Here is a 107,901-nt window from a genome sequence, read left to right on the forward strand (position 1 = left end):
AAATACCAAACTCCGAGGAAAACTCAAAAGCTCAAACACATCAAACGAATGGATAACAACCATGAGTCATATTCCTGGCTTAGTACATGCATTTTCTAAGCATGTTGAAAATGGTACATTATTTAAACCTTTTTTTATAGCTAGCTAAACCGCTCACTTGCATGACAGCCGCACACAATTCCATTACTAGTATATGACAACAATGTGTGAACAAAACAGACATACGTACTAGGTAAAATGTCAAAAATGGGGGTACAGCAGTCACTTGGAAAGAATGTTACCAATGTTCGTTCTTGTGCACCACGACTCGATATCAGGGGCACGCAATGTAATGGGTCCTTTTTTGTCCAATGATTCCGTAAGTGACAGGTGCAGAAAGTATCAAAAATGTTTGGTTTTTTTTGTTTCCCCTCGTTAAGGCAGTGAATGGGACAGAAAATGTTGTTTTCTTATATTTAATGCGTTTCCCTCAGTGTTAGTTTGTTCTCCCAATTTTGTTTTGTCCATCGATTTACGAGTTTTGAACAGCGGTATACTACTGTTGCCTTTATCCATGTTCGTTAATATGCCCTCAAATATCGTAAGGATGGTTGTAGAAGATAACAAAGATTGACATTATGCACCGCGCTACGGACAGTAACAGGGACGGAAAGTGTTACCTATGTTCGTTATCATACTACCCCACTCAGTCAGTGAAAGGGGCATGAAATGTTACCCATGTTCTTTTATTGTCCAGTGATTTGGTCAGTGACAGTGGCAGAAAGTGTTTCCAATCATTGTCGCGTCTTCGACGAAAGTCTTAGAAAGCGAAACATAGGATTATAATCCGGTGAAGTAAACTTTATATACTAATAAACGACTTTATATCCAAGAAGATACAAAGAAGACCTGGTGCTTCACATCCTCTATAATGATGCCTTTTATTACGAAAATTCCGTCTCATATGAATCATATGTCCGTTGTACTAATTTTCACGATATAGAGACTTCTTTAAAAATAAAAAAAAGAATATAGTGTCCAAAACATATTAGTTCAACTAATCTCGACCTCATTTCGGGAAGTTGTGATTAATTGTTTAAGCTTCCGTGATTAGGTTCTTTCCTCAAAAACTATAAGCTCCAAAAGGTCAACAATATTTAGTGTTAAGAATGATTACTAGTATAATGTGTCCATATTTTCATTTCAACTTGACTTCATTTGCATACATTTGACCATTCATAATGTAATGCGTATGCGATACATATGAAACAAACTTTATCTAATAAAGGATTTCAATAAAAACCCTACATCAACTAGTAAAATCGTCTAGACAGTTTAATGTATGCACTCTTGTTTTAAAAGGACATTGTGATTGCCTAACACAATAAAATTTAAGGTGGACATCTTGGTCCAGTTGCTACATATCACTAGCAAGTCGTATATTCAATTATTTTTAAAGTGAAAGGATTTTTATGTATTTTTTTCAATACACGTTATTTAAACAGGAACTTAATAGTTATCAGAGGTACCAGGCTTATCATATAATACGATATATGTTCGGAAGTTATCTATCAAAGAATCACCTAGTTATATGGATCCTTTTAAACTACGGGTGCACTTTATGCTATTTTACTATCCTATTTATTTGGAATTTACCACATTGTTAAATTCTAACTATTGTTCATTTATATGTTTACTCGTAAAATGTCAAGAAAGGGATGTAAAATCACTGAAAGGTATCATGTAAAAGCAATATAACAACAATTAACCGAGATCATTTGAATTGCATACCAGCGTTGAATGTATCATTAACTGTCACTTCGATAGGGCATGCAAACTGAAAACATTGTCGTGATATTTTATTAATTTTATACAAAACAAAAAAATAAATACGTGGAATACTACTAATGACAGACAAATGCTGTTTAACACATCTCCCTTTGTTTAAATTGGACACAAACAGGCATATCAAATAATTGTATTTGCTAAATAATATCATGGGATTGGTTCATGTTAGTGTGTCCTGTTGCATTCACCTCCAATCTTAATTTTTCCTACCGAGGGTTGGTGATTATATCCGGGCACTTCGGCTTCTTCCATCAAGTTCAGCCACCAAATAGCAAACTATAGTTTAAAGTGGTTTTAAACTCCAATCAATCAATCTTTATGTGCTCAGTTATATAATTATATATAAAGATAATTTGCCTTAGAAACTTACATGGAAACAAACTCATCATAGATACCAGGATAAAATTTTGTATTTACGCCAGATGCGCGTTTTGTTTACATAAGACTCCTCAGCGACGCTCGAATCCAAAAAAGTTAAAAGGGCTAAATTTTAAAAAAAAATGCCAAATACAACGAAGAAAAGCCTTTGTATTTAAAAAATTCAAAAGTTTTGTAAACAGTTAATTTATAAATATGACCATATCAATGATAATTCATGTCAGCACAGAAATGCTGATCACTGGGTTGATGATACCCTCGGGGAATTAAAACCTCACCAGCAGTGGCATCGACCTAGCAGATTTAAGTAAATCACGGCAGTAGCTAACTGGCTACTTCCAACTCCCTTTGAATGACCAAGCGATGTTAACCATTTACAAGTCTTTAAAATTGCTTAAAGCTTTTAACTTACAATGTTTTATCAGCTACACATTCGATGTATATACAGCAATTCCATTGGCTGTTTCTTTCAATGTCTTGATTGATACTTGATATCGGACATTTGCTTTTTCAATGTGGTTAAATATTTTGAGTAGTTTTCCCACATTTTGATATTGTTTATGGCTGTTGTAATTCATGAATTTTTTAATACTGCAAATGACATCTACATATGTTTTTCTTATATTCCACATGAAAAATCAAACTTTTATAACAAATGTGATGTTGATTTTTATGATATTATAGAACGTATTTGTTTAGAGTATAAAGAAAAGGGTTCATTTTTAGTGTGTGGCGACCTAAATAGTCGTATTGGTGAAATTGATGATGTTTTATCAAATGATAACTTAGATCTGTATTTAGAAATTGTAGACCACGTGGAAACCCCGATTGTTCCGAAAAGGCACTCCGTAGACAAAACCGTTAACGCATTTGGTCGAAAACTTTTACAGTTATGTTATAATACAGAACTTACTATTGCTAATGGAAGACTCGGAAATTGTGTTGGAAAATTTACATTTTGTACAATGAATGGCAGGAGTGTCAACGACTACCTACTTGTTTCACCTAGCGATTATAAACTTATTAAGAATTTTGATGTGCTGAATTTCAACGAATTTTCTGATCACGCTCCATTATTATTTGAACTTGAATTTCGAAATTTCAGACCGGAGTTATCGTTTCCAAAGATTCGCAATTACATAAAGTGGGATATAAAAAGATCTAAAGAATATATAGATATTATACTACAAGAACAAAATAATTTATTGTCTATAGTGAGTAACATTACCAATGAAAATAACTTAAATCATGCTGTTAAGGAAATTACAAGCATCTTATTTGATAGTGCTAATAAAGTTTTTGGTAGATCTGTGTTAATACACCAAGATGAAATCAAAGTTAGGCCTAACAACGAGTGGTTTGATAACAATTGTGCGATTGCACGTAAAGATTTTCATGTGGCTAGAAACTTTTTCCAACATCACCCGTCAGACGTCAACCGAAAGGCATACGTTATTTCACGAAACAACTATAATAAAATGAAACGAAAAGCACAATTTAAATACAAACGTCAAAAAGGTATCGAACTTTGCGACTTAGCTAGTACCGAACCGCGAAAGTTCTGGTCGTCGTTAAAACGAAAAGTGAACAACAAGTGTAAAATTGATAACGAAACCATGATGAAACATTTTGAGTCAATACTAGGAGACAATTCGGAGGATCTATGTGAAGAAGTTCGTAATCTCATAGACAATACGGTATTTGGCGATATAGATGTTACACAATTAGACTCTGATATAACTGAAGACGAAGTAGTAGCATCAATAAAAAAAATGAAGTCCGGTAAAAGTTCAGGTAACGATGGACTAATAAGTGAAATGTTTTCTGCATGTCCTGACGTATTTGCGCCAATATTAAAGACTCTGTTTAATTACATTTATAGTTCGGGAATATACCCAAATTCATGGTCAGAATGTCTAGTAGTTGCTGTCCCAAAGAGTGGTGATCTATCCGATCCTAATAATTATCGTCCGATTGTATTGATCAGTGTTTTATCGAAACTTTATACTACTATTTTGACAAATCGTTTACTCAGTTGGTCCGAAGAAGAAGACATATTAATCGATAACCAATTTGGATTTAGACCCGGCAAGTCAACTGTAGACGCTATATTTATTTTATTTGGAATAATTTCGCATACACTTCAAAATAAACAAAAACTTTATTGTTCGTTTGTGGATTTCTGTAAAGCGTTCGACAAAATTAGCAGGAGGATTCTCATTTATAAACTATTACGGAGTGGTGTTAGCTCAAAATTTGTAACTATGGTTAGATCAGTATATTCATCTGTAAAAATGCGTGTCAAAACTGCCAATTTACTTTCCGACTCATTCGAAAATTTTCTTGGTGTAAAACAAGGGGAGCCCTTATCACCTTTACTGTTTTTATTTTTTATAAATGACTTGATTGAAGACAAGAAACATCAGTCCTTCAGCTGACATAGTTAACATATACTTAATACTATTTGCAGACGATACTATATTAATTGGGAAATCTTCCTGAAATTCTACAGGAACTACTTGATAAACTACTTATTTATTGTAATAAATGGAATATAGAAGTGAATATTAACAAAACGAAAGTTGTTGTATTCAAAAATGGCTGGCAACCCGTAACTGCAAAATTTTTCTATAACAACGAAGAACTAGAAATTGTCGATTCGTATATATATCTTGGTATGCTGATACAATGTAATGGAAAATTTTTAAAAACACAGAAGAGATTAGCCTTACAAGGTTCACGATCTTTGGCAGCTCTGAATAATTCTACAAATGGTTTATACTTGACGAAGAAAAAGAAATGTGATTTGTTCGATAGTATGGTTGCGTCTGTGATAAATTATGCCTCGGAAATTTGGGGTTTCCATCGTGGAAATGATGTTGAAATTATTCATAACCGTTTTTGTCGATCTATTTTGAAACTGGGTAAAAGTACGCCAAATGTATTTTTATATGGCGAACTAGGGCGTTTGCCAATGTATGTTATAAGAAAACAAAAAGTTTTAAAATACTGGTTAAAAATTGTAACTCATAAACCACTTATTGTGTATGATATCTATATATTGTTACTCAGAGATGCAAATACTGGTAAAACTAATTGGGTTTCTAATGTTCGTGACCTATTGTTTAGTATTGGTTTAAACTTTGTATGGTACCAGCAGTCTGGTATGAATATATCATTAGATGTAATAAAAACTAGATTAAAAGATCAATATGTTCAAAGCTGGTCTGCATCTATGCAGGATTGTGAGAAACTTACTATGTACAGAATTTTAAAATTAGATTTTTGTTTTGAAGATTACGTAGATTATAACTATAATTCACATTTTTTCACAAAGCTACGTAGTGGTACTATGAAGTTAAATGTTGAGATAGGCCGTTATACAAATATACTAAGAGAAAACAGATTATGTACTTGCTGTAATATGAAAAGTGTTGAAGATGAGTACCATTTTACTCTAGTGTGTCCTGCGTATAGGCATGAACGACTGCAGTTTTTACCAAATTATTACTGTTCATGGCCAAATGTGACAAAACTTATGTATTTGTATCAAACCAAATCTAGATCTTTAGTTGGAAAATTATGTAATTATTTGAAATCTGCCTGGCAGATTAGATCACATTTAATAAGTTGATCATTTTTCTATTGTACTATCTTATGAAATTGTTCTCTGTTGTTTATTGTGTGTCACAATGTAAATATGTTTGTGTTGCTATAGCATGTAACTACTGCTTTGCAAATAAAGAATTCATTCATTCATTCAATTGAGTTCTTGCTACCTTGTAAAGTGTCTATCATTTCGACCATTTCTTTCTATCTTGGCCTTTGTTAACTTTTTTTAAATGCCATCGTGCATATGAACTTTGAAGGGCAATTTTGTGTGAAGAAGACAGATAATTTCATAATGAGACTGAAATTAAAATCTACTGAACAGGTTAAATGAATTGGAATTAACAAAGAATAATTGTACGCGTTCACAACTATCTTTACAACTGATAAAATCCAAATGTATTTTATTCTAATAGGAAAAAAACCCAACAGTTTTGAATACAATTCAGTATTACTCAAAGTTATGTATATTATCTGCTGGCATTCATAAACGAAGAACAGATATCAACTTCCCTGCAACTTGTTTTTGAGACGAACAGAACTGAAGGATGTCGTTTATAAAGTTTGAATAATTCTATTACGATTTTTAAAACTGGTTTCTACAGAAAACAATAAATCTTTCTTATTGACATTCTGTCACTGATCTTTTTGATCCCAGTTTTACATTACAATAAACGATAATTGAGTTTATCACAATAAGGATCTTTTGCAAATGGTGTTAAAATCTTAGTTTTACACTTGGGTGGTTTGTCATCAGTTTATATTGTCACTTTGCGTGTTGTTCACTCCGTCTGAATAAAAATATAATGTCGGGGTTTTCAGATTGTTAGTTGGATAAGTCCAAACTGTAATTGTATATACCACAAACAAAAAGAAACAATGAATACGCAAGCATATTTAAAAAACTAATTGTTTTCGTGATCTAAGAGGTCAGCACAACATAATTTGAAGCAAGCCCTTTACTCTAGAATCATGGATAGGGTAATTTAAGATTTTATGTATCTTGTGAATAGGAAGAGAATGTTGGCTTGCAGTGATTTATCTGTCAATTATTAATATAAACACAGGGAGATATATATGGAAACAACATTTTACAGTCATTCTAAGTATTGCCTTGCCAGATTATAACATCTAAAGTTGACCGTGGGTGGATTTGTCTACTATTCTTATGTCTCTTTAGGTTATTTAGCTCTTCCTCTGTTTTTTTATACATCCTTGGCTATCAATGATTTTTTTTTTATTATTATTTTTTTTTATCAACATGTATATCCTCATTTAAACTAATGTATCACAGTTGGTCAAATGATTCCACAGACTCATTACAGCTGATATACAGCAAAAAGACTTATGTCTACAATAAAGCCAATGATAGTATACCGTTGTTCGAAAGTCGGAAATCGATTGAGAGAAAAAAATCTGAGTTTCAAATTAAAACTGAGGAAAATACGTCAACAATAAGAGGAAAACAACGGAAACAACAGAAACACTGAAGTACAACAAAGAACAAACGACAATGCAACACACACAGAAACAAACGACAATGCAACAACTGTCATTTTCCTGAATTGGTACAGGACATTTTAAAAAAATAATGTACAACTGTGTCAATGTCAGAAATCGCGAAAGTCGTTTGACATAAAAAAAAAAAATTTACTCATAAACACTTGGTAGTATCAAAGGGGGATATAACAAAGGAGTGTTTATGTCTGTGCAGCAACAATCAGCATGATAGAATTGCATTTTATCCATATAAAATCTTTTTTAAATACACATTCTCAGTGTTGTCAATTCAAAATTACCAATTGGATTTTCTGGCATGGCATCATCGTAGACACATGGCGTAGGTTCACAAGGAATGATTATAGAAAACGTAACTACCAAACCTGGTCCAAATTGGAAGAATCTATCAGAATGTATAAAATAATTTCATCTTATTCCACACGGGGGGGGTCTCAACATGGGATTTTGGGTACAGGTGTGCAGCTGGGATTTTAAAAACACCCCCCATTCATATATTGAATACTTGTGAAATCCCTACCTATACATATATTTCACAGCGAAATCATAACCCATTCATATATTTATGACCCATTGATATATCACAATCGGTCAATTACTACCTATTGATATATTTCCTCGGTAAAATTGCACCCCATTGATATATTTGACGGATCAAAAAAGGGACCCATTCCAGCGGCACATATGTATACACTACCAACAATTTGACTTGCGTTTACATGTACATTTAATGCCGCTATAAAAACAGTACTTTTAGGAAACATTACTAATCAGTACATTAAATGCCGCTATATAAACAGTACTTTTAGGAAACATTACTAAACAGTACATTAAATGCCGCTATATAAACAGTACTTTTAGGAAACATCACTAAACAGTACATTAAATGCCGCTATATAAACAGTACTTTTAGGAAACATCACTATTCAGTACATAAATTTTTATATCATTTTCAGTAATGTTGAGAAAAAGTTGTTTACAGTACTGAAAATTTCAGTCATTTATCAGTACTGAAAATTTCAGCCATTTTTCAGTACTGAAAATTTCAGCCATTTTTCAGTACTGAAAATTTCAGTCATTTTTCAGTACTGAAAATTTCAGTCATTTTTCAGTACTGAAAATTTTTGTCATCTTTAAGTACTTCTACACATACAATATAAGGTCAATGTCAGAAAAATATAAAATGTTTTTATACTGCAACTAGTTGTGTTTATTTTATATAAAATATTGCAACAAAGCTCTATTGTGTACGATGTCAATTTCATCATGGCACACTTTCTCCACAATCAGGGGTCCATGAAGGGATGAAAATAAGTCTTTCGTTTGTGTTACGATTTGAATAGCTATCAATTCATTCATTTATGTTGCAGTATAAAAGCAATATTAGGTCAATGTCAGAAAAATATAAACTTTTTTTGTGCTTGGCGCAAAACTGGGGAAGGGCTCGGTAGAACCTCGTCCTTCCCCAGTTGCTTAGCCTCATACAAAAAATATGTATGAGACTGCGAAACTGGGATAGGGCAAGATTTAAATGCGCCCTTCCTTTCCCCAGTTTTATTCAGAATACTAAAAAGTTTATATCTTTATGACATTGACCTAATATTGTTTTTTTCTTACGGCAACCTAAATTAAAATTGATTTTTTAAATCGTAACTGTTATATATTATTAGCATGAATATCAAACTGTTTGTATCCCTTAATGAACCCCTGATTGCGGAGAAAGTATTTTCATGATGAAATTGACATTGCATAAAATATAGAAATCAACGACAACGGAAGCCCGCAATGAACGGTGTTTTAATCTTTTGCTGACGACAACTTCCAAATCTACTTAGGACCAGGATTTTATAAGGTAAAAAGTTACGAAATATATCAATGTAGTTCACATTTCATTTGGTTAGTATGGTGATCACGAAATCAAACAACGTGTTCAAACTTGGGGCATTTTAGTTAGTTGCAGAACATGTCCGTCTTGGGACAACTCGGACCGTCTAAAAAAAACAGCTAGGACCATCTATAATGACAACTCAGACAAAGACAAAAGGAAAATGTTTACTAAGTTTCAAGTTGATTGGACTTCAACTTCATTAAAAACTACCTCGACCACAAACGTTTACCTGAAGTGGGACAGACAGATGGAGGAGTGCACGCACAGACCAGAAAACATATTGCCCATAATTGAAGCATAAAAAATTGTAAAATAACAACTTTAGAAAATTATGTATCAAGTATATTGCAGCAAAATAGGCTAGAAAGGGCTAAAGAGAAAAACAGTATCAGCGAATACATTGGTTGACAGAAAATTAGACTTTGAAATAAATAAATAAATAAAAGATTTAAGGAAAAATAACAAGTCTGATGAGAAATATCTAAATTGATACTTCTTTTTTATTCCAATTTTGAGTATATATAAAATTATAACGTAAGCATAAAATTTGCCTCAATGTAGTTTAATAAATATGTGATAAAAGTGAGGTATGTGTATCTGACAAAATATAGCTCAAGGTAAATGAAACCCTTTTTCAGACATTTCAAGTATATTTTAAATAATATTAATAATTTTATTATATGAACTTTTCGGAAGTGTTTCACGACTTTTTTTGTGGAAAAAATTAATTTTATGAAGAATCTGTTGCCATCTAATACTTTCGAATAGACCTACCGAGTTTATTTTCAATGCATTGTAAGTCAGGTTATGTATTTTGAAACTACCACAGAACAAACCATTTATTTTTGTGATTATCAAGGCCCCCCCTCCGAATATTAAACAGTTGCCTCCTTAGAAGGACACTATATGGACAACTAGCTGGATAAATAATAAAACACACGGACAATAACAGTAAGGGTACGACCTTTTGTCATTCTAAGATGAGAATGGGGCAGCACGATTTTTTGCGGATTTTTTAAATTATTTTTAAAGTATTAACTTGTCGCTAAGCATGCCTATTGATTCCAGCTCTTACAAGGCCACACTATTTACATTCAAAGACCTCCTGCCACCTCCCCCTTTTAACCCCAAAAATTAATTGATTTTCTACTTATTAAACACGAGTTTAAATTGATTGATTGTTAGTTGTTTGCTTTTAATGTCAAGCGACTAATATTTCATATATAGTTTAGACAGGACGCGAAATTTAAAGTCATGTACGAAAAATGTATACAGTATCATAACAAGTAAGGAGATGTGGTATGACTGCCAATTTGGCAACTATCAATTGGAGAACAATGAAGTAGTATTATCAATTATAACCAACCGTGCGGCCTTTGACAAAAAATGACAAATACCCATACTGTATATCAGTTATAAAAGGCCACGACAAAAAAAATGTGAAACAATTAAGACGAAATAAACTAACGGCCTAAGGGACGACATCATACTTTACTCATCATTCTTGCTACTTACAATTTTCTCTATCTGTAAGGAACTTAGCCCTTTAGTTACAGAGGAACACATTTTGTAAAAACTTACCCAAATTTACCAAATTAATGAAAATTGTTAAAAATTGACTATAAAGGGCAATAACTCCTAAAGGGGTCAATTGACCATTTCGGTCATGTTGACTTATATGTAGATCTTAATTTGATGAACATTAATGCTATTTGCAGTTTATCTCTATATATGATAGCATTCAAGAAAATAACCAAAAACGGCTAAATTTCTTTAAAAAAATACCGTTTGGGGGACAGCAACCAACCAACCAGTTGTACAATTCATATGATTTTTTTTAGAGCAGATATATAAAAATATACTTTAATAATGTATTGGCTCAGTTTGGTTGAATTTGGTCCAGTAGTTTCAGAGGAGAAGATTTTTGTAAAAAAATTACGAAAAATTGGTAAAAAAATTACAATTAAGTGCAATAACTCCTTAAGGGATCAACTTACCATTTCAATCATGTTGATTTTTTTGTAGATCTTACTTTGGTGAACATTATGGCTGTTTACAGTTGATCTCTATCTATAATAATTTTCAAGATAATAACAGAAAACGGACAAAATTTCCTTAAAATTACCATTTAAATTATTCAGGGACAGTAACCCAACAACCCATTGTCCGATTTATCTGAAAATTTCAGGGCAGATAGATCTTGACCTAGTTAACAATTTTACCCCTTGTCAGATTTGCTGAATGCTTTGGTTTCAGAGTGATAAGCCAAAATATACATTTAACCCCTATGTTCTATTTTTAGCCATGGAGGCCATTTTTGTTAGTTTGTTAGTTTGGCGGGTCACCGGACACAAATTTTAAACTAGATACCCAAATGATGGTTGTGGCTAAGTTTGGTAAAATTTGGCCCAGTAGTTTCAGAGGAGAAAATTTGTTTATAAGTTAACGACGACGGACGCTCAAAATTCGGATTTGTGGACATATTTTTCCTGTTGACAGGAATACATAACTTTTGTATTAAACGATAAGCAGATAAACATTATCTGTTTTATGTTAAATTATTTGTAAATTCTGTTTTATATATAAAATGTTCTTTAAATGTGTGCAATTTGTTGTTTTTTTTCTTCAAATAATCCATATTTTTTTAACGAAAGTTTACTTTTGAACACTATTCTTATTTGGTTTTTTTAAACTGAAAAACAGTTTTAAAAGTCTGAATATCTATATTATTTCTTTTTATTAAACATAATTTGGCTAATTTATAAACTCTGCACTTTCCCTCTTTTTTGCCAAATTGAGTCCTGTTACCAGGAAAAGGTAAACATATGGGGCTAAGGGAAGTAATATTTTTTTGTTAAGCTCATGTGGCTCTATTCAACTAATAAAGTTCAATTCTGCGGTCACACTAGGCAACGATCGCACTACGATCTGTGAAAAAATGCAAATGTTGACGATCGTAGCGCGATCTTGAAGATCACAGTAAGGTCGTATCACGGTCGTGGTGAGGTCTTCAAGTTCGTGATGAGCGTATACAACTTTGAATATGTTCAAAGCAATCGTGGTGGAATCAGGTATTAGTGAGTTCGCACTAAGGTCGTGGTAAGATCGCAAAGTCGCTGTATCATTTTAGCGAGAGCGTAGTGAAAGCGTGATTCTATTCGGAGAGACCAGTACCATAGTGTGGAAACGGAACTGTACGGTTTTCTAATAATTTGGTCATTCGGGAGACTGTCAAAAGGGGCCCCGACATTTGCAAAATAACAAGTTGCTTGAAGATAATTTGATGAACTCTTATGTTACTATATATAGCCATGTAACGTTTCTGCTTCAGGTTTTGGTAGCTTAAATATTCTCATAAAGAACCAATAAAATAATAAGAAAGCTATGTGCATCCAAACGTTTTCCTTAGAATGATGGAGCTCCATGATGTGTGAAACGATCAAATTTGCCACACAACAGGGATCAAAAATGTAAAAAAAAAAACGACGAAAAATCTTAAAAAACATCGAAAAATCAATGTTTGCTACCTGAATTTCCACATGTACCTTTTCTGATATATAGTCGTACCTGTCTGAAAGTTTTGAAGTCACTGTTCCAGTAAAAATCCAAATATATTCATTTTCTCCATGTCGGATATTTTTATTGACTGTACAATCGCCTGCAAGTTTACTGTACAATCACTCTGAGCCTTTCTGAACAATATCAATGAGAAGAACATAAACCGTGTACTATCTCTTATGCCACATTCATGATTAGTTTATGTTTTCCATGGTACTTCTGTCATATAAATATTTATTAAAACTACTGTAATCCAATGCTGCAACACATGTCTGGAATGATTATCTCTCCTTTTTCTGTTACAATTTAATATCAGTTAGTTATTTTGTTTTGTAATCAATTTTTTATACCTAAATTACACACTCAAAAGTTGAGTCTGACTTAGCGGATCCGGCATGAGGGGAGAGGGAGTGTTGGTGATTGAAACCCCATTCAAGTTTTTCGATTTTATTTTTATTTTGTGGAATTTCAGGGTGTTCCGTGGTTTGGATCCCGCACCTGATCTGATATCGTCATTGATAGTATTAAATGATGATCCGATCATTCAACTGATTTTTTTTTATAGTTTGGTCTTGTGTTTTGATAGGTTTTTTTTTTTAGAAATGAGCGCACACAGACATTTCTAACCCCGCCAAATTCTGTATGTTCCTGTTTTAAGTCAAAAGCCCGTAGTTCAGTGTTTGTCGTTTTTTCGTGTATGTCATATAACTTTGAAAATCCTATCACATCTCCTTTTTATATTGAAGATATAAATAATTATGGTTTGATAAAATGTTGTTCTCACTAAAAAAAACTTTTTCGTTAATTTGTCGGATTCTATAGTTGGGAATATTGAAAAGTTCCCGATATAAAAAAAAATCATGTTGTTTTCTCTGTCTTTTAGATAACAAGGCCTCTCCAATCCTTGATAACATTTAATTTTACTTGAGCTTTTTCTTCCAGTAGTTATAGCTTGTAGTAAACAGAAATATTATTGGAAATTATACCACATCTTCTTATTTTAATATCGTGTTTATTGACATATAATACGTGTCTTTTCTTGGGTCCGTGGTTAGCTACCACCATTTCACATTCGAATTCCTTTATCAAGTTACAATATCCCGATCCTATGATGAAATTTTTTTGTTTTATTGTTCAAATATGTATTTATTATTTTTTTTAAATTGCTGGTCAAAAACATATTAAGTAAAATTTGAAATATGCTAATAACCCTTGCAGAGCATCTAGTCACCTTTTTTTATATATAAATATTTATTTTGTACGAGAATTATATTCATTTTTATTTTAGATTAGATTCTTAACATAATTTGTACTGTCCTTTTCTTTTTGTCTTGTATACTTATTCAGTGGTTGTTTGTTTATGTGTTCAATTTGTTTTTCGTTCATTTTTTGTACATGAGTTAGCCGTTAGTTTTCTCGTTTTACAATGTTATTTCGGGGCCTTTGAAGTTTTATAGCTGACTTTGCGGTATGGACTTTGCTCATTGTTGACGGTCGTGCAATGACCTATTGTTGGTAATTTCTGTCATTTTGGTCTCTTGTGGAGAGTTGTCTATTTGGCAATGATACCACATCTTCTTTTTTATATCTATTGTATATATTTTGTTTTTGTCTCTGATATAGTCACCTTAAAAGGGTTCCTTGATAGGATCTTAATTGTTAAAATGACTGGTTTTGTGCTTATTTTCATTTCAAATACCATATATGAATATAATAGGACAGACAAGGAATATGGAACGCCATAGTTGTGTCACAGTGGAAAAATGGACAAAAATTTATTTTGATACTTTTTGGACATTTTGTTAAAGATTTTGTAAAACCAGTGATTTTGTTATATTTGCAATATTTCACTAGGGATTTTGATATTTTTATTGTGCAAGATTTAAGTCAAGTTTAGAAGATTAAGCTAATATAATTTCATGTTTTAATTTGGTTTTTTTTTAAATGGCGACATTTTACTTCAAAATGATCTATTATTCCTGAGACTACTATAACACATGTTATAGTAGTCTCAGGAATAATAGATCATTTTGAAGACATGTTATAGTAGTCTCAGATTATTCGTATTTGACAAGCCAAGGCTTTAATCACATAAATAAGTCTGTATGTTCTATATTTAATTATTATCTACATGTATGTGTTAATTTTTCTGTTATCCCTTATTTGAATTTTCTCACTCATTTAGAGAAATATTTGTCAAGTACAAGTAGTTTTGGTTTGTTATATAAACTATGTTGTTATTTTGATGTGGCAAATTCGATTTAGTATTACACTGAGCAGTCCCAACTCTGTACAATTGTATTCCATGCTGAACTTATTAGATTACACTTCGCGCTAACCAGTGTCGTCTTTTGTTACAAGAGCTAGTCCCAGAGTCAGAGTCCGTACTGTTTATTGTGTGTGTGTGGTTCCAGACCAACACATTTCCCCAGTCACAGATACACCCAGAATCTATTTGTGATAGCTGTCTTTCGTTGTTCATATTTAGTATATGCTGTGAAAATTTAATTATTTTTAGCGTTTTTTCTCGATTATGAGTGCCCTTTTATTATGTTCACATGGTTGAGTAGTATAACAATTATGTTGAGCAAGAACATCATAATGATCAGTAGAATAATCATTATATTGTGCAGATCTGGTATTATATTCAGCACTTTAATCAATATACTTTTGTCTTTATATTCAGTACTGAAAATATCTTCTGTCAACATATTATTATATTATGTAGATTTCTCATTATGTTGATTACAGAAACCGAAATATTCAGTGGTCAAACACACTTTTTATACGCCCGTCGTCTTTAGACGGGACGTATTATGGTATACCGTTGTCCGTTCGTCTGTCCGTCCGTCGTCCACACTTCGGACAATAACTCAACAACGCTTTCACCAATTTCCATGAAACTTAAGTGAATTGTTTATATCTATTGACGTAAGCTCCCTTTCGTTTTTTTTTAATTTCAAATTTTAAGTTTTGGATTTACGGGGCTTTATTTATAAAAAAGGGGGTCCGTTGTCCACACTTTGGACAATAACTCTAAAACGCTTTCACCAATGTCCATGAAACTTTGGTGAATTGTTTATATCTACTGATGTAAGCAAGCTCCCTTTCAATTTTTATAAATTTCAGATTTTATGTTTTGGATTTATGGGGCTTTATTCATAAAAAAAGGGAGATGTTTAACACTTCGGACCATAACTCAAAAAGGCTTTCACCAATGTCCATGACACTTTGGTGAATTGTTTATATCTATTGATGTAAGCTCCCTTTCAATTTTTATAAATTTAAGATTTTACATTTCCGTGTTATGAATTTTTATGCTTAAAAAAGGACGGATTTTCCAATTTTGGGACAATAACTAACACTTTTAAATCAAGTTAAAAGAGCAACGGGCGTATCATGCGCTAAAGTGCAGCAATTTATTATCAGAACTGTTATAATTATGTTGAGTGAAATAAATCTTATGTTCTGTAGACTGATCATTATGTTCAGTCAAATAAATATTATGTTCTGTAGACTGATCATTATGTTCAGTCAAATAAATATTATGTTCAGTTCAAACAACTTTATGGAGCAGGATCTGCTTACCCTTCCGGAGCACCTGAGATCACCCCTAGTTTTTGGTGGGATTCGTGTTGTTTATTCTTTAGTTTTCTATGTTGTGTCATGTGTACTATTGTTTTTCTGTTTGTCTTTTTCATTTTTAGCCATGGCGTTGTCAGTTTGTTTTAGATTTACGAGTTTGACTGTCCCTTTGGTGTCTTTCGTCCCTCTTTTATGATCAGTGGTCAAAATGTTTTATGTTTGGTTCAAAAAATATTATACTAGGTGGTTAATCAATTACTTTCAGTGCCTTTTTTCATTATGTGGTGGTGGTAGACTTCCGAAAATAACCGACAACATGTTTATTTTTTTCGGGTTTATTTTCATACTGCCAACATGTCGTCTGCTATACAACGTGCTCTTGTAGAACTTAATCTGCAAATCTTTCAAATTAAAATTTTTAAAGATGATAGGATAGAAGATGACACTTTTCAGCACCTTACTGATCAAGACTTGATCAGACTAGGTGTTGAAACTATTGGTGATAGAATAAAGATTGAGGGAAGCAATGAAGATGACTCTGTGACTATATGACACAAACATTAGCAACTATAGGTCATCATAATGCCCCCAATAATTACAAAAAGCCCCCGCATAGTCAGCTATAAAAGAGGGGGAAAGATACCAGAGGGAGTGTCCCCGAAATGCTTTGTGGTAGACAATGTTATTAATTAAATATTAGCGCCCTTGGTAAAACTTCAAATTTCATAATTAATGTATTTCATTGTTAAATAATTTACATGAAGCGTATGAGTATATATTTGTTAATTGCATAGCTTTTGCTATTTGAATTCGTTGGTTAAAGATATTTATTTATATTGTAAAGTTTAATATTTGCATCGTCGCAAAATCTTTGGTTACCCTCTTTGTATACATTCAGTGAGAAAGTTATATATTTTATAGATCATACAGACACCAAAATAGGAAATTGATAATTCTTGTCTATCCTTTTTTTGATGCGTTTTGTTATTTGATTTAGTCATGTGATTATGGATGTTCCGAATTGAGTTTTCTCTTATACCCCAGTCCCACTAAGCCACGATCGCACTACGATCTGTGGAAAAAAATGCAAATTTTGATGATCGTGTAGGTCGCAGTAAGGTCGTACCACGGTTGTGGTGAGATCTTCAAGATCGTGAAGAGCGTGGCCATCTTTAAACATGTTAAAAACAATCGTGGTGCGGTCGTGGCGAAATTAGGTCGTGGTGGAAGCGTAGTGAAAGCGCATTAAGATCGTAGTAAGATCGCGAAGGTCGCTGTACAATCGTTGCGAGAGCGTAGCGAAAGCGTGTTTCTATTCGGAGAGATTGCGCTACGATCTCACAGCGACGTTATCACGACCTTAAGTTCAGTATTTTTGTGATTTTACTCTCTACTCTGTTACCGGCCACAAAAGAGCTCACCAACCAGAGAATTAAGTTAATAAACACAAAGCTGTAATACATTCCAGTAATTTTAAGTTTTGGAAGCTCTTTGGTATTGTATTAGGTACTTTAAATGAAAAGAAAAGCTACAAGTAACATATCATATTAGTTTAAACGAGTAAACACTAGGGACTATATTCGTGAACAACGAAGCGAAGAAGAACAGACAATTGTGGTCTCGGTCGTATATTGATATGACGTTGGCGTCGTCGTCGTCGTCGTCCGAAAACATTTGGTGTTTTCGCACTTTAACTTAAGTATAAGTAAATAGAAACATGTGAAATTTAAACACAATGTTTATGACCATAAAAGGAAGGTTGGGATTGATTTTTGGAGTTCTGGTCCCAACAGTTTAGGAATTAGGGACAAAAAGGGCCCAAATTAGTATTTTACTTGGTTTTCGCACAAGAACTTGCAGTAAACAGAATTCTATTAAGGGAATACGATACAGTAGCAGGGGCAGATAATAACGTTTTCAAAACTTTTCGTGTTGTTTTCGCGACGTTGGTAACCAGAACGTTGCAATTTCGCGATGTTTCTTATAAGAACGTTAACATTTTGCGACATCGCTTTAAAGAAGTCATATTTCGCGGAATATTCAATGACGTCATAAATTTAGTTGCGTGAATTTAAAAAAAGTACCTGCTAAAAAGTGTCCATGCCGTTTCTAAAAGACGGAGAAATCCGCCGAAGAGCAGAGAGATCAAAGAAAATACTTGAGATGAACAAAAATAAATCAAATACAACTTTGCATGACAAAATTGAAGAAATGGTACTAGATACAGAAGAGAGTACTGACAGTATAACATGGAAAGACGGAAGAAGAATAGCGTAGTCTGCTTAACATAGAGAAAGAAAAAATGCAAGGTTGTGGGGTCTATCTTAATATTCGCTGCTTAAAATGTTGAAAAACATTTTAATAAATATGACACAATTAGGAACAAAAGGACCTACTATGAGTATTGGTAGCTGATTAACGTCCAGCGGCAAATATTTAATTGCACATTTATTATCCAAATGTTATTTTATTGAAACTTAAAAAAAATTAATAAAGTCATAAAACGTATGAACCCGTGATTAAGGAGAACAGTTTAACAAAATCTTTGGCTATCGGGTCTGAAGTTATTATTACGGCGTGTTGTACAGTTTTGCAATATTTTTCATGACGAGAACAGTTATTTTTCATTTATTGATAATGAATTCGAAGTCAATAATACTATCTTGAATTGAAAAAAAATTTCAGAATCAAAGTAGTTTAGTTTGTTTTTCTTGTATAGCATTTGGCAGACTATAAAGTTTCCGGAGAACTGTCATTGTACGGCCAAATGAGTAGGTCCAATAAGATCCCTTTTTGGCCCCAAAATATAGCAGTTTTACAAAATTGTTAAAATGTAAACTTCCAGTTATTTATTGGACAGTAAAATGCTTCTGCTACATAAATATGAGCTGTTTTTGACAATACAATGCACATATATCGGGTACTAGCACCATTAAGTCAGGCTAAATTACTAAAAACTTCACAATTCTAGCATTTTAGTTAAATTTTAGACAGTTTTCGTTGAAAACGAAAGTGGCCGCATTCGTGTTCATTCTTTATATTGAAATGTAAGTTGTATTTTACGATCATACATAACATATATAAAGATTGAGGATGAACACGTATGCGGCCACTTTCATTTTTGACAAAAAAACATCTGAAAAGTGACATTTTTCGACATATTTGGTAGATTATTCATATTTCAGCTTGAATGGGTGCGTTTTTTATGACTTAATCAGTAAAAATCTTTCACATAAACTAATTGATTAAATTAAAATAGACACTAAAGTGTTTAAAAAGTGGTCAAGATCTTTCGTCAGATGAACCTGAAATTTGAGGCCAAAATCGGCCCTTACCGGACCTACAGACTATCAATAAAATAACAAAACTGATTGCATAGATAGACAAGGTTGTATAACATCCCTATTCGTAAAAAATATAATAAGAACTAATGAGAGTGATCATACTGTTCTTGACTTGAATTTGGTACATAAAAAAAATGCCGAGTTGAATTGATATTTTAAAATCATATAATAGTGTATGTGTATGTAGAAAAACAGCCAATAAAAGTCCATTAAAAAGATTTCACAAAAATATACTGGTTTGAATTAAGCAAAGTATAACCAATAGATACAGAATTAATTGTCACACATTAGTTAGTTTAATTGGTTGTATTTTTTGTGTGTATATGAAACTGGATGTAATAGACCAAAACAAGAAAACGCCCGTTCATATGCTGTTAAAAGGGCTTATAATTAAATGGTGTCGTTTGGAATGGTATTGTACATCGTATTTGTATTTCGTTTATTATTTGTACTTAAATCAGGCCGTAAGTTTCCCGTTTGAGTTGTATTGCATTTGTCATGTAGGGGCCTTTCATAGCTGACTATACAGTATGGGTTTTAATCATTGTTAAAGGCCGTCCGATGTCCTATAGTCGGTTACTTCTATGTCATTTGGTCTCTGGTTAAGATTTGCCTCGTTGATAATAACGATACCTCGTTTTTTTTGTATAAACATATCCCTATTGTACTAATGTATTGAGAGATAAAATTGAAGTATCGGCAAATGTACACTAATTGCAGACAGACAGTTAAAAAGTGTACACACGTTAAAACTCGTTGCTGTCAAGCTGATGAGCAAATATGAAATCATGAAGTAGGGTTGTTTCTGAGAAAAGTAAAACACGTGTAGTTGGACGATCGGACAGAATAACAAAGTATTTTCAATATATCTCTACTTCTAGACAAACAAGTACGCCAATATTCATCCATATACGCCGTATAAAAGATAATGTAACTTATCTATTGATAAAGGCATCGTGTAAAATTATTTAAGGAATGACTGTAATAAATTTTTCTGTCTATGAAGAAATAACATGAAAAATTTGGTGCACACTGAAAAACGAAACAAGAGGTACTCCTCATAATATAAATTTGAAAGATGATTATCTTTTGAAAATGTAAACAGAAAAAAAAGTACGACAGAGCATTTTAAAGTTGACGATACGGTATCGGTTTTGTCATTGTTGAAGGTTATACTGTTGTCAATGTATGGTATCACCTCACTTAATTTATATAGTTGGTTCACATTTTGTCATGTCAGGGCCTTTGAAATAATGTTGTATATCCTTCTAAATGCAATTTAGGACTATGTCGGACGGAGATACATCTTTATACTTCTATCAGAAGTTTTCGTTTTTGCCGTACATCTGACAAAGTAATCTGCTAGAATCCTTTTTAATATCCTTTTTTTTCCCACATTTCGTTTCGTAAATGTTTAGCACAATTTTTTTGCCATTTTATGAGTAACCATCTTATAAATCTTTATGATAAGTATCAACGCTTTGAAAACCACCTGCATATACTTGACAGCGTACTCGTGTACGGCGGGAATGATGACACGACGTTGTTGCGATTTTAACTTCATACAACGTAATTTAGCGCCGTATTGACAGACGCCGTAAAAATTAAGGTATATGGCTTTTATTGAAAAAACAAGCACATATGGACTCCATTTTTTTTCTTTTGCAATCAATCAAGTACAGTTTCAAGAACACTACGCCAAAATTTCAGGAAAAAATCAACGATCAATTTTTTTCTACACTTCCGAAAAGAAGCAAAATATGGTCAATTTCTTTATTTCGGATATATCAATCTAAATCCCGTAAATAATGATTTGATTTTTCCTTAAACTTGTTTCAGCATGTTGATGCCCTGGATTAAGGGAACATTTTACAGAAAACACGGTTAAATTGTGACTTTTCGTTCAATAGTATTATTACTTTCTTTAAAAGTCCTTATTTATGAAATTGCAGGGATTTTCTTCCAAATATACAAATTTCGAACCAAATTATCTCAAAAAGTAAGTCATGAAGGTACTTTTTTCTTTGCATATTTGAAAAGTACACATTGAAATTGACCTTCTGTCAAAAATTTAGGAAAAAATCAACGAGGGATCTCTACTGTATCGTATGCCCTTTTAATTAAAGGAGTAGGTACGGTAAGACTTCTTTTTGGCCCCAAAATATAGCAGTTTTACAAAATTGTGATAATGTAATCGTTAAGCCATTTATTGGAAAGTAGAATGATTCTGGTACATAAATATGGGCTGTTTTTGACAACACAATGCACATATATCGGGTTCTAGCATCATAAAGTCACGCTAAATTACTGAAATCTTCACAATTTCAGCATTTTAGACAAATTTTAGACGGTTTCTGTCTAAAATCATCTTCGCTAGCCAAGGGTTACGAGAGAGCGGGAGTGGATCGTAACCCTTGGCTAGCGAAGATGGTCTAAAATGAAAGTAGCCGCATTCGTGTTCATCCATAATATTGAAATGTAAGTTGTATTTGATGATAATACATAATATATATAAAGGTTGAGGATGAACACGGATGCGGCCACTTTCATTTTTGACCAAAACCAATTGAAATAGACACTCAAGTGTTTAGAAAGTGTCTAAAATATTTCGTCAGATGAACTTGAAAATTGAGGCCAAGATCGGCTCTTACCGGACCTACGTCTTTTAACATAAGGTTTATGACCACAAAAAGAAGGTTGGGATTGATTTTGAGAGTATGGTCTCAACAGTTTGGTAATAAGGGGCCAAAAACGGTCCAAAACAAGCATTTTTCTTAGTTTTTGCACAATATCTTTAGTATAAGAAAATAGAAATCTATGAAATTTTCACACAAGGTTTATGACGACAAAAGGAAGGTTGGGATTGATTTTGGGAGTTTTTGTTTTCGTATAAAGCTGTGCCCTGTGGAGCATCTGGTTCTTTTAGTGGCCCAAAAGCGTGGAATTCATTATCCAGTGAAATAAAAAAATTATACTATAGGTGTTTTTTATACGACCTCAACCATTTTTTTGGATCGTATAATGGTATGATGTCGTTGTCGTCTGCGTCGTCCGAAGCCCAATTGGTTTCCGGACAGTTTCTTTAGTTCAAAAAAATAGATCTTAATGATTTTTTTTCTAAAGGGTCAATACCACAAAAGGAAGGTTGGGATCGATTTTGGGGATGGTTGTCCAACCGTTTTGGAATAAGAAGCCCAAAACAAGGATTTTTCTAGTAAGGATAATAACTTGTGTATAAGTATTTCATTTGCTCTAAAATTGTACCACAATGTTTAAAACCACAAGTAGAAGGTTTGGATTCGTTTACGGGGTTATGGGTCAAAAGTTTAGGAATAAAGGGCCAAAAAGGGACCAAAAGCCAGCATTTTTCTAGTTCCAAGACAATAAATTGTGTGTAATTGTATTGACTTCTCTAAAGTTGTACCACAATGTTCTACATAACAAAGGGGAGGCTAGGATTAAGTTATGGAATAATTGCCCAAAATATGTAGGAATTAGTGGGGCCAAAAAAGGGCAAAAAAGAAGCATGTTTCTAGCAATGCAATGCTCTTCAACTTTGTATTTGTTTGGTTTATAAATATTTCGATATGAGCGTCACTGATGAGTCTTATGTAGACGAAACGCGCGTCTGGCGTACTAAATTATAATCCTGGTACCTTTGATAACTATCTAGTTTCCAAACAAAAATTGTTTAGGTGAATGAATCTCTCTGAAATCGTAATACAAGGTTCCATACTACAAGGGAAATGATGGGATTGAATTGAAGGGTTATTGCTTAAAAAGGGGGTTTCAATGAGGGTTTTTTTAAGGGGGGGGGGTTAATTTTTTTAAGGGATTTCTTTTTTTCAAAAAAATTCGAAATTCGAATTTTGAAAAATTTCAAGAAGAAGCCTTCAATTGCGCAGTATTGTATAGTAGATTTGTTAGATCTCTGGCCACATTTATTTTGTGACAAAAACCTTAATTATGACAAAAATTCGATCACTATCCAAATTCAGACAGTATGAAGCTTCAATATTGTGACCAAATTTGCTCCAACCGTTCAGGGTTGCACCACTGCGGTCGTATAAAGATGTGCCCTGCAGAGCACCTGGTTGTTGTTGTAATTATAGTTTGTTTATTTAGATCTATTGTTTACATTTGTATATTAGTAAATTATTCATTTATGTAGTTGATATTGTATGTAGAGAGCCTTATTGAAATTTGGTTTAATCCTAATGAGTTTTTATTATATTATTATTATAACTCGCAACTCAACTTTTAAAACTCGCAACAAGACTTTTGTAACTCGCAACTCGACTTTTGTAACTTGCAACTCGACTTTCGTTTCTCACAACTCAATACTCGCAACTCACTTTCTTAACTCGCAACTCAATACTCGATAAAATGTGAAACTCTTGCGAATTGCCGAAATGATGTCAGATGCGGATTAAGGGAGGGAGGGGAGGGTCCAGCCTCCCTTTATGGGAAAAAAATCCTGCTTGCTTATAAAGGGAATCACCGAAGCTTGACTGGAGCGAGGCCCCTCTTAGGCAGTCAGCGCCCCCCTCCCACTTATGAAAATTACTGGATCCGCCACTGGATGTTGCCATCAAAACTGTGTCACTTAAAATAAATCTCCGTGTATATTGTTATGCAATCTATAACTTTACTTCAATGGTTCTTTTATGGTTGCCATGGTAAGGGTTGTTTTGTTTTTAGGGGACAATAATTTGATGTTTTTTTTGGGGGGGAGGGGGGGAGTTGACGAATAGATCTAATCATTTTGATCTGTTGCTACGCAAGTTTATATTTTACTACAGCAAAGCTTCATTTTTACTTTTTTATACGACCGTCAAAATTTTTACGGGACGTATTATGTTATACAAATGTCCGGTGTCCGTCCGTCTGTCCGTCTGTCCGGCGTAAACATGTCGCGCCGTAACTTGAGAACAACTTATCCAAATTTCACGAAACTTTTTGTAGTTGTTTCTTATGATAGTCAAATGCTCTGTATATTTTTCGGTCAAAATAAGATTAAAACTTTTTGAGTTACGGCACTTTGTAACTAAAACAGGGGGGTGTTTTTTTCACATGTCGCACTGTATTTCAAAAACAATTTTGGATTATTGCTTAAAACTTTACACACTTCTTAGTTATATTAATTTTAAGATCTGTATAATTTTTGGTGATGATTCAAAATTTCATTTTTGAGTTATTTAGTATTTTGTAAAAAAGGGGAGGGGATTTTTACATGTCGCGCCGTATCTCAAAAACGATTTATGATTATTGCTTAAAACTTTACACACTTTTTTTGTTATATTAAGCTCAAGATCTGTATACTTTTTGGTGATGATTTAAAATTTCGTTTTTCAGTTATTTAGTATTTTGTAAAAAAGGGGGAGGGTGTTTTTACATGTCACGCCGTATCTCAAAATCTATTTATGATTGTTGCTTAAAACTTTACACACTTCTTTGTTATATTGATCTTAAGATCTGTATACTTTTTGGTGATGATTTAAAATTTCCTTTTTCAGTTATTTAGTATTTTGTAAAAAAGGGGGAGGGTATTTTTACATGCGTGTCACGCCGTATCTCAAAATCAATTTATGATTATTGCTTAAAACTTTACATACTTCTTTGTAACATTAATCTTAAGATCTATATACTTTTTGGTTTTAATTCAAAATTTTATTTTAGTGATATTTAGTTTTTTTGGGTTCATATGTCCCTCTGTATCTCAAAAACAATATATGGTTATTGCTTAAAACTTTCTCAAAAAATATTTATGATTATTGCATTAAACTATCACACAAGACGACAGGCGTATCATGCGCTTATGGCGCAGCTGTTTATTTTAATTTGAACACAATTTAGTTCCTGCATTTTAAGTTGCAGAGAGTTAATTTTCCTCATGCTCTGGGCATGTTGGGCAAAATAATTTCTTTCAAGTCATATCAGCCTATAGCAAAGTTTTAAAAAATCCATTTAAAAGAATTGGTTGTCATATTTGTTTTAGCCCACTTTGCTATATTCATAAATTTTTATCCGTTATCATTGTCCGTTAACTTATCTAAAATTGTAAAAACTGGTTTCCTCTGCATATTAATGAGCTTAATTATTTTACCAAACTAGGGAACAAGAAATCTTCATAGGGATACATAGATTGAACATTTTCTAAATGGATCCACAGAACTCTGTGTCTCACCTGCAGTTGCTGCTGTTAGTGTAAAAGTGTGATGTTGACTATAAAAGTGAGTATATTTATCAGTAAAATACAGAATTTAAAAAATAATATATGTGCATGCATCATACTCCATCCATGAACTATGGATAATAAAAACAATGTTATAGCAATGACTGAACAATATTCATAGATCTAATTTTAAGGGTTAACTTATTATAGCTCTTCATCTTTTATATACGCTTTGGATTTTAAATATTTTGGCCACGAGCATCACTGAAGAGACAAGTGTTGTCGAAATGCGCATCTGGTGCAGAAAAAATGGTACCGTTAATGTATTTATTAAATTTTTGTCGAGCCTGCAACTTTTGTTGCAGATACATGTAGCTCGACATAGGGATAGTGATCCGGCGGCGGCGTTAGCTAACTTCTTAAAAGCATTATATTTTAGAAGGTAGAAGACCTGGATGTTTCACACTTTGTATATATATGCCTCATGTTACGAACTTTCAGTCAGTAACATGTCCAATGTCCTTGACCTCATTTTCATGGTTCAGTGACCACTTGAAAAAAAAGTTGATATTTTGTGTAATGTTAAATTCTCTCTTATTATATCTTTAAGTTAATACTTACATTTGATGTATGTTTCATCATTATACTTTATTTTGATTGACTAACTGCACATTACGTGTTATTCCGTAAGCAATTGCATCAATAAAACTTTTCATTCATGATAGCACGTGGTCCCACAATAAAGTGCACAGATGAATAAAATACAAAATTTATAAAATTCGTGTTTTCATGATCATAGCTAAAAAAATGTAATTATAAGTATTGAATGCTTCTTTTTGTAACTTTATAGGGTTGTAAAAGCGTTGACCGTGCGCACATTTTTAGTATAAAGCGCTTCCGCGCTTCATACAAAATGTACTTCGGTCAACGCTTTTACACCCCAATAAATTTACAAAAAGAAGCATTCAATTCTTAATTGGATAACTATTTTTGGTATGTGCATACCTTGCAAGGTCTTCATTCCCGTCAGACAGTTTTCACTTTACCTCGACCTCATTTCATGGATCAGTGAACAAGGTTAAGTTTTGGTGGTCAAGTACATATCTCAGATACTATAATCAATAGGGCTAGTATATTCGGTGTATGGAGGGACTGTAAGGTGTACATGTCCAACTGGCCGATGTCATCTGACCTTGACCTCATTTTCAGGGTTCAGTGGTTATAGTTAGATTTTTGTGTTTTGATCTGTTTTTCTCATAATCTATGCAATAGATCTTCTATATTTGTTGTATGAAATGATTGTAAGGTGTACATGTCTAGCGAGCAGATGTTATCTGACCTTGACCTCATTTTCATGGTTCAGTGGTCAAAGTTAAGTTTTTGAGTTTTGGTCTTTTTATCTAATACTATATGCCATAGGTCAACTATATTTAGTGTATGGAAATATTTTATGATCTATATGTCAGTCGTGCAGGTTTAATTTGACCTTGACCTCATTTTCATGGTTCATTGCTCAGTGTTAAGTTTTTGTGTTTTGGTCTGTTTTTCTTAAACTATAAGTAATAGGTCAACTATATTTGTTGTATGGAAGCACAGCTGTACATGTCTGCCTGGCATGGTTCATCTGACCTTGACATCATTTTCATGGTTCATTGGTCTTTTTTTAGTTATCTTGGTTAATGTTAAGTTTTTGTGACAGTCTTTAATAAAGCTTTATACTTAGGACTATCAACACAATATCAATGATAAGTAAAGAAGTCGAGACATTTCAGCGTGTGCACTCTTGTTTATCTTGTTCTAGTTTATCATGGAGACTGCAATGATAAATTATAAATCACAAAAAATCCTTAATTTCACCATTGCACGTGTCAGAATGCTAAATATATGGACTCATCTTAAAATTCCTTAATAATAACCCTGATTGGTAAAGTTACCGTAGTATTTGATGATTATTTAAGAAAATTGTACCCTGAATTTTATTTTTAGATTTCAGCAACAGAATGAAGAATTCCAAGAGTCTAATACGGTTTATTAAACAGGATTTTATCATTGAATCAACATCCTACAAGAAGATAACATACAAATAAGTAATTATGTGCAGGGAAGAACATTTAAACAAAACTGTAAGAGACATACAGTGGTGGTGTATTTTTAAAGAGACCGTAATAACCTATAATAACTTGCCATGAGTGTATATTTTCCAAACCAGAAGCTCGTTCATAATAATATACAATTTAAATTAAAATTATTGTATATAGATATAGGAAGATGTGGTGTTAGTGCCAATGAGACAACTCTCCATCCAAATAACAATTTAAAAATTAAACCATTATAGGTTAAAGTACGGCCTTCAACACGGAGCCTTGGCTCACACTGAACAACAAGCTATAAAGGGCCCCAAAATTACTAGTGTAAAACCATTCAAACGGGAAAACCAACGGTCTAATCTATATAAATAAAACGAGAAACGAGAAACACGTATATATTACATAAACAAACGACAACTACTGTACATCAGATTCCTGACTTAGGACAGGTGCAAACATTTGCATGTTACAGATAAAGTCTCAAAAGAGAAAATTTAGTTTTAAATGAAACATTTAAGTACAAAACATTGAAATAGTCCTTTCCATGTTGTGTGACATGTAGAAATTTTATGCTTTCACCATTCATATAGCTCCATATGTCCCTGTCCCCCTCCCCCCCAAAACACGCATTCGTATCCGACAGCAATCAATCGATAAAAAACACCAAACAAAAATCAAAAGGGAAACATACCATCGACACTTGATACATGTAGCATGCTCTGCATTGTGAATGAAAACTAAATCAAAAAAGATTTTTTTAATGTTTTTTTGACATGAGACAAGCAATGAGAAGGTTCCTACCTTGGTACAGGCGTTTGAATAAATTATTTTTAGAATATTAAGTTGATAAATGGATTAGAAAAAAATCTTACGTTCTGTCTTTTGCAAGTAAGACCCTTTTCCCTGAGTAATTTGTTTCAAAGTTGATCAACAAATACAACCACAATCCAGGATGCGAGTCATCGATGTACATGACTTTGCTTGTCTTCTTGCTTTATTGTCGTGCCTGTGACATGCGAAAGATACAGATAACAATTCTACGGCGTTAGCTATTTGTATTGAGCTTGATATTTTATATAGGAATTGACTTTAACTGGAGGCTTCATACCTTGTGGCTTATACATGTATAACGAAAGTCTGTATTATGTCTGTTGGCCTTGACCTCATTTTCATTGTCAAGCAACTGCTTGAAAACAAATTTCTATTTTTATTATGTTATTTCCTCACTTACCTATTAATGAACTACCGAACGGGTTTGTAATAACATGAGCAACAGGATGGGTGCTACATTTATATGTGGAACATGATCAGCATACCCTTCAGGAGCACCCGAGATCAAACCCATGGTGGGATTCGTGTTGCTTAGTCATTAGTTTTCTATGTGTCTTGTGAACTATTATTTGTCTAATTTGCACAGGTCATTAGTCAATGTTAAATTTAGTTTTTTTGTCTATTTCTTTTAGCAATACTAGTATATAAAACTAGATATAGTGTATGAAATAATTTTATGATTTAAATGTCTTGTCTAGCAGGGGTCATCTGACGAGTCACCTTGACTTTATTTTTTCATGGTTCATTGGTCAATATGTAATTTCATTTTTTTGGCTGTTTCTTGTATGAGATAAGCAATAGAAAAACTATATTACGCGTGTATAATGATTGTCAGCTATACATGTCTTTCTGACTTAAATTGGTTTATCTCACATTGACTTCATTTTCATGGATCTTTGACAATGTGTGATGTATGTGACACCTGTACTAAAACTCTAACCTTGGTCTATCAGCATAAAATAATTCGTGAATATAAAAGCAGGCGAAACGTTTCAGCTTAAGCATTCTCGTTGCATCTTATAAGTTGTATTTGTCTGAGACATTATTGGTTAGAGCTTACAGGACTCACTTTAATTGTTGAGGACCAAGAAATTTGAACAACAAGAAAGAAATAAAGATAGGTTGTATAAAACATGCTCACGACCAAATAAAAAGTCATATTTACTTTCTATAATATTATCTACAATATGTTCAGTTACTGTTAAATTCTTGTGAAGACTCGATTCGTGTTCATTTCCAATTAAAAAAAAATCATGTGATAGATCAATTCACTTTGGGTTCATAGGTAGAAAATTTGTCTGTAGTTTAGATCTTTTTCACTAACCGTGATTTTGAAAGTGCTTTAGGTCAAGGACAAAAAAAATTTTTTTTTGCAATTGAACACTCTTTTACTTGTAACGTAAAAGATGAAGAAAACCGAACTCCAATTAGTAATAGACTGAAATATCTTTTGTAGAAGTGTTACTGTTTTGTGGAGATTTAACTAACATTTCTTTTCATATATAGAATTATGTATTTGAATTGGATTCTGCCTTACTACCCTAAAATTAGTCCAGCTTTTCATTCAAAATCTACTGCTGTCAAAATTATTATGCTATATTAAAACCACACAAAGAACAATACGAAGCAAAGTTCTATTTTCTTGCCGTTGAATAGAAAATATCAGTGTTGGTAAAAATAAGGAATGTTGTTATAATTTTCAATGATACAACTATAATAATTCACCAAAGTTTTAGGTAGATATACGCAATTGTAGTCGACTGTACGACCTTCACAGAGTGAGTAGAAGTCGCTATAAAAGGTTTAAACATGTGAAATATGAATATGAAACAATTCATATCAGAATATTAACTGCCTAATGTACATGTATAACAAAACAATTTACAAACAACAAATATTACCGAAATGAACCAACCACAACCACTAGACTACAGGTTCCTGACTTGATCCAAGGTTAATGTTATAAAAATATCTTGAAACGTGTGCTTATTCTTTTAAATTATTACTGATAACAAACTGTCATGGTATCAAAAGAATCTTTTCTATCTATAAGAGAAACGAGAACTATATTAAAGACGTCATTGCATTTCAAGTGCTACAAGAAAGTATGAAAGTTTTAATATAGACGACTGCATATATATAATCTACATATTTAGTTCTATTTATAAAACAAGGAGATGTCGTATGCCTCCCAACTAACAACAACAGAACAAGGATACTATATAAATAACCATAATGTTCAACGTTAGACGTCGACAAAATCGGTTTAACCCGCCATATGTATATGCACCTCTGTCCCAAGTCGGACAAAGTCATGTTATAGATATATCTTTGTGTAGTTATACATTTAGTTTGATGAACGATATTCTGACCCCTTGTGCTTTACATCTAGATGACATCTATTTTTTTCTCTTGGACCTATTCAGAACTTCTTGTATGGTGCTGACTACTTAATATTGAAAAACTGTATTGGTGACCCCTGTCTGATAGTTTTGTCTTTGTTGCTAATGTGATTGAATTTGACTGTTTTTATGACAGCTCCTTTTCCGCCTTTCACATAAATCATTAATGAAAACATCATTGCTCATGGAAAGCTGTAAAAGTCATCTTGATAACTAGCGAAACTATTCGTCAGGAAAAAAACCCGCACTGGTTTACGCCAAAAACATTGAATGACACCAGTTATGACATACAACGAATAACAACAATAAAAAATGAGAAGTCGTGGCTTGAAACAGGCACATAACGAATGTGGTCATAAAGTTCATCAAAAGAATCCTCTTTAATGTATTAATGTGTTGAAATGAAAGAATAAATATAGCCATGGAGTTTTAAAATAAAATTCTTGTTTTTATCCCAAACCAACTTATGATATTTGTTGATGATTAATTTTTATTGATTGTTGATTGCTTTATGTCCAGTGGCAAATATTTCACGATGGTTCTGGACAAGAACAAGTTAACAATAAATACAACAGGTACTAGTAGGTCTTTTAATAATAGAGGCCCATCCCGATGATGATCAGGGGGAATTTCGACTTCCACTGGAAAATAAAGGTATATAAGTAAGGGATACAAATTTTGCCATGCAACAAGAAGAGTTGTTGCAAGGGTTCTTAGCGTGCAGAGATCTTGTCACTCTCTTTACTCGAGGCATTGGATTAAACCTCGATACATACATTCTGACAGGACGTAGCTGCAAACTTGATACATCTTTCACAGCCAGACGGACACCCCACTTTAACAAGCTTTTTACTGCCGATCGGAACAGGACCAAGTGAGCATATTTCTATTCCCAACTCACCCTTTGGGCTTATGATATTTGTGATAGGGCCCCTTGTGATAGCATAACCGAGTTTTTTTTATTAGGTTTTGAATTTGACTACAACTTTCTGTACTTAAAAATGATTGAATTTGCAGTACTGTAAAATAATTAAATTTTCAGTACTGAAAAATGACTGAAATTTTCAGTACTGAAAATGACTGAAATTGTCAGTACTGAAAATGACTGAAATTTTCAGTACTGAAAAATGACTGAAATTTTCAGTACTGAAAAATGGCTGAAATTTTCGGTACTGAAAAATGGCTGAAATTTTCAGTACTGTAATCAACTTTTTCCCAACATTACTGAAAATGATATAAAAGGTAATGTACTGAATAGTGATGTTTCCTAAAAGTACTGTTTATATAGCGGCATGTAATGTACTGTTTAGTAATGTTTCCTAAAAGTACTGTTTATATAGCGGCATTTAATGTACTGATTAGTACTGTTTCCTAAAAGTACTGTTTTTATAGCGGCATTTAATGTACATGTAAACGCTAGTCAAATTGTTGGTAGTGTATACCTTTATATAGGAAGAGACCCCCCCGTGTTATTCCATTAATCTTCCAAATTTCGAATCATCATTAGCTATTCGGCTACCTCTCTATCAAAATTTCTATTCACCCTACTGTCATTTATTTGCCGCTGTGATCGAAATTTCGATTCATCATTATGCTATTCATCTTCCATTCTGATCGAAATGATATTTCAACATTATGCCATTCATCTACACTTTTTGTTAGAATTTTCTATCTACCCTTATACCATTTACAAACCTCTCTGATATAATTTACTATATATTTTTATGCCACTCATATACCTCTTTTACTTGACTCCTCGACGTAGACGCAGTCATGGTCATCGTCATTATACAGCACCTTCTCTGCATGATGTCTCTTTTAATGACTTGCTGCTATTTATACAAAAGCCGTTAGGTATTCATCACATTCGCACGAAACTTTATCCTCATCCTTTTCAAAACTTCATTCTCTGTTCAATTTATGTTTGGAATTCATTGTTACAAACACTCATTCAAACCAATAAAAACTTGAAACTATAATTTCAGATATTGCAAGTCACAGAATTTTCAAGCCAGTCCCCATTGGAAAAGATGAAAAAGAGAAAAGATCTTTTCACAATCTTTCCTTTGCCAACAAAGGTCTCGATGGTGTCAACTTAGGCAATATCCTTCATCATAAAATATTTCAATAGAAAATACCTCCTTATTTCAAAGACCAGTTTTCAATTTTCAAATACAAACACGTTTTGCAGGATCTCGATATTGACGGCCTCCTGATTGCACTTGTGGTAGTTCCCATTTAACATATGATCCTGCTGGCCACGTTATTACTGGTGACCTCAACATTGTTAATAAATAAAGGCAACAGTAGTATACCGCTGTTCAAAACTCATAAATCCATGGACAAAAAACAAAATCGGGGTAACAAACCAAAACCGAGCGAAACGCATTAAATATAAGAGGAGAACAACGACACAACACCGAAACGCAACACACACAGAAACGGATCAATCATCAGACAAACACCACGAGAATAACAAATATAACATGAAAACCAAATACATGAATTTGGGATAGACAAGTACCGTGCCACGTCTTATCTCAATAACTCAAAATAAGAGAAAACACAAACGACTTAACGTTAAAATGCAACACACAGAGAAACGAACAATAATATAACAATGACCATCTTCCTGACTTGGTACAGGACACTTTTAAAGGGGATTAAAAGTGGTGGGTTGAACCTGGTTTTATGGCATGCCAAACCTCGCACTTTAATGGCAAAGTTAAATATAACATTGAAATGACAACATAATATTACAGGACTACAATACAAATAAATAGGAGAACATATTAGACAAAGAAAAACATGATTAATAGATAACAAAAAGCATCAGGTTTAAAATTCAATACGCCAAAAACGCGCCTTGTCCACACAAGACTCACCAGTGACGCCCAGATATAAAAGATCGAAAGTGATAAAAGTAAAAAGTTGTACAGCACTGAAGATCAAAAGTTGAAAAGGTTTCGCCAAATACGGCATTGTTTTTATGCCCGGGGTAAGAACATTCTTATTATATAGAACAATTCATGCTATTGCAAACAGTAAATTTTATCAAATGAATATGAAAGAGATGTACACAAAGAAACTGAAGTATTAACTAATTACAGAAAACTAAACCTGAATACATAACGCCTAGATATAAAAGATCGAACGTGAAAAAGGTACAAAGTTCTACAGCACTGAAGATCAAAAGTTGAAAAGGTGTTGACAAACACGGCATTGTTTTTATGCACGGGATAAGAACATCCTTATTATATAGAACACTTAATGCTATTGCAAACAGTAAATTTTAACAAATGAATATGAAAGAGATATACATAATGAAACTGAAGTATTAACTAATTACAGAAAACAAAACCCAAGTTTATCACAAAATAGACACACATCCGAATCAGTCCAGGCGTCAACGTAATTAAAAAAATGTGACGTCACATACGATGGCGAAAAGGCAGAAACGTTATGCCACATTTGAATTTATGAAATTTAGAAACAGCATGACGTCACATATGAAAAACTATCATTCAAAAATGAGATAGAATTAGGATCGATTTAGAACAAAATACTGATAATTCATTTAAACAAAATGCATATTGCAATACTTAATAACACTTCTCTACGAAATGTGTTATCGAATAGTCCGAAATATCTTGAGCCTAAATCCATCAATTGGAAATACAACTTTAAAATTTTAATGGATTCAGTCGATGATTATGCCAGACAATGGGCTAAGCGCGAGAAGGCAGACGTAGACACTCTTTCGAAGCGGATTAAGGCAGTGAAGTCGTTGATACCAATCAGAATTAAGAAACTGAGTCGGTCTATCAATGCCAATGCTACGTCAAGTCCCAATTGTTGCAAAACACTTATCCTACCTCCATGACAAATATGTTGTTGTCCCCGCAGATAAAGCCCCAAACAACATTGTTTTTGTGTGTAAAACTCATTACATTAACTGCTTGCTAAACGAATTACTAGGTATTGACAATTCACTTGGAAACTCAACATATACCCTCACGACACTTACCAAAGAGGAAATCCTTTGGGATTTCAACCAAAGATGAATAACTGGATCTTCCATCACTGTATTGATACTTAAATTACATAAGTGTCCTTACAAACAAACGGTATATTGATGAATCTTCCAAGTGCCCCACGAAACCTCTCTAAATTATTAACCTATATTTTATCAGCAATCAAAGACGGGCTTCAAAGTTATTGTGATACTGCCTTTTATAGAGGTGTCAGATGTGGATACTTAAAAATTCCAAAGATCTTTTACACAAGTATTCAGCATATCAAACTAAAAGACAAATTGAAAGTGTTGGTATTGATTTGCTTCATTTAAAAGAATGGCAAACGTAGATACAAGTATCTTGTCTTAGGGAGGAATAAATCCTACTTTGTAAAGGATCACTCTGATTCAAACAAAAAATTCTCTGAAACCGATATTATCAAGATGCTTGATTTTTTGATTGACAACATATTTGTTACGTTTGGAGGAGGTGCTTTTCAACAGAATGTCGGCATTCCAATGGAACGAATTGTGCCCCTCTACTTGACGGCTTGTTTCTTTATTATTACGAGGCTGACTTCCTGCATGAACTTTTTAGGAAGAAATATCAGAAGTGTTAGCAATATCCTTTAACTCTACTTTCCGCTATATAGATGATGTTCTTTCACGAAATTATTTAAAATTTGGTGACTAACGTAGAACGCATCTGTCCCGACGAACTAGAGATAAAGGATACTACAAATACAGTTAAGTCGGCCTCGTATCTTGACTTATATCGAGAAATTGACAATGAGGGTCGGTTGAAAACATAACTTTACGACAAAAGAGACGATTTCAGCTTTCCAATTGTGAACTTTCAATTTCTAAGTAGCAACATTCCAGCAGCACCTGAATACGGGGTATATATCTCCCAATTGATACGATGTTCCCGTGCTTGCATTTCCTATTATGATTTTCTTATTAGAGGGTTGCTGCTCACAAGGAAGCTATTAAACCAAGAGTTCCAAAAGGTTAAATTGAAATCATCCCTTTGTATATTTTACGGACGCCATCACGAGTTGGTTGACCGTTATGAAATAACCGTTTCACAAATGATATCAGATATGTTCCTTACGTCGTAACTACAACCCCGTCCCTTTTCATGAATATGACCTACATAATTAGACTATTTACCAGATGTGTTATCAAATAAGCAACATGACGGGTGCCACATGTGGAGCAGGATCTGCTTACCCTTCCGGAGCATCTGAGATCACCCCTAGTTTTTGGTGGGGTTCATGTTGTTTATTCTGTAGTTTGCTATGTTGTGTAATTTGTAATATTGTTTGTCTGTTTTGTCTTTTTTTCATTTTTAGCATTGGCGTTGTCAGTTTTTTTTTTATTTATGAGTTCTTTTGGTATCTTTCGTCCCTCTTTTTATCCATCCTCATACTTGCATAAGTACTTTTTGGTCAATATTTGGATCACCATAATATTTGTTTTCACACTTCTTCATAACTAATACCAATGTCAATATCATTGACCTTCGTTTGACCATACAAGTAACGCTAAGTATGAACAGACCAATGTCTAAACAATATTTACTATTGATATAAAAAAATTAAAAAAGGGTGATTTTTTTGTCGAGCCTGAAATTTTCGTTGCAGAAAGCTCGACATAGGGATAGTGATCCAGCGGAGTTGGCTAACTTCTTAAAAGCTTTATATTTTAGAAGGTGGTAGACCTGGGTACTTCATACTTTTTATAAAGATGTCTCATGTGACAAACTTTCCGTCAATCACATGTCCAATGTCCTTGACCTCATTTGCATGGTTCAGTGACTACTTGAAAAAAAGGTAAAGATTTTTTGTAATGTTAAATTCTTTCTTATTATAAGTAATAGAATAACTATGTTTGGTATGTGCAAACCTTGCAAGGTCCTCGTGCCCGTCAGCCAGTTTTTACTTAACCTCGACCCCATTTCATGGATCAATGAACAAGGTTGAGTTTTGGTGGTCAAGTCCATATGTCAGATACAATAAGCAATAGGTCTAGTATGTTCGTTGTATGGAAGGACTGTTAGGTGTACATGTCCAACTGACAGGTGTCACCTGACCTTGACCTCATTTTCATGGTTCAGTAGTTATAATTAAGTTTTTGAGTTTTGGTCTTTTTTTCTAATACTATATGCACTAGGTCAAATATAATTGATATATGGAAATATTTTATGATCTATATGTCAGTCGTGCAGGTTTTATTTGACCTTGACCTCATTTTCACGGTTCATTGCTCAGTGTAAAGATTTTGTGGTTTGATCTGTTTTTCTTATACTATAAGCAATAGGTCAACTATATTTGTTGTATTGAAGAATTGTTTGCTGTATATGTTTGCCTGGCATGGTTCATCTGACCTTGACCTGTTCACACATCAGTAAATATGAAAGTAGTTTGATGTGACTGTCTTACAAGTGAAAGGTTTGGCTAGCTATTAACCAGGTTTTTACATAAGAAAATGCCTTTACCAAGTCAGGAATATGACAGTTGTTATCCATTCTGCTGATGTGTTTGAGCCTTTGGAATTTGCCATTAGATTGGTACTTTCTGTTTTGAATTTGCTATTGTATTGGTACTTTCTGTTTTGAATTTGCCATTAGATTGGTACTTTGTTTTGAATTTTTCATTAGATTGGTACTTTCTGTTTTGAATTTTCCTTAGGGTTCTGTATTTTTGTGATTCTACTTTTAGCAAATTACTTTGAGGTCAGAAGAAAACCCAGACAGAAATGAACACTCATTGGTCATTCCATACATCAAATATATTTCTTATAGTGTCAATGAATCAGATCTTTTACAACAAGTGTCCATAGAATATGGATGCCCCACTCACACTATCATTGTGTATGTTGAGTGGACCGTAAATTGTGGTCAAAGTCTAATTTGTTTTAAAAGTTTAAGATTATATCATAGGGAACATGTATCAAAAGCTACCTTGACCAAAAACTTTAACCTGCAGCTGGCACTATCATTTGATTATGATCAATGGACCATAAAAAAGGGGTCTGAACTATAATTTGACCAAAAACTTTAACCTGAAGCAAGACAGATGGACAGACAAACAGTTTGAAAAATGGACACAAAACAGGAAAGCATAATATCCTTAGGTGGGGCATAAAACCAAACATTGATCACTGAACCATTAAAATGAAGCCAAGGCCAGGTGAAACCTTACAGTATAATGCAATCATTCTATGCACAAAATAAAGTTGACCTATTTATAAGTATATATAATATCTGAGACACAGACTTTGCTGCTTTTATCAACCCTGGGATCACTACCTCAAACCACTAGGGCAGTAATATCCATAAAGGACCATAACTCTTGAACTATAAGTGAAAATTGTCTATATCAAATTCGACCTTCATTATGTCATCAGTATCAACAAATATAAATTTGAAAACCATTGGTATAAAAGTTTATAGGTTAATGCATGGAAACAAAAGAGAGTGCCATTCAAATAACATGACTACTGAATGGTAAAAGTGTAAGAACACAATATCCAATTTGAACTCATTTTTGGAATTTTAGAATTGTACAAGTGTTTTTATTTTTCGGTTTTAATTTTTTCTAGTTATATACATTTCAATATTGTTATAATTAAATCAGAATAGATTGATATGATTCATTTTATATAATATTCATACAGACGAAGGATATCTGTTATCTGTAATATTTAAAAGATAATTACATTTAATGTTTTCTTTTTTTAATATTAGTGTTGTTTTGTAGTTTTGTAGTCTTTAATTTATATAATTTATCTACTGTGTACATTAATCATTACTTGTAACGATCCTGCACCCTTGTAAGAAAGATTGTTGACTAACATTTAGACCAAATGTATATATATATTGTCTTATGGCTAGAAAGACAAAAAATAATTTATCATCTTTTATTTCTTTTTCCTCTTTTTGGTTGACTATTGTTTTTGTTTCCTTTGCTTCCTTTACCACCTTTACCACCTTTGCCTCCTTTTTTATCTGTTTTCTGTCTTTTTGAACTGCAATAAAACATAAATTTATTATGCAAATAAAATCAAAATTCATACAGGAATACAAAACTTATTTATATATTTTAATCTATGTTTTTCTAAATGAATATTTTGTATTGACATCTTTACAATTTGAGTTTAATTGAAGATATGCAGTCTCCATCTTGGACTATAAAATATATGGGAAAATGTTTCATTTCAATATAAATTAAAAAAATCAGATTTTTGACATTTTAGTTTCCTAATAAAGTAAAAGAAAAATATTCCATTTTTATGTTTATATTAGTCTTAATATTCTCAACAATATTTTATTCATTATTATTTCCAATGTTTTAAAATGTGTTTGCATGAAAAATATAGAATAAAAACTGACATTTTTAAAACACTATACACACAGATTGTTAAATAACTTGAAAGTGTCTATACATATTTGGCCACCAAAGTGTGAGTTTACTATAAGGTTATTCAAGTGCTAAGGAATTTGATTGGTTTTTATCAAGCATCTCTGCTAAGCAAAATTTTGATATTGAATAAATCTTTCTGGTTAGACTTTTACCAAAGACAATTGACAATTTCATTCAACACTGAATATTATGGCAAGATGAATATAAACATATATAATGTGTTTACCCTGTTCTGTTTTCGTCCTTTTCATGTGCATTCACAGCATGAGTTACATCTAATATTGGAGTTTTATTCAGAACACTACTTAATATATCTAACTGCTTTGTATTTTCTTTCTTCACATCTCCATAGTTAGGTTCAAACTGAAAGACAAATTTTATATTCTATTATTATATTGACATTATCTTTTGTAGATATTTGAAGCGATATATTTTGGCACTTACGATTTGTTTTGGACAAAGCATAACCAACTCTGTAGATTCTTTTATTTTCATGGATTCTTAACACGACTCATTTTCATGGATTGAGAAACTACTGCTTTTTAAATGGATGTTTAATTTCATGGTTAAGGAAAATTCTGCATAAAACCCTATACAGAATTTGTACTTTAATAAACTATTAAATTCATGGTTTATCTGTGATTACAAAATCCACCATTATTGATATCCAACAAATTATAATGACTAATTTTTTTTAGCACTTTTTTTATGTCCTTGGGCTTCACTTTCCTAAAAATTGCTACAACAGTCAACTTCATATGTTTTTCAATTTTGTTTTCAATTATTTGTTTTTATAGTGACTTTTGACTTTAATATTGTTCCAAAAAATAAAAAGTTTTCCTCTCTCTTCCATCTTGATCAATTCCAATCAACAAAGGACTAATAAAGCTATCCAGAAATATAATAAGATGGTGCAATGTTTATTTCATACCATTGTATATCTCAAATACAAAATACAAAATGTTACTTTTGATCGTGACTTATATCAGTATATTCTAACATTTTTACTAAATAAGCATTGTGATGCCAATATGTACTCATTTCTACAATGTCAACAGTAAAATCTATATTACAATAATTTACTTGCCTTTCTCTTCTTTCCAGTAAATTTTGAAGGTTTTTCTTTGGGTAATGTTTCTGTAAACTTTCCTATAGAGGCTGTAGATTTCTTTGCTATAGCCAATGCTTTACCAAGATGATCTTTAGAAGGAGCAATAGTTGGTGTTAATCCAACCCCAGGAACTGAAATTTAAATAAATTGTTGACATAGAGATTCTTCTCTCCCCTTATGTTATTTTGAAATGATAAAAAAATATTGTTGAAATAAAAATTCCAATCATTTATCATGTTAACTATGCAAAACATTCAAAGTCAATGAACCATGACTGAGGTGCAGGGTCATATAGTATCTGTTAAATGAGAAATGCAAATGCTAAAGCAACTACCTATCAAATACCATTGACTTATCACAAGTGATTTTAACTTTAAACTGATTTTAACACAAACTTTAACATGTCAATAATATCATTGACTTACAATTAGTTGTTCACCTTAAACTTTCCTTATCACAAATTTTGAAACTACAAGTTTCCACAATCCAGAAAAACCCACAAAAATTGGTATAAAGTGCTATAAAACCTATAATATGTCAAACAGAAGATTCCCACCATATTGACTAAATTGAATAATTTAATTTATTCAATATTTTTTGTCATTCACACTTTCATCTTATCTTTAAAAGAGTCAAAATAGCAAAAACACTTTACACTTGTCATTTATGAGCAATTACTATTTAAAAAAGTTGCCTGGTTTTGGTTAAAATAGATAGAAGGTAGATCGTAATTTTCTGAAAATGTTTGACCCTGTCCAAACTTTTATTCTAAGTCTTGGTGACAATGTTGTTTGGAAGGATCATCAAAAGTATTTTAAACAAGATTAACCAAGGATGATTATCTCCAAGTTTATAATTAGCCCTATAGATTCAGAGGGGAAGGTTTATGTGTTAATGAACAATAACAGACTAAGTGCACCAATTACTGAGGAAAGCTGATATGGTTCCTTTAGCCAGGTGACAAAAAAGGGTCTCTTAAATTTTGGTCTTGACTTCCATTTAACGTTATCTTTTATTTCATCAATAAGAGTAAAAAAAATGATGATTTTCTACACCAGACCTCTTTAACATGTATGCACCTTTTCTGGTAATTGAGAGGTGACATTAGGGCCTCATGTAATCACAAAAAAACACAAAATATTACAAATCCTTATATGAATTTATTGATAAAGATGTGAAGATTTATAATAAGCAATATCTGTCGCCATGTTCTTTAGAAGATCTTTGACTTAAATTCTTTTATAAGGTTTCACCTAAACATATCCTTATATCTAATCAAATAATATTAAATCTAAGAGCACACATATATCAGCTGCTTTTTAAGATGTTATTTAAGAAATCTGATCCTTTCCTTTCAGGGATTTAAATTTATTCTTTGGAAATGCAATACCTATGAATCAACATCTAGTAGAAGTAAAATAAAAATAGTTCATAATGATATGTATGCAGTAATGCAACTAAATTATGCCCAACACTGTATGACATTGTGTGATTACATATAGTTAAGGAATGTCAAGTCTTTTATGAACATTATGTCATTCTGCGTTTGACACATTTTATGTAAATTTTAACAGCAATAAATTTTTGGTTCAATTAAGACTTCTTTTACTTTTTCATATTATTCATATTTTAAAAAATACATGTTATAATTGATAGTCGTATATAGAATTCAGTAAACCAGTAAGATACCAATAAAAAGTAAAATAAACCCAAAAAGTATGCATTACCTTTTGTCTTCTGTGCCCTGGCAATATTTCTCAGTCTTTGTAATTCATTCTTAGATGTCCTTTCATTTTTCTTTTTCTTCCTTTTCTCAAACTGATCTTCAAATGGATCTGAAAAAAAATTATAGTTAAACAATTTTGAAAACCTTCAATTTATTGATATTGCGGTTATAAGAAAATTATAACACCTGTTGTCTCTTGGAAAGTCATACATCAGGATAATCTTCCTTACATTTCTAATTTAATACAAAATTAATGCAAAGTTTTTGCTGTCACTCAAAATTTATGGTATGATGAAATGATCATATTGAAATATATGTTACAACAAAAAAAACACTGTTTATTTAGCAGATTTTTGAGATTAGAAAATCTTCAACTTGCCTGCATTTTGAGGAACCTCTATCAACCAATCTTTAGTATCATCATTAGCCCGTTTATATCCCCATCTAGGTTTATATTCCTGTAAAACAAATGTATATTAGATAGATAATCATTTAAGTAAATAACTGTCATGGATTCAGTATAGGTCACATGCTATATTCCTGTAAAACAAATGTAGAGTAAAAACAAAATTTGTATATACTATTAGTCGTTGAAAAAAATTGTAATACACTTACTTTTGACTGTTCATCAAACACCATTCTTCCTTTCTTCTTTTTATTTATACCCTTCATTCTGGCATACTCTTCCCATTTTGTTGCTTTTCTTTTTTTGGGCACCTAAAATATGGAAATAATGATAACAGATTGTTTTTCTGTGATTTTCTAAATTTTATTTAATCTTTTTTCTTCAACAAACCTTACAACATATCTATGCAAACTTCTGTTATTATTTAGGTTAATCAACATTGTAAACTGCATATGTGATTCCAACTCCTGTAAATGGTTAATTAAGTGGGTACCTAACACTACAGGGAGATAACTCGGAGATAACTCTGTAAAATCAGCTTAATGTTTTAATTACGTTGTGTTGTAAAGGGAACAATAAGCTTCTCATTGATCAAAATTGGTGTTTGTCAAACTACTATATAACCAGTGTAATTTTTCTGACCAAACGGTTGGTTCAAAATTTTTTTTTTTTATAATTTTGTTAAAGGGTCAAAGTAAATACTTTGTCAAAATTTTATTAAAATTAAACGAGCAAAATTTGTTTTAGTGAAAGTGTTGGGTACCACCTTAAAGCAATATTGTTCACCCAACAATCTGGAGAAGTAATTCAAAATATGGTCTAGATGGACCAAGAAAGAGGTTTGTGTGCACATACAACTGGTTTAACATGACCATATTTTGTGCCTGTACCAACTCAGGATATTGTTTGATGGTGTTGTCATTTGTATATATTTATCAGGTTTTATGTTCATTAGTAGTGCTTTATCAATGAAATGCAAATGACTTCATTCATACAACCAACCAACCATATTCTCAACAACAACAAAAATCTAATATTGTTAAGACAATCTGCCATTATTTTTATATACCGACTTCATCAGCCACATTAGCAAAATATCTGGATTACCATGCCGATAAAGTTGGTATCAGAAACAAAAACACAATAATTATTTTTAAGTATTACAAAATTTATTCAGGTAAACTAAAAATCATACTTACTGGTTTCTCTCTAGGGATAAGTGTTTTAACATCAGGTAACTGAAAAGAAAAACAATCTTTTCAAAACAAAGAAATTGTTGGGGCTTTCTTTTCAAGCATTGATTACTATGTTTGTGCAAGTTGAAAATCCCTATTTTAAAAAAAAATCTCATCTTAGCATAATTTGTTAATAATATAAAGAAATTATCAACAGTAATGTATCCTTTCATTATTTTGGATAGCTGAGATGGAATTGTCTCCCTTAGTATATATGTTAATCTGTATGCTTATTGAAGTATTGAATGTGTTCAACTACTTCAATTGAATACAAATCAATACTAATGCCCCCTTTTTTTCTAATCAACTTATCTAAAATCTAATTCTGTCCCCCATTTAAATCTTGATTGTTGAGCCAGATTATGATGTGATTATCATTAATGGTATCAATCATACAATTCTTCCTTTCTGAGTAAATTTACAAGAACCAAAACGTGTTATAATGTACTTTTTACTAAAAACAAAAACTTAAATATGTATAAACTGATTATTAATTTTAGATATTGGGGGAGGCAGAGGTTGCTGTCTCATTCATATCCAAGATCTAGTTTAATTCATATTAATTAAATTCTACTAAGCCTAATCTTCTTACCTCTGCAACTACAACTTCGTCTTCTCTGTGAGTTGGCAACTATAAAAATAAAATAAGTAATTATCATATCCATGTTAGTAAATACAACTATCTATACATTATGTTTTTTGTTTTCATGTCATTGAAGTATAGCACAAAATTAACTAGATTTCTTTTTAACTTTTTCATCATGATTTTTGAATTAAAGTAGCTACATGAATAAATCAATTTCTTAAAATATCATTTGCAAGAATTGAAGAATTTAACTGTTTTTGCAACTTCTAGTGCCTGATAATGACTCTTGTAGATAAAGGCATGGCAATTTTACATGTACTTTGAAATTAGTATTTTTTTACAATCAATATCTGTACAGTTTAATTGAAAATCCATGAATGATATTCCAACTAACCTGCCATATTCTGTTGATAAGTAACTGTGTGTTGTCTCTACTCAAATCTTTTAAATAATCTTCTCTGTTCTTTCTACAAAATAAAGTAAATAATAAAATTAAGTGATTAGAGATACAAAAAGGTTTTTTTAAGAAACATTTGAAATACATTTGTAGGGAAAGAGGTAAATAATCAGGAATTTCTTTTTTACAAACATGATACTAATTCATTAAAACAAACAATAGGCATTCATCATCTATAAATTAAATTTTACCTATAACCTGATAACTGTTGTGATAACATTTTAAATACAGTCATCAGTATATTTGTTTATTAATATATTTGTCTATTGTTTTTTTTCCACTTATTTTTACTTTCTATTCTAAGAAAAAAAGAAAAAAAAACATTAACTAGTACATGAATTGCCCATTATTACCCATTTAAGGGATATAGTGCAACCCTCCAGGGTAATAATTTGCCAAAACAGAATTTCAAACTGAGATGGAGCAGATAAAAATATGTGAGGAATGGATAAATTGGTGTGACAACCTTGCATAATAAAAGGAAACCAAATTGTCATATGTAAAACAGACTGTTTAACCATAATCAATGTTATAATTGATAGTAAAGATATATATTATACAAATTAAATGCATATTCTTATAACTAAGGCCACACTTCAAAAAATATTAAGGTTTGCCCAAACCCTTTCCAAAAGTTGAGACAGTGGGTAGGTAGGTACAATTTTAGGTAGGCAATTTCTTTTTTCTTTTTTTTCCACGTAGAGAAATTGAAGTGTCAGATGTTGTTTAGTCTTCATCCCTATCTTATTAAAAAAAAAATTTCACATAAGGAGTTAGAGGACAATAAAAGATTCTGAGTTATTATGGTAGGCAGATATTTTTTGGGTAGGTATACGTAGTGTTAGGGCAAACAAGCAAATTGTTTTATGTGACCTAATATAGGTGGTAAAATGACAGGGACACATATATATCATTTAGAAAGTTTTATTTTTTGTTCCAGTTCAAAAATATACATGTCATACTAAATTTTAGAACTGTTTAAAATGCTAGACAAATTTAAATACCCACCTCAAGAATTGTCAAGGTTGGGTGAATTAGGATTATTATTTTTAACAAAGGAGCAGCTTCTACGCCTCACTCAAAAATAAGAATTTGAAAACATGAATTTGAAAATAAAATATCTCAATAAATGAACTAAGTTTTCAGGGTGTATATCCAGATATCAGGACTGGCACAATAAGCATACTTGTTTATTTAAATAATCAGATCAATTGATGTGTGTCCCAAGAGGTTATTGGAGAGGTGATAAGAATATGATGTTTTATTTATCCATGGTTGGATTATCAGATATCAAATATGTATTATTTAAAACTGTTCATGTATGACATCCCCCAGAATTATATATTCTCTTATATCAGATTATCAAAAATAATATGATATTAAATCAAACTTTAAAGTCTAAATAAAATGTAATATATCATCTTAATGCAAGGTGTAATCTAAGAAGCATGTGTTATTGTGTTCCTGAGGTAATGAGTTTACCAATTTAAATCTCTTATCACCATTAGACGTAGGGTGTTTAAAATTAGTCATTGGTCAATGACATAATACATGTTTTTCAACTTTACCAGTTAAAGTTGACCTAATTTCTTTATTCAAACTATATTTGTGCTTTATTCAAACTATATTTGGGTTTCAATCCATAGTCGCAGTTACAGTATAACTGTAAAATAGTGAAATTATTGTGATATATTGGAATAATTCAATGTTTAAGAGATGGTAAGAAGAAAATTAAATAGGCTTTCATTTGTTCATTTAAATGCTTTTTGTAACTTGCCGGCTAAGCTGTTGATAAACACATTTTATGACGTCAGCAATTTGTTAGCTTCAGGGGTCACTGCACTTCAGAAATTTAATGAAAAAATGACCTCTCCCTGGCAGACAAACAGGGAGAAGTTGAGGCACAAAATGGAGACCACAGGGAGAATTGAGGAATCAAATAAATTCTTTTTTGTAAATTGAATTTTCCACTATCTATACTTTTTTGTTATTTTAATGAGCTTTTAACATTTTAACAATATCTGTATATATACATCATGGCATGATGTCAATACAGCTACAGTACTAGGATAATGATACCCTTACAAGCACTAATAGTCCACCAACAGATGTACTAATGTAGTGACCCAGTGGTAGTAATAACATTATCACACTAATTTAACTGCACCAGATGAGCATTTCAACAATCAATGTATCTTTTGAGGCCAACATAATTAGCTAGGAATAATAGTGTGAGATGTCAAATTGACAGCAAACTAAGTTTGGAAGTTGCTTTCAGGCATTTTTTCAAGAACTTATAATTGGTTTTATGATTTGAATTTATATTCAATTTTTTGCTTTTGTGCAATTCACTATGTTGTAGCGAAATCCCTGCACCCCCCCTCCCAAATTTAAAATAAAAGTAGACAGAAATTTCTGAAATATTGAGAATAAGATACATCTTCACTAGCCAAGAGTTAAGATCCACTCCCCTCCTCTCCACCCTTGGCAGATTGAGCCAACATTTGTAATAACAATTGATTAAAGTCTGAATACATTATTATTGACTAATGGTGGCACTTAAACACTCTTCAGTCCAGTCTGCACCAAAAACTTTTTCAACTGATAGTCCGATGACCAATATTCTGACATTTTTCTTATTGGGCCAAACAAAATTTTGCAAAAACTTACTAGTCCGAATGAAATTTTACTAGTCTGGGGCATCGGACTAGTGGCTAACCGTGCAGACTGAGTCTTCAGTGTCTTCAGTGTGGAGGAGAAAACATGGTCGAGTCTAGAGTCTACAAACTTGGTAAAGCAGGAAATGAAAATATACATTGACATTTCAACATTAGTGCAAGACTACACAGGAATGAAAGAATTATGATCCAATCTCCATGAACTGTTTTATGATGGTGGCCTGCCATCGTTAATATATCATCCACCACCGTCAAAAGATCCCTGTCAACGTTTTATTATCTTTGCCATCGTCAAATGATACCTCGATGGCCATTGTCAAAAGGTGCCAAAATAAACTTAGTTGGGAAAACATTTGAGAGCTCCCCTCATATAATCAATGTTGTAAGTAGTTTTAATTTCAATGGACAATAGACACCTAAACAATGTAACTTTTATATATCTAGGTTCTGCCATGCCTTAAAACTTTCTTAGATGCATCATTTTTGTGCATAAAAAGACATCTATGAGATCAAATGTTTAAATAAATGGTGCAGAGATAGGTTTAATAATATGTTTTCAGAAAATAAAAAGAAAAAAATATGTTTTAAGAAAATAAAAAGAAAAAAATGGTGTCACCGAAGTAAAGATTGGAAACTAGTATATCTTTTTACTAAAATAGTTATCTCCCCTTAAATGGGTCAGTTGAAAAACTTGATTCTAAAACACAAATTTTTGGTATTTGTTTAAATATTTTGGATTTATGTAATGCAATAAATCAGCAAGTTTTCTTCATGTGATTTAACAGTCTAACCAATAAAATTGCAAATCTGTCTACAAAGTTGCAGATTTGGACAGATTGTGTACTATATAGCTACTATAGTACAATCCAAGATGGAGGTACAATATACCATGAATCTCCCTTAGTACTTTGACCGACCGTGCGAGGGATGAAAAGCCAGTCAAGGTCGATAAACACTTCCATAAATATATTATTACTTTGATAAAAGCTGACCGTGCATGGGCTGTATAGCCAGTCAAGGTTGTTATAAACTTCTACTTGTTGTCTTTGATAAATCATATCCATTCATCTCAGTTACGTCACAGTCATTACAGCTGAACAGACGTGCTGAGCCAGTTCTCCTTTACCTGCTATCTTCGATGAGAGTTTACAGTCAGATGATCAACGACTTACTACTTAAGATGACAGAAACCAATCCAAGCCGTACAATAGATGCAGTAGATGTAGTAGTTGGCGTACCCCCGTTAACATGCACTTCAAAACCATTGTACATGTATCATGGGGAGTGTTATGCCGATAAACATTCGAGGGCTGTATCCTAGGTGTTGGGTGATTGACCTTAATTTCACTGCTTCACCACTTTGGTCCTGATAACGCTTCCTGTCATCTTTAGAATTACGTCCACGACTCATCTACCAGTACTTCAACATCAAGTTAGCGGGCTGCCAAGCTGACCAAACTGGCCCTAAAGCAGCCGTTGTGAAGAATAACATCAAAATAGTAAACAAACTAAACCAAAACAGCTCACAAAACCAAAATGGCGACCACCTGTTCCTGACCAATGCCGACAAAAATTAAATGCTCACCAAACGACTTTCTGACACAGAGTCGACTGTGCAAGGGCTGTATAGCCAGTCAAGGTCCTAAAACACTTCCATTTGTTGTCTTTGATAAATACAGTGATTTTGCTAGCGCTCGTCACTTTCGTATTTTACGAAAAGGTTTTCGAAATGACGAAAGTATTTCATATCAATTTCGTCACTTAAATTTGGAAAGCTTAAAAAATATTACACATCAAATTACTTGAATTCTACCTGTCTTTATGTTTCTGACTAGTTTATGACCCTCAGGTAATTATATTACCAAAGGTGTTAAAAGTTGAGATGACAAGTAATCCGTCTATCGCTAATCAGCTGGGTCACTAATTCCTTAATTATCATTAAACCTCATAATTGACCATCATAATAATCTATATAAGTTAAATCAGTCAGTCAACATTTCATTTTGATCATTTATCACATTTCTGTCGTATTTTCGTCATTTAAACAAAATTGATAATCTTCCCGGACAGTTCTCCTTTATTATAATTTCAATATTTCCCTTACGATCATAATTTGCAGTTTGCTTGTCGTAGTTTCGTCATTTGAATGTATTTTCGTCATACTTGATATAAATATTCATCAAAAACTTTCGACAACTTCGATTAAAAAGAATGAACTTTATTCAAAACGTAAATATTTTCACTTGCAAACAGGTGCTTCCTGTTCTATGTATTGCACATGCGTGAAAGTTCGTAGATAAATCCGGTTTTATTCTGAAATTATTATTCAATTTTCACTTCCCGTTTTTTTCATTTCATTTCAAATCGAAAGTTAAGGTGATCTACAGTCTACAGTCATTAGAATCGTCACATTCAGTAAAGATGCAGATCCTTCTATCCAATATTAAAGAAATTGATTTCAAATATTGCTTTAAACGTATTTTCAAGGATATAAATGATTGTAAATTGAAAAAGTCGTTACAAGTTCATTTGTGCAGTGGTTTAAAAAATAGAGGCACCCAACTACCTACATTAGCAATCTTAAAGTCTTCAAAGATCCTAGACTAGTCCTTGAAGGATTTGGACATATATGTATAGCTAGTTTAATAAACATCCTAGACCTCTTGCTATTATAAAAATTAAGGCTGATTTTTAACACGTGCAAGAGTAACTAAAGCCCTCAAAATCCTAGCTGAAACCCTGTAAATATAGATTTATATACACCTGTATACATCAACAAGTCTTTTTATTATTTTTAATTAACATTTTTCTGTAACTAACAACTCACATATTATTATATTTTGTTATAAGGTTACAAAATATCTCAGTTAAGAAACAACCTAGAAAGTTACGAATCAGTTCGTTACAAAACAACCTGCACCTGATTTAGAGATAGGAAGATGTGGTGTGAGTGCCAATGAGACAACTCTCCATCCAAATAACAATTTAAAAAGCAAACCATTATAGGTTAAAGTACGGCCTTCAACACGCTGATATCTTCGGATATATACATCAATAAGTCTATTCATTATTTTGAATCAAAATATTTCCATAACCTACAATTGTGGGGGAGGTTAGGAGGGGTCTTGATCCCAAATTCCCGGGTTTAAAACCACGAAATCCTGAACTTAAAAACACGAAATCCAGAGTTCCCGAAATTCAAAAAAGAATTCCCAGATCCCGAAAAGGTCAATCCCGAAATCCCTAGCTTAAAAACACCCCATCCCGGAGTCCAGATAAAGGTCCTATCCCCCCTCACTCATATAATTTAAATAATGTTATAAGGTTACGAAACGTTTCAGTTACAAAATAACTAGTTACAAAACAACCTGCAACCACTTTCATACTGTTTAATTAAAACTTATTAATTTGAACAAACACGTTTTACCATAGAACATAAACATGATACGAGAACAAGTTAGTCTGTTAGTGTTAATTTTAATAGTCCAAATAATTATGACGTCTGTCAATAGACGTATTTACACTTGTATGCAAATTTGTCCGCCATTACGTAACATCACACAGGTTCCCGTAAACTTTGACATCATAATTTAAAATATTTGACGTCACAATTTAAAAGTGATTGTTGCTTAACGTCAAAAGGTGATTTGAAGTAGATCTAAGGTCATTCGGAGGCAAGATTCAGCTAAATACCAAAAGTGTAAATACGTTTATACGAAGGAAGTCGTCCCAGAAAAAAATAGCCTTGCCAGACGTCTTAATTAATTTTGGACTAGTGTTAATACTGAGTTATTTTTGAAATTATGGAGGTCTTCTTACTTTTGTAATTTAAAATCAATAGGATTTGTGTCACACACAAGGAGATTTCCTTCATCTATAATGACATCAATCTCTTTTTCAACTTCTGTAGTTTTAAACTTTGATTCCTTTTCAGCTGCTTCTCTCAAAACTTTTTCCACGAGGTCTGCCATCTTCTGTTTACATCCAACGATAAATAAGAAGGTAACACTGATTAGTCAATTGAAAAAGTTTAAACCAATCAAAACAGTTTTTACAAAATATTTCTCCCGGAAGTATATTGCAGAATCAATTTCCTACACAACATTGACGGACTGCAATCATGAACCCTACATAAATTAGTTATATTTAATCCCTAAATGCTTAGGCATTAGTACTACCAAAATGTTTAAGCCAGAGAATCTTCGCAAGAATTTTATGAGAGCGAAACAACTCGCTGATCAAAATTTAGGAAGGTGAGTTTAATTAAATAAAATGGCAATTATTTATTTTTATTCTTAACACTGAAATTTATAGCCTAGATGTGACAGAGCAAGTGAAGATCAGCATTTGAAACAGACATTACAACTAAAGATGATGCAAGTTGGTGTTTAAGTTGTCAGTACTAACCCTTCCTACTCTTTTATGTCCTACATGTAGGATCAAATTATACACCTTATCGCTAATCCTGTCTAACCCGGCCACTCGAAATATTGACATCAACAACAATCACTTTTCCATTGTTGCGTCAGATATTTAGTTTTATCACGTCAAAATTTTACATGAACCTGTGTGATATCCAGTAATGGCGGACTAATAGCGGTAAAGGTGTATCGTAACCATTTTTCCTCGTAACTCTTTTTCCTAGAGCCTAGAGACTTCAATAGCGAACTTTCATGTTCCTTGTATTTCTGTCTTTGATTTCAGTGAACATCATTGGTGTGTTAAGGGTTACCCTCACAAAAATCCCATGCACACTGTCAAAAAAATTGTTTGGCAAATTTAATCTTATACATTTTGTAATTGACAATCAGCACTGCTGTCATTAGGGTATAGTGATTTTAAAAGTACCTTTAAAACAACCATTATTTTTTGTGTTACCTTCAAAGAGGGGGGGATATGACCCTTATCGGGACTCCAGGATTGGGTCTTTTTAAACTCAGGATTTTGGGATTGACCCTTTCCTGATCCGGGAATCCTTTTTCGGATTTCGGGATGTCGGGATTCACTTTATTTTAATTTGGGACCTCAGATTTCGTTTTTTAGGCAGTTAAGCTGCCTTATGCAAGCACCCTGGATTTGTGTGCTACCCAATAAATGCTGAAATACGTGCCATTCTTATCATCTAGCTTGCTACTATATTAGTTGTAACTTATTGGACAGTTTTTTTATACTTTTCATTCTGGATTACAAAAAATATGACCAGAAAAACCTTAAATGATCGTCGATTTTCCCAAAAGTTTTGAAGTTGCACATAGGAAGTAGAGCACATTAGGAATCCTTATGTAGTTTTATTATCCCCTGAGCTTTTGGCTAAGATGTCAAAGAACAAATGTATGAAATATCTAATCGCCAAAAATCTCTAAAGACAAGTAGTTAAGATTTCCCAAATTGTAAAAGTCGTAGGAATATTGTTTGTCGTCAATACCTAGTCAACTACGTATACAAGTTCAACTGATCACGCTGTTGGCGGCAATTTTGAATTTAAAAGAAGAAGAAATTTTAGTATCTTTTCAATTTGGACACAGGGGTTCAAATTAGCGGTGGTCTGAGGTCTGCGACCTTCCACTTTTGCAGTCTTATTTTCTACTTGGTTACTAGCTACGCACGACATGCCCGACGAACCTTGAAAGAATATAAAAAAATAACTTTGCAAACATTTTTACCAAAGTTTCCTAATAAACGATCTCAAACATATTTTCATCATTACTATTCATGACAGCGATGTTCAATTTGTTCAACCGCTAGCTTTATACATAAAATCGCCGATAAATAATGTGTAAATCCGAGTAAAATCGTATCTCACTATCTGTCAAAAAACAACATTGAAACCAAAATGGCTGCCGCAAGATAACAATATAGGATCCAATTCTGGAAGCGGATAAGGGTAATCCCGGATTTGGCTACTAAAAAAATCCAGACAGGTGCCAAAATATATTTATGCATAAATGCATGGTAAATAAATATAAACACTAGAATTGAAAATAAAAAGACATATGTAAAAGAAAGAAAAAGCAGAAAATATTTTGTACACCAATTTTAATGTGAAAATTCAATTCATCGTGACAGCTGGGAACAGTTTATCTAACAATATATATATGTTCCTGGTAACAGTAAAAAAAAATTTTTTATCAGTGATAAATAATGGTAATGCATGTTAAATGCTTTTCAAGTTGAACATTTTACTGCAATTTCAAGGGGTATTTTTTTTCTTCTCAATTTTGATAGGTCAGTTAAAATAGCTGGAAGTTTCTTATGTAAATAAAAAGATGTGGTATGATTGCCAATGTGACAACTATCCACAAGAGTAAAAAATTACCAAAACTTGGTAACGGTCAAGATCCCCACCCTAAACCATATATATTCATGTACGGGACAATATAACAAATCATATGAAATATAGGTGGAGTTCAAAGGGCCACTCTACCCCTTTCTGTTTGAGAATTTATAATGGTCAAGATCCACAAATTCACAATCTTAAACAATATATATATTTATGTATGGGACAATATTACAAATCAAATGAATTACAAGGGGGTCCCTATGGTCACTGTACACCCTCATGTATAAGACTATATAACAAATCAAATGAAATATAGGGGAAGTCCCTGTTGTCACCCTGACCCTCATGTTGAAGAACTTTGAAAAAGTTGGGATCCCCAACTCTAAATAAAATGAAATATAGGGGGAGTACCTGCAGTCACCTGATTGAGAAATTGGAAACAGTCGAGATCCCCACCTTTAAACTGAACCATATATATTTATGTATGAGAACTAATCAAATGAAATATAGGGAGAGTCCTTAGGGTCACCCTACCCACTCCTGTTTGATAACTTAGAAACAGATGAGATCCCAACCCCTCAACCATATATATTCATGTATTGGACAATATAACAAATCGAATGAAATATAGGGGAAGTCACTGGGGTGCAAGGTCTTCATGTCTGTCAGACAAGGTTCACCTGACCTCAACCTTATTTTCTGGATCACAGTAAATACACTGATCAGATACATGTACTATTGCACCAGAAAACAATTCAAAGTTATATTTACTGTAATTAATGGTCAGTAGACTAGTCATGGTAGTTGAAAGCCTATTTAATTAATGAATTGTAAGAATATCAATGTGTATTGTTTATGTTTACATGTTATACTGTCCATCAAGGGCCCTTGATAGGAATAATAAATATTCTTATTCTATTAGCAGTAGGTCAACTATGTGGTGTATGGAATGATTGTACGGAAAACATGACAGTACAATGTAAGACAGGTTTCGTCTGACCTTGACCTCATTTTCAATTAAATGGAAATTTATAGACCAACTGTCAGACATGCAATTAAGCAACTATAGACCACATGGCTTTCAACATCTGGGGCAATATGCGCAATTGTTATTCCATAGGCTGTAATGGTAACGTTTTCTTCTGTTGCTCAGCCCATATCGTAAACTTGTATATGTATGATGGCTTGTTTCGAAGCTGAGACATTTTTACATATGTGGTTAAATTTTCGGGGTACGAAGTGTGATTCATTTTTCCGTAATTTAGCAAACCCCGAGTATCCTTTTGCGATGTCGCTCCTCATGGTAAAAAATCCCAATTTTAACACAATAAGTTCTTTGAAATTTTAATACTTTGAACACATTTCATAGCCCCATGGTTTTAACACATTTATTCTGTGTTCCCTTATTTTCTAAATTAACACTAATGGTTCAGCTCAGTTATTTGTTTATCATAGAAATGTGTCAAATATCACTACACAGGGATTTTTTGTTTACACGTGACTTTTGTGTTCCTCATTTCAAGGCGCATTAGGGGTATTGTCCCATATTGAAATCCATAGTTCTGATTTTTCCAAATATTTTTGGGTAATCTTCATCGGTATGACATTCTGAATAAATCTGTGTATTTTTGTCCATTTCTGAAAAAAAATAAAGTCATTTCAGCACTATATGGCAATGACACTTTTATCGCTATATTCATTTATTTTTAATACAACGTGCATGTATAATTAATTTCTTCCAGTATAGCTTTACTAGTCAAAACAAGGACAAAACTTCTGATGATAACCTTAAATAACAATACACAGACCCTATTAAAGCATTCTATAACATTTTCTTGTGTCTTAAAGTGCATTTTGACAGAGAAATTATGCAAAAATGTAGATTTCATAAAAAAAAACCCAGCAAAATAACTATTCTTACTAGTGGACATCTGGTATATAATACTGTGGAAACCCCGCAAAACTACTGGGAAAGTCATTCTTATCATGTAATTAGAGTGCAATGAAGTGCAAATTTTCAAAACTTGTCCATTCACATAATTCTATTTGAGAAAAAAAGGCTTTTTACATGTATTTCAGTGAAAACCCTTTATCAGTGAGAAATCCACATGAGGTATTAAAGGAAACATTGTGACATCACACGTATTATGGCGTCATTAAATAATGACAGATCAAAATAGTGCTAAATAGAGTTTGCAGTGTTACATGAGAATCAGTTGACGCAAGATTTAACTCGAAATGTTGAGTCGAAAAGACCAGTAACCAAGCCTTTTCATTTAATAGCAAGACCATAGCAACAGTTTTCATATAAGCATATTTTTAACATACCGACTGTAATTTCATTTTCACAAATACCATAAATAAATAATTTAGAGCTTACCTAATAAATCAAAATGCTTACCAGTTATTCAGGACTTTTTAAAACCTTTAGTTTGTCATCTCATATTTAAAAGTAATGATATGTCTGGAACTGAAATAAGACAAAAAAAATTAACTCAAACTGATTTATCATTTAATTTAAATACTTAAGTATTATTGAGAGAGAAAAATCTAATTCTTGAAAATTTTATCACAATGAAAGAAAAATGCTTCTCCCTTGTGGCTTAGCCACCTTCATTTAAACTGTTTATATTAGAAGCAATGAGTAGTAGCTAACTAGCTTAATACATGTAGTTGAATAGCAATATTGTGTTCAAGAAGGTTTGACCCTCCCCCTTTTTCACTGAGAAATGACAATATCTTGTGTTTTGCTCGTGTGCATTAACAATAGTAATTCGTGATTTTCTTAATACATGTACATGTTTTTTTTCTGTTTATTTGTATATGATATCTACTGACCAGGGTCAAATCATTAGATAAAAGCACATGTATGATGTATCTCACTTTACTCGTGTGAAGTGTGTTATCTCCCTTGATTATAAGCTATTCCTGTAGACCAGAGTGATAATTGCATAACAAAGACTATATTGTGTCATGTTTACTTACAATTTATTTATATTACATGTAAGTTTTTTCTTGCCTTTTTCAATTGAATAAACAATTCATTTCGGATCTCTCGGGGGTAAACAAAGTTATGACTGTGCCTAAAAAAAGTGTTCAGCCCCGTGCCAGTAATGCATTTAAAAGTGAAAATTTTATTGAATTTTTGCTGTTCTTTATCAATAATATTTATCTGAAATCATTTATGATAACTAGGTATAAATAAAAAACTACTAACCATCATTTTAACAATTTTCTGTGGTGTACAAGGTGAAATTAGCTTAAGACATCTCTGGATCCTTTCTCACATCTTGGGGCAATATGCGCAATTGTTATTCCATAGGCCGTAATGGTAACGTTTTCTTCTGTTGCTCAGCCCATATCATAAACTTGTATATGTATGATGGCTTGTTTCGAAGCTGAGACATTTTTACATATGTGGTTAAATTTTCGGGGTACGAAGTGTGATTCATTTTTCCGTAATTTAGCAAACCCTGAGTATCCTTTTGCGATGTCGCTCCTCATGGTAAAAAATCCCAATTTTAACACAATAAGTTCTTTGAAATTTTAATACTTTGAACACATTTCATAGCTCCATGGTTTTAACACATTTATTCTGTGTTCCCTTATTTTCTAAATTAACACTAATGGTTCAGCTCAGTTATTTGTTTATCATAGAAATGTGTCAAATATCACTACACAGAGATTTTTTGTTTACACGTGACTTTTGTGTTCCTCATTTCAAGGCGCATTAGGGGTATTGTCCCATCTGCAAAATGTACATGTACTATGTAGAAATGACCATATATAGAAATTCCCGCACCCGGAGGCGTCCTTCAGCTGGCCCCTAAACAAATATAAACTAGTTCAGTGAAAATGAACGCCATAGATACTTATTTCCAAATTGTACACAAGAAACTAAAATTAAAAAAATACAAGACTAACAAAGGCCAGAGGCTCCTGACTAGGGCCAGGCGCAAAAATGCGGCGGGGTTAAACATGTTTATGAGATCTCAACCCTCCCCCTATACCTCTAGCCAATGTAGAAAAGTAAATGCATAACAATACACACATTTAAAATTCAATTCAAGAGAAGTCCGAGTCTGATGTCAGAAGATGTAACCAAAGAAAATAAACAAAATGACAATAATACATATTTAACAACAGACTACTAGCAGTTAGCTGACATGCCAGCTCCAGACTTCAGTTAAACTGATTGAAAGATTATGATTTCATCATATGAATATCATGCACAATCCTTCCCGCTAGGGGTTTAGTATCATACCATCATAACATATATGAGAAGAACATAGCCCATGTCATGCCAACAACTGGTTTTTGAATAAATGTGTTTAGTTCTGATGCAAAGACCCTATAAGTGAATCAATATTAACGCCAAAATAAGCAATCTTTAATGACCTGACAATAGTATCGTAACTATATCCCTTCTTGATAAGTCTATTTAAAGGTTTTGTTAGTTTCTGAGGTGAATACTGACATTTTTGTGCTTTATAAAGAATATTTCCATAAAAAATTGATGTGAAATACCTGAATGTATAAGAAGTCTGTATGTTGAGCTATATTTACGAATGATGTCCTTATACCGATGATAAAATTTAGTAAATGTTTTGACTAGTTTGTGATATCGAAAATCCTGGTGTGATAATTTTTCAGTAATACATAAATTTCTCTTGTTAAAATCTAAAACATTGTTACATACACGAGCGAATCGTACAATTTGAGATATATAAACACCATAAGATGGTGACAAGGGAACGTCACCATCTACATGTAAATATGGATAATTAACAATAGGAAATGAAAAATCATTTCTTTTATCATAAATTTTAGTATTAAGCTTTCCGTAAGTGATATAGATATCAAGATCGAGGAAAGTGCAGTGGTCACTGTTAGTATTAGCTTTATTCAAAGTAAGTCCAACAGGATAAATTTCGTTAGTATACATACTGAAGTCGTCATTATTGAGAGCCAAAATACCATTTTCATAAGATTTAAGGGTTTTCTTCTTATACATGTATATTTATAATTAATTCTGTCTATTTGTCTAATATTCTATCTGTCACTGTTGTATTGAACGAGTATATGAATATTGTACATGTGTGTCGAAGGTAGATCTGGTGTCTTATCCTGATGAGCATCCCTTCTGGTCAGTGTCATGTTGCAAAAATACTTTTTTGGTAAAAAAAAATAATACAGTTAAGTTTCATTAAAAAAACAATAACAACATCTTAAACTTGAAGACTATTATAAAAATAAAGTGTTAATAAATGTTTATTGTATTAAAAAAAATATCTGAAAAATAGTTTACAATCAAGGGCAGATAATTATATCTAATTTAATATGACACTTTGGTTTTTTCCCCTGATTTTTAAAGAAAATGAATTTTAGGTGAAGATATTATTAGATGTAATGCGTACCAGAACTCACTCTTAAATTTACAGAAAAATTATGTAATTTCCGGAATACAATTCAGCATGTTAAGAGTCCAGACAGTTTTTCATGAGTCCTGGACTCATAGACTGGCGTAAGTGACTAAGTGCACGTGAGAACCCTGAATTAAGAGCAAAAAATCAACGATTATGAAGATCAATCAACTGGCCTTAAATATTTACTGCTACAGTGTAAATTTGTCACACATGTTTGATTTAAATATTTGGTTTATTTACTGCTAGATATTAAATGATTTGCATTTGTATGTGAATTTATGGTGAAAGAGAAGGATAAAAGAGGATGTATATTCAGTGATACATTTTTGTAAGTCACTACAATATATGAAGATGACCTATATGTTCTAGGCTTCATTGAATTCTGTTAGATTTTGCACAACTTTTGAGTTTATTTTTGAGATACAAGTACATTTGAACATATAGTATGAATCTTAAGGTGATACAGTACAACTGTATGTACTATCATGGTCAAACATGAAGTTATATTACATTTTTTTTGTTTACATATTAATTACGTTTCCATCAGATTTAGATGGAGTAGACAGATGTCTATTTTTCATGAACATTTGTTTTTATTGTAACACACCAGTATCTTGTCAAGATCTGATAAAAACTACTGTATTTTATTAGTAACAAATCTATAATTAGATAAACAGAATGATTCACAATACAGATTCATTATCAGATTTCCTGTTTTCATTCTAAGATTTTATGAAATTTGATTTATTTTAGGACTAGCTATTGTTTTATAAATGATGTACGTTGAGATGACATTTCTCTCTAAGTTTACACTTCCCTTAATGGTACAATTTATTTCCTTAATGTTCATGAGTATGTGACTGAATCAAAATGTTGAAGAAATTAATGTTTGAGAAAGGTTTACCAGTAATTTATTGATAAAGTGCACTATGCTCCTTTTTACAACACTAATATCAAATAAATAAAGCATAAAAAAAACTTTTTTGTTGAGTCCTATATTATTTATCAAAATATCCATCCCAAATACTGAAATAGCCATAATAGCTTCAAAGCTGAAGAATGGTAAACTATATAGCATGCTTTGTAGTTATAGTGATGTACATCTAAGAGTTGTGGATAAATATGATTAACTGATAGCTATATATTATTTGTGAAATTTTTAGATAAAATCAGGGAAATATTTCTTTTACAAAATTAATCATTTATCAAAAAGAAAATATAGGTTATCAGACAAATCAATAAGAGTATTTTATGTTTCTCATTATTCATTTTATTTTTTTCTAATAACAGTTACATTTTGTACTTAAAAACAAAAATATTCACAGGAAAAAGAACAATTACAATTTCCCATGATAGATTTTAATCATAATGAGATGAAGTACTCCCAAAGTGTATTTCTAACAAGAAGAGAGTACTTAAATGATGAGATATATACACAAGGACTGTAATTGACTGGTTCCTTCCATATTATGTAAATAATCACACGCCCATAATTTGTCTTATCAAGAAATCTTGTTAAATGTATTGTAAGCATGGATTATGTGTGCACTGAGAGTGCACTCACAAAAACAATCAAACAGCTAGATAATAAACAACGATCAAAATTTATAGTTTAAATTTTTGGTTTCTATAGACTTGAAGATATTTTCACTTGATGGTAGACATAGTGGGAGGCAATATTTACAAGTTTTATGTGAACTTTTGTACCCTTTTTTGAATTCGCATTTAACATGTATAGTATTTTAAACGTATGATATATTCAATGGATTGTACTTTAAAGTTTAGTTTAATTTATTGCCATTTTTTTTTCTTCAAATGATTGCTTGTTTATTTTGCTCACCTGGCTCATTGAGCCAGAAAGACATCTTTTTGCACCTGGTAATGTCATTTATCCCTTAATACTACACATTTTCTTTTTTTATTGAAATTTTGTGCCTACATTTTGTTCTTGAACCAACCATGAAATTAGTCTAAAAGATATTTTCATATCTTATAAGAGATCAGGTTTTTGGTTGCAGTTTTTATGCCCCATTTATAGACAAAATGCTTTTTGGTCTGTACTGTGGATCAGTTTGTCTGTCCGTCTGTCCAGCTTCAGATTAAAGTTTTTGCTCAAGGTAGTTTTTGAAATCAACTAGAAACTTAGTACACATGATCCCTATATGATGGCCAAATTAGACTTTTGACCCCAATTTCAAGTTCCAATGAACATAGAAAATGATAGTGCTCGTGGGGCATGTTTGTACTATGGACGCATTCTTGTTTACACTTGCATCAATGTGCTGGACTGCTGCTCCTTGTATCTTTTTTCAAGTGAAATATGAAATGACATACAAGTACATGCACTTTAATTTGATTTCACATGACTTATTTTTAAAATTACACCACATGCATTTGTTTTTATAAATAAAAAAAAATAATTGACTTTATGAGTTTACGTTGTAAGTATCATGACTCAATGGTATAATCCAGAAAATTTAATGTTAGTAATTCTGTATCTTGGCAATATCCTGTTTAAATTATTTCTTATTAGATAGCTGTAACATGGTACAAGGTTATTATATTGACCTTGCAAACTTTTGACAAGATGAAAACTAGATGTCAATTTATCTTGTCTGAGTCATATAACTTATCTCTACACAAATTACTGCTATTATTGGGCACATCGAAATGAAATTAATTGTTAAGTATCGCAGTCAATATTGCATATCCCCATGATTGGCTCTTATCGAATGAAAACTATTTTACTATAATCAGTATAATGGATAAAGGTATATATACCTTTTACTTTCCTCCTATACTAAAAGAAACAAGGAAAGTATTTTGATTTGTTGTAGTTCCCTGTACTTGAATGAAATTTTCATCAGTTCCTTAAAAAAACTCTCGAAATGTTTAACAAGTTTTAAAGAAATGTCCTAGTGGTTGGGAGTTAAAAAGCAACATAATACAATAATATAGAAAATTTTGTTATGTTACTAGACAGAGATTGGGTCAATCAACCTGTAGATTTTATGGATACTATTAACATGAAAGCTTTATACATGTACAACTCTTATTACAAGTTGTCATTTTTCTCAATTTTATCAAAACCTGAGACCTTTAGGAGAAGCACTTCAGTTTATTATGGAGTGCTCCACATTAAATACATGGAATAGATTTTGTCTTTCATTAAGGTCTGAGTAAAATATATATTTGAATTCAATTGAAAGAAAAAAATCCACTCAAAATTTAGAAAAAAAACAGTGACATGCATTATATCTATTAGTTTAAGATACTTTTGGTTAATATTGGATTCTAACATGACACCCTTGAAAAGCTTTGAGTACACACCACAGGTTGTCCCTTAATCCCTTTATGTCGTTTTTTTACCCCTCCCTATCGCACAGGGTAAAATATTTTGCTTAAAGGGCCAACCAGAGGTCAAATAACAAATATTCAAGCCCCAATGAATTATTTCTGAATTTTATTATAGCAAATATTAGTAGGGTCTCTTATTAAACATGCAAATTTTGAGAGCAGAATGCAATGCATGTATAAACTTTTCATCTAAACGAAGAACATTACATGTTTTATCTTAAATCAGATATATTGAGTAACTTATTTTATAAAGACATCATCACTTATAGTTCCTATTTCGATTTGAAGAAAGAAAACAAGTTTCATAACCAACAATTTTCCTTTTTATTTTCCAAAAGCCCATGATGAGAGCTATCGTCTCATGTTTTATTAACCATGATATTTTGATGGAATAATCTGTTTATTGATAAGATGAAGTGCGGCAGGAGGGACAGGGATGGTGTTTGCTAACAGGTTTTGTGCACTATTTTATGAAGCATTCAACCAATGCTTTAAAATTTTAACATGCATGTTGTTACTACATTGTAATGACAAAATGGAGGTCAATATCAATATTATTTATCTTAACTTTTACAATACAGGGGTAATGGTCCTTGATAGAAAGGTAAATGACGCATACTGTTGTCTCCATGCAAATTACTTATGACCTATTCAACCAATTTTCATATTTTAACTTTTTGTTACCATGCCAAAACAAGGTCAATATAAATATTAATGATTTTCAATTTTCAGGGGTTATGGGTTTGATATCTTGAAAACGGCACTTTATGTTGTTTCCATGCAATAACTTATGATTCAACAAATTCTAATCGAATTCCAATATGGTGTTACTATACTGATGACAAAATTGAGATCTAGTTTTATATTGATGACTTCCATTTATGTAGCTTAGAAGTTATGGTCCTTTGACATGTTTAAAGATTGAAAAATGGCACTCACATTGACTTGTCTCCAAGCAATAACTTATGAACCATTCTAGGAATGCTTTCAAATTTCAATATGTTGTTACTGATGGTATTTTTTATTTTATATATCTTCCAACACAAAATCTTTCTGATTATATGTCATGTATGTTGGGTTTAGTTTGATCTGATTTCTTTAATTGCAAGTTTGATATGTGTTTTAATTTGACATTTTTTTCTATTTTTCAAAATATGCCAAGTGACTGTGATTGTTAGCAAGGTTGTTGTTTCATTAATAAAACTGATCTCTTTATGAATTGTCATGTGTATGATTCTACATAAATTAAATCAGAAAATATTTCTTCATTTTAGGACAGAAAAAACAGAGGTTCTCTCAGAGGATTTACAGTCAGTTGAGAAAAGAGTGGATCAAGTTAAAGATGTCAGTACAAGAACTACAAAGAAAATTGAAGCATGGGTCAAAACTTCCTCTTCCGAATATGAGAAAAGATTGGTATGATATTCTATATTTATTGCCTATTAAGTATGCAAGGTTTAGAATTACCTACTTGGACTAAGTAAAATAATATGTTAAAATAGGTTTTTAAACAAGCTGAATCATATTTCTACCATAAGTGAAAGAAATTTTATATTTTTATTTTGTATAAAACAATAAACATTTAAAATGAGTAAAAGAATACTTCTATTCTTCAAATTTCAATCTCTCATTTATTATCAATCAGTCAATGTGTATGGATATATTTCTTCCTAGAAATACTTTTACATATAACCTGCAACAAAAATAGCTGAATCCAGACTTAGATTTAATGTTGTCAATTCTATTAATGATTGTAAGAGTGTGTGATTAGGTGACACATATCTCTGTGTAAAATATTTGTTTCATTCATACATCTATAACTTACATTTGTAATATGAAATATAATTTATTGATAATCATGATAAATGGGCATTATGCATAAAATCTGCAGCAGATAGGTCAATTACTACTATGCACAATTGATTTCGTATAATCAGATATGAATAAATAAATACTTGATTTGCAAGAATAGTGGTAGCATTACTTTTACCGATTTAGAGTTACAAATTGCAAATAGAACAATTGTATTTTGTTTTCATTCTCTAACTTAAGTTTGCCTCAACTAAAGGTTATGAAACATACACCATGATTAATTTCACAAAACTCAGATCAAGTACAAATTTAGGTAACATCACTTTTACAGTTCTTGAATTATGTCCCTTTATAATCATGCTAATGTTATATGCAAACGAGGGCATTACCTGTGTTCAATATTGCCCATTTGTCTATTTACTGAAACAAAAATTTATACTCTTCTGTATAGGATAAAATTGATTTGATATTACATGTATGTCAATGTCAAGATGGTGAGGCCATGGAAAAATAATTGATGGCTTCCCCTAACTGGACCTGGTCATTTTTTAACTGCTGATTCATTTTTTTTTTAAATGTATAACTCATGTACAGACAATTTAAATTATATAAAATCTAAAAGAATTCGTAAAAGCAGTTCGAAATAAGTAAGTCTTGAGTTGCAACCATTCCAAGTTGAAGGAGGGATGTGTGTTGGAGATGTTGTTAACTTTGGGAACAACTTCATTGAATTCCAATGCATAGATAATTATGCATGGTTAAAAAAAAAAGCCTGCCTGCCGGGTCTTAAAAATTTTCCCATGTGAGGGGAAACCAACAATTAATTTTCAATGACCTGAGATAAATGTTGTATTTTGTATTCATTAGAAAAAGATGCCAGAAACCAGCTTAGCCATCAGTATGATAGAAAGTGCTGGTGTACTTGGTAATGAAACATTAATGGGGTAAGTTTCAGTAAAATAACATTTTTTTCTTGTAATAATTGTGAAATTCTTACATATGTATTGTTGAACATAAAAAAAATTGCCTGGCTTGTACTTTTAACCCTTATTCTATTTTATTGGTCTTGAGGATATCTGATGATGTAAATTCCAGAAACATGCAGTTTATTAATTTTTAGTTTAACATTACTACCACAAGCCTGGTACTACTGCTGTTCCCCTGTCAGTCCTTTGGCACAGAGATTTGATAAAGGCATGGTTAACTTATAATGATGCATTCTAGGTAATAGAAACAAGGGTTACAACTCCTCACACAAAGTATGTTTGGTTGTCTTTAATTGACTGTTGAAGTTTTTATTCTAAATAATAAAAAAAAGGTTTTTCGTCTTGAAATTAAAAAAAATTTTTAAGAAAAAACACCTGTAATCTAAAAATGGGTTTTCTTTGTTGTAGACCTCTAAAGGTGAATCAAATCTCTATTAATTGGTAATAATTTTCTTTCGTAGGAATTTATATCAGATGTGTGGAGAATGTCAAAGTAACCTGGCTAGTCACCTGTTAAACCATGATATATCAGTAGAGAAAGCAGTATTACAACCAATGCAAGAAATTTTAGATGTAAGATAATAACGACATTGTTTTAAATTATTTAAGAAAACCATATTAATTTTCTTAAAGTTCATTTACAAAAGTAAAGTCCTCTTATACAAAAAACAATTCAGCATAATACAAACAATAAATGTTACAGTAGTAGTATACTGCTGTTCATTAGTCATAATTTAATTAAGCGAATAAAATCTGGGTTACAAAATTAAACTGAAGGACACAAATCAGCTATAAAAGGAAAACAAAAGAACCACAGAAAAAATTAACTGCAAGTTTGCAACTAAAACAAATGCCAACATACATAGAAATAGACTATTTGAAAACAACTGCTATATTCAGGTGTTGCCATTAGTAAAGGACATTTGAAGAAAATTTTAAAATGGTCGGTTAAAACTGGTGTTATGGCTAGGCAAACCTCCTGGTTATATGGCAATGTTTAAAATACTGCTAAAATGACAACATTACATGACAGGAATAATAGGGAAACAATGCCAGTAAATCTTCAATGTGATAAAACTCCTAGAGTGGATAACTCTGATATGATATGCAAGGTTTTTACAAAAAAAGACATTTTTCAAGATTACAACATGTTTTGTGGCCTAGTCCATCACAATTCAGCGTATTGTTATAAATGATTCAGATGTTTGAAAGAGTTTTGATATTCATTAATTGTATATATGAACTTGGTATGTATTCATCATTAGTACTGATTCTGGTTTGTTTTTCAGGTCGAAATTCCTGCAATTAACAAATTCAAAAAGAATTTAACAAAAACAACATTGGACATGGATTCACTGAAAACCAGGTAAGAATATTTGATACAAAATTACTTTATTTTAAATATCCTATAATGTTATGTCTGGTATATCTATATCTATATAGAACTTTTTTCTTTTATTTCCTTATTAGCGAATGGACATTTACATAGAAATATTAAGCATTTAAGTTTGGTTTAGATTTAAGAGTATGATAGTTAAACCTTTGATTGTATTTAATATTGACATTAAGTAGCATTTACGATAGAAATTTCTTGACAGGAGTTCAGTTACTAAACATATAAGAATTGGTCCTTATGAAAAGTTATATTTGTAAAAAAAACTGTGATTTTACAGATGGCATCAAGCAGTGAAACAAACACAAGTTAGTGGAACAAATATGCAGCAAGCAGCCAATAAAGCAGATACAATGAAGGAACATTATGAAGATTCATGTGCAAGAATGGAACAAGCAAGGGTAATAATATATTTTTATACGACCGCAAATTTTGAAAAAAATTTCGTCGTATATTGCTATCACGTTGGCGTCGTCGTCGTCGTCGTCGTCCGAATACTTTTAGTTTTCGCACTCTAACTTTAGTAAAAGTGAATAGTAATCTATGAAATTTTAACACAAGGTTTATGACCATAAAAGGAAGGCTGGTATTGATTTTGGGAGTTTTGGTCCCAATATTTTAGGAATTAGGGGCCAAAAAGGGCCCAAATAAGCATTTTCTTGGTTTTCGCACTATAACTTTAGTTTAAGTTAATAGAAATCTATGAAATTTTGACACAAGGTTTATGACCACAAAAGAAAGGATGGGATTGATTTTGGGAGTTTTGGTTTCAACAGTTTAGGAATTAGGGGCCAAAAAAGGGCCCAAATAAGCATTATTCTTGGTTTTCGCACAATAACTTTAGTTAAAGTAAATAGAAATCAATGAAATTTAAACACAATGTTTATGACCACAAAAGGAAGGTTGGTATTGATTTTGGGAGTTTCGGTCCCAACAGTTTAGGAATTAGGGGCCAAAAAGGGACCCAAATAAGCATTTTTCTTGGTTTTCGCACCATAGCGTTAGTTTAAGTAAATAGAAATCTATGAAATTTAAACACAAGGTTTATGACTATAAAAGGAAGGTTGGTATTGATTTTGGGAGTTTTGGTCCCAACAGTTAAGGAAAAAGGGGCCTCAAGGGTCCAAAATTAAACTTTGTTTGATTTCATCAAAATTGAATAATTGGGGTTCTTTAATATGCCGAATCTAACTGTGTATGTAGATTCTTAATTTTTGGTCCCGTTTTCAAATTGGTCTACATTAAGGTCCAAAGGGTCCAAAATTAAACTTAGTTTGATTTCATCAAAATTGAATAATTGGGGTTCTTTAATATGCCGAATCTAACTGTGTATGTAGGTTCTTAATTTTTGGTCCCGTTTTCAAATTGGTCTACATTAAGGTCCAAAGGGTCCAAAATTAAACTTAGTTTGATTTTAACAAAAATTGAAACCTTGGGGTTCTTTGATATGCTGAATCTAAAAATGTACTTAGATTTTTGATTATTGGCCCAGTTTTCAAGTTGGCCCAAATCGAGGTCCAAAATTAAACATTGTTTGATTTCATCAAAAATTGAATAACTGGGGTTCTTTGATATGCCAAATCTAACTGTGTATGTAGATTCTTAATTTTTGGTCCAGTTTTAAAATTGGTCTAAATTAAAGTGCAAAGGGTCCAAAATTAAACTAAGTTTGATTTTAACAAAATCAAATTCTTGGGCCTCTTTGATATGCTGAATCTAAACATGTACTTAGATTTTTGATTATGGGCCCAGTTTTCAAGTTGGTCCAAATCAGGATCTAAAATTATTATATTAAGTATTGTGCAATAGCAAGTCTTTTCAATTGCACAGTATTGTGCAATGGCAAGAAATATCTTATTTCACAATATTGTGAAATAGCAAAAAAAATTTTAATTAAGAGTTATCTTTCTTTGTCCAGTAAAGTAAGCAAGAAATATCTGCAAGAATTTTTTTTAATTGGAGTTATCTTTCTTTGTCCAGAATCAACTTAAATCTTCGTTATATACAATATACAATGTATATTCACTTTTTACTACCAACTGATAAATTTAAATAATCTTTACCATTCAGTGATAACAAGCAGTTTTTTTACATCTTAATATTTTATGATGTATTTAAATGAGTAGAAATTGTTGCAAACTCCATTAGAATATCTTAATTGAAATTAGTTTTGGAATAAGGGAAAGGGGGATGTGATTAAAAAATTGGGTTCAATTTTTCTCATTTGAAATTTCATAAATAAAAAGAAAATTTCTTCAAACATTTTTTTGAGAGGATTAATATTCAACAGCATAGTGAATTGCTCTAAGAGAAAACAAAAATTTTAAGTTCATTTGAATACATTCATTCTGTGTCAGAAACCTATGCTGTGTCAACTATTTAATCACAATCCAAATTTAGAGCGGACTCCAGCTTGAATGTTGTGTCCATACTTGCCCCAACTGTTCAGGGTTCAACCTCTGCGGTCGTATAAAGCTACGCCCTGCGGAGCATCTGGTCTATAATGTTTTTCATATTTTCCAATTTCTAAAGTTTTTTTGTTTTTTTACCTTTACATCAGTAACCTTTGACATAGCAGAAATTATCCAGTATAGTTTTGATTAAACTTTAGAATTGCCATGTCCCTTTATAAGTCCCCTACTGACGAAGTCAATGGGACTTTAGATTTGCACTCCAAGTTATAGATCAAGTTAGAATTTTGTTTCAATAAAATGAATTTTTAAATGGGAATGTGGGAGGGGACTATGTATTGACGTGCAATACTCACAGAATGCTTCTTTCTTCATTTAAGATTGAAGTAAACATTTTTTTGTCAGTAAGGAACATTTTGTCAATCAAATCAAGTTGTTTTAGTCAGACTAGTTAATAATCTGATTATATGTATTTCAATTATTATCAACATTGTTTTTTATCTTACTTTCAGGATCAATTAACAACAGAAATGTACAATTTTATAGCCAGAGAACCTGAACATAGTCAAAAATTATTAAGTGTAAGTGAACTGTTAATTCATACATTTTTTGCGAAGTTTTTTAGTAATTGGAAAGTTGGGACCAGATAGTTTTCGCAATATTAAAACCATAATTTTGAAGGCCCGATAGGTATGCTATATTTCTGAAAAAGCAGTAATTAAAATCACACTTATGTTTATTGTTCAGCAATCACAGTAACAAATGCTTCCGAACTTTTCTGATCATTTTGTGTTTGCTTTCTACAATTGGGACAAAAGTTTTACTCATCCATTTGCTGAGTGGATTAGTAATCCATCTCCTTTTATAGATAGGCAGATCAAACAAGATATTACTTATTATGTTCTTTGGGGATACCTTCCATATCAAATCAGATGTTTTTTCCTAGTACAAAGATGGATTTAATCATTATTATGAATGATTATTTCTTCAGACACTGTACAGTGGGTTATTTTAGCGTGTGTAAATTTTCACCTATTTTCACAGATAGAACAAAATGTCCAAAATAAATTCTTCCAATTTAAAGGTGTTCATGCAATGGTTTTGATAAAATTTTGAATCTGCCAAAATTATAATCGCCAAAACATTTCGTGTACCTTATTCAATGAATATTGCAAAATTTTACATCAGCAAAAAATAATATCAAACTGGATGAAAAGAAATTTAACATTAATAGGTAAAATAATAGTAGTAAAATCATTAATTCTACCAAATTTAACTTATATTGCATCAAATATGTACATACCAAAGGAAATAATACAAAAGTTTAAAACTCTAGTATATAATTTCATATGGAATGGGAAAAAAGATAAAGTTAAACGTGCAACTCTTTGTAAAAACTATCTAGAAGGTGGGTTAAAAATGATCGACATAGACCTATATCTCAAAGCTCTTCAATTGCGATGGATTTTAAAACTTAAACAAAATTCTGGTGATAATTGGACAATCATACCCCAAGCTTACTTAAACAAATTTGGTAAAAACCTCTTGATATTTCAAATGAATATTAAAAATGTTAATATGTTAGACAAAAAAATATTTAAATCCCTTCCTGAGTTCTATCAGCAATTGATTAAAACTTGGATAAATGTTAAGGGAGGACAGACAAAGATCCCACAATCGTTTCTAGACATAAGAAAGCAGATTTTATGGGGCAATCATAACATACAAATAAAAGGAAAACACTTATTACTTACTAAATGGATTGAACATAATATTCTGTATGTAAATGACATACTTGATGAAAGAGGTTGTATATCAGAAAATAAAATTTTATTTAAATTAAAAGATAAACGGGATTGGATTAGAGAATTATCATTATTAAAGAAAGCTATTCCAAAACATTGGCAGAATATTTTAAAACAAGAAAGCTCATTTAAAACAAAAGTAAATATAAAGAAAACAAAAAATCTGCAAATACTAATCAATCATAATATCCATCCAGAAATGAGTAATAAAGAAATATATTCAATACTAATTGCCCCCTATAAGCAAGAAAAACCTGTAGGTATTCTGAAGTGGGAAAGAATTCTTGAAGAAAATTTAAATATAAAATTTAAAAGCACTCTTAATTTTATATTCAATTACCTAGAAAACAACAAATTTAAGATGTTTAAATGGAAACTTCTAAACTTCATCCTTCCATGCAACGACTTATTAGTACAGTGGAAAGTACTAGAAAACAATTCTTGCAATTTTTGCAAAGAAATTGACAACTATAAACATTTTTTTATTACTTGCCCTTATAATAATACTTACTGGCAAGAAATATACAAGTTATTACTTTATCTTAAAATAGATAGACATATTTTAAGGCTAGAAAATTTAATAACTGGCTATAAAATAGCAGATGTAAAATATTTTGATATAAACACCCTGATAACAGTTATATTCTTCTCCATATATAAGGCACATTTTGTTTCAAACAAAAAAGAATCAAAGATAGAAATCTTTAAAATTTTCAAAAAAGAAATATATGACATTATAAGATTAAATTCGATAAGAAATATAGAAACCGGGAATACGTTATTAAAGACTTCAGCATACTGTAACCTGTAAGTAAAGGTATAGTTTGTTTTTAACAGATAAACAGATGCTAACTTCCCTTGGCCTTGTATAAATATTTCACCACGAGGTGCCAAGATAAACCCGCACAGCAAATAACCTTTTGAATTGAATTTAAAATTATTTCATAAACTTACCTAGTTATGTTTTACTAACATAGTCAAGCAAGTAAGATTAGACAAAGTAAATCCTTCAAAACAAAGAATATTAAAGTAACTCCAATACACAGGTAACCACCTGTGAGAAAGTAAACACATATAATAAACACAAAACGATACGGTGTAGATCCGTTATTTTTCCCGATTTGTAAGCAGACTAAATCAATCTATATTGATGTTAATTTAATTTATGTATTATGTCTTATTGTATAATACTAACAATTATAGAATATTTTATTATATATTCTCCCTGGATGTATAATAACTGATATACAGGGATACTTAGCCTAATGCTGTAAGCTAGGTAAATTGTTAAACAGCATTTAGTGCAATAAAGATGATTTAATTGTTTCAAAAAAAAAAAAAAAAAAATAACCCACTATATGGTAGTTTGGTCCTTTGATTTTCTTCACACTACGTCAACACAAAAGTATAGTAAAAATGTGTAAAAATATTAATTGACTGGGAAACCATCACCTTGATAACATAATAAGGAATAAAATCATAAAACATTTATAATAATATTTCGATGGAACTTAATTCTCATAATCACAAGAAGAAGAAGGTCAGGTCAATCTTATGAGTAGTAAAAGTGTATCAAACTGAGATTGATTTTCATAACCTTGACAACTATGTACTTATAGATTATCGTTGATTATCTCAACGAGATTGATTTTCTCGCTTGAGCTGGTACAGCGAAAGTGAGAAAAGAAATCGAGTTGAGATGACCATTGATAATCTGTTTATCGCTATTTATACCTATGACGACGTTGTCAATTTCGTAAGCAACGCCACATGGCCTCCTTAGTTTCTAGCAATAAGTTTTCCATCTCAAGCGAGAAGCATGATATGAAAATTATCACAAAAAGAGATCAAAGGAAAAATGCACAAAATAGCGATAAACACTAAATATCCTGATTTAGTATACATTTATTGAATGACAATGTTAGAAAACAAAGTCTACTTACCTGAAATAGATTTTTGTCTGTTTTGTTAGTTCTGTGTTTGTTAAAATAACTGTGTGTAATATGAATAAATCTGCTTATTTTTCTTTCTATCATTTTTAAATTATTGTTCTTCCAGTTATTAGAAATACAACAGGCTTACCACAAAAAAGCATTAGATGAACTAGATAAAACAATACCCAAAATGAGGGATACATTAGGTATGTTAGACTTATGATAGAACCTTATTGTGTTGAACTTTGATGTCCAAAAATTCATTTTTCACATTTCTTAGTCAATTGAATAATTACAAACATATAAAATGAACTGAAACGTGGAAAAGAAGCTTTTGAATACTTAAAGACTAAACATTAATAAAGCTTTAAGGTTTAAATTGAATGTTTATTGTTAGTGTATGCAAGTGAGTTGAGTCCTTACTAATAGTTATGTCAATCAATTTGTTTGTATAACTAAAAGAGTAAAATTTTTATTGTGAACCATTCTCACTTGGCTAGAACCTTTAATGATTGACTATTAGCAAACCATAGCATTTGTTTACCAACATTTTAATAGATGACAACTGAATGAATTAAAAGACCCATGTGAACCATATCAATTAAAAGTTCGAGAATATATAACGTGAAATATAGTTTAAGTGAATAAGAAAAATTTGTTTGTCATCATGTGTAGTTGACCAAACTATAACCAACATTTTGATTGGACAATTTTTAACTACAATATTTGACTTACTTTTTGGCTATCATACATTAATGACCTCTTTAAACAGAAGTCTTGGAACTATTTGACTGAAACCTCTTCTTCGTTTTAGAATTGTTTGACATTATGTGTAGATGACCATATTGTACTCTTATTTGATTACACCATTTTTACTTTTTCCTTAATTCACAACGGTTACAACAACAAACACAAAAGTTCAAAATACACTGTTATGATTTATATTCCTGCTGCACAACACTTTACTGTAAGTTCAATCTTTGTTTAAATGTACTTCATTATCACAGAGGGGCCTCAGCCTTTTAATTGACTAGGATTACAGTTTTTCTATCAAAGATCACGTTCTTCTCCAGGTACACAGGCTTCCTGTACCAATTAAAATTTGGCTGCCACAAAATAGCTCAAAAGCAAAGCTTAAAAGTGATGATAAATCACAAAAATTCAAAAATCAAATCAAATCATTTTCACAGTGACATAGGACATTTCACTATAGCATAGCAATCTTGTTGAATATTGTTTATTGATATGGTTTTCTTTTCCTCAATAGAATGTAACCCTCATAAACCAGTATATGGTCTGCCATTAGAGGAGCACTTACGTGTGACAGGACGAGATGTAGCACTTGTGATAGAGGCCTGCATCGTTACAATCATTGAAGGGGGTGGAATGGAGGAAGAGGTTAGTTTATAGATATGAGTATTTTATACTAGACTACAATTAATGGCAGTATGTATTTTATTCCCTAAGCAGAATTTTTAATACTCTAGTTCACAAAGTAATAGACCAAAGGAAGACATGTCACCATACCTGGACACAGTATTCCAACAAGAGCTGACCAGATTCTTAAATACTGCATGCTTAAATAAGAAAGCAGTGAAGTAGCAAATACCAATTTTCAAGACTATGGTTTGATCCAGCTGGGGTTCCAACCCAAGATCTTCCTCACTCTGTTAAAGAAGTAAAGCAAATATAAAAGACACAATAAAACATATATGAATATGTATACCAGACAGACAAATGTTTTGTGAGCGTCTGAGCCCAATTTTTAATGTGCTAGTTCAAAAGGTTAAATTAAACTTAGTAATGTTAAAGCATTCAGATATATTATGAATATACAGCTAACCATGTAATATCAGTTTAAGATTCTTATTCTAATCCCACATAAAAATGAATACAAATTGAGATAAAAAAAAAAAAATACCAATATCTTAAGTTGTCATTGAAATTTTTGGGTATTTTGAAAATATTTTGTATAGTTGTAAATCAAATGGGAAATAGTAAATGAACAAAATGGATGAAATAGATTGAAGTATAGAATATAAAGAAAGTTATTTAATTTCAATTTCAGGGATTATTTAGAATAGCAGGAATGGCTTCACGAGTGAAAAAGTTGAAGGTAAGGAAGACAACTGAATTGTTTTATCTTGATTAAGGGAAAATATATAGGTTACAAGAGCGCTGTTATTCGTAATGCATTTTCCTTTGGATACAAGTGGTGTACTGTTTGTTATTTCTAAAAGAATACACAATCTAAGGAAAACAGGTAGTAGACTCACAAACTCGACTTTAAAAGTCACAATTCGAACAGAACATCGACTTTAACAGTGCTTTTTTTGTTTTCAAGGGGGGTTTCGTCCAAACCCCCCCTGGCTACGGGTATGTATGGTCATGCAGCAAAAATTGACCCAAAATGCAGTTGAAAAAAGATTGTCTATTTTTTCTCTTCATGGCCTTGACGTGCAAATGTGGAAAATATTTTCTATACTTTATTAAATGTGAATTTGATTTTCTGGAATTTTTAAACCTAATTCTATAAGCTTTTGATTAAAAGTAATTCCAATCCTATATCATCCAATCAGAAGCTGTACAGGATTCTATTTTGAGTACCATCCACAGGTAAAAAAACATGTCTGTAAAATGTAAACAAATAATTGTGCTCATGTAACCTATATTTAAAGTCAATCTCCATGGAAATAAAAGATTATATGGGAAATAAAGTATATGAAGCAATCTTACACATACATCTTAATGAAAAAGTTTAAAAAAGAGAGTAAAAATATTGGAGTTAATGCCCCTGGACAGATGGAATATAAGCATGTTATCACAGTTCTTTTAGTTATTGAATTCAGTGAGATATAGAAAAGTTCCAAATATTGAAAATTAACAATTTACTCTGAGCTTAACACATGTAACCTTATTTGTTGTAGACCTCCTTTGATGCTGGTGTGGTAGATATGGATGAATATGCTCTTGATATACATAGTGTAGCAGGTAAATAGTGACCTATGTTTAATGTTGTTTAGTTTTATAAAAGCAGAGGATGAAATTGCAGCTAAGAAATACTCTCTCCTGTAAAGAAAACATCCATTACTAGAATTACAATAGTTTTTCATGTTACAAAAATAGTATTTACTATAGCCCCGCTTTAAAAAAGGGGGGATATACTGTTTTACCTCTGTCTGTCCTTCCGTCAGTCAGTCAGTCTGTCCCATGAATATTTTTAGTCGCATTTTTCTCAGGAATTACAATACAAGGATTTATGAAATTTGGTTTCAGGGCTTATCTAAGTCAGCTATACCCTGTGATTCGTTTTCAGATTGATCACTTGACAACTTCCTGTTTACCGAACACTTGTATGATTTTACACATGAAAGCCAAGTTGAAAATTTTCGTCAGATTTTTCTCAGGAACTACAATACAAGGATTTCTGAAATTTGGTTTCAGGATTTATATAAGTCAGCTTTACTGTGTGATGCGTTTTCAGATTCATCACTCGACAACTTCCTGTTTACCGAACACTTGCATATTTTTACACTATTAATATTATCCACTTGCAGCGGGGGTATCATCAGTGAGCAGTAGCTCGCAGTTTCACTTGTTATTCCTCATGGAGACAAGCTAACCTACCAAGCAAAATTTAATCTTTACACACAAAACCCTGGATATGATTACAAAATATATTATTTGATTTTTGAAAACGTTCAGATTTTGATAATAAATTCATACAAATCAGAGGAACTATGGCTGTGTATAGATGTGTAATTCTATTTCTTCAAAACTGTTACAATTATTTTGAATATGATATGGTGATGGTAATTTTAATATTATACACCTATTGACTTGGTGTGAGGGTAATGGCAAGTTTGTTGTCCCTGAGATACCAACTATTTCTCAAGGTAAAGCCAAGTGCAATAGTTGGTATGCGAAGAACAACAAACTTGCTATTACCAGCAAAACCTGTCATTAGGTGTTTTATTATACTGAACAACACAGTCATTAAGTGTTTTTATATACCAAATCAACTAATTTTCAAAATGTGTTCATATATCATCTGAAAGAAAAGAAAAAATGTCGCATAACTTGACATGCACAAGATGAACTACGCGTTTTTTTTTATATTGTTCTTCTTGTATCAGTAAATGTTTCATTAATTGCTATCAAGGCTAGAAATACTAGTGTTAAATTTTCCGTGCATATGATGTATTAAGCTAAAGTACACCAAACGCAAATTCACTTTTAGAATACAACTACTGAACCGATATTGTGAATTAGGTACTATATTTTAGATCTTTAAAAATGCGTTCGAAGATTTTCTCTTTTATAATTGCTTCTTGTAAGTGAAATTACAATCGACACAAACAGATCATACCATTTACAATATTAGAGTTTGACGTTGCCAAGCAAAAAAGTCAATGACATCATTATTGTCCAATGAAAAATAAGCATGAAAAAGTACGGGAAAGATGATTATAAAACTATTAACCGGGGTAATAGTCTTTGAAGTTATTGACTGGCAAACAGTCTGTGGAATGATGTAGCACAACTATTTCATTATTTTTTATATAGAAAAAACATACTGAGGTATAATATTAATTATTGTATTTCCAGGTGCATTAAAGCAGTATCTTAGAGAACTACCAGAACCCTTATTGACTTACTATTTATACCAAGATTTTATCAATGTTTTATCACTGTAAGTAGTTATGTTACTTGTTAATTGTGCTATTGAATAAAAAAAAATGGACTGTTTACAGCTTTTACATTAATGCTAGCAAGACAAATCTTTGTTTGGCTTGCTTGCTTTGTTTGAATCAATGTTTGCTCAAGCATGGAAATTAAGATAGGCGGGGCTTCAGCTTGTATACATCATACTTAAATTTTAATGGGCGTTATGTTTGAGGTTAAGGACACTGAATTTTGAAACATCACAAGTGACAAATATAAAGCGCAATCGTAGAAATGGAAGCCAAATTTTTTTATTTTTTTTTCGAAGATATTCTTTTTCATCATTCAACTTAAAAGACTGTCTTCAAGCACTTTTAGTAAAACAAAATAGCTATTCGAACACACCTACTCTGATTTTGTGATTCATTACATAGGTACTTAATTTGACCTATATATATTTCATCTGATTTGTTTTGTTATAAAGTCAACCTGTAGCTACGCTATGTAAAAATGATAGAATCTGAAGCGAGATGATGTATCAAATGTTCTTGCTTTGTATGTTTTCAAGACAAAATATTCATCTCAAACACACCCTTACATAAAAAGGTTGACTCGATTTTCTCTTTTTGATACAATTGTTATCAATTTTTTTTTCTTGAGTCACATAATCATGATAATGAAAGGGCAGACACGGAAACAACTGAACTTGTATGTACTCCGTCTGTGGTAATTAAAAAAAATCGGAGGTTATGCTTTTTCTTCATCCAACTTGATAGGGGTGTTCCACCCAACTTGATAGATAGCCATGTCGTCGACTTGATATCTAATTGTTCTCCATAACTATGTAAAAGATAAATTGAAAACTTATGCAAATGTTTGTTTTTTACAATAAAACACTTCGTATAATATTTGAGAAGAAAATTGTTATTTTATTTGTTTCTATTAATTTTTAAAAATTAGTTACATTAGTTACTATAGTAAACAGTACAGAAAGCATTAATCGGCTTCTCTATTAACAAAGAATAATCAGTTTGAAGGTTTACAAGCAAAAATTAATCCAAAGTGCGCAATGTTCAATAACAATGGACATAATAAATAAAAGAGATGAATTAAGTCACCCCCTACTTAATCTATCCCTTTTATTAGAAAATCAAGTGCACCTTCTTATGTTAGGGTGTGTTTGAGATGATTATTTTGTCTTGAAAATGTACAAAGCAAGAACATTTGATACATCATCTCGCTTCAGATTCTATTATTTTTATATAGCAAAGCTACAGGTTGACTTTATAACATAAACAAATCACAATACTAAAAGATGAAATATATGGGTCAAATGAAATACCAATGTAATGAATCACAAAATCATAGTAGGTGTGTTCATAACAATGGCCAGAGGCGCCTGACTTTGATCTCCATCTTTTGTCTTCTCCAAAACAAAACAAAATAAACTTAAATCATCACATGACCAAAGTCACAACTATAGAACTAGTAGAAAACTGTGTTACAACTTTAAAATTGATATTATCGAACCATTTAACCATTTTAAAATGCATAAACATTAAATGTTGTAGAGATCCTAAATTTTATTAAACTTTTATAATTTTGATTATAGGCCACAAAACCAGAGGCTCCAGGCTCTTTGGAAAGTAGTACATGACTTACCAGAACCCAACTATAACAATTTTAGGTATGTTTTAAACAGTTCAGTCTAAACTTGTCACCAAGAGAAAGAAACCACAATACATGCAGGTACAATCCATTTGTTTTGTGCATGAAACTTCCAATGATTTTTACATACAGACATAAATTCTTTAACTGGTATTATCAATATCAATTTGTACTAAAAATAGTTCTTTGGTTTCCAATAGAAAAAAAGAACACCATTTCACGTTGCCTGTCTTTCTTCTGATGTTTAAGGAGGCTCGCGGGTATAAAATTTTCAGAAAAAAATCAAACATTCATTTTTCTTTACAAATTTTATTAATCACCTTTAGTAGTTGTTACTTTATCTTATGGTACAAGAATTTTTCAAAAAAAAATTACATGTTGGCCCCAGGTGACTTTTTAAATTTAAATATCATTGAAAAAGCTCCAAATTATCTCCCTTTGGTGCAAAAATGCCATTTTTTTGGCTAAAAAATGAAATATCTTTTTTAACTCATCGGTGACCTATATTTTTTATTGTTGTTTTCGAAAAGGCTGTACATAAACTGAATAATTGTAAAATTTAACCAATTTCTGTAATTTAGTTCTTTTTTTATTTCGATATTACTAATATTTTTCCTATTAGTTCAACAGAAAAAAAGGACATTAACAAAAATGTATGCTTTTTTCAAAGGCAGATTGTGAGCGTAAATGCACGGTGACCCCATTTTTTTATTTCATTTTTCCATTAGGTATAAGATAAAGTTAATTTATAGAAAAATATAGAGAAATCCTATATTAAATAAAAAAAATGATTTAGACCCGCGAGCCCCCTTAATGACTGTAAAATCCATCAACCATACTTTCTGGACAGTATATGATTGAAGTGATGATGATAAAGAAATATTGCACCTACCTTATGCAACAAAGGTTCAAAATATTGAAAGATGCACTTTTAGCAATTGAATGCATATCAAGGACTCCCAGTCCAGTCAAATCAAAGATTTAAACTGATATTTGTTGTTTCTCTGCTAGGCGCACTGCATTCAGGAATTAGGCCAAAATTTTGGTGACTGAGTCCAAATATGTTTCTGAATATTAATCCAGCCAAGCATGTTAGTTAAACATTAAGTAAAGAAGATTTTCTACATACACCAATCATCTTCATCAATGTACAACTTAATCATTTTCATGTGTTTATTGCATTTGATCATCCAGGGGTGATTTTCATATTTAGTGTCCTCAATCTTATTTCAAATGCATTAGAGATCAAAAACTTGATGTATAATTTTTTTTCTTTCAGATACTTAGTGAAATTTCTAGCACAATTAAGTGAAAAGTCTGACATAAACAAGATGACACCTAGTAACATAGCTATAGTTATTGGTCCTAATCTGTTGTGGCTCGAAGGAGATGCAGGGTAGGTATAATTATTTAGCTCAATTAATTGGTCCAAACTGCTATAATAAATGCGGTTCAGGGTAGATATAACAATATTGTTAAATAATTTGTCCTAATGTGTTAAGGCTGGCTTAACCAATAAGCAAACTTTGAAATCATCTTTGTGAGGAAACAAATAATCATCATTTTATATATAAAAAAAAAAATTCCTGCTTTTTATAATTTATTTATTAATAACCAGTAAATTAGCTGACTACATTGTCTAATTTCCAGCAATGTTCAAAAATGACAATTTGTTCTCTATCTTTTCCAGAGCTAGTATGGCTAGTAGTGGATCTGTTAGTAATCTCTTAGAAATGATTGTTTCAAATGCAGACTGGTTTTTCCCTGAAGGTTAGTAAATTTGAAGCTTTCATAATATTATTGTTTAAACAGGCTAGTTTTGGTAATAGGAATCAAATGTATAAATATTATAGTCCTTTATAGAGAAGGAAGATTTCGCTATTTATCAAACCTCCATTTTAAATGTGTATAGTGAAATATGTACCTTAATAGGCATTTCATGTTTCAGTTTAAAAATGACTTCTGATAACAATAGTAGTTTATTTATACAGTGCAATATATTATTAATAATCATTAAAGAAACTATGTTATAATATCAATTCAATCTGTTTTACAGTGACAGTGTTAAACATTTGATTATTTCTTTTATTTTCAGCAGAAAAATTCTTTAATTTCTACCTCTGTCCCCCTACTCCTACCTCTAAAGTTCCTCATGTTTTCTCATAAATTTCTGAAATTTTACATATTCATCATGTTCATGGCTGTATATTTACATATTTATCAAATGATTTTGAGACTCGTATTCATTTATATGCTCTGATTGAAACTATTCTTAAATTAGATGTACTGTAATCTCATAAATTGTAACCCTTCCTGTTGAATATCTCTTAAGCTCTTTGCATGTTAGAGACAAAGAAGAAATTTATCAAACAATTTACGCAACCTCTCAAGCTCTCTTAAAATTGTTAATATTTTTTCATTTTAGAGTTGACTTTAAGTGATAAAAAATTTTTACAGTTTGGAGAACATTCAATACTTAATCAGATTATCTTTATTGGATCTTTACCAAATTCTACATAATGAATGGTTTCATAAAGTCCCCCCTTTTTTTGCTGTACCATAGTCTCTCTATTTTTAAAATATTTTTGAAATTACTATTTCTACTTTTCATTTGTTTATCAGCTTGATTTTATCCAATACATTGAATACAGGTCTTCACATAGATTTTTATTCTTTTAGTTAACAGTACATCTAGTTTAATTATTGGATATGCTAGTTGGTTTTATGTATACATATTGCTTCCTATAAACTGATTATAACTGAAGGACTCTAGTATACATATAACTTTGACTACAATTATTGAATGATTTTATAGCTTTAACAATATATATTAAATGTGTCTTATGTACCTATATAAACTTTGGGATGTTTTTGTCAACTTTTACACAGATATAGACTTTCACCAAGTTAACAAAGGCACTGCACCCCCTCGAATATCTAGCAGCTCGAGTGACAATGTGACAACAGTTTCAACAGCAGTTGTTGCACCAATGCAAGCATCAAATACTCTGTCTTCTATAGCAAGAGCATGTGAAATAGTTACCCCTGCTGTAACTTTACCCATCACATCACATTCTGATGATAGCATGTCAAATGTAGAAGAAACTGATGTTTTTGCTGATAAGGTATCACCATCGTATCAGTCGTCAGCGTACAGTGCTGGAAAGTCATCACATAGTAGCTCGTCTGACAAGAGCCCAGGTGATCTTGTTAAATCCTATAACTCACCACGTTGCAGTGTCATTAGCCACCATAGTAATTCTATATCATCTAACACTAACGCTAGCACTGATAATTCTTATACTCGCTCAAGCTCTGTTCCACCTGTTGAAAAGAGTGTTCATTCTGATGTCTACAGTACTATGTTTGCTTTACACTCTCTGGGTGACGGAAATGTTTCAAACTATATGACTAAAGTACGTGGAATATTGGATGTCAAACATCAGCAACAGAAAGGGCCATCAGCTTCAAGCGGGCAAATTCATAAAGTTGGGAGAAGTGACAGGGTATTAACGGCAAATAAAAGATGTTCCTTACAGCCAGGTCAGATCAAATGAAAACATCATTTATTTAGCATGTGTTTTATTCTGGACTTTTCTGTTAGATAGTTTGAACCTTTTTCTACACATATATCATTATCATTTTTATACTTCATGGATATGAGTATGAACTTTTTGAAGATTGGTATTTTAAGTTGAGTTGATTTTGTTTGAGGTCAATTTTTTAAAGTGCAGATCATTTATTTTTTCAAAATAGATTAGATTTGTGGTACATTCATTCATTTTTTGTCTGGTTTGCAGCATAGAATCGATGAGGAATTCACATTTAAAAAAACCAGCTTACTTTTAGAATTTGTAACTGTAATCATAAGAAACTTTTTAATTTTATTTCATGGCTTGAACTGCATAGAAAATGTTTGAAAGGTGTATTTTTGTCGAGGCTTGAAGAATGAAAAAAAGGCGGAACAAACAACAATTGCATTGCTTCAATGTTTTGTGATTAGGTCAATTAAAGGGGAACAACAATTTGGTATGCAGTTGTATAATCAGTGGCACATCTCATATCAATGGGAATTATTTTACCCTGCCCCATGTCAGTCATTGTCTATTGACTTCGAATATTTTGTCTTGTTTATTTGTTAAAGGTCATTATAAGGCCAGCTTAAGGAAAACCTCTAGTGGTAGGCCAATGATGTTTGGTATGTAGTTATATAAGCATTGGCATTTCTCATTTCTCATTTCCATGGGGATTATCTGATCTTGCCCCTTCATTTATTGCCAATTTACTGTGAAACTTTTGCATAGTTTGCATTTTAAAAGTTTGTGATAAGGTCAGTTTAAAGAGATCAAGTACTGTTTGATCGATAATTTTTATATGCTCTTGTATTGATATTTGAATGTACCATTTCCCTTAAAATTATATGGCTCCACTCCCTCATCATGGTTCATTGACTTTGAAACTGTAACAATTTTAATATGTAAATTGTTAAGGGTTCAAAGTCAATGAACCATGATGAGGCAGTGATTAAAATTTTTGTTTAAGGTCAGTTTATAGGGAACCGCTCCTGATAATTCTATGGTTTATGCTAGGCATGTATTAATATTGTCATATCTCATTTTCACGGGGGTTATTTAGTCATTCACCTTCAGTTATGATTCATTGACTTCAAAGGTTTTGCATAGTTTACATGTAAAAACAGGCCATTTTAAATTCAACATATGCATTATATCATCAAAATTACTAAAAATGAGACATATCTCTTTGTCAACAGTTTATTTATGTTTATTTATGTTGAGATTAAATTTATTCTCTTGATCTCAATAATACTCATAAATCATGTTCATTGAAATCATTTTTTTCCACATCATGCATGCTTAGGTGATAAATGATTAATTGACTGTCAATCATTTTTAGTAGAACTTTGAATGAAGAAAAAGGTTCAAATTGTGAAAATTTGAATTTTGCCAAAAAATATATGTATATATTCTTTACTGATTTGGGTGGATTTTTTTGCCTGATACCCTTATGCTTGCTCCAATTTTCAGATTTGTTTGATGTTAGCCGAGAAGACTGTCACATGATAGCATGACATTGTCATTTATTTTATTTTCATTGCTGTGTATTTTTTAGCATAAATCATATATATCATTTCCTCTGTATTGATCTCAGTGTGCTTTTAACTGTTTTAATTTGTAACACAATGTAATACAAATGTTGATTTTCAAATTTTATGCACAAAAAAACCCTACTTTAGAGCTTGCTGTTTGGTGTGAGTTAATGCTCTGTGTTGAGGGCCATCTATAATGGTTAAGTATTTACAAATTTTGACTTCAGTTGTCTCATTGGCACTCATTCCACATCTTCTTATATCTATATACATTATGATTTACTCATTAGTGGTTCTATCAATGAAATATGTAACTTCTTTTATATGATATCCCAGATTATCACTTATTTCACCACTAGGGTCTATCTTTTTTACCTTCTTGTGAGGTTATATTATGAGATTTTTGTCCCCTGCATAACTAACATGTTTTGGGTGACATAGAAATACCAGGTGTCTGTCTGGTCTTGGTAGAGTTATCACAGTACAATTCTTGCCAGATTTTTATAAAACTTATAATATAAGTTAATGTCAGCAATATCTCAGACAAGTTTTATAAGGGTGGACAATCAGTTTTTATTAAAAGAGTTATACCCCTTGGAAATATTAAACTTTTGGAAATATTAAACTTTTGGAAAATTTCCTTGTTAGCGCTACAAAACAGTGTTTTATTTAGTTAGTACCCTTGTACCTTGGATAAATAAAATATGTGCAAAGCAGGGGACATAGGAAATCTGTTCTTTTATTGTCTCATGTTCACCTACCAAATTCCTTTTCTTTTCATTTGTACTTTTAAATATACTTCTGTTGAAACAGAGATTTAAGTGCATTTTTTTGTGTATAGACTTTAAAATCAACATACTGTACATGTATATAAACTGTGTGTATTCTTTTTATTAGAAATAACTCAATTATAAACTTTGAAAAATTTGAACTTTTTTTCAGAAAGTTTTAACTTTTATCAAACTTAAACAACTGTTTTTAATTACCAAAATGAATATAAGTTCAGACTGTGGCTCAAATGTGACTAATAAAACTATAGGGATTCTTTTAAGTACAAAAAGGATACCAGTTAATTTATAGTTGAGTTATATTTGCAATGACACTTATTTATATTTATGAATTATGCTTTAAACTTAACAAATGTTATTTAGGATTGTTTATGATATATATAATTCTAAATAAACATACTGTGTTGTTAACATTCTTCTGTCAGCATCTATCAACATAGATATTTAGTTATAATTCACAGACATTTTCATATTTAAATAAACAGGCTGTTTTCATATATCATTAGTCTTCTTAATTTTTTTAACTTACCAATAAGGCCATTCATTTTATAAAAAGAGGTAAGTGAAGCCAATGAATTATTTAAACTCATCAGTCAAAAACAAACTGACAATGCTATTGCAAAAATGAAAATCGATCAAAAGAAAAATAAACATATAAAAAACACAAAATGGAAAACTAAAGACTGGGAATCAGAAACCCAACCAAAAACAGAGTGATCACAGGTGTTCTGGAAGGGTTGGCTGATCCTGCTTCAAATGTAGCTCCAGTTATGTTGCTCATGTAATTACAAAACCTATGATAAATCTAGTTCTATACATCACATACAAGGAGAAAATAACAGGATTCATGGTTACGACAATTGTTACATATTTGTCGTCATCTGTGAAACAGATACTTCATGTCGGTCAACCAACTTATGATGGCAGCTGAATAAATTTTGAAAGGATGATTTCAATCCTATTCTTGGAACTCAAGGTTTAATAGCTTCCATGTAAGCAGCAAACCTTGTTCAAGGAAATCATGACAGGAAATGCAAGCTCTGTAATCTTTTATCAACTGGGAGTCAATATGTTTATGGATAAAAAAAAAATCAATAGCTAAGTACAGCCAATGTTTCCAAGTTAGTTATTATATTATACAAGGTAGCACTTCATTCAGGTGTAAACTTTAATAGTTATTTTCTTTGTACAGTGCACTAATTAGCTTTTTAGACATTTGAAAGTTTGTTCTTTTTAGCCATTTGAAAGTTTGTTAAATGTTATATCACATTTTAAGTACTGTTAAGTGTGACATTTTTCAGGGTTTTCATATTTATTATTTCTAAGTGATAATTGCAAAAAAAATAATATCTACGAAACAGAGAAAACTCCTTGAAAATAATACTCTTTACCGTACTTTGGATATGATAAATTACCATTTCACCATTTCAGAATTTGAAGGACTATTAGTAATCTGATTGCTTGTTCCAGAAATGAAAGAAATTAATTTCATGTCATTGGTCAAATTTTGATTGTTAAAGACAGTTACGGCCAAAGACAAAGTTTTGGTTTAAGCTTTTGAAAATTATTAGATTCTGAAATTGTGAATAATGAACATATTTTCTTTTAGTTTCATTAGCTTTGTAATATTATATATTGTTTCTGCTTTGAAGCATATTTATATTTTAACAGTGCAATATTTTTGTTATTTATTATACATAAAATAGTACATGATTATTACGTTACATTGATTGCATGGGATTTTTTTTATTATATGCTTAAATATTTGTCCAGGAGGTTCAAACATTTTCTAAAAAATTGACAATTGATATATTCTATCAAACGATGAACAGTTTTAATGAATTTAACATGTCCGCATCAGAGAAAAATTGCTAATTATCTTTTGCAAGCTTCACAAAGATAAAGTATTTTTTGTCTGATGATTTTATTGAAATATTTTTGCATTAACAATTTATTTTCATTCTATTGACATAATGTTGAAAATGACTTATAGGCACTAAAGTGGGTGTGGTTCTTATAATTGTTTTTATCTTTACTGTATTATACACTATTTGTTAAAAACACAAGGGATTATAATAAATGATTTGGTTATATACTAAACAATTTGGGAAATGAAAGCAATAAAATATTATTTCAGTACAGCTATGATATACATTATGTGCAAGTTAGAAATCTCTTCCATGTATAACCAGTACCTATTTGTAGTACTTATTATTAATCAATATATACTGGGATTTGATCCCATCAATCATAAAAAAACAATTGCACCCTCACACAGTTAATTCAACTGTGGAGGTCCTGTTTTAAAAATTGGAAAACTTTTTATTTGCCTAAAGTTACCTGCGGCATAATTCTAATGATCTGTAATTGTACGGGTTTTCATATTGAAAATATTTTTTGTATTCGACATTTTCCAAGAAGAACAACATGTAGCAGTATTAAGCCTTTTTCCAAAGATATATATCTCAGTATAATTAGATTTTAATGTCATTTATGCTTTACTTACAGAGGTTGAATTTGGAACCATGGCATCTTTTTGTTCTTCGAATACTTCAAGGCTGTCAGATAATTATGATTTGCTAGATCAAGAAGAAGCACTAGGTGGTGCACCGCCTCCACAAGAGGAAGAAACCACTAAACCAAGACCTAATAGCCAACCAATACAAAAATCTGAATCAGCTTCCAATCTCCATGCACCCTTAGCAGAAGTGTAAGTCACTTAGACATATAACTTGTATCACTCATGCATTGGTATACTGTTCGTTCAGAAATTATTCTGAGGTTTTTAAAAATTTGAAGTTGGTGAGTATTGTAATAATGATGACATCAGGAGCCTGTAATCCAGTGGTTGTCGTTTGTTAATGTGTTACATATTTTTTTTTCGTTCATTTTTTTACAGAAATAAGGCCGTTAGTTTTCTCGCTTGAATTGTTTTACATTGTCTTATAAGAGCCTTTTATAGCTGACTATATGCAGTATGGGCTTTGCTCATTGTTGAAGGCTGTACGGTGACCTATAATTGTTAATGTTTGTGTCATTTTGGTCTTTTGTGGATAGTTGTCTCTATGGAAATCATACCACATCTTCTTTTTTATATTGCATTCTGAAATCTGAAATAGTTACCAGATTTGAATTGAATTTAAAACAGTTGGAAGATGAAGGGGTCGGGGAAAAGCCTATTAATTTTGGTCAACAGGTCAAGGTCAAAAGTTAATGTCACTGTCATTGAAAATTGAATGTTTTTAATTGGTTTTGGAATGGTATTGAACAATGAAAAAATTAATGTGGCTGCATATTACCATTCACATAACAAATAAATGATCTATATTTTATTTCAGAGAACCAACTTCACCTAGATCACATCGTAAACACAAGTTAAAACCAGCACCACCACCTCCACCGGAGAGACCATATTCAATCGCTGTGACAGCTAGTTACTCCAAAGCCAATAATCCGGCTCAGTTTCAAACATGGCCACGTCAGGCTGTATCAGAATCAAACGATGAAAAATCAAGTGCAACAAAAACTAGATCTTCACCAGATAAACCTCCTGTAGCTGAAAAGCCAGGACATCCTCCAAATAGAGCTTCCACGATATCATATGGTGATAGGCCAGTGGCGCCACCACCTGATCGACCTAGTAAACCGCCACCAGCCACACCAAGTCATCAAAGATCAGCGTCAACAGGAAGTGCCAACAATGCTGGATTATCAGTCACAATGGAACAAAACGGCCAAGGTAGTTTAACAAATATTTCACCAGACTTTGTAGAAGGTGCTGGGCACAAACATAGCCAAACTAACCGCTTAAGCCAACATGGTAGTGCAAGACCACGACCAACACCACCACCACCACCACCCCCGTCAACCAATAAAAATACAGAGAATACACATTTATAGAACAAACGTACATTTAGGAACTTAATAAATTGGTTGTTTTTATTATACAATATAATTTATCATAAATGTACAGATTTTTAAGAATTTTTTTGAGTGCAATCAAAATTTGTTCAATATTAGATCTACTTTTATTATGTAAATTGCATTTTTTACTTGATTGTATATTTAGTAATGTGCATTTTGGTGTGATAGGTTTCTTGTGTCATGTCATATATAATACAAGCTTATTGCTTTTTGTGCTTTAAAAGCTTGTAAATAAATTCAGGAAAATTCATAAAATTCATACATCAACGCCGTAATATTTAAAAAAAAAAACATCATTAAAATACAGATCGTTTTTTTCCCTGATTGATTGCTGATTACTTTACATCACGTCTTTTCATTGCTGTGTTTGCTAACTTTACGTCGTATTGACTTTTTGTCATGGAACTACTTTTATCAACACAATTGTGATTAGTATTATACTTACATTGTCAAGATATGTTAAATTAGCCACAAGTTAAGCAGTGACCAATACCTAAGTTTTGATCTCAGAATCTCTCAAAATAATTATGTTGGAGTGAAAAGAAAGATGATGTTGCACTACCTTGTAATTAACATTATATTTCCACTGGCATGCTTCCAAATTCTGTTCACCTGAACATTTTTTCCAATCGATTTTGGGAGATTTTCTTTTTTTCCTTCGCATATGAAAAAATATATTTTCTTGACTGCTTGCTTTAAACCTGTATTATAAATAGCTTCATATTATTCAAGGCTTATATGTATTTCATTCACATTTAGGAAAAACTTCTTTTGTTTTTGATATTCGATACTCTCTTATGTAAAGATCTAAAAAAAGAACTTGAACAATAATATTTCAAAAAAAGGAATAAAAAGTTATTTCTTAACGAATTCAAAGATGTCATAGTAGAATAACTGTTTAAATTTTAATTAATATGCTGCAATTAACTAAATAGCTGTACTGTGGCATGATACCAGAAATACAGTGATGAATAGCTATAGGATATTGGAGTCTATATTTTGTACGACACAATTTTGGTCCAGAGTAAAATACTAAATTGCACAAGTTTGAGAGTGCTGTAAATGTTGTACAAAAAAATGGTCACCAGTATTTGTGCAATACACCAATTAATTTATGGAAAAACTTGCAAAAAGTGCATATGATGATAACGTCACCGTTTTGAAATTATATTGCAATGATCAATGCCATCAAATAATGCAGGATAACTTAGGGTAAATGTTAACATTGAATATAACATTGCTACTACCATATACAAGGATATATTTAGCAGGTCTTATTATGTACTCTCAGTGATATAGTAGTATGCATGTGTAGAAATGTAGATGTGAAGTTTTATAACATAAAAACATTAATGTATTTAACCCTTTAATCAGAAGTACGGACAATAACATACAAAGAATGATAACTCTTGTTAGGAGAATGAGAGTCAAAATTTGCCATTTATTGTATAAAAATTTTACAATTATACCAGCAAGTGCTACAAACAGCTACAGTTGTATCTGATATAGAAATCCAAACTCATGTACTTTTACTTTATTTCTAATGATTTGTTTGAAGTTAAATTATTGCTAATTTAATTGTAGATAAATAATATATAGTGAACTTAAAGGATGATTATTAGTTAATTTATGAACAATCTTAGTAGTTAGTTATGTATAATAAACTTGTGCAATGCTTGAATGATGAAAAGTTTGAATGTTTATATCATGGATAATCAAAATCTGAATGAATGGCAAACCTAAACTAACAAATTTAAAATCTGCTAGAGGTTTAAAAGTGGGGATACACATATTTATTAATTTCAATACATTTTTCTCTTAAACTTTTCAAATTTACTTTGTTATGAATATAGATATAGCTATTTCCAGTAATTGTCATTAGTATTATAACCTTTAATGTTGCTCCACCAAGTACAAGTGACCTAAGTATGGTAATTCTGTTCTATAACTGCATGTTCAATGGGTTTGAAAAAGAAAATATTGAATGACGTTAGAATAAGATATAGAAATTTAGGCTGAATTGAAAAAAATATGTACTTTTGAAAAGCTAAGAAAATAGCATAAAAGGTATTGAAAAGTTAGTTTTTTTTTAGATTAAGATATTTATAATCTGTTGACTTTACCTTTGATTTTCACTTGACTCTGTTCTAAAATCTAAATTATCATTCTCATTCTGGCATAGGAGCAATTTCAGGTAAAACTAACATTGATGTTTTAATGATCTAGTAGAACAACCTCAAAAATCAGTTGGCAAATGAATTGTTTATGCCTTAAGTTTAAAGATATGATAAAATGAAAAAAAGAGTCTGCTTTTATAAATCGAAAATAAAATCGAAAAACCTATCAATAAGTCAGGTAAAACGATAGCAGAAAAATATGTCCAACCTTAAAACTTTGATTTTATTTGATAATTAATGATTCCTTGATGATCATTTGTATTAATAAATTATTGTAGTCATTAAATTATGCTGCTTGCAATGCTAGTTTTGATCAATCATTTCTTTTAAATTGTAGATTCTGGATCGTAGCCCATTTTTGCTTATCAATGTGTTTGTATTCCCACTGTAAATAAAAAAAATTCTCAAGTTAAGTGTCACTAGTGCTTTTATAAGTCATTAAATTATGTTATTGTTGTATATATTATAGCATTCCTTAAAGTCTTTCATTTATCAATTTCTTACAATTGTCATATTTACTTTTGTCATTTTGCTTTAATTATGGCTTAGTGCTCGTATATTTTATAATATCCTTTTTATGTACCACATTGGTGATCCTTTACTTTCATTTTGTCTTTGAAACATGTTGATGGCAGTGAACATTTGCATGTTCAGGAACGTAAAACCAGTGACACAAGTAATTAGTACAAAATATATGTGTACAGTTTTTTTGGACTGGTCACAAATGATCATTAATTTATTACTGATGTTAAAAAGATTAATTTTTGGAAACTAAACTTTTGATTAGATTTATAAACTTTTTATAACAATATTTCCTTACTCTCCCAGCTTACTGAAGACACTAGGATGAATCTCCCTGCTTGCAGACTTAAGTGCTTCTTGGTCCAGGTGTCCATTTTAAATAGAGTTTTCTGAACAGTTTTTGTTTCTTTGAGCATTGCAGGGGTGGATCCAGCCATTTTAAAAAGGGGCGTTTCCAACCCAGGACAAAGGGAGGGGGGTCCCCATTCAAATGCATTGATCAGCCAAAAAAAGGGGGTTCCAAGTTCCAACCTCCAGAACCCCCCCCCCCCCCTCTCCCACCCCTTGGGTTGGCAAATGCCTTGCTTTATTCATCACAACATACTATTTCAATCTCTAAAAGATTTGTAATCACATGTTTCTATTTGGTTAGTCATGATTTATGTCGAATAAATTTGATTTTCTTACACCTGTCCGTCTTATACAAATGCCAATTACTAAGAAACAAACATCAAGTTTAAATTTGGATGGCTTCAATTGCATCACTCTCAAGCTATGTTCCTTTATAAATTAAAGAAATGCTGAATGTGCCCTTACTACACTCTTAACATTTCCCTTTTCTCCACCAAATGTTATGAAACATATATAAAATGCTTATTACATTGTACCACCAAACACAGATCAAGTTTGGGTGGTGTCTTGTTCACTATGCTGAATCGGCAGTATATTTACATATAGGGATTCTGTCATTTTAAAGTTAGAAGATCTCATTTGAGTCAAGACAGAGCCACTCAAATTGTTACTTTTATCTTATTTTGGTGATAACATGGTAACATTTTTATATCTAAATGAACTACCATCTTGAGTGACAAATGAATTAAGAAATATACTCATCATATATACCAGGATTAAAATTTTGTACACTGGAGGTGTGTTTCATCTGAAATATCCTAGGTTGTGAACTACAGATAATGTTGTAGACTTAAAATCTCAGATAATCGCACAGATTTCTTTTAATTGTGATCTAATAATTCATGAACAGGGACAGTATATTGAGCTTGATATTTTTAAATGACAATTTAAAAGTGTTGTATTTAAAGGTTTATGTATTAAAACTATTTGTATAAAATGTTAAAAACAAGAATATTCAAATTTATTGTATTACTTTGCCCAAAGGGAAATAAATCTCACAGATTTTAAACTGCAAAAAGAGAACCATAACCTTTGAAACAGTTCTAGTGTATATTCAGTACTGCCATGTTTTAAAGAGACCTGAAATTTAGTTTTTCTTTTTATTGATGAGCAAGTTTGTTTGTTTTTTGATGTAACTGTTAAAAATTCTTTCAGAAATGCCACCATTTGAGTTTTTGAATTGCAGCGATTAATGCTGACATCAGCATTTAAACTATAAAAACTCCAGACTGATTTTAAAGTTGTTATAATTATTGATACATTCAATAAACATATAGCTTTTAGAACAGGGTAAATAATAAATATCCATGCTCTATTGAATTCTACAATTTGTAATTCACAACTACATTGTATATTTTATCAGACAATGTGTTTCTATTGTTGAATTATTCTACAATTTGTAATAATTGCAATGTATATTTTATTTAACAATGTGGTACTTCTACATTGTATCTTTTATTTGACAATGTGGTACATATATTATATAAATTTTTATGATGGAAAATAAACATGCTTGGGTCAGCTGTGATATAAGTTTATGCTGACCATTAAACAAGCACCAGTAGGCTGTTGATTATCTTTTAATTTATGTCATATGATATATTATGTGAAGCAGATTATGTTATAATATAATATACTGTAGGAATAAAGAATGTTTTTATACTTCAGTATTTTTTCAGAATATTCAATAAACTGAAAAGTCCACATGAATTACCAGCTTATTTTCACTGTAACTATAGTATTTTCTTACTTTGGAAAATTAAAAGTAATAAATATTTTTAGATTTCATCAGCTAGTAAAACTGTATAGACACATTTATAGTGTATCTGTAGCAACAACATAGGTAACTTATGTTTTCCTACGAGGAAAATGCAAGTGTGAACTTTGCCATTTCTACTTACATTATTTTGAAGCATCACATTTCTTCATTGGAAGACACACATTTTATATAGGAATATGAATGTATAATTTATAACGAAAAAAAATAATAACTTTTTAATAACATTGTAAAATAGATTCTATATATCAGGCTTTTTGAAAGGGAAGTAATCCTTACACATACAGTGGAAGGGATCTGTTTTGTGTATTTAATGTTCAAGCATTTACTGTCTTTTAAAGTACTGTATACAAATCTTTGACCATAGGTTTAGTGCAAGTTTTATAAGAATCATTAAATCATATGACTTTTTCAACTTTCTTCTTTTTTACTCTGTCAAATTGGTTTAGTTTTACTCATGCCTGGAAACTGTAAGGAGATGTTGTTATACCTTCTTTTTTATTGAAAAATAAGTGACATCCTGCATTTCTTACAGAAAGTTCTAGATCAGAGTTAGAATTATAGAATCATTTGTCTTTAAAAATATCTTTTACTTAAGTATAAATGTATATGTATAGGAGTAGATATTTGTAAACAGTCAAAGAGACAGCAAACAAACATAACAAACAAGACATATATACATCAGTATACAGCCTTCAATGGTAGACAAAGGACTATACAATATTACAATATGCTAAGCTCTAAATTTCTTAAATAAATTTATCAAAAGATATCAAAGATCCCCCATCAACAATGAATTCCTTAAATGCAAAAAAAAGCATTTCAGAAATTAAAAAAAATAACAGCAGCTGACAGGATATGACAGGTTAGAGGTGTGTGAAGTAATTTTTTATAGCTCACTTGACCTAAAAGGCACTTTGTGTTTACCTGTTGTCCGACTGTGCGAGGGCTGTATAGCCAGTCAAGGTCGTTTAAACACTTCCAGTTAGCTGTTGTCTGTAAGCTTTTCTTTAAAAGTCTTCTATATGTGCTCAATTGATTGAAACCAGAGTTAGAATGAAAACAGGGAATATGTCAGGGGACAACAACCCAGCCAAAGTGCCCAAAAAACCGCCTGAGGCAACTAATGGGTCTCTAACGCAGCAAGAAAATCCTGTACTAAGAGGCAGGCTTCAGCTGGTCCATAAACAAACATGAGTACAAGTTCAGTGAAAAAAGTGGTCACACAAAACTCTGAAACATAAAATAACCTAAATTGGAAGAAAAAAAACAAACAAGTAACTCAATAATGTGTGTCCTTTTGAACTTGAAAATTTTGACTTTGTTTACTGGATAAGTTGTCACTACAACTTGGTTCAAAAAATCTAATTTTGGATGATCCGGATAAAAAATGTGAGTATGACTTGTGCTCTGTAATGTTAAAAAAATAATGAAGCAAATACAATCTTTCAAATTATTGTTTTCTCCTTTTTTTTAAATAGACCCTAGATTCCTTTTTCTTAATTTCTTACAGCTATATCTTATACTATTGATAACTTCCATCATATTATTAAACATGCTGGTGGTCAAAAGGATTTTAAATTTTAATGCCTTTATTTCAGACAATGATAAATGGTCAAGAAGATCCTGGTTTAAAAAAAAGCCATTAACAAAAATCTTTGTATAAGGTGATTGTGTGTGATACAGAAGTAACAAAAATTATGTATAATCAGACAAACCAAGAAGTATATATTTATTGATGCTTTGTGTATCAACCTTAAATTTGTTCCTTCTTACCATTTTCTATGAAAACCATATTATTTACAATGTTATAATATCTGTTTCTGTTTAAACAACTATTATATTCTATCTATTTTATCAAGAAAACTGACTAATATTTCTTTAAGTGAAAGTGATACTCCAGAATTTTTCCTCTTTTTCTATATCAAGCTTATGAGCCATCTGATATAGGCAATTCTAAACACTCTTTGTACAAAGCTTAAATGGGAACAAGACATGGTGCTTTATTCCTTATATGCAAATACATTATGTTACCAAGTGTCTGTCTGGCATATGTCCATTGTCCTTGACCTTGTTTAATGGTTCAGCGACTATGAAACCATGTAAAGATTGCATAAAATGCAATCAAAACCTTATGGGACTGACGATATCTAAATCTTCCAAGGTTTATCACTACATTTTTTTTATACACAAAATATAGTGTATTGATCATAACATTCTTTACATCCTATCCATGAACATTTCCAGAAAGTTATCGATGTACTATATGCTCAGATATTTGAGGCGCAAAATGATGTTACATTGATCAAGAAAATGACATTACCTTTGCAAGGTGGAGGAATCTAATATCTGTTCTAAAAATATAAATGGTCATCATTGATAAATCTTTACCCTCAGTGCTTGATTTTTATTATATTAAATACCAGTAAGAAGATAACTATATTTGGTAGATGTGATCCTTGTAAGGTCTACAGGTCTGTCAGACAGTGTCCATCCGACTTCTTCCTCATTTTCAAGGTCAAGTCTTTGTATTCAATAGATATAGGAAGATGTGGTGTGAGTGCCAATGAGACAACTCTCCATCCAAATAACATTTTAAAAAGTAAACCATTATAGGTTAAAGTACGGCTTTCAACACGGCGCCTTGGCTCACACCGAACAACAAGCTATAAAGGGCCCCAAAATTACTAGTGTTAAACCATTCAAACGGGAAAACCAACGGTCTAATCTATATGTTCCAGACCGTATGAGTATTTGGACCGTACGCGTATGGTCCGGACCGTATACGTATACTCGTACGGTCCGACCATACGCGTACGGTCGGACCGTATGAGTATACGCGTATGGTCCGGTACGAGCTGACTATACAGGTAATTAGATTTAAACAAATTAAACATTTATCACAATCTTTATTTTGAGTACTTATTTGTTTAATTGTAAATTTTGATCTTATTTTGGTACTCTCAATCTAATGTTTACCAATGTTACACTCGCTACCACAAATAACGTACTAATATTTTTAACATTAACATTTTTGCAGTTCGTGTATGTTCCTTAGCATTTGCATTTTTTTTGGTAAAGTTTCTAAATATTCTAAAACAATTGTCCTCCCACATTATATTTACTTCTGATATTTTCAATTGTAGTGATCATAATTCAATTATTTTACTGAGTGATCGACATTCTAAATACAAGAGAGTAACAGATTTAATGAGCGTGAATTTTTAAATCATTTAAATATAAAGTTGATTTTTTCAATTAAACTTTTGTTATATCAATGTGAGAGTTAAGTTATATTAATCTGTTATAGGCATCTAATTAACTTTGCAAACTCTTAATATAGTTTATTAGTCATACCGTACGTGTACGGCCCGACCGTATGAGTATTTTGAAAAAGTACGCATACGGTCCAGACCGTACGCGTAAGGTCCAAATATTCATACGGTCTGGAACAAAACGAGAAACGAGAAACACGTATATATTACATAAACCAACGACAACTACTGTACATCAGATTCCTGACTTAGGACAGGTGCAAACATTTGCAAATCTATATCTTTGATATTAAATATAATCAATTGGTCAAATTAATTTGTTGTAAGAAATTTTTGTAAGATATACAATGTAAAACTGGCAGGTTTTATCTTACAATACTCATTTTCATGGATTCATTTGTCAGTGTAGCACTAGACTGTCAACACTACGGTTGTCAGCTTAAATCCTGCATGTGGCAAGTGTGCTCCATGCAAATATAAATTGACTAGGATTGTCCTAGTTTTCCTACAGAAGGTTGGTGATTCTTATCTAGGCATCCCTGCTTTCTCCACCAATAGAAAGTAAATTCTACGAAACTGCACAATGATGTTTACAGTGACATTAAACACCAATAAATCAATCAATCAGACACTTTAAGCAATAAGTTAAATGTATATAGTGTATGTCAAGATTGTATGGTGTATATGTCTACTGGCAGGGTTTATATAAACTTTACCTCATTTTTATGGTTCATAAGCCAATATTAGGTTGTCACGGTTTTGTCAGTTCATCAGATACTATAATTGATATAATGAATGATTGTAAGATGTAGTGTATCATGTTTCATATAAGCTTGACCTAATTTTTATGGTTCATTGGTCAATGTTAAGTTTTCATGGTTAACATTGATACTATACGAAATTGGCCAACTATAGTTGGTGCATGGAATGATTTTAAAGGTGTGCATGCATGTCGGTCTGGCAATGTTCATATTTCCTTTTCATACGCTATTTAGAAGCAATAGGTCAACTGGATTTGGTGCTTGAAAATATTGTATGATGTAGATGTTGTCTGGCAGTGTTCATCTGACCTTGACCTCACTTTTATGGTTCATTGGTTCACTGATCAGTTTCGTCTGTTTCTTAGATACAATGAACAGTATGCTCACTAACATATTTGGTGTATGGCGTGATTTTAAGGTATACTTGACTGTCGGAAAGGAGGTTATCCCGACCTTGACATCACTTACCTGAATCATTGATAATGTAAAGTTTAAGAGGTTCTTGTATTTATTTAAACCTTCATACCACAGACTTTCAAAATAACTTCAATCATGATAAAAATAAAAATACAACAGCCAAGACATTTGAGCGTGTGCAATCTAGTTACCGTATGGTCTTATGTTATGCTGTTTAACCAATGAATGTCCGAGGTTAGAAGATAATTTAGAGCTTGCTTAAATGTTTTACCCTGCCACATGTTGTGTGTGTCTGTCACAAATGAAGTACCATTATATTTTCCAATCATAAAGGGCATATATATTCTCTATGCTCCCCTTGAATCGATTATCCGTCCCTGGCTGTAATACCTCTTTTACGTGTTCCTTCTAAATACTGGGAACAGCATATCAATTGGGCCAATATATATATATGTTCCTGGTTAGAACAGCCATGTCTGTGTGTTGTCCATGTCTTTTGTGTCAGATGTATTAAGTATAACTGTTCCGGACCATATGAGTATTTGGACCATACGCGTATGGTCATGACCATATGCGTATACTCATATGGTCCGACCATACGCGTATGGTCCGACCGTATAAGGTATATAGGTAATTTTATTTCTGAGACAAGTGCCTGTGCTATTAAATCTGCAATAATGTTTGACAGAACTACTATCAAATCTGCAGTAATAAACGTCATGAATGAAAACATTGACAGTATATAATGTCATTTATATTTATAATCAATGTATATAGGTCGATTTCAAGTATATTCCTTAATCATATAAATTATACTTTCTATTCCTTAAACAGAATTGCATTCTAATCATTAGCAAAATTATTCACAGATAAATGATATATGTGCTTCAATCTTACGTTATTTTCAGCTTATTTTCAATGTTCATGAAACAATATATAAACTCAATTAGAAATGTTGAATATCTCATAAGTTTACAGGTGTCATCCCATTTAATATTTTATAGAATAGAATAAGCTTATGTTTATTATAAAATAAATCTTATTACGTCTATTCTCCAGAGTTTCTAAACCTATTTCAATAAAAGTTTTATCTGAAGGAATTACGTCGTAATCCTGTAATAATTCTAGCAGCTTCTATCTGAATATTTTCAAGAAGCTCAGTTTCATGTTGGGAGCAATTGCCCCAAACAACATCACCATATTCGAATATAGGTCTAATAAAAACATAATAAATACGTATAAGTTAACTCCTAACTTATAAATGTTTAACTTGACGAAGCACAGATAGACGAGAGCATGCTTTTTATAAATAATATCAATATGCGTGTTCCATGAAGCTGATAACTAAAATGGTATCCCAAGATGACAGTAAATATTTATTTTCTCAACCTGGGGTGAACTCAAGTGCTACAGAAGGGTATATCAGCTCCTGCTCACTGTAAATACTCCCGTCACTCTAATAATAATGTTCCACTTTTGTCTCTTCTCGTGCTCACAGTAGTATAAACTCCCGTCACACTAATAATAATGTTTCACTTCTGGCTCTTCTCCTGCTCATAGTAGTATACACTCCCGTCACTCTAATAATAATGTTTCACTTCTGGCTCTTCTCCTGCTCATAGTAGTATACACTCCCGTCACTCTAATAATAATGTTACACTTCTGGCTCTTCTCCTCCTCACTGTAGTAACTCCCGTCACTCTAATAATAATGTTCCCCTTCTGGCTCTTCTCCTGCTCACTGTAGTAACTCCCGTCACTCTAATAATAATGTTCCACTTCTGGCTCTTCTCCTGTTCACTGTAGTAACTCCCGTCACTCTAATAATAATGTTCCACTTCTGTCTCTTCTCCTGCTCACTGTAGTAACTCCCGTCACTCTAATAATAATGCTCCACTTCTGGCTCTTCTCCTGCTCACTGTAGTAACTCCCGTCACTCTAATAATAATTTCCCCCTTCTGGCTCTTCTCCTGCTCACGGTAGTAACTCCCGTCACTCTAATAATAATGTTCCACTTCTGGCTCTTCTCCTGCTCACTGTAGTAACTCCCGTCACTCTAATAATAATGCTCCACTTCTGGCTCTTCTCCTGCTAACTGTAGTAACTCCCGTCACTCTAATAATAATGTTCCACTTCTGTCTCTTCTCCTGCTCACTGTAGTAACTCCCGTCACTCTAATAATAATGTTCCACTTCTGGCTCTTCTCCTGCTCACTGTAGTAACTCCCGTCACTCTAATAATAATGTTCCACTTCTGTCTCTTCTCCTGCTTACTGTAGTAACTCCCGTCACTCTAATAATAATGTTCCACTGCTGGCTCTTCTCAGTCCTGCTCACTGTAGTAACTCCCGTCACTCTTATGATAATGTTCCACTTCTGTCTCTTCTCCTGCTCTCTGTAGTAACTCCCGTCACTCTTATGATAATGTTCCACTTCTGTCTCTTCTGCTCTCTGTAGTAACTCCCGTCACTCTAATAATAATTTTCCACTTTGTTCCACTTCTGTCTCTTCTGCTCTCTGTAGTAACGCCCGTCACTCTAATAATAATGTTCCACTTCTGTCTCTTCTCCTGCTCTCTGTAGTTACTCCCGTCACTCTAATAATAATGTTCCACTGCTGGCTCTTCTCCTGCTTACTGTAGTAACTCTCATCACTCTAATAATAATGTTCCACTTCTGTCTCTTTCCTTAGTCTCTGTTAGATAGTTGTCGGATTGGAAATCATATCACATCTTATGTTTAGACTGCAATCAGTTGGGTGTATACTATTCATTGTCAACCTGGTATTCCATGGTACTTAAATCAATACAAGACAGACTGATACCTTATAGGAGAGTAAGTTACCGTGCATTGTTCTCAAGTTCGTATGTAAAGGTTTCAAATTGCAGCATCCATATACCATGGTATTCTCTACATGTGTTGCACCCATAAGTAGGCTGTTCATTGATCAAAGATAATATGCCCTTTTAAATTTTGACATGGCATATTATGATTTAGGATGTGGTAAAATACTTGGAGTAACATGATATTGTGCCAATAATTAGATGTGTCTGATACTAAATGATCTTAAATATCAAAAAGTGTTGTCTAGATGTCATATCTGACAAACAAGGTGTTCTTTCAATTCCCTTAAAATGGAGATAAAAGAATTGTATTTGAATATTTGTGACAACAATTTTGCAAATATCCATTTAATTGATCAGCTAACGTGTCTCTAGTTATCTTTGTCTTTAGGAATATCGACCATCAAATCACCATGTTGATGCCTGCAAGTCTTTAAATGCAATTCTGTTATACATGTACTAACAGAACATGTGATTCTATTTATTTTTATTTTCAGATGAAAACAAGACTGAAACAATATCAAGCTGACTATAACTGGAAACTACATATACAACATTCTCGCGAATTAATAGCATATATAATCTTCATTGATTGCTGTTACTATAATATATCACTTGAAATTTCTATTTCGTATATACTGTGAATCCAGATAAAAATTACAGTATTAGAATGTGCATAATATTTTCAGTGTTAGGAACGACTTTCAGACACTTAAATGAAAAAAAAGTATAACAAAAAAATCGGCCAGAAGGCTAGCTACAGGATTACGAGATAACATTTAAAGCAATATTATAGATTTTTTCCTCACAAATATATGGACTTGTATATAAAAAAAAAGGTTATACCGAGTTCACATTTCAATAGTTAAGAATAATTAATTTAAAACATATTTTTCAAACCTTCATGAAATATATAAAAACTTTGAGTTAGAAATAAACTTCTCCATCATCAAGACAGTCATTATTTTGTATTTTAATGACAAATTGAGGGAAATGGACTTACCTTTGACAGTCAAGAAAAACTTTAAAGACAGTGGCCACAAGGTTCCATGGAACTCATAATGATTTTATTGTTATTAATAATAAACTGATGACATTTTCATTGAACATACATGTTTGCTTGATGCAGCATTATTAAAGATATTTATAAGCTTAGCTGAAAAATGGTTTGTTTGAGCTGTTTAGCCTTCATTTTATAATTAAAAGTAAGAAGATGTGGTATGGTTGCCAATCAAACATACATTTTTGTATTCTTAAACTGTTTACTTGTGTTTCTGAAATTGATTCACATAATGAATTGGAAAAGATGACAAACTACTTTTTTGCTAAAACAATAAACCACATGGATCTTTGTGGCCCAAGCCAACTTATTTTTCACATACATAATTACGATAAAAAATCATGCAGTAAAACTTTTTTTGCTCGAAGAAAACTAAATGAATGGCAAAAATTAGCATATAGATAGTGTTTTTCATTCTCAGTCAAGCTCAAGATATTTAAAAGTAAATGTGAAATCCTCCACTTCTCAATACAAATGTACTTATATTTCCTACATGGTTATAACTTAACTTACCATATTTTGTGGATGTAAATTGTTTGGTCTCTGGAAACTCTTCCAACCTGTATTGTTAAATTTATTATACTTTTTTTGTTTTGTAAAATCAAATAAATATCAAAGTCCAGTAAATATATCTTCCAGAAAATGCAATTTATATAGTCTTATTTCTCTCTTGCTCAACAGTGTTCCCCCTTCATTGTAATCATATGAAATGTAGCTACTGTTAATTTATAGTAATATGGCTTGTATTATGAATTTTAGAAATATGTTGTGCTTCAAACCTGGCTCTAATAAACCTGGTACAGCCCCAACATACTTTATATTGTGGTAATCATGTTTGTACATGTATATAAAAGGCCCAAATATTTTTCCATATTGTTCTCATCTAAGAGATGGATTGTTATGCTTTCAAACTACTATAAAGGGAAGAGTGAAAGAGTATTGAAGCCGAATATAATAAATGGGGTTTTAAAAACCAATCATATCTTTTGGGAGAGTCCCTAGCTTTTTTGCATTCAGCAGCTTAGTTACAGATGGAGGCCAAACTAGAAAACTTTAACTAAATGCTGGTGACTTAGAACGCCCAAAATGGCTGCCGTTTTGGAAAAACTATCCTGTCTCTGAATCCCAGAACTGTATGCCAATTGTATGGAGTTGCATAGTCCAATATGATTGGAATTGTGTGCTGAAAGTGACTGAAACTGAAACAGATTTGATCTTTGACATTAACCATGCTTGTATTCATAGTGCTATGCTAGTGTATATATCATATTATTATTGTTCTGTGATAAAATTGTTTGTTTCTATATTGATAATCACTAAAATGACTTGGTTCTCAGAAATAAAGCATATAGACCTTTCAGCTTTTATGATTATTGACTATGTAGGATTTGTCAAAAGTGTATATCGTGTGAATGTTTATGAGATATAATTTCCGTGTGAATGTTTATGAGATATAATTTCTGTGTGAATGTTTTTGAGATATAATTTCTGCAAAACCAAGATCATGCAATATACAATGCTCTCTACTACATGAATAAAGATTCTGTGAAGGAACTACATATAATATACACATAAGGAGATGTGGTATGATTGCCAATGAGATAACTATCCACTAGTTCCTGAGGATGTGTGCCTGTGTGGAAGCTATAAAACCTGATTTAAACCACCATTTTCTACATAAGGAAATGCCTGTATCAAGTCAGAAATATGACAGTTGTTTTCTATTGATTTAATATGTTTGAGTTTTTGATTTTGCTATTCAATAAGGGACTTTACAATTTTCCTTGAAGTTTGGTAATTTTGTTAGTTTACCTAATGCTACTAAAAAACAGAAAAAAGACTTGCATTAAACAATCATGAGGACTTTTATAGCAGACTAAGCAGGAGTTTTTTTCACCATCTTATTCAATGAAATAACACAGTACCATCCCACAGACAAATAAATACAAAAACATTGGCTCATTTTACAAAATTGTCTTTACTTAACAACTTTTCCATAGATTTCTTATAAAATTCAAAAACTTGTTTGCTGGAGTTTTTACACAATGATGTACAATCTTTGAACTGTTTGGATGAGTAGCTTCCCTTGGTATTCACTGTTACAATGTTGAAATCTTTATTGTCAAATACAAATGTTAATAAAGCTTTCCCATCTTTTTCCTGTTTGCTATTTGGATCAAGAATTATCTCCCCTTCATTGTTAATAAGACATGTAACTGCTGCTACAAGAAATTTCAAACTAACTCCTGCATCCAACAAAGCAAGACAAGCTGAATTTATACAGCATGCCAAATAGGAACCAGAATTTTGCATTTCTTGGATAATAATATTTATACCAGACCTAGGATGTGCGGCTGTAAGAATCATGGTCTCACAAGTGTTACGAATTATCCTTTCAAACATTTTCTCGGCACAACCTGGAAGTCCTACTTTTGATTTGTAAACAACTTCTACTGTAGCTTTATCAAGAATCTCTTTGTTCATTCGAACTTCTGTTGGGCCATAAACAGCAGTGGTTACACATGTTTCTCCCTGCATTAAACATGCATCGCCATCACAGCGTGTTAATTGTCCAAGTTCACACGTCATTTCACGCATAACTTTGTCAACTTGATTATCATCTGTCTTCATCTTTTAAAGCTGAAAAATTATATTTAACTAAATTAAAGCTGTTCAGTTACAAATATTTTTTTCAATCTCCATATTTGAATAATAATTTCATGCAACTTTGTTTTATGCTATATAGATAATGTTCTCTCACTACGTAAATGATTCAAAAAGAGTAGGTCAGGTAAGGACCGATTGTGACTGAACCTACTCCTTTGGTTACTATGTGGAAAACATCTATCCCATTAAACTTCACTTGAGATAAATGATACAACAGAAACAGTTAAGTCTGGCTCCTTTCTTGACTTACAACTAGAAATTGACAACAAGGAGGGATTAAAAACAAAATATTACAAAAAGAGGTGATTTTAGCCTATTAAAGCTGCTTAACCATTGTGAACTTTCCATTTCTATGAATCAACATTTCAGCAGCTGCTGCATAAGGAGTATATATCTCCCAGGTGATACAATATTCCAGGGCTTGTGTTTCCTATCATGATCTCTTTGATAGAGGGTTGCTGATCGCAAGGTCTTGAAGAAAGCTAGTTAACTAAGAAGTGAAGTTGAAACATCCCTTTGTAATTTTTACAGAAGGCTGATCGTGAGAAGCCATCAAAGGTTGGTTGACCATTCTGTTTCATAGCTGATAGGGGATATGTTCCTAATGTTGACAGTTGTAACTACATTTGTGGATAGTTGTCTCATTGGCAATCATACCACATTTTCTTTTTTATACGTACAAGTATTGTGGTCACCAGTTTCAGTTGAAATATATTTTTTAACACTTGAAAACACCCTTCTTACTAGGGTTCTTGAGGGGTTCATCTCGAGAAAGGGATAGTCATATTGAGGGGTTGTTCTTAACTAGCTGCGGAACACAAGTCTTATGGCCCTTTTTATATTTATGGCCCCTGTGAATTTTTTAAATATGAAAGTTTTTGTACAATAAAATTAATTTTTAGATAACTGAAGAATAATATAACCTTACTAGTGGGTTTATATGAACATTCAGATTGTTTTAAACATGTTTTATAGGTATTTTCCTATCTGTACTGTCCATAGGTCCATAAATTATTGTAGTGTTTATCAACAAGGATTTTGCGCTCAATCTTTTCAATTCAATTTTATGGAAAAATGAGCAGAATTGCATATGATTTTTTTTTGGACCACTTGATAGATATAAACCTGTGGATTCAGGAAAGTTATCACTGAAATTGATTGAAATTTTCCTTTAGACCAAATTTTGGAGACTTGCGTGACATGTTCACCACCTTTTTTGCTATATTTTATATCTAAGAAATGCAGATTGTTGCCATGGTTACACCCAAAACTCAAAGGGATTATATTTCACCCTTATGACCATTAGAAATCAAATCTATGGAAGATTCTCTTTCTATAAATATATACATGCATAACACACATATAAAGCCTTCTTTGTTTAAACAGGAGGGGGGAGAGGGTGTTTAAACATTACAAGTGTCAATTTTAAGTTATTTTCCTAACTGGTATTGCTACTTAAGAGGTGGATCTCATAGTAGGAGTCTAAGCACAACACAGGATTGGCTGATTAACGTGTCAGTTGAAAGTCAAATAATTAAGCATGAAAATAAGAAACTAATAGATATAGGAAGATGTGGTGTGAATGCCAATGAGACAACTCTCCATTCAAATAACAATTTAAAAAGTAAACCATTATTATAGGTTAAATTACGGCCTTTAACACGGAACCTTGGCTCACACCAAACAACAAGCTACAAAGGGCCCAAAATTACTAGTGTAAAACCATTCAAACTGACGTTACATATAGAGAGCGGTAACGTGTATAGGTACATGTATGAAATTATGAATCCCACGTAATGTGTAAACCAACAGTCTAATTATCTAAGTCCATCTACTAAAAATTACATGTGCTAATAAGGCAACGGGGAGCAGGATACAGGATTATCACAATAAGCAGGATCCAGGATCAGACCCCCTTCCCAAAATCCCTAAGAGTAAGAGCTATGGTTCCACAACCTGATTACTCATTTATAACTGGCAAGAGGGCATCAAACAAATTAATCAGTCTTCTTAGACGTATTTTAATCTAAAGATTCATATATGGCCTTGCTTGAGGCATACAAAATTATTATTTTTTGACAGGAGAAAAGTGTTTTCTACTTTAAGTTTTACTGATATTGTGACAATATATATTCATTTGTAAATTATTTCAATATTTGGCAGAAAAAGAAACAAAACACGTGTTTGCTTCGAAAATTTCACACGGATCACGGTGTCTCTTTTCTTGAAATAAGATTTAGTGGTGGTATATATTAGTTTTGATAGAAGATATACAAATAATTACATTTAAATCTCCCTCATTAATAAGGTAACTGGTATAATATGCAAACAAAACTGAACTGTTTAGACACTTTGTTGAAACAAAGGGAAGTAAATCTATAATGTAAAAGTAAAAGAGAGAAAAAGAAAAGGTGTGCCGAATGATAACCAATTTACTCAAAACAAAAATCAGCAAAAAACGTAGTTCTCTGACATTTCTTTTTTTTAGTTGAAAAAATGTACAATGCATCAAAAATCAGCATTTATTTATTTATTTAAATGGTTTGAACAGTTTTTCAATACTTGAATAGCAAAATTCTGGATTCTCTAGGTAAT

At 31.8% G+C, this 107,901-nt stretch overlaps 3 protein-coding genes and 2 long non-coding RNA genes across 10 annotated transcripts; 2 read left to right on the plus strand and 3 right to left on the minus strand.

The window, feature by feature from the left end:
• The first annotated feature begins 9,068 nt into the window (after positions 1 to 9,068).
• LOC134727279 (uncharacterized) lies at positions 9,069 to 28,037 on the plus strand. Of its 2 annotated transcripts, none has more exons than XR_010108746.1 (3): positions 9,069 to 9,184; positions 25,822 to 25,940; positions 27,869 to 28,037. It is a non-coding gene; the product is annotated as an uncharacterized LOC134727279 (long non-coding RNA). The 2 variants fall into 2 exon arrangements; XR_010108747.1 differs by having other exon boundaries at positions 27,876 to 28,037.
• A 10,607-nt stretch (positions 28,038 to 38,644) lies between these two features.
• On the minus strand, positions 38,645 to 51,875 carry LOC134725932 (ribosome biogenesis regulatory protein homolog). Its single transcript, XM_063590230.1, has 10 exons — positions 51,663 to 51,875; positions 45,103 to 45,175; positions 44,715 to 44,753; positions 44,087 to 44,125; positions 43,097 to 43,198; positions 42,861 to 42,939; positions 42,483 to 42,590; positions 40,732 to 40,886; positions 39,871 to 40,007; positions 38,645 to 39,249 (listed from the first exon to the last, which is right to left on the minus strand). Exons 1-10 carry the CDS (start codon positions 51,812 to 51,814, stop codon positions 39,135 to 39,137), a joined length of 999 nt encoding a protein of 332 aa, XP_063446300.1. The 5' UTR covers positions 51,815 to 51,875; the 3' UTR covers positions 38,645 to 39,134.
• LOC134725931 (rho GTPase-activating protein 44-like) lies at positions 46,732 to 103,997 on the plus strand. Of its 5 annotated transcripts, XM_063590227.1 has the most exons (19): positions 51,918 to 52,096; positions 64,181 to 64,322; positions 65,586 to 65,662; positions 66,166 to 66,277; positions 66,994 to 67,070; positions 67,378 to 67,498; positions 70,021 to 70,089; positions 73,372 to 73,453; positions 74,515 to 74,645; positions 75,316 to 75,363; positions 76,175 to 76,238; positions 77,856 to 77,940; positions 79,525 to 79,599; positions 80,860 to 80,976; positions 81,271 to 81,350; positions 82,470 to 83,123; positions 87,984 to 88,185; positions 88,814 to 89,214; positions 102,077 to 103,997. In XM_063590227.1, exons 1-19 carry the CDS (start codon positions 52,026 to 52,028, stop codon positions 102,106 to 102,108), a joined length of 2,640 nt encoding a protein of 879 aa, XP_063446297.1. In that variant the 5' UTR covers positions 51,918 to 52,025; the 3' UTR covers positions 102,109 to 103,997. The 5 variants fall into 5 exon arrangements, with proteins under 5 accessions (XP_063446296.1, XP_063446297.1, XP_063446295.1 ...); XM_063590226.1 differs by lacking the exons at positions 51,918 to 52,096; positions 102,077 to 103,997 and adding an exon at positions 46,732 to 46,884 and having other exon boundaries at positions 88,814 to 94,701; XM_063590225.1 differs by lacking the exon at positions 102,077 to 103,997 and having other exon boundaries at positions 88,814 to 94,701.
• Positions 55,215 to 57,873, minus strand: LOC134725930 (uncharacterized). The gene is made up of 3 exons (XR_010108611.1): positions 57,341 to 57,873; positions 56,525 to 56,593; positions 55,215 to 55,761 (listed from the first exon to the last, which is right to left on the minus strand). It is a non-coding gene; the product is annotated as an uncharacterized LOC134725930 (long non-coding RNA).
• Positions 103,998 to 104,597: 600 nt separating the features above from the next.
• Positions 104,598 to 107,700, minus strand: LOC134725933 (exosome complex component RRP46-like). Its single transcript, XM_063590231.1, has 2 exons — positions 107,591 to 107,700; positions 104,598 to 105,279 (listed from the first exon to the last, which is right to left on the minus strand). The coding sequence occupies exon 2, from the start codon at positions 105,268 to 105,270 to the stop codon at positions 104,599 to 104,601; it is 672 nt and encodes a 223-aa protein (XP_063446301.1). The 5' UTR covers positions 105,271 to 105,279; positions 107,591 to 107,700; the 3' UTR covers position 104,598.
• Between the last annotated feature and the right edge of the window lie 201 nt (positions 107,701 to 107,901).

Source organism: Mytilus trossulus, chromosome 7 (genome assembly GCF_036588685.1).
Source record: "Mytilus trossulus isolate FHL-02 chromosome 7, PNRI_Mtr1.1.1.hap1, whole genome shotgun sequence".
In the NCBI taxonomy this organism is placed as follows: Eukaryota; Metazoa; Mollusca; class Bivalvia; order Mytilida; family Mytilidae; genus Mytilus; species Mytilus trossulus.

What these genes read in the sequence shown, in the direction of transcription:
- LOC134725931 (XM_063590225.1), top strand. Translation starts at nt 52,026, where the DNA reads ATGTTTAAGCCAGAGAATCTTCGCAAGAATTTTATGAGAGCGAAACAA. An exon ending in GGTAATGAAACATTAATGGG is followed by an intron (nt 65,663 to 66,165) that starts GTAAGTTTCAGT and finishes TTTCTTTCGTAG; the next exon opens with GAATTTATATCAGATGTGTG. An exon ending in CAAGAATGGAACAAGCAAGG is followed by an intron (nt 67,499 to 70,020) that starts GTAATAATATAT and finishes TCTTACTTTCAG; the next exon opens with GATCAATTAACAACAGAAAT.
- LOC134725932 (XM_063590230.1), bottom strand. Translation starts at nt 51,814, where the DNA reads ATGGCAGACCTCGTGGAAAAAGTTTTGAGAGAAGCAGCTGAAAAGGAA. An exon ending in TTATCAACAGAATATGGCAG is followed by an intron (nt 44,754 to 45,102) that starts GTTAGTTGGAAT and finishes TTATTTTTATAG; the next exon opens with TTGCCAACTCACAGAGAAGA. An exon ending in TTATCCCTAGAGAGAAACCA is followed by an intron (nt 43,199 to 44,086) that starts GTAAGTATGATT and finishes TCCATATTTTAG; the next exon opens with GTGCCCAAAAAAAGAAAAGC.
- LOC134725933 (XM_063590231.1), bottom strand. Translation starts at nt 105,270, where the DNA reads ATGAAGACAGATGATAATCAAGTTGACAAAGTTATGCGTGAAATGACG.